At 40.4% G+C, this 144179-nt stretch overlaps 4 protein-coding genes and 2 pseudogenes across 8 annotated transcripts in view; 3 read left to right on the forward strand and 3 right to left on the reverse strand.

The window, feature by feature from the left end:
- The window catches only part of STAG1 (STAG1 cohesin complex component), a 400795-nt gene extending 384928 nt beyond the window's left edge, over window positions 1–15867 (forward strand). The window contains exons 29-34 of one of the 2 annotated variants that reach the window (XM_037061224.1): window positions 2559–2764; window positions 7300–7474; window positions 9258–9368; window positions 10165–10279; window positions 13689–13769; window positions 13857–15867. In XM_037061224.1, the coding sequence (XP_036917119.1) occupies window positions 2559–2764; window positions 7300–7474; window positions 9258–9368; window positions 10165–10279; window positions 13689–13769; window positions 13857–13880 (712 nt within the window). In that variant the 3' untranslated portion in view covers window positions 13881–15867. The remainder of the gene's footprint in view (window positions 1–2558; window positions 2765–7299; window positions 7475–9257; window positions 9369–10164; window positions 10280–13688; window positions 13770–13856) is intronic. The other variant, XM_037061225.1, reaches the window with a different exon arrangement.
- Window positions 15868–21426: 5559 nt separating this feature from the next.
- On the reverse strand, window positions 21427–88890 carry PCCB (propionyl-CoA carboxylase subunit beta). The gene is made up of 15 exons (XM_037061226.1): window positions 88664–88890; window positions 85995–86114; window positions 84698–84766; window positions 81430–81486; window positions 79039–79152; window positions 56382–56492; window positions 51241–51349; window positions 44050–44170; window positions 42232–42313; window positions 35021–35144; window positions 24772–24879; window positions 24416–24516; window positions 23892–23990; window positions 22810–22909; window positions 21427–21690 (listed from the first exon to the last, which is right to left on the reverse strand). Exons 1-15 carry the CDS (start codon window positions 88844–88846, stop codon window positions 21569–21571), a joined length of 1620 nt encoding a protein of 539 aa, XP_036917121.1. The 5' UTR covers window positions 88847–88890; the 3' UTR covers window positions 21427–21568.
- LOC118997489 (40S ribosomal protein S8-like) lies at window positions 57327–65141 on the forward strand (annotated as a pseudogene).
- Window positions 88891–94660: 5770 nt separating the features above from the next.
- LOC118997505 (polypeptide N-acetylgalactosaminyltransferase 1-like) lies at window positions 94661–115781 on the reverse strand (annotated as a pseudogene).
- LOC118997546 (uncharacterized) lies at window positions 114529–117804 on the reverse strand. 4 transcript variants are annotated; one of them, XM_037061234.1, is made up of 3 exons: window positions 117489–117804; window positions 117179–117418; window positions 114529–116221 (listed from the first exon to the last, which is right to left on the reverse strand). In XM_037061234.1, exons 1-3 carry the CDS (start codon window positions 117786–117788, stop codon window positions 116111–116113), a joined length of 651 nt encoding a protein of 216 aa, XP_036917129.1. In that variant the 5' UTR covers window positions 117789–117804; the 3' UTR covers window positions 114529–116110. The 4 variants fall into 4 exon arrangements, with proteins under 4 accessions (XP_036917129.1, XP_036917128.1, XP_036917127.1 ...); XM_037061233.1 differs by having other exon boundaries at window positions 114529–116977; XM_037061232.1 differs by having other exon boundaries at window positions 116786–117418.
- A 41-nt stretch (window positions 117805–117845) lies between these two features.
- The window catches only part of MSL2 (MSL complex subunit 2), a 33475-nt gene continuing 7141 nt past the window's right edge, over window positions 117846–144179 (forward strand). Inside the window, exon 1 of the mRNA XM_037061230.1 lies at window positions 117846–118005. Coding sequence (XP_036917125.1) covers window positions 117864–118005 — 142 coding nt within the window. The 5' untranslated portion in view covers window positions 117846–117863. The remainder of the gene's footprint in view (window positions 118006–144179) is intronic.

Raw genomic sequence — 144179 nt, forward strand, 5'->3', positions numbered from 1 at the left:
TGGTCTCTCCAACGAACTCTCCTGTGAGGCTGGGAGTCTCTTCTGGAACCTCAACCCTCACAGGTGCTTTCAATTGGTGTTTTGAGGCTTTATTTCCCTGTGCTTGGACCCTGGGTTGCTCACTCTGTGTAGCTCCCCAGTTTCGCCTGGTTTATCTGTGTGGGAATGTGGGACCGCCTGGTCTGCCTGCTGCCACCTTGCACACCCAGGGTTCACCAGCCCCCACTTTGCTGTGAATCCTCTCCACCCGGCTGCCTGACTCCGCCCCTCCTACCTGTCTGGATGAATGGTTCTTTTTTAACTCTTTGGTTGTCAGACTTCCATATAGTTTAATTTTCTTTCAGTACTACTAGTTTTTTTGTTTCTAAATATTTGTTGTCCTTATTTTGGTTGTGCGGGGAGGCACAGTGTGTCTACCTACTCCTCCATCTTGGCTGGAAGTCTCCTGCTTAGGATTCTTGAGTTTCCTGTATCTGTGGTTTAGTGTCTAATATTAATTTTGTCATTGTTATTTCAAATAATTCTTATGTTCCTTTCCCTCTTCTCCTAATGGCATTCCCTTTATGCATATATTTTACCTTTTACATTTGTACTACAGTCCTTAGCTGTTGTAATGGGGTTTTTTTTTTCATCTCTTTATTTTTCAGTTTTTGAGGATCCTGTTGAGCTTTCCTCTAGCTCATACATTCTTTCCTTGTCCGTGTCCAGTCTGCTAACAATCTATCAGAGGCATCCTTCTTTTTCCATCCGAGTTGTTAGCGTATTAATCATAGTTGTTTATTCCAAGTCTGAAAATTCTGGCCTTTTTGCCCCGTCTGGTTATGTTCTTGCTCTATTTCTTCCAGTTGTGTTTTTTACCTTTTGGTATGGTTTGTAATTTGTTCTCAATCGCTAGACATGGTGTACTGGGTGAAACAAACTGCTGTAAATAGGCAGTTAGTAATGTGGTGGTGAGGTGTAGGAGGAGGGGAGCATTGTGTAGTCCTGTGATTAGGTCACAGCCTTTTAGTGAGCTATGACTCTGTACTGTGAACTTCACATGGTCTTCTCAGGGGTTGAGGGGGTTCCACCCTTAGTTGGAACAGGATGAGTAGAGTGGGTTCAAGTTGACTATTTCCCTTACCAGTTAGTCTCCAATACTGTGGGGGTCTCCCCTATAACTGGGTACCCTGGAGTTTCTTACTCTCAGATTTGTCTACAGTGTGCCTCCAGCAATTCATGAACTATGTAGTATAAGTTTTCCTACCCCAGCAATGGTTCCCAAGGGGGTTTGTGCTCATGTGTTTGTCCCAGTAAGCTGTGACCTCCTCTATTGTGTCTGCACAATGATTTTCTTCTCTTATGGATCCAAGAAGAGTTGATTTTTTTCAACTTTTTACTTGGTAGGATGCACTGGCAACTTACAAGCTCCTTATATACAGAACTGGAAACCAGCCTATGCTTTTATTTTTAAGCCTGGCTTTTTAGGAGTTGCTAAGTCAGAGCAGCCTATTGTTCAGCCAGCATTTGGTTGGAGGTTGTGTTTAAGCCACTTGTGGCAGTGAGGTTTTCCCGCTATGTTGATAGATTTGTGTAGGGTTTAGGGAATGATTTCAAAGCTGCCCCCCATCCCCTGTTCTATTTGCTCATGAATGGGTGCAGCTTAGCCCATGTGCACAACCTTCTCATTCCAGGAGGGCTCTTGGTGTTGGTTCTCTTAAATTTTTGGCTGTTCTACTCTCTCATTTCTTGCCTATAGTATAAAGAGCTGCCAACACCGTTAGGCAAGAAATATTGTATACTGTATTCCAAATAAAGTCAGTCCTCCCAGATAGCTGGAAAGCTGCATCATATGGTCTGCCTCAGCCTCTGGGCAGAATTTTTATGCCACTGAACAGGATCTGGGTGCTGGGATAGTATCCCTCACATTCCAGAATAACAGGGGTCCAGGGTTACCCCTGGTTCTTGGCTTGCTCTTCAGTTATGGAATTTCTGCTGTACAAGGGAGCTGAGATGAGGCATTCAGGGCCCAGTATTCTTAGCCTGCTGTGCCTGGGGTAGGAGTTACTACCCAACAGGTTGGGGTTTGTGGCATGGGGCCTCATTGCTCCCAGCTGCTGTCCAGAATAGAGCATCCGTAACACACAGATGGCCTGCTTCTTCAAGAGCAGCTCTAAACAGAAAGAAAGGGAGCTCCTAATCTTATCCATGTCTTCCCAGAGCAGAGCTCTCAGAGTAGAGTTTCTATAACACACAGTTGTCATGAAGGAGAAGAGGACAAAGGAATGATGCAGGATGTTGCTCAGTGTTGAAACTGTCATTGTTCTTACTGAGATTTGGAAGATATTCTTGAATAAATGTTTTCTTCATTTTTGGTATGACCTTAAGACAATTTCGAAAGACTTTAAATGATTGTCTTTTATAATTTTCACAAGTTTTAAAAGGTTGTTTTGCAGGGGAGAGGCTACATGCAAAAAGTGTGTCCTCCGAGATTCTTTAGAACCTTCTGAGAGTGCCTCATGTTACGGAAATACTAAGTACCTCCATGAAAATCACTCCTTCTCCTACTGTGTTTCTAGTCACTCATACCTTGAAAAGTTCCTTACGGAGCAGATGATGGAAAGGAGGGAAGATGTATGGCTTCCACTCATCTCCTATAGAAATTCATTAGTCACTGGAGGTGAAGATGATAGAATGTCTGTGAACAGTGGAAGTAGCAGCAGCAAAACTTCCTCAGTAAGGAATAAAAAAGGACGGCCCCCACTTCATAAGAAACGAGTAGAAGGTAAGTTTGTTTTTACAGTATGAGACAAATAGTTCTCCTGGTAGTATAGAGATAAATAATGGCAAATAATCTGTGGAAGCAAGATGATACTGTTAAGCACATTATATCCTTATGTATTTGATACACACTGAGAGATTCAGGCAAAAATGTTGGAATTGATAATGGACAGAAAAAAAGGAAAACAAGTTAAAAGAGCATGGAGTAGAGGAAGATAGGCACAAAGGAAAAAAGGACATAGTTATGGTAGTTTGTAAAACTGATCCCATATTATAGTTTTCTAATACATTAAATTTTAAAATAAAATAGTTATGTTATTCTGTAAAAATTCATACTAATACAGGAAAGATTCTGGTAAGCTGAGGGTAGGCCTCTGCAGCAAATTAAATATATCAGAACAACTTTCCATTGTTAACACTTGAATGGATCATGTACATTTGTATATTAAAATAGTGATGGCCAAATGTGGTTTTGTAAACCTCATGAACTCTGGGGAATGGGGAGTTGAATTATAATGTAAATGTAATCAGTGGTCAATATTCATATATCAAAAAAGACTAAAAATTGCTTTACAAGTAATAGAACAAAGCATTATTCTTTTTTAAATCATGTTTTATTGATTATGCTATTACACTTGTCCCAATTTATCCCCCTTTGCTCCATTCCACCCTCCACCCTCCACTCCCTCAGGCAATCCTCACACCATTGTTCATGTCCATGGTCATGTGTATAAGTTCTTTGGCTGTTCCATTCCCTATACTGTACTTTACATCCCCATGGCTATTGAGCACAGTAATCCAGATTTTACACAGAAGAAACTAAAGCCTAGAGAATTTAAATAACACAAAAAAAAAACACTTTTTTTTTTCGATAGTGGAGCTGCCAATATGATTATCTTTAGGACTAAGAAAAACATTTATGGACCAGATAACCTAATTTGGTAATTGTTAAGTTGCAAAAATGAAAACTTGCTCAATAGCAGTTTCAAATTTACCAAGTGGCTCAGGTTATTTGCCTAGAACCCTCAAGCAGCAGAGTTCCATTTGTTTGGGTTAACCACGAGAGAGGTTTACAAGAGTGTTTCCATTGGGAAATCCTGACGGGTTAGCAGGGTATCTTCAAGAAGAGTGAGTTCTTCCTGAAGTTATTCATTCATTAAGTCTTTACCAAACACCTTCCTAAGAACCGTGCTAAGTGCTGGAGATGAGGTGTTAATGAAAGAGCTCATAGTACAGATAAGAGACAGAAGCACGCAGTTTTCAGTTCAGCATGGTAAATGCAATGATTCACCAGAAAAATTCTCTAGGAACATACAAGAAGTGGCCAGACTTTTAATGAATTAGGAAAGATATTCTGGAAAAGATGACATGTAGTAAAGAGCTGCAAGATGAGTGTACCTGGTTAAGAACCATTCTTAAGGTCATAAAATTTTCAGTTCAGGAGAGAAAAGTTTTGAATTAAGTAGTGAATGAAAAGTGGTATGAATAAAAGAAGATATAACATTCTTGCTGAGTAAGAAGAGATTTAGTAGTGAGCTTTGCATAGGTGGAATGACCTTAACCAAACAATAGTAGGTATTTCCAGGGACAGAAAAGTTAATAAAACACACACATACATCTGACAAAATTTTGGACACATGAGACATGCACACAGAGAGATGGAATGATTGACAGCAGATGAGGAACCTAACATGCACACATCTCTGAGACTTAATGGGGGAGAAGAACAATGGGAAGACATAACAGTAATATTTTTTGAATCATCCATATTAGGAAAACAATTTAGAATTTTTATATATAGGATGTTTATAGTTAAGGAGTATTTTATTAATATGTGGTTTAGGTATGCAAATGCTTTAATCTGTTATAGTCTAGTCAACTTCAGAAGAAGGAAAAAGTTCCCTGTCCCTTTAAGAAACTTAAATCTAATTAGAGATAACATATGTACATGAAAAATATACATTGCCAGTACAGGACAGTGCATAATTCAGGCTTAGCAGGAATGGTTCTACTTCCTCTGGAAGTTAAGAGAAAATGGTAAGTGGGGCTGGGTGGGTGATCAGGGAAGATTTCCCTTAAGAGGTATTACTTAGAGGCCCAGAAACAGTGAACCTCTTAACCCTTCCCCCCCATGAATGACCTGGAAAAGAACTTTTTTCCTCTGCTGACCAGTGTTCAGCTGTGTAACAGGATTTCCTGATTTCTCATTAAAGCCATCAGACTCTAAGTGCTGCTGCGTGGGGCCCCTTTAAGACCTACAGTCCCTTTATTGCTTGAGGTAAAGCAAGGTTACAGGGGTTTCAAACTGGCTCCATTCTCCTTTTACCATCTTGTAGAGGAACTTGGAATAGATGATAATGTAAAGATAGTTAATATTTGATGGTTTTATACATTACCTCATTTAATCGGTACAAATATATGAGGTGAGATACTGATACTCCTATTTTGTATATGAAAAACCTGAATTTTGGAAGTTTAACCCAAAGTCACACAAGCAAGTGATATAACTGGGATTCAAATTAGGCAGTCTAACTCCAGAACCATGTTGAAATCCATGCTGGACTTCTAGGCAAGATGGAGGCATATAGATACACTGAGCCTCCTCACACAACTAAAAGAAAGACAACAACAAATAAAAAAAAAAAAACAGAACTACCAGAAAACCAAAGTATATAGAAGTCCTACAACCAAGGAGTTAAAGAAGAAACATTTATCCAGACCATTAGGAGGGGCAGAGACGGGCAGCTGGGGTGGAGAGGATGCAAGACAAGGCAGCAGGTGGAGGATCCGAGCAGACCAGGCAGCAACTGGCAGAGTGGGTGGTCCCACATTTATTTGCATGCAGATAAATTGGGAGAAAAACTGGGGAGTGAGACAGACCACCCAACCCAGGGTTCCAGTGTGGGGAAAATACAGCCCAAAATCTCTGACTGAAAAAACTTGTGGGGATTATGGTGGTGAGAGAAACTCTCGACCTCACAAGAGAGTTTGTTGGAGAGACTCACAGGGTCGTAGAAAGTACACAAACCCACCCACCTTGGAATCAGCATCAGAAGGGTCCATTTTGCTGTGGGTAGCAGGGGAAGTGACTGAAAGCTGGCCAAGAGCAAGCAAGCAGCACTGTTCCCTCTGGGACCCTTCCCCCTATATACAGTCCCACAATATGACGACGTGGGTAGCTCCACCCCTTACTATGTAACAGGGCGCCGAGACAAAAACAAATGGTCCAAATGAAAGAAGCAGTCAAAGCTCCAGAAAAAATCAAGCAATGAAGAGATAGCCAATCTATCAGATGCAGATTTCAAAACACTGGTAGTCAGGATGCTCACAGAAATGGCTGAGTATGGTCACAAAGTAAAGGAAGAAGTGAAAGCTATACAAAGTAAAATAAAGGAAAATGTACATGGAACCAACCACCAGTGACAGGAAGGAAACCAGGACTCAAATCAGTGCTCTAGAGCAGAAGGAAGAAATAAACATTCAACCAGAACAGAATGAAAAAACAAGAATTAAAAAAAAAAGAGGAGAGGCTTAGGAACCTCTGGGACAACTTGAAATGTTCCAATATCCAAGTCATACAGGTGCCAGAAGGAAAAGAGGAAGAGCAAGAAATGGGAAACTTATTTGATAAAATAATGGAGAATTTCCCCAATTGGGCAAAGGAAATAGACATGCAAGTTCAGGAAGCTCAAGAGAGCCCCAAAGAAGCTAGATCCAAGGAGGAGCACACCAAGGCACATCATAATTACATTACTCAAGATGAAAGAGGAGGAGAGATCTTAAAAGCAGCAAGAGAAAAGGAGCCAGTTACCTACAAGGGAGTTCCCATCAGACTGTCAGCTGACTTCTCAGAAGAAACCTTACAGGCAATAAGGGGCTGGAAAGAAGTATTCCAAGTCATGAAAGGCAAGGACCTACATCCAAGATTACTCTATTCAGCAAAGCTATCATTTAGAAAGGAAGGGTAGATAAAGTGCTTCCCAGATAAGGTCAAGTTCAAGGAGTTCATCATCACCAAGCCCTTATTACTGTATGTGAAATGTTAAAGGGACTTAGAAAAAGGAGAAGATCAAAACTATGAACAGTGAAATGACAACAAACTCACAACTCTGAATAACCAAACCTAAAACAAATTCAAAAATGAACTAAGCAAACAACTAGAACAGGAACAGAACCAGAGAAATAGAGATCACATGGAGGGTTATCAGTGGGGTGGGGTAGGGAGAGAATGGGGGGAAAGGTAGAGGGAGGAAGCAGCATAAACAGTAGGCACAAAATAGGGGGAGGTTAAGAATAGTATGGGAAATGGAGAGACCAAAGAACTTATATGTACGACCCATGGACATAAAGTAAGTGGATGGGGGTGCTGGTAAGGGGGTTGCTGAACAGAGAGTAATAAGGGGTGGGGAGATATGGGACAACTGTAATAGCATAATCAATAAAACATTTTTAAAATGTTAAAAAAGTAGTCCATGCTGTAACTTATACTAGAATTCATTTCACCCACGACATTCTGTGACTTTTAACTGGATTTTACAGATGAAAGTCTGGATAATACATGGCTAAATAGGACTGACACCATGATTCAGACTCCTGGACCCCTGCCAACACCACAGCTCACGTCTACTGTCCTGCGGGAGAATAGCCGGCCCATGGGAGAACAGATTCAGGAACCTGAATCTGAACATGGTTCTGAACCCGACTTTTTACACAAGTAAGTAGTACAAGTTCATTTCTTTACAAAAAAACCTGTAACTTAAAGAAACTGCCTAAGTAAAACTTTTTGTTCATCAAACCATTTTACTGGTCAGTTCATGAGAAAACAATGCCACAAATAAAGGTTAAATAATTTACACTATAAGATGTATAAGAAGTCTGCAAATGCATGTTTGCAGTTTAGAGACTTTTAAGTGCATGGTGTCTGACTGCTAACTTTCATGTGCAGTTTGCACAGTCACTGGGCAGGTCTGTTTCTTCTGAGGTACTTGGCAAGAAACCATTCAGGTCAATTTACTGACAAAAAGAGCCTATACACACCAAATAAGTTTTATCATCCATTTAACTAACAGTACTTTATCTTGATTAAGTTTATATTTTAAACTATTTGTAGATTAAGAATGAGTTAGATATTTGATAAATTCTGAGAAACAGTTGCCCTTTTGCTAAGAGAAAATCAAGATCTTACCTTTTCCCACAGTAGCAATTAAAATATTTTCTAGTACCAGTGCTCTGAAAAATGTGATTATATGACTTTTGCTATTAAAACAAATCTTAACTTTTCTTTGTTATTTTCACCCAACTTGGAAATTTCTCTTAGTTTCTCACTTGTGTTCCTACTCATACTGGGGTGATGCTATAAATTACTCAGATGGATAAGAGAGAGAATTCTCACTTGAACTCAATGAATTAAGCTGATTAGAAATGGAAAAGGAGATTTTAGAAATATTCAGATCCTGAATTTTCACAAGGCAGTTTTGCTTTGAGCATCTGCCTTTCTTGAAAGCTGAAATGGTAATTGTCAGCCACTGCATAACTGGGCATTTTTAGATGATGTAACCATATGACCATCTTCCTACAAGGTGGGTTCTCATTAGAGCTGCCTGCCTTACTTCCCTGAGTTTACAAAATCAGTTTCCCTGATTTGTCAGTTCCTCCTAGCTGCAGTCTGCCACCTATTCTAGATTTATAGGTTTAATCAAGGTGGTAGCCCCTCATAATTATGTAGAGAGCTTCTTAGAGGGAATTTCATACAGCAGATTTTATTTAATAAAAATTATTAAAGTCTACATCCTGTAAAAGTCCCAAAAGGCTTGTTTATGCAACTGTTCATGTTCCAGTAAGTGCTGAGTACAGGTGAAGTCTTTGCTCAGCATGCACCTGACTCCAAATCTCAGAAGGGCTGAGAAAAAACGGTTGTGCCCTACCTTATTCAACTCAAGGGTTCTTAGCTACTAAGCCAGCATCATTTTTGTTCTGTAGGGGACTGGCTGCCCAGCTAGGAACACTTGTGAGTATGACAGCAGCTGAATGCAGAGAACTGGGAAGCACTCATTTGGCAGGGATTTGGGGAACGAAGCTGATAATTTAAGTACCTATAGGGGGAAAAAAGTTTCCTCCACCCTCTTTGGGCTCTGGGCTGACTCTGAAGAGTCTGTTACCCATCAAAGGAGACTTTATTTCCAGGACGTTTTTTTACTTAGTGCTTCTTAATTGCCTTCAGCTCAAAATAACTTATCTCAAAGCAGTATATTTGGGGATTTCCTTCACACCTAACAAATAGCCATGGCCAGCTTCTCTTGGAGACTTAGAAATCTCTCTGGTCACCACACTGCCATTTCTACAAGGGCAGATCCTTTGGTAATGCTCTCACCCTTGGCCCTGGAATAAATCCAGCTAACTTCCCCTACATGGGGATTAGGCCGGTCAATTTATCATGGGACTTATTAGCTAATTTCATTATCTGCTGCCACAAGATGAATAATAGTGCTGTCTCTTAGTCCTCAGATGCAGATCTCTTGGTTAGGCCAGCCAAAATTAGAAGACTTAAATCGGAAGGACAGAACAGGAATGAACTACATGAAAGTGAGAACTGGAGTGAGGCATGCCGTGTAAGTGTCACATCCAGTATCACAAGAACATAACTATGTGATGCTGGTTATTTTGTGGAATTACTTCGATTCCTCTGATGTTGGTCTTAGGAGTTAAAATCATAATTCAGCATATGTTACACAGCATAGGACAGGAATGGAAGGCATGGGCCCTTGAGGTTTTAATTGTTTAAATCCTGTGCAGCATGCTACTTGCAAACTATGGGGCTTTGGGCAAGCTGTAAAACCTCTGTGCTCAGGTTCCTCATTTGTAAATTTGGGATGATAATAGCACCAACTACTTAAGAGTTTTTGTGCAGATGGATACACAGCTAAATAAATGTTAACCACTATTATTGTTATTGCATTTAAATTCTATTTCTGCCCTGGCTGGTATGGCTCAGTGGGTTGAATGCTGGCCTGTGAACCAAAGGGTTGCCAGTTCGATACCTAGTCAAGGCACATGCCTGGGTTGTAAGGCCAGGTCCCTGGTGGGAGGGCATGCAAGAGGCAGCCACACATTGATGTTTCTCTCCCTCTCTTTCTCCCTCCTTTCCTCTTTCTTTCTCCCTCCTTTCCTCTCTTTCTAAAAATAAATAATCTTTAAAAAATTATATTTTTTTCTGATGAGTTGAGATGAAATTTTGAACCAAATGAATGATCTTTAATTGCATTAGAGTTCAGTATCATAATCTGTGCCATCAGTCTATAGGTTGTAATTAGAAGGTGTACTTTTATTGGTTAGATGACCTAAAGAGCCAGGAGTCCAAATTCAGTGAATATGAACAGCTTTCTGACTGTGCTTTTTCCTTATTAGTCGGGGCCTAATGGAGGAAGATGCGGAGCCAATCTTTGAAGATGTGATGATGTCATCCCGGAGCCAGTTAGAAGATATGAATGAAGAATTTGAAGACACCATGGTTATTGATCTGGTAAGGAAATGCAATACATTTTTATTCTGTTAAAATATGGGAAGGCGTTGGTGTAAGACATTTTCGTTTTCAGAAACCTGTGGGAGGAAGAGGGAGTAACACTGACCAACATTAGGGAGGGCCAGTGTAAGTCTTGTGGGCATCTGGATGAGCTTCTGTGATTTTCAAGCCTGCTTTCAAAGCAGTCCAATTTTGAACTCTGGCAAAGGATGAACTGGTTGCTTCTTTTTAACTTCTTGGAAAAACAAACACTGGATCTAATAAATGAATAATCTTTAAAAAATTGTATTTCTTTCAGATGAGCTGAGGTGAAATTTTGAACCTAATGAATGATCTTTTACTTTTATGCTCTTGTACTTTTTTTTCATTTTTAGTAACATCTTTATAGAGATATAATTACAATTAATTATTAAGGGGCACAATTCAGTGTTTCTTAGCTCACTCAGAGCTGTGCCACTATCACCCCAATTTTAAAACATTTCATCACCTCCAAAAGAAAACCCAAACCCTTTAGCAGTCAACCTCTGCCATTCTCCCCAGCTCCAAGCCCTAGGCAACCACTAATGTACTTTCTGTCTCTACAGATAAGCCTATCCTGAACATTTAATATAATGGAACTATACAGTGTATAGTCTTTTGTGATTGGCTTCTTTCACTTAATATGTTTCAAGATTCATCTATATTGTTTTATCAATTCATCCTTATTTTTAAGTATGTTTTATTGATTGTTATTACAGTTGTCCCACTTTTTTGTCCCCTTTATCCCCCTCCCTCCAACACCCCCCCCACCTTAATTCATGTCCATGGATCATACATGTAAGTTCTCTGGCTTCACCATTTCCTAAACTATTCTTAACCTCCCCCTATTTTGTGCCTACCGTTTATGCTGCTTCCTCCCTCTACCTTTCCCCCCATTCTCTCCCTACCCCACCCCACTGATAACCCTCCATGTGATCTCTATTTCTCTGGTTCTGTTCCTGTTCTAGTTGTTTGCTTAGTTCATTTTTGAATTTGTTTTAGGTTTGGTTATTCAGAGTTGTGAGTTTGTTGTCATTTCACTGTTCATAGTTTTGATCTTCTCCTTTTTCTAAGTCCCTTTAACATTTCACATACAGTAATAAGGGCTTGGTGATGATGAACTCCTTGAACTTGACCTTATCTGGGAAGCACTTTATCTACCCTTCCTTTCTAAATGATAGCTTTGCTGAATAATCTTGGATGTAGGTCCTTGCCTTTCATGACTTGGAATACTTCTTTCCAGCCCCTTATTGCCTGTAAGGTTTCTTCTGAGAAGTCAGCTGACAGTCTGATGGGAACTCCCTTGTAGGTAACTGGCTCCTTTTCTCTTGCTGCTTTTAAGATCTCTCCTCCTCTTTCATCTTGAGTAATGTAATTATGATGTGCCTTGGTGTGCTCCTCCTTGGATCTAGCTTCTTTGGGGCTCTCTTGAGCTTCCTGAACTTGCATGTCTATTTCCTTTGCCCAATTGGGGAAATTCTCCATTATTTTATCAAATAAGTTTCCCATTTCTTGCTCTTCCTCTTTTCCTTCTGGCACCTGTATGACTTGGATATTGGAACATTTCAAGTTGTCCCAGAGGTTCCTAAGCCTCTCCTCTTTTTTTTAATTCGTTTCTTTCTTCTGCTGCAAACCATTGATTTGAGTCCTGGTCTCCCTCCCTTCATTATTGGTTCCCTGTATATTTTTCTTTATTGCCCTTTGTATAGCCTTCACTTCTTTATTTTGTGGCCATACTCAACCTGACTACCGTTGTTTTCAGTTGTGCATCTGATAGGTTGACTATCTCATCGTCACTTAGTATTTTCTCTGAAAACAGTTTTGATTTTTTTTACTCGGCACACCTGTTAACGTTGTAAGAGGTAGGGTCTTTCATATTCACCAGAGCGGAGCAACCCACTTCACTGCATTGTGACATTGTTTGTGGTCACAAGTGAACTTCAACCTCCTGGTGCTGATTCCCAGGTGGGTGGACTTGTATACATTGTAGGGTTCCATGAGCCCCTCCAATGGACTCTTCTGTGAGACTGGGAGTTCCTCCCACCTCCAGAATCCCCACAGGTTTTTACAGCCAGAGGTCAGTTTGAGGCTTTGTTTTCCCACACTGGAACCCTGGGTGCATGGTCTGTCTCACTCCCCAGGTGTTCCTCCCAATTTATCCATCCATACTCGAATATGCTGCCTTGCAATATGTCCTCTGCTCCAGCCCTCTGTGTCTGCCCCTCCTACTAGTCTGAATGAATATTTCTTCTTTAACTCCTTGGTTGTCACACTTCTATGTGGAAGTTCTGATTGTTTTTTGTTTTTAAATTAGTTGTTATCCATCCTTTGGTTGTGGGAGGAAGCAAGGCATCTCCACCTGTGCCTCCAACTTGGCTGGAAGCTTCTAATCTCTTGTACTTTAAATTGGAGAGTGACAGTACACCCTATGGTCCAGCACAGCCAAATGCAGAAGAAATGCTTGGTGATTGTGTTTTGTTTTGCTTTTAATTTCTACCCATTAGTAACACATATTACAGGTAATTATAGATTAAATGCCATGGAAAAGAAAGAAAATACTGAAACCATTCAATGAAACAAGATTTGCAAGTGTTTGACAATTATTGAAATTGGGTGATGGAAATGTGTATTCATATTACTTTCTCTCTTTCTGTTAATTTGCTGAGGTTGCCAATAAATACCACTAAGTGATTGGCTTAAATAGCAATTTATCCTCGCACAGTTCTGGAGGTATCAGTAGGGTTGATTTCATTCTGACACCTCTATAACTTGTGGGTGACCATCTTCTTTCTTTGTCTTTACATGATCTTTTCTTCTAAGGACACAAAGTATATTGGATTAGAAACCACCCACCTTTTAACTAATTTCCTGTTCAAAAGCCCTAATTCCGAATAACAGTCACATTCTGAAGTACTTAAGACTTTAACATAGGAATTTGGAGACGTGCTTTATCCCATAACATTCTTCTTTATATGCTTTGATTTTCCCTGAGATCATGTCATTCCAGTCTATTAAGTTCCCTTCCCTGAGCCCTTCAATACCTTTCCATCTATCTACCTGCCTTGGGGAACTGAATGAAGTTGTCACCCAGCATTTGACCCATTTTATAATGCTATGATAGATGTTTATAGGCCCCAAATTATTTTTAGGCATTTATATACTCAATCAATTCATAATTCAAAAGCTTTTTTTGTCTAAGTGATAATTAAAAGCCAGTTATTTTTTTAAATGTATGCTTCATGTAAAAAGCCAGATCCTTTTCCTTTCCAAATTGACCCTTAGCAATTCTGGATATTTATGGTACCACTGGAAATACTAACTGCTTATCATCGCAGTTCATTGCCCTAATGCATCTCCAGAAAAAAATGAACTAACTGGCTTCTCTTTCCAGCCCCCATCAAGAAATCGGCGAGAGAGAGCTGAGCTGAGGCCAGATTTCTTTGATTCTGCAGCTATCATAGAAGACGATTCAGTAAATGTTAAATTATTTCTACCTTTTATTTATGGTTCTGGGTCTTGGTTTTGCATGAATTTAATGATTGTGTTTCTCATTTTCTAGGGATTTGGAATGCCTATGTTCTGAAGTCTGAAGAAAACTTACGAATCTGGAACTCTATTATTTAGAGCTAGAGGCCTATATACTGTGATAGCTTGTATGGGGAAAAACACTTTTGATGTGGTCTGATTTGTTTTTTAATCAAATGGTTGAGGTCAATCCCCTTTTGCAGTGACAGAAGAGGAGCATGTAAATTACCCAAGGGAGTGTTGATGAATGCCACCTTAGAAAGACTGACCTGAAAAATCATTTGTGTCCTAACATTGGACTTACCCAAAACAGATGTGTTTTTTCTGGAAGGAGGAAAACATTTTAAATTTTTAAAACAGCTGTCAAGATAAACACTGTTATACACCTGTTTTATGAAAACTCCGCATTGAGTAAAAAAAATATTTTTAACTTTATTTTCCTGTTGTACAATTTAAAAACCGTTTTAACATTTTGCCTTTTTATGTTTTAAAAGCTAACCATTTTTATTAAACCTATGAGTAAGCAGCTCATTTTAATTGCTGAAGAGTGTTTTGGAGCTCACTGGATTTGGTTGACTTTATGGACAGAAATATGGAGGAGCAGAATATTGACAAGCTAAGATGAAATTCTGACAGTGCATCTCTGCCAAAAACCACACGCCCTCTATGGATATGGATTCCCAGATTTTATATACTCTTGAATAAAAAGGTTTATTTTTATTTATAACAGGGGCATAAAATAAGAAATGTCCATGCAGCCATTTTTCCAACAGATGCTGTACACCGTTCATTTTATATAGAATAGGGACTCAAATATAGTACATTTTCTATTGGTATTTGTTCTGTGCATTTTTAGCAACTTCTACCAGCAAATAAAGTATTCTCAGTAAAACAAAAATGGTTCTCAAGTTATCAGTTTGCTGTTTTTACCACTTATTTCATGCCCTGCCAAATTCAAGTTACATAGACTTCCATTTTCTTAAAAAGATAATTATAAAGAACTCCTTTGCCATGCAAAAGTAATTTTAAGTGTAACATAACTGTGTCTACTTCCCATGCACTTAATACCTTTATGCGCTAATTTTGTGAATTAAGTTTACCAATTATAGAAGTATGTGCTGCATAGAAGTCTGTGCTTAGAGGGTGAAGTTCCTAAGCTTACCTTGAAATACAGCTACATTTCAGTGTTAAATGTGCATATTAAGAATAATTCTTTTGGGGAAAGAAATTACGAATCTTCAGGACAGCCTTCAATGGTTTAGAGTTACAGTTGCTTAGACCTATTATGACTTGATACTATTGTTGTTTTTTAAAAGCCCACTTATAGTTGTTTCCTTTCTGATTTTTAAAGTAAGCCTCAATGTCCAATCCAAACCAATCCATCTACAACTGTTTCTGGGCTGGTTTTTTAGTAGCTGCAACAGAATCATGAGGCTTGCCCTTTTACTAAAAATGAAAAGCATTTAAAAAAATCTGTGCACCCAATTATTTTTGTCCAGGAAAACAAAATGTATTTTCTTCATCCTTTTAGTAAACAAACACAAAACAGATTTTTCTCACCATGTGTATAGTTCTGGGAAAAAAAAAAACTCAGTTGCCAAAAATGTTTTTTAGTAATTCCTGGGCTCCAGTTAGGGGGGCTGAGGTCTCACTTTCATCCAGAGATGTGGGCTTCACTGAAAATGAAGGGGCAGGAATGACTGGACAGTCCACCACACCAGCCCTGCCTGTGGTTCTGGCCAGGGAGCAAGCTGGGAGGTGTCCTGGCACAGCACAGATTGATCCTTTGCTTGACAGTCTCATGTGGAAAACAGATGCTGACTTAGAACTGTAGGCTACCGTGCAACAAAAAAGGCATAATAGCTACTCCAATGGGTTTCCAGTTCAGTTTGAAATCAATCGAAATTTTGTATTTTCAGTGTCTCCTTGATTGGTTTTGCTAGTAATTCTGTAAATTGTACATTTGCAATATGAGGTTTTTTTTTCCTTTTGTACAATTTGAAACTGATGCTTCACCTTTCCTTTAATAAACTATTCAAAATCAGGCTGTGGTAGTCATCCTATTGTACTACTAGGAAAGCTTTAAAGAGATGATTTTCTGTCCTGCTGCTCTTGAGTTTGCTCTTTCAGACATTTGTTAAACGATGTTTCAGATATCTGTTAAATGATGGCAAAATTACTGTATCAGTGAATTTTCCTTTTAAAGCAAGCAGAAATTTAGGACCAGCTTGTTAATTTTCTTTCATTCCTTGAATTTCTGATGAGAAGAATGGATAGGCCAAGTTGTCTGTGGTTCAGGAGAAAGTCCCTTGCCAGCTGAATTTTGAGGAGGCATCCAAACACTGTCCACTGGTCTGTAGCCTGAGTGCCCCCCCTGCCTGAGATCTAGACCCTGGGCTTATGCATGGTTGCCCCCTAGCAGTGGCCCTCTAAAGACCACCTGGATTCTACTCTAGAAGTGAGTTTTTCTTGATACTGGTGCTAGAGGTAACACCTTATACTTTATAGGCCTGGCCATGTATTTTGGGCTGTGTTCATTAGGTGGCCTAAGATGTTTGCAGAAAAAGCAGGGATCTAGGAGTTAAATCAGGAGGTGAGCTCTCTAGACAGGTAAGGAGGGAGGGTGATACTGATGGGTTCGTCTCCCTGGCAGCTCCTCTTGAGGGGTACATGCTTATGAAACGAGACCAGGGCTTTACTCATGTGTGACTCTATCTTGGGATAAGCTTGCCAACTTCCTAGCTGTTATTTGACTATGACTTTTAGTCCATCAAACATGGGAACAGCCCTGGCTGGTGTGGCTCAGTGGATTCAGCACAGGCCTGCAAACCAGAGAATCATGGTTCAATTCCCAGTCAGGGCACATGCCTGGGTTGCAGGCCAGTTCCTGGCAGGAGACCCACGAGTGGCAACCATACATTAATGTTCTCTCTCTCTCTCTCCTTCCCTTCCCCTCTAAAGATTAATAAGTAAAATATTTTTAAAAAACAAACAAACATGGAAACAAAGGCCTACTGCCTGCTTAGGCATTTGGATGTGAATAGACAAATCTCAGGTAAGGTTCCATTCCTGCCCTCCTAAGTGCCTTGTCCTATGGTGATCTCTATCGAGCATCATGTTTTCAAGTACAGCTTTCTGCTCCGAAGAAAAAGGAGTCACTTCTCACCATCCAGCACAGTGGGGCATGGTCAGAACGTACCTACCAAGGCTGCCACATCTGCCCAAATGTGTTGGCTAGATTTCACAGAGGCCCCAAGACTGGGGTACTACCTAGTAAGTGCCACAGCTCTTGCTTGGAATCCCGTGCTAACAAGTGCAAGGAACATGAAGACCAGTAGTTCTCGCTAAAAGAATAAAGTCACAGCTCTCCAGAAATCCTTCAGAACCAGAAGGACGTGAAATACATTTGTCAAACAAGTAAAGTCTAGACTAGTTTAAGAGGGGGAGTGAGGGTCCTCCAGAGGCTTCTCTGAGTGGGCAGACCACATCTAAAGCACCAGCATCCATTCATCCAGACGCAGAGAATTGGGCTGGGGAGACCAAGACGTAGAAGGGAAACTGGAAGAACTTTTCTCAAAATACAAACACTTTCTCACAATCATTGAAAGATGCATGTGGATGTGCTCCTCTACTCTAGAAATTCAAAAAAAAAAAAATGGCCATAATGGATGAGGTAGGAAAGCTTTTCTAAACCAGTAGCTTTTTGGCTCCTTTGAGACAATCGTAGTGGAGTAGAGCACCACTTTCCTAATCCCAGCTCCCTCATGATTTGAAAGGCAATACTCTGAATAGTGTAAAAAACAGGCTAAGCTTGGGGTTTGAAAAAGTCTGCCTGGGTTCAAGTCTCAGCTTCACCACTCAGTTGTGTGGCCCAGGTCAAATTGGTTGACTGACTTGGAGCAGGGACACTTGGCAGGCTTTCCCTACCCTCTACAGCACTCAGTCTAAAGACAGACACTCAGCAGCATTCTGCTTGCTGAACCCAAGTCCTCAGTGGTTACAAGAATCAGCATTTTTCTTTTTCCCCTTAAGGTGAGACCACTGGTTGGGAAAGGCACTCTGGTTCACAGAGGCTGGTCTACTTGACAACACTTTCAAGGTCTTGCAGCTTTAGGTTCCACCCTATTATATCAGGTCCAGGCACAGAGCCCTTCTCAGCATCCAGATTTCACAACCTGGCAAAACACTTCTTAGATTCCTTCCTCAAAAAGGAAAAATTAAAAAGCACAAGTTTGTCTTTGGTACTATTCTTACATGGACTGTAGCACAGTAGTCCCCAAGACAGTTCAAATCCTAGACTAGCTGAACCCAGAAATTGTACTAGCCAGGGTTATGCTGTTGAGCCACATAATGACCAATCTGCCTGTTTCTCCCTTAGCCAGGAGACCTCAAAATCCAATAGTCTGCTCTGCCTCGTTTCCCAACTTCCAGGGGCTTAAAGTCTCCCTGCTGGTTCTGTACTAGGTTCCAAAGAGGAGCACAAAGAACCTCTGGCCAAACACAGTATCTGCTTCTTAGGAACTTACCACCTACTTAGGACTATAAATGTATGTACGGTCATGGGGGTGGGGGCGAAAAACACGATCAGTTGCTTAAAACCTTCTATACAAAGGATCAGTTTTAGTTCATGATTTGAGATGGAGACCCCAGGTCCTTGAGTATGAGTAGACTGGAGAGCAAGTGTGTTCCAAGGTAGAGGCAACAGGACTGGGATCAAAAACCTAACTAGGCAAGCGAGGGACAGACAAGAACTGTCTATGTGGGCCAAAGACATTGGAGAACAGCATTATCCACTGGAATCTCACTAGAGCAGAGGAAAGCAACAAAATCTGGACCTGCAATTAATGTATTAGAACAGCCTAGGCAGGGGGCACAGAGATGAGAGTAGAGACTGTACTCATGACCCTGAGTACCCAAGTACTCAGAACCCAACTAGAATGGAGAATACCACCCTCCAGCTGGAGAGGGAGGAAAGATACTCGACTAAAAATATAACTCCTAAGGTCTTAAGCCTGGCTTCTTGGAATGGTGGGGCTTCCTGGTAGAAATGGGGAAAAGTGGGCAATGGTCACATACCAGCTTTGGTCAAGATGAGTGTTAAATGGTGCAACATCCAAGCAGAGCTTACAAACCTTTGGAGCCATGAGGCTGGAACAAGAGAGTCATAAGTGATGGGAGGACCCAAGGCTCTCACCACAGAAAAAAGCACGCTGTATAGGGCACACTGTAGCAGCATTCTGTGGTTGGTTTTTCTGCTGAAACTACTTAAAATCTCTGGTTCTGGAATGACTCTTAATGCTTTACATACTCTAAATAAAGTTAAATTCTACAGGATGGGGGAAACAGACAAAAAACACTCAAGTCTCAAATTGATAACATAATCATCACCCAGTTACTAATCCAAACAACTTGACCATGTACCTTCAGCTTAAAGACAAAATTACAAAAGTCTTGAACTTACCTGAGGTTTATTATAGGTATAGTTGGGGTGGTTCTGAAACTTTTATATTTATCGTAGGATTGAGCAAAAGAGTAAAATATATTGCGGATAATGGGAGTCAATTTTATCACTGTGGGAGAAGACAGGCATAAATATAGAATAAGGAAGGCAAAGAAGAACCAGCGTGTTAGACTGAAATAAAAAGTTCTGGTATGACTTCATGGTTTTCAAATTTTACATATGTAAAATATATATATTTATATATGCATGTTCCCTAAACATATATGTACACATACTTGTATAAATATTTCCTACTCTGCTGAAAATACCTACAAGCACTGACACCCCAGTATCAATGGGACCATCCAGTACCAATCACAGCTTCTAAAGTATATCAAAAAGAAACCAGGGCTCTGGGAGAAATCACTATTCTAGGGCTGATAATTATCATGTGTCATGAAATAAGGAAGTACACAAAAAGTTCTTGAGTCATATCAAAGGACTGAGCCAGGCCCCGGCTGGTGTAGCTCAGTGGATTGGGCACAGGCCTGAGAACCAAAGATCACAGCCCGATTCCCAGTCAGGGCACGTGTCTGGGTTGCAGGCCAGTTCCCAGCAGGAGACGCATGAGAAGCAACCATACATTGCTATTTCTCTCCCTCTCTCCTTCCCTTCCCCTTTAAAGATAAATAAATAAAATCTTAAAAAAAAAAAGGACTGAGCCAACATGAAGAAGCTTCCAATGGCCAAATCAGGAAATTTTGTGCATCAAAATAAATAACATTAAACTTTAAATCTAGTGGTCTGAATTTTTTTATTGATAAACATTCATTCACTAAAACATTTATGAAACACCTACTGTATAGCAAGCACAGATTTTAATTATGAGTAATATATGGCTCCCAATCTCAAGGAGATAATTCTTGGGGTAGGGTAAGTAAGGATGGGGCAAGGATCAAAAGTAATGAACTCCTACAATATGTGCTTTGCTTGAAAATTTGATAGGGTAATAGCATAGTAAGAAAAATTATTTCAGAAAAAAATGTTTTTAAAAATCCACAAGTCTAAACTGACACTAAAACAATAAAAACAGGAGAAGAGAAAGCTCTTTCTCCCAACTGAGTACCAACTAACACATGCAGACATAATGACAAGGCTAGCAACGTCATATTTTTACACAATATAGAATAAATAGCTGCTTGAGGCGGGAGCCATCAATGGGTATGTGGAAGTACTGGATAAGAGCTTGTTGACAGGCCTAAAGAATGTTCTCAAATTAGTTCTTAATTACAAAGAGAAAATGGTAGCCTTTACAACCACTACCTCAACTAAGTGACCTGAGTCAGTTCCATCAGTAATGGACAAACAGCGAACATCACATGTTTCCTGATGTAATACATGGAACAAACACTCATGTATTACTCTCACCTGGATCTAAACATCTGGGGAAAAACCAACTCAAATTGAGGGACATTCAACAAAATAATTGGTGAACACTTCAAAAATGTCAGTCATAACAGAATATGTAAGATAATGAGCTTTGTCTCCTAGGAAATAAAAACTGCATTTTGGGGAAACAAAGGGTCATGATTCTGCAACTTACTCTCAAATGGGTCAATAAAAATAATAATATAAATGTATGGAAGAGATGAAGCAAATGTAGAAAATGTTAAGAACTGGAGAATTTACGTGAAGAGCATATAATACAACTCTTGCAACATTTTTAAAGCTTCAAAATAAGTTTTTTTCAATGTAAGAATACACTTCTGAACTAACATAGGGTATTCATCTTACTGAGGATCTATTCTGTTGGACACACATGCAAACCTCATTTAATCCTCAACAAGTCCTAGAAGAATTAAAAGGAGTATCATTTAAAAGGAAGCAAACTGAAGCCTAAGCAGATACTTTCCCCTTAAAAGCTTATTATCGCACCTGTAGGGGAAGAAAAGGAATTCTTCTGGGGGCGAGGAGCACGGTGCAGGGAGAAGCGAGGGGGGAAGACGATACACAGTTAAATAAGAGGCAGCTGTAGGTGACACTATCTACTGTTTTGTTTCTAGTTTTCATGATTTTTCAGATTTCTACCATAAAAAAATGTATGCTCAAAAATATACCAATTAATATTTTTAATCAAGCAAATAATTTCACAGTAAGGCACAAATGAAATCTTTCTAGAATTTAAAAAACTCAGCCATTCCAAGTAATTACTGTTACTTGGATTCTCAGGTTTCATGATTGCAGAAAAGGCTGGGATGAGTTCTAATAGCCAAGTAACTAGCTTGGTTTATCTTCCTTTGATTTGCTTACAGTGGAATATTTGCATGCTTCCTCCAAGGACGTTGTACCTTCTTGCTGGCTAAAACATCCAGGTCACAGCAGATTCGGGCACGTGTAGAGGAAGGCTGAATGATGTCATCCACAAACCCTGGTGAAGCACAGAAAAGGGAGATCATCTGCACCCCCAGATGACGCCACCCTCCAGTCTTGTGCTCAGCCTGGGCACCATCTCTGGGACGCACAATGTGAGCTGGCCCAGCCTGATTGACACAAGAGGGGCTAGGCCCTGTGAAACCTCTCCTGCATCCCTGGAGTTCCCATTCCTCTGGCAGGTCCCCAACTTTACAAAAAAAAATGTGACTCCTCTCCCTGCGAAGATGAATTCAATAGGAAATGAAGAAAACAAATGTGAATTTTCAAAACTAGCTACAATTCCTCCCATTCTTGTCCCTCTACAATGGGACACTGACACTCCAACCATCAGGAAGCAGACTCTAGCCCTGGCTGGTGTGGCTCAGTTGGCTGAAGTGTGGTCCTATAAACCAAATGGTCGTGGGTTCAATTCCCACTCGAGGCACATGCCTAGGCTGCAGGTTCCATCTCTAGTCAGGGTGCTTCTATTTCTTTATCTGGCTCTATGACTTGCCACAAATGTGGCAAAAGTGGCACTGTGTAACTTCCAAACCTAGGTCCCAAGACACCTTGTAGCTTCTCCTCTGTCTTTTGCTGCCCTCAGGACACCCTGTAAAGCAGCACTGACTAGCCTCTTTAACAATAAAAAACCAGATGGAGAGAGTCTAGTGAGAGCCAGCAACAACCATGTAAGACACCTTCTTGGACTAGCCCGCCCCAGTCAAGCCACCAAATGACTACAGCCACGTAACTGATCCCAGGCAAGACCAACAGAAGAATCACCCAGCTGAGCCCAAACCAAATCAATGATTCACAGAACATGAGCAAAAAAGGAGGGGAGAAATTGCTTTAAGCCACTCTATTTTGTGGTAGAGTTTTACACAGTATTAGGTAACTAGAAGAAAACTAAGAAATTTAGCCATTCCAGCAATGTTGCTTGGATCATGGTTACGAAAGCAGCCTATCAGGCCCCATCGTCCTTAAGTGATCACTTCCCAGGGCCAACCCCAACCCTTAACAGTCTACAGATTTGACAGTAACAGGAAAAGTCCTAGTTATTGGGACTTTTTGTAAAAAAAGAACAAGCAAGTAATCCAACAAATGAGCCAAGCTGCCCTCCTGCCACAGTGCCTACCTCTCACTGCTGCAGGAAAAGGGTTGGCAAACTTGTCAATATATTCTGCTTGAGCATCTTCCACATTCTCATGCCCTTTGAAGATGATCTCCACAGCACCCTGTCATGAGAAGAGTTCATGAATTTGGCTGGAGATCCCAACCTGGACAGACTTCCCTCAAGTCATTATTACTCTCTGTGGTTGCAAACTTCTTGGTCAATCAAAGTGTACCGGAGTAAAGGGTGAGCTCCAGGTGGCAGGGCACTGAGGTGGGCACTGCCTGGAGTCATCCATCATGTTTCCGGGGGCTGTGTGATGCAGGGATGATCAGCGGTAACAAGCAGCCTAGGCAAAGCCAAGAGCTTGTCTCCCCAGATTCCATCCTACCATCAGCCAATCACACTTATCCAAAGATGTGTGGCCTAGTTTTCACTGCCAGATCCAAGGTCCCTGCCTCAAAAGGAAGTAAAATGCTGTTTTCCTATTCCATTACCCTGAGCCCTGACTGTAAAATTCCACAGCCAGAGGAAGACACACACTGAACTGCAAATGCAGATATACAGGGGACTAAAGATAAGCCTTCGCACAGGACCCCTAAAAGTCAGCTGGGGGGATTATCTAGCTCAATCCCAATAGCTATTTCAACGTAGGAAAGGAGTAGGGAATAGGATGAGCAACAGAAGTACCCTGCCCAAAGTCAACGGTCAGAAGTACAGTTCAGCTTCTAAGGGCTCAAAGGAAGGGCTCTGGGGCCCTCCCTAGGAGAAGAAATGGGGTTTGGGGAAATGTCCAGTTCTCTCAAAGGCTGGTTCAGCCAGCTCACCCCTTTACTGACAGTCTCAAAACTTACTCTGGGCTCTTGCCACCCTGAACCTAAAGATACCAACACGGGCTTCCTGAAGTGAGAGTGCAGGACAGGAGGCAGAGGGGGTCCTGGGGCCCCAGGAGGGAGATTTGCCAAGATCTAGGCCCCAACTCTCTGGAGTCCTGGCCCATCCTGGGGGCCCTGGCCTCAGTCCAACATTTCCCAGCTGTGCTTTAAGCTCCTGCTGGGAGAGTATAGTCCTTAGACCCAGGAAAAGGGAAAGCTGGAGGTCCTCACCTTTGCTCCCATGACTGCAATCTCCGCTGTGGGCCAGGCATAGTTGGTGTCACCACAAAGGTGCTTGGAGCTCATGACATCATAGGCACCACCATAAGCCTAGAACAGACCCAAATGCTGAATGTTAGAGCTCAGTGCAACCAGATCATGTCCCTAAAAGACTCCAAGAATCCAAACGAAGTAAGGACAAAAAGTAAGAATAGCCTCCTAGGCTACTGAAAGCCCGCTGTCTGTGAGGCCAGAGAGCCAGAGCCAGAGAACACTGGGCACAAGCCAGAGGCCTCTCACAGTTAACATTCACTGTCTTCATGGCTCTTTCCCGCTGCTGTCTTCAGTTCCCAGAGATGACCAGGGACATCTCAGCAGGGTGTCTTTCCAAGGCTAAAAATGCTGTGCTCACATGACCCTTTTAAGGGAGAGTGAGGTACACTCCTTCCCCCCCTGAAACTCTTGGCCAGACCTCCAACTGAGATCATGCTGCCAGGAATGAGTGGGCTCACCGCCTCCAGTGTTAAGTTTCTCACCTTCCTGGTGATAACGGTGACTTTGGGCACAGTTGCCTCAGCAAACGCATAGAGAAGCTTGGCGCCATGCCGGATGATGCCCCCGTGTTCCTGTGCTGTGCCTAGGTCATGAGGAAGCGTTAGCAGATACCCACAAGAACCCTCACAAGGTCTGCCTGCCACTCTCAGCTGTGAGGTCTTCCCCTGCTCCCCAAAGGGCTGGGAGAGGACCACCCTCACTGCCCCATCTTCTAGACACCCAGAATATAGAGAAGTCACAAATCTTCATGGAATTTTACAAAAATATCTCCAAATAAAGTGGGTACCTCATTGGATAAAGCCACCTCTCCCGGCCCCCACCTCTGTCAATGACTTACCAGGCAGAAAGCCAGGGACATCAACAAAAGTGATGAGTGGAATATTGAATGCATCACAGAATCGGACAAAACGAGCCCCTTTCACAGATGAATTAATATCCAAGCATCCTAGAAGAGAGATTATCCGTGCTGAGCCTCTGGGCAATTCCCAGTTCTGCTCACAGCACTCATCTAAGAGCTAGTTTATTTCTATGGAGACACCAAAATCTCTGCATCAGAGAATGATAAAAGGGAGTCCTCACACTCCAGGGGCAAAAGGAGCAGACAAAAGAACCCACCTGGCATTGGCCAAAGAGGGCCCAGGGATGACCTCAGCCCCACAGGCTCTCTTGCTGGGAGTACAGCCCAGCGCAGTCAGGTTCTGCCCCATAAACTGAAGGACCTGAGGCACAGCCCGGTTTACCCAGTGGAACCAGTACTCGGAGGTATCACTCAGAGACTGGTCATGGAACCAAATTCTGGTCCCACCAGTTACAGCCACGTGTCCTTGGGAAATTCCTTCACGTTTCTGAGACTGAGGTTCCTCACCTGCAAAGCAGGGACGTTACCACCTCCTACCAAGGTTGTAAGGGTTAGAGGAAATGGCATGTGTAAAGTGGCACAAAGTAAAGAGCTCAATTACTAGTAAATCTCCCTTCCTAGAACAGTTTTGAACATATTCTATGAGGCCGGCATTACCTTCATACCACCGAAGAAGCACATTATGACAGAGAATGCAGCCCAAAGTCCCTCATCAACACGGAAGCAAAAATTCCTAAAATATTACCACATGAAACCCAGCAAGATATAAAAGCTAGTGCACCATGACCAAGAATTCAAGGTTGATTTAATCTGTGCAAACCAGTGAAACTATTAAAGCAGAAAAACCATAGGACCATCTCAACAGATACAGAGAAAGCATCTGACAAAATTCAATATTCATTCATAATTAAAATCTAGCAGTAAACTAAGAGTACAATGGAACTTCTACAATCTTACAAAGTGTACCTATAAAAAAACAACATACTCATGGATCAGAAGAATAAATAAATCTCCAATTTGAACTACACTAGTGCTGTCCGGAAGAACTTTCTATGGTGGTGGAAATGTTCTCTGGTTCTGCTAGTCAACACAGTAGCCACTAGCCACATGTGGCTATTATGCACTTGAAACAGGGCTAGTACAACTGAGAAACTAACTTTCTGACTGTATTTAATTTGGATTATTTAGTTAAACTATTTTAATTATTTGATTTTTTTATTTTTAATTATTTTTAAAGTTTAATAGCTAGCATTAAACTTTTAAACTGGATGGAGCTATATTTTCAAGCAATCCCTACCAAAATCATAAGAGGTTCTTTTGTAAAAACTGATGAGCAGATTCTTTACAAAGGAGACAGAATAGTCAAAACAGTATTTAGGAAAGGAACAAAACAGGAGGAGTTACACTAGCTGACTTCAAGACCTCCTTATAAAAAGCAGGGTTTCAATTTTGGACTGAACAAGTCTTCGCTGTAGGGGTTTGTCTCGTGCACACAGGATGTTGAGCAGGCTCTCTGGCCCTCCTCTGGGGAGCACAAATCCTACACAGGTTGTACCCGTGACAACCAAAAATGTTTCCAGCATTGCCAAAAGTTCCAAGGATATCAAAATTGCCCCAGGATGAGAACTATAGTTACAGTAACCAATATAGTATCGCAGAGGCATAAAGGCAGGTGAAAACAACAATGAAACAGGACACAGATTGTGAAGAAACAGAACCACAAACTGATTTCAGACCAGGCACCAAAATAGTTCAATGTGGAAAGAAAGACTTTGCACAAATGGTGATGGAACAATTAAACAACTGTGGGAAAGAAGTGAAAGTAGACTTCTTTTCATCTATAAATTACAGACAAAAATAAACTCAAAATGGATTCTAAGCCCTAACACAAAACCCAGAACCACAAGGCTCACAGAAGATAATATATGACTATCTCTGCAACCTTGTAGTAGACAAAGATTTTTTGGACAGGACACAAAAAGCTCTAATAATTGATAAAAGCACTGATAAATGGGGCTTCATTAAATTTTCTGAATGAGTCAAAAGACACCATTAATTAATTGAATAGTCAAGTCGCACACAAGAAAAAAATATTTGTAGTACACACATCTGATAAACGACTGACTCTCATCCAGAAATCGTAAAGAGCCCTAGAAGTCAGCAATGTTTTATATCTTGTTTTGGATGCTAATTACAAGCCTGTACACAATTTTCAAAACCCATTAAAATGAGCACTTGAAAGTTACACATTTTATTATGTGTAAATTACAACTCAATAAAAGAAAAATCTAAATCTCCCTTCCTCCATCTCTATTCAAAATCTGTGTTAAGAACTGAAATAAAGAATCTAAGATATGAGTCATAGGATGAAGACAATTAAATTAAGAAACTGCATAAAGTACAAAGAGGCTAGAATTAAAATCAAAGAAACAAAAATACAAAAACATGAGCATTAACAACCCAAATAGGATGTAATCATCTGGAAAATGAATAGTCAAAATGGAAAACCTGTGGCTCCGAGCTGCCAGTAGGTCCCAAGTCCAAGGGCTGGACCTTTTAATTTTAGGCCCGGGTCCCAGGCTTGTGAGATCCCCTGGCATCCAGAGAGTGCCCAATGAGCCCTAATTCCTACAAGGACAAACTGAGAACCAGAATGGAGACCCTCTCTGTGAGTTACTGTAGCTGCCTTTTAGTAACAAACAGGGAGTGAATAAGTTCATGAAATGCATAACGCTTTCTTCAAAAGAGCAGTAACCTACTGAACTTCTATACATTGCCACTCCATCGATATCACAGAGTTACTGAGTCAAGGAACCACAAGCAAACCAAGTGTTCAGGCTCCAGCCAGGACTGGGGTGGGTCCCTGGAACAGACATCCTAGATACCTGCAGATAAATTGCCCAGGAGGAACCAGTTTCTTAAAAAGTAAGCTTGTGAAAGTCAACCTGTGCTGCATGACACAGGAACATGCAAATGTAGTCGTGGACAAGAAAGACCTTCAAGCAGACATGAGAAATTATGTGAAATCCACACCGGAGACAGACACAAGTAGGAAGAGGAAGTGAAGGGATATGTAAACAGTTGAGAACTTACTCTAGGACAAAATGCAGTTTCAGTATGTGTAAATTCCTAATTTTTAAAACTTTTCCTAAACGCAAAATGATACAGTAGGCAGCTCCCAGCTTCTGTCCTCCAAGACAAATATCAAAAAACAAGAGGAAACTGTCAGAACCAACTTTGTTAAAACTCTGGAATAGGCAGAGCTTTACAACTAAGTGAAAGCTTAAATCAAGAAAAAGGCAACTTAAAACAGTAGGAAAGCTGTGTGGCAGTTTCAATTACACTTTGCACCACACTCTCCCTGGTTCAAGAGGGAGCAAAGGTGACCTTAGTCACAAATTATTGTGTAGGTCTGTTCTAAATTGTCCGGGGGCTATCTGAAGATTGATACAAGACTTTTATCTCTGTTTCACCTAATTTAGAACTCACTGGGCCACAAAAGTGACTGGCACTGCTCAAAAATATTCTAATGCAAAGAAACAAACTGCAGGTGGTTGAGATCACCTGACACCTAGGAGGACAAAAACAATCAGTTTCGTTGGGTAATTAGGGCACTCAAGAGCACCTGTGTGTGCAGGGACCTTAGAAAGGAACAGATACTCCTAGGACCAGATACGTGCTCAGAAAACACCTGAGAAGGAGAACTAGAAAGTACCTTGACATGAATGAAAATGAAAACACAGTATTATAAAACCAAAAACCTGAGGAAGACCCTAAGCTTTAACTTTGAGCGGGTCCCTAAATTTAGTTTAATTCTGCCTAATTATTGAAGGAGAGCGCTACCATAGAGTCAACCTTCAAAACTAGGAGCAGTGTTTTCTTGGACTGTTTTAGCACCTGATGTTCAAGGAAATGTCTGTCAAATCATTAGCTAGACACAATGGCACAGAGACTGCAATGGTCCCACAAAACAAGGGATATAATCTTCACAAAACTAGCTGGGAAAAGTCAATGGACAAATGGATGACAGCATTCAAAAAAAAAAAATCCTAGAAAAGAGGAGAATATGATTTCTAGAGTTTCCACATTGTAATAATCAAATGTTCAGTATTCAACAACAACAACAACAACAAAAAAAGACATACAAAGAAAGAGGTAAGTACAGCCATCCAAATAAAATAAATTGACTGAATCTGTCCCTAAGGAAGCCTAAGCACTAAATTTACAAAGACTTTAAAACAACTGCCTTAAATATGCTTAAAGAGGTAAAGAAAAACAAAGAACTAAAAAAAATCAGGAAAACAATATATGAAGAAAATGAGTATCAGTAACAGAACAGAAAATATAAAAGGGAAGCAAACAAAAATTCTGGGTCTGAAAGTACAATAAATAAAATGAAAAATTCATAACAGGGGTTCAAAGCAGATTGGAGCAGAGAGAAGAAAGAACCAGGAAACTTAAATAAAAACAATTTGAATTATCCAGTCTGAGGAGCAGAAATAAAGAAAAAAAATGAAGCAAGTAGACACTAAGGGGCCTATGTATTCTAGCATCAAACAAACCAACATATACAGCCAAGCAGTACCAGAGGGATAAGTGAAAACAACAGATTGTTTGAAGAAATAATATTTTAAAATTTCCCAAATTGACTCATGACATGAAACTACAAATCCAAGAAACTCAAACTCCACGGAAGATAAATTCAAAAGGCCCACAGTGAGATACACTACAGTCAAACTATCAAAAAAGACAAAAGATAGGACCTGGAAAGTAGCAAGGTAAGTGACTCATTGGATAGAAGAGATCCAAAATAAGATTATCAACTGATTTCTCAACAGGAACAATAGAGGCCAGAAGACAATGAGATGACATTCACAGTGCTAAAAGAATAAAACTGTCAACCAAGAACTCTGTATTTGGCAAACTGTCCTTCAAAAATGAGGTACAACTTAAGACATTCCCAGATAAACAAAAGCTGGAGAGAGTTCATTATCACTAAGCCTGCTATACTAGAAATGGTAAAGGGAGTCCATCAAGTTAAAATGAAAGGATACCAGACAGTATTGCAAGGCTATGTGAAGAAGAAATACAGACTTCCAGCCCTGGCTGCGTGGTTCAATTGGTCAGAGCGTCACCCCTTATGCCAACAGGTTGTGGGTTTGATCCCCAGTCAGGGTGGCCTGCATGGGGCAACCAATTGATATTTCTTTCTTAAAAAAAAAGATTTTATTTATTTTTAGAGAGGGGGAAGGGAGAGAGAAAGAGAGGGAGAAAAACATCAATGTGTGGTTACCCCTCACATGCCCCCCACTAGGGACCTGGCCCACAGCCCAGGCATGTGACCTGACTGGGGATCAAACCAGCAACCCTTTGGTTCACAGGCTGCCAGCACTCATTCTACTGAGCCACACTAGCCAGGGCTGACATTTCTTCTTCACATTGATGTTTCTCTCTCTCTCTCTACCCTCTTCCTCTCTAAAAATCAAGAGACATATCATCAAGTGAAGCTTAAAAACAATTATTTTTTTAAAAACAACTTTTTAAAAGATCAAAGATCTCCAATAAAGGCAACTACATAAAAATAATACAAAAACCAGAATTATTATATTTTTGTTTGCAACACTACTTTTTAACATGATTTAAATAAACAAATGGAACCCAGAAAGGTTCACTGGGGAATTCTACAAAACATTTAAAAATGAAATTATACCAATTCTTTATGGTCTCAGAATACAAATCAGAAAGTATATTTACTAACTCATTCACTGAGACCAGCAGTACCCTATAAACAAAACAAGACAGAGATATTACAAGAAAACTACAGACCAATGTCTCTCATAAACACTTATGTAAGAATCCTCAACAAAAGTTAGCAAATAAAATCCAGGAATGTATAAAAATAGTTATATACTACTTTCAAGTAGAATTTATCCAAGGTATGCAAGGCGTGTTTAACATGTGAAAATCAATTCATGTAATCCATTACATCAACAGTCTAAACAAGAAAAATCACATGAACAAATCAATAAATTCAGAAAAAGATTCACTGAATCCATTACCTACTCATAATAAAAACTCTCAGGAAACTAAGGAATAGAGGGGAACTTTCTCAACTTGATAAAGAGTATCTACAAAAAGCCTACAGCTGCCCTACAGTGAGATGCCAGAAGCCTTCCCACTAAGACCAGGTACATGCAAGAATGTCTTCTCTCACCATTTAATTTTACAATTGCACTGGAAGTCCTAGATAATATAATATTTTTAAAGCCTATAAAAGGTATATAGACTGGGAACAAAGAAATTGAACTTCGCTCACAGATGACATACATGTCTCTGTAGAAAACCCTGAATATTCACAAGAACTCTGCTGGACCCGATACACAACTCTAAGGAGGTTGTAGGAAACAAAGTCAATACATAAAATCCACTGCCTGCCTAGACACCATCAATGAATTTGAAACTAAAAACACAATACCATTTACATTAGCATACCCCACAAAAAATACAATCAATCTAACAAAATAAATTAATCTAACAAATTAGATAAATCTAAGAATATGCATACAGGATATATGTGAGAAAAACCACAAAACTGATAAACAAAAGGAAAGGACTAAATAAATGGTATCCCATGTTCACAAATAGGAATACTCAATATCAAGAGATCAGTTCCTTCCAAATCGATGTTTAGATTTTATGCAGTTCCACTCAAAATCTCAACAAGTTATTTTGTGGCTATCAACAAACTGATTTCAAAGTTTGTACACAGAAGCAAAAAATCATGACAGCCAACACAATATTGAAGAAGAAAGTTGGAGGACTGACAACACCCAACTGCAAGGCTTACTATAAAGCTACAGTAATCAAAGCAGGCCAAGGAAAAGACCAGTGTTCCAGGAGAAGGAAGAGCTGCCTGGGGCTCGTATTTTAGTAAGCACCCACTTCCACACACCAAGATTTGTTCCAGTTACTACTGCTGTGTAACAAACCACCCCAAAACTTAGTGGCTTTGAACAACAACAATCATTTATTAATCTCAGAAAATAAAAATTTGAAAACTGCCCCCTAAAAAATTAAAAGTGGGCAAAAGACCTGAACAGATACCTCACCAAAGGAAACATACAGATGACAAATAAGCTCATGAAAAGATGCTGTGCATCATGTATCATCAGAGAAATGCAAATTAAAACAACAAAATATCACTACATACCTATTAGAATGGCCAAAATCCAGAACACTGACAACAAGAAATGTTGGCAAGGATGTGAAGCAACAGAAACTCTCATTCACTGCTAGTGGGAATGCAAAATGGGATAGACACTATGGAAGACAACTGCGCTGCTTCTTACAAACCTAACAAACCTAACATAAAACCAATCTATTTAATATACTACATAAATAAAAAAAACTAAAGATCATCTCAATTGATACTGCAAAGGCATTTGATAAAATCTATCACCCTTTCATGACAAAACACTCAGAAAACTAGGAACAGAGTATTTCCTCAACATGACGAAGGACATAAAAACCCACAGCTAACACCATAATCAATGATGAAAGGCGAAGTGTTCCTAAACTGACCATTTCGCCACTGCTATTCAACACTGTGCCGCAAGTTCTAAGCAGAGGAATTCGATAGGAAAAATAAAAAATAAAAGGCATCTAAACTGGACAGAAAGAAGCAAAACTATTTTTATTTGTAGAAACATGACCCTATATATAGAAAACCCCAGAGAATCCACAAGAAAGATATGAAAAGTAGTAAACAAATTCAGCAAAGCTGCAGGTTACAAGATCAAAAACCAAAAATCAATTGTATAGCTGCCTTTCTATACACCAATAATTAACAATCTATAAAGGAAACTGGGAAGGCATTCCATGTGTAATAGCATCTAAAAAGAGGAGTAAATTTAACCAAGAGTTGAAAATCTGTACTCTAAAAACTACAAAACATTGCTAAATAAAAGAAGACCAAAATGAATGGAAAGATTCCCTGCGTTGACAGTGTTACGATACCAATACCATCTAAAGTGATGTACAGAGCCAGTGCAATCCCTCTCAAAATTCCAACAGCCTTTTTTTTTTGCAGAAATGGAAAAGCCAATACTCAAATTCATATGGAATTACAAGGAGCCCCAGAGAGCCAAAATAATCTTTAAAAAGAAGAACATGCAAAGATGCACTTTCCAAAGTAAAAAACTTACTACAAAGCTACAGTAATCGGAACGGCAGTACCAACATGTGGATAGATCTATAGATCAATGGGGTAGTGTTGAAAGTAACAGCAATAAACCCATACATCCATAACCCATTTCAACAAGGACGGCAAAGGATGCCACTTCCACCAATAGTATTAGGATAACTGGGTTTCCACCTGCTAAAGAATGAAGTTGGACCCCTACATTACACCATGTAATAAAAATTAACAGAAAATTGATCAAGCCTAAATGTAAAAGTTAAAAGCATAAAACTCCTAAAAGAAAACAAGGAAAAGCTTTCATGGCATTGGACTTGACAACAAGTTCCTAAATATGATGACAAAAAGCACAAGCAATTAAGAGAGAGAAAATGAACTTCATCAAATTTAAATATTTTTGTGCATCAAATGACATTGTCAAAAAGTAAAACAAACAAACAAACAAACAAACAAACACCAAGACACCCTAGGGAGAAAATATTTGTAAATCATATATAACAGTTTAATATCCAAAATGTAAAGAACACCTACAACTCAACAACAAAACATCATAATAATTTTAAAAATGGCCAAAGTCCTGTGGTTTTTGTATATTTTCTCCAAAAACATACAAATGGCCAACGAGCACATAAAAAATGCTCAACGTCACAAATCATTATGGAAATGTAAACAAAAACCACGATGAGGTAACACTTCATACCCATTAGGAGAGCTATAATCTAAGCCTATCAGAAAATAACAAACATAAATGAGAATATAGAGAACTTAGGGCCCTTGTGCATAACTAGTGGGAATGAAAAATAGTGTGGCCTCTGTGTAAACTGTGTGTTTCCTCAAAAATTAAAATTACCATATGACTCAGTACTTTCACTCCTAGGTGTATGCCCCAAAGAACTGAAAACATATTCAAACTTGTGCTTGTACACTCAGGTTCACTGCAGCAGCCTTCACAGCAGCCAAAAAGGAGAAAGAACCCAAGTATCAATTGACAGATGAATGATGAAACGAAATGTGGTATATACACGCAATGGAATGTTATTTGGCCAAAAAAAGGTAAAATTAAGGACAAATACTACATGATTCCACTTATAGGGTCTATCTAGAATAGGTAAATTCATAGAAACAAACAGCAGATTTACATTACCAAGGGACAGGGCAGGGCAAAAAGGAAGTCTATTTGGGATGATCTGAAAAGGTTTTAGAAACAGTGGTAATGGCTGCACACTGTGAATGTAATCAATGCCACTGTATTGTACACCTAAAAACGGTTCAAATGGCAAGTTTGATACAGGTTTTACTAAAATAAAAAATAATTTTAAAAAAAACACTTTTTCTAAAGACAAGAAAAAAATTGCCATGGCAGAAACAAAAGATGAGGCTGGGTCAGTAAAGGGAGAGTGCATTCGTGCTACACAGGAATTCCAAACAAATCTAGGAAGGAAAGTAGCGAGGAGGAAAGCAGTGTCTGCAGTCCCCACCCTGAACTTGCAACCCACCCAGAGCACAACCGTGGAAGAGTCCCCACCACCTGACTGGGACTCGGTGTGGCCATATCACGAGAAAGCCACAGGGCACAGGCACAGCAAGATCTGTTCATTTGTCACATACCAGGTATGTCTCTGGCACCAACGAAGGCCCTGGAGATGAAACTGTGAATAACACACCAAGACCCCCGCCCCCATGGAACTCATTGTTCAGTGGGTCAATCATAAACCTGACTGAAAGGAACTGAAAGTGGACCTCTGAAAAAGTGAAGACCTTACCTAAAGTTGAGGAGGAAAGTTATCTATAAACCCTTAACATAGGAAAGTACAAAAGAGGCATTTTGAAAAATTAAAATAGAAAAGAGCTTTCACAACAGTATCTGAGTTTTTTTCTTTGGATATAGAAGGCCACATCACAAGAAAGAGTAAAAGACAGAAAACTATACTTGAACAACAATTAAATAAAAAAGGGAAAGACAGAAGGCAGACACCAGGGCTGACTCCCCGCAGCCGCCAACCGAGGTTTATGAGAGTTTCTCCCTCCTACCTGAGGCCACCTTAGGTTGGTTGCCAACAATTCCAACGGTCCTCCCGCTCATTCTTGCAAAACCAACAATGATGTTCTTGGCATAATTGGGCATGATCTCAAAAAATTCTCGCTCATCAACAACCTGCAGGGATAAGTTTACTTCTGAGCTCAAAACGAGAAAGAATTAGACACACTACATCACAGAAATACGGAGCTGGAGAGCCGCTGCCCCACCCCAGGTTCTCCGAGGAAGCAGACAACAGGCAGAGGGGCACCTCCTCCCTGCTGGGTGCAAAAACCCTGGTGTGCTCTGCTAGGGGAGGGTTAACCAGGGCAGCCTTTTAAAAGTTTCTATTTGAATCGGGCATTATTTATTACATTTTTTTACCTCATTTTGAAATCAATTCAAACCTATGTAAAATTTTTCAGAACAGTTTTTAAAAATGTATATCCCCTTCACCCAGATTCCCCATGTATTAACGTTTTATCATGTAAGTTTTGCCACGCTTTCTCTCACCCTATCTGCCTATCCCACTTTCTCTCAATCTATCCCTATTTTTGTATGTGTGGGTATCTGTATACATTCTTTCTAAATATTCTACATATACGTACATATACACACACAAATTTTTTTCCTGAACCAACTGAGAGTAAGTTATAGATGTGATACCTCTTTTTTTTTTATTTACTGATTTGAGAGAGATTTGTTGTTCCACTAATTTATGCATTCATTGGTTGATTCTTGTGTGTGTCCTGACCAGAAATCAAACCCACAGCCTTGACCTACTGGCACAACGCTCCAACTAACTGAACTGCCCAACCAGGGCTGAACATGCAACCTCTCTACCTCTGTGTCTCTCACTGTGTATCTCCTATAAACCTGGACATTCTTTTATGTAACTACACTGGCATTAACAAAATCAGGAAATTAACATTGATACTATTGTTTACCATAAAACGTTATTCAAATTTTTCCAGTTATTCCGATAATGTCCTTTATAGCAACCAAAACCTGGTAATAGAATCTGACCCACGATCGCGTGGGGCTTTAGCAGCCAAGGTTCTGTAGCCTGCTTTAATTTTTTCCCTTCCGTCTTTGTCTCTCACAATCATGACATCTTTGAAGACCACAGATCGGCTATTGGATTATTTGCCTTCTGTTTAGATGTGTTTCATGTTGCTTTGTGTTTAATTTCAGGTTAAGCATTTTTGACAGTAACACGGGAGTGTTCCTCTTAGCAAATCACATCAAAAGACACAGGTATCAATTTCTCCATTAATGTCAGTGACGCATGCCAGGTTTCTCCCTTGTAAAATTACTATTTTTCAATTTGGAATTAAGCATTTTGTAAGGAAATACTTTGAAACTACATAAAACCCTGTACCTCATTTCATTTTCACCCACCAGCTTTACCACTCATTGATGACTCTTGCCAGACCCAGTTACTGCTGTGAGAGTTGCTAACTAGTGATTTCTCTACCTCTATTTTCCCTGCATTTTTCTTAGTCAGCATTTTACTGTCAGAAAGGTCTTTGCCTTTCTCATTTAATTATTTGTACCACCCACAAGTATGAACTATAGATTCCTGTTTTATTATGTAGATTGTAATCTTTTACCATCATTGTTTTGTGTTCAAATTGCCCCATGTTTGCTAGTGAGACCTCATTCAAGGTGGCTCCCAAACCTTTTCGATATTTCTTCAACACTGTTTGAGTATACCTTACATTGTGGAATGACCTTACTTTCGGGTTGATCTTGTTTTGGTTTTTTTTTTCCCTGCCTGAGGTGTAGAACTAGCCATTCCTCCAAGGGACCCCGGTTCCTTTTGGCAAAAGTGAGTGAGTGAGAGTGAGAGAGAGTGAGAGAGAGTGAGAGAGAGTGAGAGAGAGAGAGAGTGTGTGTGTGTGTGTGTGTGTTTGCTTCTCAGAAGCTGTCCTAGAGTACAGAGCTTGGAAATCCACAGAGAGACACACACATTTATTTCTAAAACTGGTATTAAAAACCACAAATTCATACTGATAACTCCAATTCTAGTGCAATTCAACTACAGGGTTCAGTCTAGCTCTCCCCCCTTCAATATTCACAAACTCCTCTCTGGTACAGTGGATGTCTTATTCCCATTATTCTCAAAATGTACTTCCTTATTTATTCACTCCTCAAATACAGAGAAAATGGTTTCAGAATTGCTCACCCATATTGCCTGCAAAAACACAAATCTAACTAAAATTCATTATTTCTTTACCACGATTTCCATCATTTGACTAAAGGTAATTTATTTTAAAGGTTTTTCCCTAGTCTTGTTGATCTTATGTTTTACTATGTAAACATAACACAGGAGTGACACTGTTTAGTTTAATAGAGGGAGGAGTGTCACTCCTCATCCCTTCCACCCACCCTCTATTATTAAGCTCATCATTTTCTGGTTTATCTCCCTTCTATATGTATTATAGAGATGAACGTATACATTTATATCTTTTTAATCGCCCCTCCCATCTTAGATCAAAAGTAATATACTATACTTTTGCACTTTGGGTTTCTTCACTTAACAATATATCCTGGAAATCACTCCATATCAGTTCATAGACATCCTTCTCATTTTCACTTCCGCATAGCACTCTATTGTATCAACACACCAAATTTATTCAACCAATCTCCTCTATGTTGTCAACACTATTTTGAAGTTTACATTCAGATTGTTTAAAATATTTTTCAATGATACATAACAATGTCTCAACAGTAACCTTGTGCATCTATAATTTTGTATGGTAAGAAGTATATCTTCAGGAAAAAAATCCTACAAGTGGAACTTCTGGGTCAAAGTGTAAATGCTTATTTAGTCTTAGCTAGTACCACATTCTCCTAAGAGCAATGTATGAGAATGTCTGATTCCAACAGAATTACCAGTGGTAAGTGTTTTCCAGATTTTTGTATTTTGCTAAACTGACAAATGAGGAATGATAACTCAGTGTAATTTTAATTTGCATTTCTAGCATTATGAGTAAAGTTGAAAAAATACATACTTTACCAAAACTGACCACAGCAAAGATAAACTTTAAAAAGATACATTCACATTAAAAACAGCCTGCAGACCAGAGGATCTCGGTTCAATTCCCAGTCAGGGCACATGCCTGGGTTGCAGGCTGGTTCCCTGCAGGCCAACTCCCAGCAGGGGACACACGAAAGGCAACCATACATTAATGTATCTCTCCCTCTCTCCTTCCCCTCTAAAGATAAATAAATAAATAAAATTTAAAAAAAAACAGAGAAAGTTATCAAAAAGCTAATCGTTCTCCATAAGAGCACTATGCCCTGACATTGTGGCAAAATTTCTACCACATCTTTTTTTTTCATCTTCCTTTCTTTTCATCAAATTTATTGCAGCTACATCGGTCCATAAAATTACACAGGTTTCAAGTGTCCAATTCTACATCACCTGCACATCACATTGTGAGATTACAATCCCTAGTCTGGTCTCCTTCATCACCATTTATCCTGTTTACCCTTTTCTACTTGCCCCCGCCCCCCTTTCCCTATGGTAATCACCATACTGTTGTCTGTGTCCATAAGGTCTGGTTTTTTTTTTTTAATTTTTGTTTATTGATTTGAGAGGGAGAAGGAGAAATTTGTTGTTCTACCTATTTATGCACTCACTGGTTGATTCTAATATGTACCTGACCAGGGATTGAACCTGCAACATTGGTGTATCAGGACAACACTCTAACTGAGCCACCTGGCTGGGGCCCGTGAGTTGTTCTTGTTGTTTTTGCTTAATCTCTTCACCTATTTCACCCAGCCTCCAAAGCCTCCTTCCCTCTGACAGTTGTCAGTCTGATCCCTGTAACTATCAGTCTGTTTCTATTTTATTTTGTTCATTAGATTCCACATATAAGTGAAATCATATGGCACTTGTCTTCCTCTGACGGATTTCACTTAGCAGTATACCCTCTAGGTCCATCCATGATGGTGCAAATGGTAAGATTTCAACTTTTTTACAGCTGAGTATTATTCTATTGTGTAAATGTACTACTACTTTTTTATCCACTCATCTACTGATGGGTCCCAGGGCTGCTTCCAAATCTTGGCTCTTATTTGTAAGTAATACTGCAGTGAATATAGGTGTGCATATATTCTTTCAAATCCATGTTTTGGGTTTCCTCAGTTATAGCCTCAGAATTGGAATTGCACATTCATAATGCAGTTCTGCTTACAATTTTTTAGGGAATTCCATACTGTTTTCCACAGTGGCTGCACCAGTCAGCATTCCCACCAACAGTGCTCTAAGGTTCCCTTTTCTCCACAACCTCACCAACACTTGTCATCTGTGGATTTATTGATGATGGCCATTCTGACAGGTGTGAGGTGACACATCACATTGTGGTTTAAACTTGCATTTCTCTGACGACTAGTGACACTGAGCATCTTTTCATTTGTCTATTGGCCACCTGTGTGTCCTCTTTAGAGAAGTTTCTATTCAGGTCTGTTGCCCACTTTTTCAATTGGGTTGGTTGGGTTTTTTTGGTGTTGAGTTGTATAAGTCCTTTATAAATTTTGGATACTAACTCTTTATCAGATGTCTCATTGGTGAATATGTTCTCCCATTCAATGGGTTGTCTTTTCATTTTGTGGATGGTTCCCTTGGCTGTGCAGAAAGTTTTAGTTTGATGTAGTCCCATTTGTTTATTTTTTTCTTTTGTTTCCTTACCTAAGGAAATATATCAGAAAAATACATTGCCACAATAAATGTCAGATATTTTACTGCCTATGTTTTCTTCTAGGATTTTTATGGTTTCAAGTTTTACATTTATGTCTTTAATCCATTATGAGTTTACTCTTTTGCATGGTGTCAGGCGGCGGTCTAGTTTCATTTTTTGCACATATCTGTCCAATTTTCCCAACAGCATTTATTGAATAGACTGTCATGATACCATTGCATGTTCTTGCTTCCTTTGTCAGATATTAATTGACCATATAGGTGTGGGGTTATTTCTGGACTCTCTACTTTGTTTCATTGATCAACATGTCTGTTTTTATGCAATATGGACAAATCTTACAAATTTAACATTGAGTAAAGAAGCAAAACACAAAAGCCCACACACCATGTGATTCCATTTATATAATACACAAAAAACAAGAAACACTCACTTATGCTGTTAAGGCAGGATGGTGGTTTTTCTCAGGAGTTTGGGGAGAAATAGTAACTAGATCAAGCACCAGGAAGGCTTCTTTGTTTCTCTATATAATATATTTTATTTGGTCTATTCTGTGTAATTTTGTTATTTAGGAGGGCATATTTTCTTCATGCGGTTACCTCTATAACTCTATCACTTTAATGCCATCAGCCCCCCGGGTCTGACAATGAGAGAGATCAGCAGGAAGTCCATCACTCAACACAGGGAGAAAATGAGAAGCCAGATTCCACCGAGGAAAGGAAGAGGAGGCAAGAGGAGTTTAAATAAAAGAAGAAAAGAATTTGGACAGCAGTTAACCAGATATATAGGTTATATATATATACAGAGAGAGAGGAGTTTTTTTAGCAGATAAGAAAATCTATACATGTTCATATACATATATTGCTAAGAGAAAGAAGTTATGAGAGGGAGAAAAAGTTAAAGATTTAAAAAAACAGTCAAGAAAGCAAGACCCCCAGATGGGAGATGGGGAAGGATAGAGTCAGGAGTCCAGATGGAGACATTTCACTTTTTCAGCCCAGGGAAACATTAAAAGTACAGTAAGGATGAAAAAAGTGGTCACTTGTGGGGAGTAAAAAATCTGATGTTCTCAGTATTCTCCATGTCCATGTCATCTGTTCAGAATGGGGAGTGAAGGAAGAAGTTAGGGGCTGGATCAGGCCACAGGAGAAGTGAGGAAGAGCTACGGAGAGGAGGCCCACGGCACATACTCAGGCCCGAGAGGCACACTGAGGGCCCAGCTGAAGCTAGAGCAGGGCTCTGGGGTTATTCCCCCGGCAGCCTCAGACCCCACAGGCAGTATTTGGGAAGATGACTGAAGACTTGAATCGGGCGGGCACAGGACTCTACAACAGAGCAAAAGGGAAATGAGGAGCTCATGACTGAGACCCTATTTCACCTTCTTCGCAGTACTTTTTTGGATCTACAACTACCCATGCTACGTATGCATTTGTTTTTTTCTGCCTCTCACCCAAATGTGAGATCCCTGAGGCAGGGATTTTGTCCACCACTAGGAACAGTACCTGGCCATTAGTATCTGACAGAATGGCAGAGTCCAGCTGGCATAAGAAAGCAGAGGCCAGGAGGGGTTGAGGGATCCAGAGGAATGGGAAGACTGAGAGCTGGAGAGTCGAGGAGCAGAGGTGGTGGGAGAAGGGCAGGCAGAACTGTGGGGATGAAGAGAGCACTGAAGGCAGAGTTCAGAGAAGGGCATGCTGGTAGAAAGGTTTTGTTTTCACAATTCAAATGGTGCTAAATAGGCTACACAATTTAGCAATGAGGAGAGACAGAGTCTGGCCATGGTTGCTGACTTAGGCTGGCCCCTCAGAGTAAGGAGGAGAAGGAATAGTCACTGGAGGAGCCAGGGCCCTGGGAGAGGCTGTGCCCACAGAGCCATTTGCTTCCGATAAGCAAGGACTACTGAGAGCACTGTGTGCATATGAGAGTGTGAGGGAGACAATGACCATCAACAAATGTCCCCAGGTTGCCCTGACGTTGTCCTCTCTTCATAACAATCCAGGAGTCTGCTACAGATGACTCCTACCTCCCCAGATACACACACACACACACACACACACACACACACACACCCCACCCCACCCCCGACATTGTTGGAGGACACCCTGTGTACTCTCCTTTCCCTAGAAAAACAAATGTCCTCTAAGCATAAGGCTCCAAACAAAGGCACCTAACAAAGGGTCACCCTCGCCCAACTCCAGACTCTAGGGATAGGGCCCCTTCTCTGTGAACATCAGAGTGCCATCAAAAGACCCCTGAGCTCTGTTGGACCAACGGGTCCTTTTCTCTCCATCCCTCAAGCCCATCTGAGTCAACAGATGGCTACAATTGGGTGGCTACAACCACCAGCTCTTCCCAAAACATACTACTCAGTGGTTCCTGGTCCAGGTCTACCCCGTGTTCTGCCCCTATTTGCTGGATGTTAAGGCCTGTGGGTTCAGCAGTTCCTCACGAGGCCAAAGCACAATGACCACGGACATGGCTGAGCTAACACAGACAAGGCATAAAGATGCAGCACTTACAGAGTGTATGACGTCTGCCATGTCGTAGGCTTTGGTAGATTCCAAAGGGACAATTGTGTCAAGTTCAGGAACCAGACGGTCACTTCGGATAGAAAAAGAAGCAGATACAATCAACACCGGAAGAGTCAGTTGCCTTCTGTGGGTGGTGGATGGGAGAGGAAAGGAGGGCTGGCTGACGTGTCCTTACTGGGCTTTCAAAGTAGTTCCCAAAGATGTATTCCTTTGTTACCACCATATTAAACCCAACCTAAGCTTGCTATTAATCCAGCAGATCTTTCTGTTTTCACTTAGAAGAAACAAAATGGGCTTATTTCCCTGAATGTGATTCCTTCGTCATCTCTAAATAACTCCTACATATTAGATACTGTGTAGGGCACTAAAGGACATTGTGGTGAACACTGGTCCCAGTTTAGCTTCCTGAAACCTTAAAAATAAAAGAACAAGGACTTGGAAATTCAAAGTTCGAGTTCTCCTGAAATTACTGTACATTTACATTCTACTGGAAGGCAAATCTGCTAGAATTCCTTTAAAGAGCAAAGCTGCTGGCCCTCTGGCATAAGGAGGACCAACCAATCACACAGGCTTCTCACTCTGTGACTGAGCAAGGAGCCCGAGTTAGGGCCCACTCCCATGCCACAGGAGGACTCAGCAATATGCCCCTCTCCAACAAGCTCTCGTGGGACAGGAAGGGGGTGTTGTGACCCTGATGTATACACTTGTGATGAGATTTGGCCTTGGTCAAGCCCAACTTCCCAGAGAGCTCTGCACTGGGACATTGAGTATATCCCCACCAGATAATAAATCCCCCTTACTTTTCATTTGTTCCTTATGCATATGCACATAGCCTCCCTAGGACACTAAGAGGAGGAACAGCTGGGCCAAAGTGGGTTGTTTGGACATTTCCGGGTCTCTGGGCCATAACACCGTCAAATGCTGTCCTAAACTTTACAAGAACCCCAAATAGTAAATATTCTCAGGAAATGAGGCTGTACCTAGTGCTCCTGGCCCTTGGGACCACCCTCCCTTTCCTGACTACACACAGTGAGCCACTGAATGTGTCCCCTAAGGAATGGTACAGGGGTTGACAGGGGGAAACCCTGGGGACATGACTCTTCAGAGCATCCCTGGCCCAGTCAGGGACCTACAGGCGGGAGCCCAGGTTCACCCAAGAAAGCAGTGTCTGAAAATGGCTTCTTCCTGAGAAATACAATTCCAAATCCCCCTGCAGAAGAAATTCCAGGCCAAGTGAGTACTTCAAAATCAGAGAGGAAACAAAAATGGAGAAGAAAGCAGCCAGAGGTCCAGAGCAATAGGTTCCCATTTGGGCCTCCGATTTACTCTGTAGTACCTCCCACATCGGGCTGTGGTCCCAATAGCAAGAAGGAAAGAAGGTTTCACTGAGTGGCCAGCAACACACCCTTCCCCAGTACTGTCCCAGCCCCTGGCCACAAGCATAAGAACGCTTCCTGAAAGGTCTGTTGTCTCCACCATTTGCAGTTATTTCATATCAAGACACACAAAAAACTTCCATCTATAATTCTGGACAAATCAAGAACTCTTAGAAATCAAATTAGTTGGCCACTCTTTATTCCCAAGCTACCTATGAGATATTACAGAGGAAAAAAGTAATAAAAGTAAAATCTTTCTTTGCTCCTACCCAGACATGCCACCACCATGCCCACACCTAGGCCAACTGCACTCCACAATCTGCCCCCGGCTGCCCAATGAGGAAGACCCTGAAGGTCCAGCAAGGGCAGAGGAGTCAGACGAGCAAGCCAGCTTGCAAAATGGGAGAAGGTGCTCCAGCCTGCAACTCACCTGGGATCATGGCACTCGCGGGTGGGAGCCGGGTCCTGACTGCTGAGGGGCAGGTAGTTGAAGAACTCCCGGAGATTACACAAAGCATCCACATCATTTTCAAAAGCTCTGTGGGCAACACCTGAGAAAACAGGAAGGCTGTAATGTGCCAGGGTGCCTGTCAGCCCCAGAATACTGACTCGTGCCTGCCCCTTCTGGAGCACGTGTGTAGCAGACTGCTGATAGCTCTGTCCTCCCCACGCTCTACTGAGGATGACGGGGTACCACAGACCTCAGGCTGACCTTCAGTTCATGCAGTCCGCTCCCTCCGCTCTGTACCTCTGCAAAGCTCACTGCTTTCTTTATTTAGGTCTTCGCTCTAATGTCACCTACTCAGAGAAGCTTTCCCTGATACCTCTCTAAAACACACCCCTTCCCTCCAGTGCCCCACACTTTCCACCCCTGTAGTGTGTGGGAGTTGTCTTCACACCTTTCCCTCCCTCACCTGTTCCCTTCCCTGTACACTGCCTGAGATCTCCCCTGGAAAATCAGCCCCAGCAGGGTGGAGACCAGGCCTGTCTTACCCCTACAGTCCCACATCAAGAGTAATGCCTGGTTATATGTCAATTATCTCTCAAGGAAGCTGGAAAATAAAAAAAATAAAAGAATGGCTGGCTGGCATACAATGTCATGGTACTCAGCAATGATCGAAGGAGTGGAAGAAAGGAGGGGAACCACCCGGCCCTAGTGAGGATTCAATTCAAGTCATCGCTCCTCAAGAACAGTCTGAAATCACAGAACGGCCAAACAAGGCCATAGACAGGAGAGAGACAGTAGGGCCAGAAGCTCTCTCTCAGTTCACCCCACCAGACCCCTGCTTTCACCGCTGCCTCTAGTCTCTTCTCCACATGACAGTCAAAGTTGCTTTTTAAGTCAGATCATGCCATCTCTATTCCAGTCACCCTAGCCCCTGCCATTCATTAGGCACGCCAGCCACTCACTCTCCTTCCTCAGGGCCTTGCATGGGCAGGTGTGGCTCAGTGGGTTGGGCGTCATCCTATAAATCAGAGTCCACAGTTCTACTCCCAGTCAGGGCAGCACATGCCTTAGTTGCAGGCCAGGTCCCCAGGTCAGGGTGTGAGAGAGGCAACTGAAGGATGATTTTCTCATGCATCAATGTTTCTCTCCCTCTCTTTCTTTCTCCCTTCCCCTCTCTTTAAAAATAAGTAAATAAAATCTTTAAAAAAATATACGTTTCACTGGTATCCTCATAATGAGGCCTGCTCTCACCACCCAACTGAAAACTACAACAATCCCAACAGCCTTCAGTCTATTCTACAGATTCCACAGCACATATCACCTCCTTTTATTAAGCCTGTTGCTTACTGTCTATCTTCTCTGCTGGAATATAAACCCCATATAGGCAGGGATCCTTCCGTTTCTTTCACAAACGTATTCCTAGCGGGTAGAACAACGCTCAGCACACAGGCATTAAATAACTACAGGGGTGGGCAAAAGTATGTTTACCGTGGTGAGTACACAAAAAGTTCATTCCTGTATTATTAATTATTGCATTCTTTTTTATATGAACTATAAACCTACGTTTGCCCACCCTGTATTTGATGATGAATAAAAAGTATGTTCAACGTAACAAAATTCTTTCATTCAAGACTTATAAATTGGCAGATAGCATTTTGGAGATAGCAGTTCCCCCAAAAGTTAGAATTACCCTCTGACCCAGAAATTCCGCATCTAGGTACACACCAAAAGAAACAAAAACACATGTCCACACAAAAACTTATACATGCATGTTTATGAAAGCACATTCAGGAAAGCCAAAAAAGTAGAAATAATCCAAATGTTTGGCTGATCAATGGATAAACAAAATGTGGTATATCCATACATTGAAATATTATTCAGTCAAAAAGGATGAATTACTGATCTGTGCTACAATACAGTTAAGTATATATTATTATACTAAGTATAACAAATCTATTGCAAAACACCACATGTTGCTGATTTCATTTATGTCTATTACATATATATTCAGAATAGACAAATCCATAAAAAGAAAAGTAGATTAGCCCTGGCTGGTGTAATTCAGTGGATTGAGCTCAGGTCTGCGAACCACATGATCGCGGTTCGATTCCCAGTCAGGGCACATGCCTGGGTTGCAGGCCAGTTCCTATCAGGGGACACATGAGAGGCAACCATACATTGATATTTCTCTCCCTCTCTCCTTCCCCTCCCCTCTAGAGATAAATAAATAAAAATTTAAAAAAAGAAAAGTAGATTAGTGATTGCCTAGAGCCAGAGTACTTGGGAGGAAATGAGGAGCAAATGCTAACAGGCGGAGTGTTTCTGAGGGGAAGAAAATGTTCTAAAATTGACTGTGGTGATCATTGAACAGCCTGTGAATATACTAAAACCACTGACTTGCATATTTGAAATGGGTATTTCACATGCACGGTATGTGAACTATATCTCAATAAAGCTGTTACTAAAAGTGTGTGTGTGTGCCGGGGGATGCGTGCAGGTACATAGCCTCTTTTGGATCTCTCTAAGGATACAGAGCTAAGTAAGTGCCTCAGCCATGGCCCATCAAAGAGCCTCAGCCTACGAAGAACACCAAATGCTGCCTTTAAAACTAAAACTATGCTGCAGAAGGAAATTTAATGACACAGGCAAATACTCATCCTTTTAAGCTGCCGAGAGAGAAAAAACAGGCTCCAAAAGAGAATTATGTGCCTATGTTTGAGTGTATATATGTATATACACAACCAGCTGTACGGAAAAGCTGCAAGGGTGTAACCAAAAAAATTTGGTGATTATCTGTGAATACTGGAATTCCTAATGGTTTTTATTCCTGTGTTTTCTAAATTGTCTACCATAAACGTGATATTATGAAATCAGGAAAAAGATATTTCATCAAGTCTAAGATCCAATCAAGACTCAATATTATTTTATGTCCCAATGAGAAACAAAAATTTCTGCCAATTAAACCCTGAGACAGGAGAAGATGACAAGCTGTGGGGGAATCAACAATGAGAAACATTCTGACACTAAGTGTGAACTGGAGATAGAGCTGAACGGAGCTGATAAGAAAGGGAAAAGAATGACTCAAGGTTGACGCCAACCTGATACTGGGGAGGAAACATTTTTGTGGGTGGGGGGGTTCAAGAGCTCTCACTTTTGGGTTTTTTTTTAATCCTCACCCAAGGGTATGTTTATTGATGTCAGAAAGAAAGGGAGGAAGAGAGAAATAAAGAGAGAGAGAGAGAGAGAAATATCAGTGTCAGAGAGAAACATCGATGTGTTATCCCACCATATGCATCCTGACTGGGAATCAAACCCACAGTCTAGGTTTGTGGCCTGACAGGAATTGAACTCACAACCTTTTAGTGTATGAGATGACATTCCAACCAAATGAGACACCTGTCCAGGGGCTCTGACATTTTTTTAAATAAACCGTATTTTAGCAAATCTAAGGCTTCATGAGTTTTCCAGTCAAGGTGGCGGCATAGGTGAATGCAGTACTCGCATCCTCCCACAACCACATCAGAATTACAAATAGATCACCGAACAACTATAATCCAGAACCACCCGGAAGTTTAGCTGGAGTCCTAAACTAAGTATAAAAAGAAGCCATGTGAAACTGGTAGGAGGGGCAGAGATGCAGGCTAGTTGGTCCCACGCCCAGATGTGGCAGATAAAAATCAAGTAATAGCTGAGCTCAGAGGTCCCTGCTGAGGAGACAGGTGTCCCAGCCATACACCAGGGCCCCTAACCCAGAGTTCCAGTACCAGGAAGAGAAGATTCCGAAACTTCTGGCTATAAAAACAAGTGGGGATTGTGACTGAGTGAGAAAGAGGTCTTCTGGAGTCCCAGAAATTCTTCTTGAGGGTCCAGGACATGGACTCACTCAGATCCACTTGCTCTAAGCTCCAGCTCTGGGGCAGCATATCAAAAGGCATCAGGGGCATATGGGGAGGAAATGCATGTTCTGGCACCTGGACAAGAGCTGGAGGGGCAGCTTTCTCCCAGACAAAAGTGCTAGTAGAGGCCACTGTTCCTTTTCTGAGCCCTCTCCACCCCAGCAGAGCTGATAGGTGCACACCGTATCTGGATCTTCATGAACCTGGCTAACACTGTTCACCCCACCCTGGTGATTTCCTGAGACCCTGCCCCACCCAACTTGCAGACTCACCCAAGGTGTTTTCAGTGGCTTTGCCATATGAATAGCCTATCTTGGCTCATGCTTCAGACTTAGGTCCTAAATTTGATCAAACAAGCAGCATCTGGTCTCCACATGCCCAATACCTCTTGATAAGTGGCACCAGAACCAGTACTAATGGCAACCAGCCTTAGTTTGCAGCTTGACCTCTCCTGAGCACTTCCAAGCCCAGCACAAGTAGCAGCCATCTGCAGATTGCTTTGTAGTTCATGCCAGGTGGCCCCAGGTGGAACACGGGTGGTGGCTGACCTTGGCCTGCACCTCCCAGGAGGTCTCAGAGCCAGAACAGTGGTCTCAGTGGAAGGCTTCGGGCCACATCAAAGCACCACTCAACCACTTCCACAGGCAACACACTCAAGGGGCAGACTCAGCAGGCACCACAGCCCCACTGAATTCCTGCTCCCTGAAGTGGGTTCCTGCACAGCAGATGCTTCACATTGGCCACAGTCAGTCCTTGCCGCCAATCAGCCTGGGGGATCAATCCCTCCCACTGATATGCCAACAGCAACCAAGGCTCAATTACAACAGGAGGGTATACACAGCCCACACGGGGAGTGAAGGAGGCACACCTGGAGTGCCCAGCTTGGGTGACTGGGGAGGCTGTGTCACTGGACCCTAGAGAACACCTAATACATTAGACAACTCTACCAAGCCTGGGAGACATGGCAGCTCTATATAATACATAGGAACAAACACAGGGAAGCTGCCAAATAAGGAGACATAGAAACACATCCCAAATGAAAAACAAGAACAAAACTCCAGAGAAAGAACTAAACAAAACAGAGTTAGCCAATTTACTAGATGTAGAGTTCACTACACTGGTTATAAGGATGCTCAATGAACTTAGAAAGAGAGTAGGTAAACTTAGTGAGAACTTCAGCAAAGAGATAAAATGAAACTAGAAAGCATAAAAAAGAACAAGTCATAAGTGAAGAATACATTAACTGTGGTGAAGAATACATTACAGAGAATCAATAGTGTTTTAGATGAAGTAAAGGATCAAGTCAGAGATTTGGAAGATAAGGCAGCAGAAAACACCCAATCAGAATAGCAAAGCGAAAAAAAATCCAAAAAGATGAGGATAATACATGGAGCCTCTAGGACAACTGCAAGCATACCAATATTTACATCCTGTGGATGCCAGGAGGAGAAGACAGCAAGGAACTGAAAACCTATGGTAAAAAATAATGACAGAAACTTCCCTAACCAGGTGAAAGAAACAGATATACAAGTCCAGGAAACACAGAGAGTGCCAAGCAAGATGAATACAAAGAGGCCCACACCAAAACAAATTATAATTAAAATGTTAAAGACAACAAGGGAATCTTAAAAACAGCAAGAGAAAGGAGTTTAGTTTACTACAAGGGAGCTCCTATAAGACTGTCAGCTGATATCGCAACAGAAACTTTACAGGGCACAAGGGATTGGCAAAAAATATTCAAAGTCTTGAAAAGCAAGGACCTACAACCAAGATTACTCTACCCAGCAAAGCTATCATTTAGACTAAAGGACATATAAAGAGCTTCCCAGAGAAGAAATAGCTAAAGGAGTTCATCACCCCCAAACCAGTACTATATGAAAAGTTAAAGGGGTCTTCTTTAAGAAGAAAAAACGTGTATCAAAAATATGAATAATAAAATGGCAATAAATACATATCTATCAACAACTGAATCTAAAGAGCAAAATAAACAAGCAGAATAGACTCATGGATACAGAGAACATTTTGATGATTGCCAGATGGGGATGGGGAGGTTGAGGGGATGGGCAAAAAAGGTGAAGGGATTAAGAAATACAAATTGGTTGTTACAGAATAGTCAGGGGGCTATAAAGTACAGCATAGAGAATACAGTCAATAGTATTGTGGTAACTATGTAGGGCAGGTGTGTCAAACTTTTTCACTGGGGATCACATCAGCCCAGTGGCTGCCTTCAAGGGGCCGAATGTAATTTTAGGACTGTATAAATGTAACTACTCCTTAACTAGTGGCAAGGGGCTCATCGTTGCCACCGGGTAGAAACAAGGTGGAGGGCTGGATTCGGCCTGAGGGCCTTGTGTTTGCCACCTGTGATGTAGGATACCACATGAATAGTAAGTTATGTTGCGTCTGATCGATGGGGTTGTACATCTCAAGCTAATATAATATTGTATGTCAACTGCAGTTGAAAAATAAAAATTATTTAAAGTAAAAAATAAAATCTAAGACTTCACTAATAGTAAGACACAGGTCTAAAATATGCACACTAAGAAGGAAATGATGACTCAATGAGTTAACCACAGTATGATGCAGTGTACAAATCGGTCATACCAGTCTCACATTGCTGCTTTTTGTGTGGTAGACAATTCTTTCACAGCTTGATTTCTTTTTCCAAGAAAATATGGAATTCCAATCATTACTCCAACAACAAATATTCTCACTGATATCAGATGCATGCCCTGCTCCCAATTTCATACCTCTCGGTATAAACAGTAACTTTTTCTTTTGATGCCAAAGTACCAAACAATCTTTATACATTTTAAAGTCGGCATGTGTGACAAATATTACCCAAGAGGTAAAAGGCTATGACCAAGCTCATGAGTCATGAACTTGACAATGATCATCACATTACAACTGTACCTGGCCAATGGTGATTTATAAAATGCCACCTACTCTGAGACACACCCCAACTTTAGAGTAAAAGAAAGTCATAATAAGATACAGCGGTCTTTTAAAAGATTCAATTATATATTTGTAAGTCATACCTCTTATAACATACTTGGGTTAGCTTTAAAATTCTTCATATTAAAGCATTAGTACTGTTTTAACAAATTTGATACTAAATCCATTTTTATTACTATACCTGTAGTCAATATACCATACTACAGTCTTCTCAAATAAATTCTGCCAAAATTGATATCTATAAAACACTGTCAACATTCTCAATGGCAATGCCCTCTTCTCAGTGTTTAAAAACATTAAGGTGAGCCTTGAGGCCTCTAACCTGACACGGTGGTATGTGTCTTGGCCCCACCAAGCTCCTCCTGGGTAACATCCTCATTGGTGACAGACTTGACAACATCAGGGCCAGTGATGAACAGGTAGGAGGTATCCTGAAATCAGAGAATTCCAGAGGATCAATTTCAGAGCAGCAGAGCCAGATGGACTTTCAGGGTTCACACAGCTGAAAAGACAAAAACAGAAATGGTAGTGACACAAAGTAGAATCAGTGTAGCAGGCAGCTCAAAGATGCCGATCCAAACTAAACACCCAAGTTTTCCCTGCCTGTCTGTTTAAAAAAAAAATCTTCAGCCCTAGTTGGTGTGGCTCAGCAGATTGAGTGCCAGCCTTCGAACCAAAGGGTCACCAGTTCAATTCCCAGTCACAGCACATGCCTGGGTTGCAGGCCAGGTCTCCAGAACGAGGTACACAAGAGGCAACCACAAACTGATGTTTCTCTCTTTCTCTTTCTTCCTCCCTTTTCCCTCTCTAAAAATCAATCAATCAATCTTCAAAATCAAATCAAATCAAACAAAATAAAATAAAGATAAAACAATCTTCGTTGCATGGTTATATCTCATCAAAATGACTTGTAGTGTGCCCAACATTTCTGGTCCATTCATCTGTAGAACACCCTACAGGTGACCCTTATTCTTAACTTGCAGTACATCAAGCCTTTTTCTAAGCACTTTATGAAAATGTGTCATTAAAGCCTAGGGATTATTATCCCACTCCCGCCACCACCACAACTGACAGATGAGGAAACAGAGGCACTGTGATGGTATGCAGTTTGGCTAAAATAAACCAGCTACCTTAAATGAAACCAATTGGAAGACAGACGATGATAATCAATTGTGTTTTCAGAAGGTGACAGGCTTTTTCCAAATTATTTTTTAAATATTTTATTTCTTTATTTTTAGTGAAAGGGGAAGGGAGGGAGAAAGAGAGGGAGAGAAACATTGATGTATGAAAGAAACACAGATCGGCTGCCTCTTACATGCCCCCAACCAGGAATCAGCCTGCAACTCAAGCACGTGTCCTGACTGGGAATCAAACTGGAGACCTTTTGCTTTGCAGGACAGTGCTCAAATAACAAAGGTTAGAGTCTGAGGGTGACAGGCTTTTAATGTTTAGTTTCTAACTTAAAAACAATTAAGGGCATACTGTAAAAAAAAAAAAGTAAACCTAAGAATAGAAGATCCAGTGGAAAGTAAATCTACATCCCAGCCCTTATTTCCAGGCTTCCAATTTCCCCACCCAAAGGCAACCACAGTCACTGCCTCCCCCCCTCCAAAGTGATCCATGCACACAGGGTCCTGCAGAAGTAAGGCCTGCTTGAGGATGGTTGGTAGGGCAATGATATGGGTGCAGTAATTTAGACTTTTAACTTGAACATTTCACCTAAAATGTCATATGGTGTGCTCCAGTGTGATATTGTTAGGTTACAGAGTTACATGGCTATGATTCTGTAATAAAGAAAGGGCATTATTTATACCAGACCCTGTATACAAGCATCAAAATAGACATAAACTAAAACTATACATATACATGTATACCTGCCTTCTTATGTTCTTTCCAGCACAGTGTCCTACACACACTGTTCTGAAACTTCTTGAGGATCATTCCATACCAGTACAGGATAATTTATTTAACTCTGATTCATGATAATATGAGTCATTACAAAGCAAGAATGTTCTTTTCAATAAGGAGGCTCTAGGAAAATATCTGAGACAAACAAAAAAAAAGAAAAGAAAAGTAGCCTATATTTCAAACTATGAGTAAAAATCAATTCCAACTGAATTGCAGGTGTAAATGTGAAAAGCAAAATAATAAAGCTTTTAGAACAAAGAAACAGTCTTGGTGAATTTGAGGTAGGAAAAAGTTCTTCAAGAATTAAAACACACTACCCATAAGTATACATTTGACATTCCTTCTCAAAAAGGCAAAGAAGCCAGCTTAAAGGGACTCACACTGGCTAAGTGAAGGGCAATGTGAGCATCCAAATAATGATCATAATGGATTATAAACCACCGAGAGTACACCAGGAAATCCAGGGACCCATAATAATAACAAATCCATCAAATAAGCAAATGCCCAAGAAAGCAGAGTTCTTCCTTAGAGTACAATGCCAACTGATAATGAAGCAAGGGGCAGAGTTGGAAAATAACAATTTTCTAAAGATTGGTTCAGACAAGAATCATCAATAAAAGCTAAATCAAGGAGGAAAAGTGTAATGCAGAGCAGCATATTGCATGCTTTCAAAGTATCTCCCCAATGAGTACTTATTAGCTGCAAAAAGAAAAATAATAATTATAGAATGGAGAAACCAGACAATACCTTGAACAATGATGAGACTGATATCACTAAGGAGGGGGCAGATGGACTCCACTTGACCCCAGGTGTGACAATCTGAGCAGGACAATCTGCATATCATTTATGCAGTGGACAGGTTCAGATACCTAATCTGAATCTAGTCAGGAGAAGACATTGGATAAACTCAAACTCAGGAACAATCTATAAAATAATTTGTTGCATGGCCTTCAAAAATGTTAATATCATGACAAAGAAAGGCATTCAAATAGAAAAAGAAGAAGTAAAATTATCTGTCTGCAGATGACATTTTATATTTAGAAAACTTTAATGATTCCACAAAAAAGTTTGAACTAATAAATAAATTAAGCAAAGTTGTAGGACACAAAAATGAATATCAGTTGCATTTCTAAACATTAATAACAATCTGAAAAACAAATTATAAAAACAATTTTATTCACAACAGCTTCTAAAAGAATAAAGTACTTAGGAATAACTTAACCAATAAGACAAAAGACTCGTACACTGAAAATTATAAAACATAGGTGAAAGAAATTTAAAGACACAAATAAATGGAAGGACTAAATACTGTTAAGATTTCAACAACAAGCCCTGGCTGGTGTAGCTCAGTGGATTGAGCACAGGCCTGCGAACCAGAGGATCGAGGTTCGATTCCCAGTCAGGGCACATGCCTGGGTTGCAGACTGGTTCCCTGCAGGCCAACTCCCAGCAGGGGATGCACAAAAGGCAACCATACATTGATGTTTCTCTCCCTCTCCTCCCCCTCTAAAGATAAATAAATAAATAAAATCTAAAAAACAAAAAAAAAAAAAAACATTTAAAAAAAAAGATTTCAACAACACTACAAAAAGCAATATACAGATTAAATCCCAGTAACATTTTTTGCAGAAATAGAGAAATCCATCCTAAAATTGATGCAGAATCTCAAGGGACTCTGTACAGCCAAAACAATCTTGAAAAAGAACAAAGTTGGAGATCCCACTCTTCCTGATGTAAAAACCTACTACAAAGCTACAGAAATCACAATAATGTGGTACTGGCAAAAAGACAGAAATATAAACCAATGGAAGAGGACAGAGGGCCCAGAAATAAACCCTCATATTTTGATCGAATGGTTTCTGACAATGATACCTAGACCGTTCAATGGCAGAAAGGGCAATCTTTCACAACAAATGGTGCTGGGAACACCGGGTATCTACATGCAGAACAAAGCTGGACTTTGCATTACACCATATACAAAATTTAACTCAAAATGAATCACAGGCCTAAACACATAGTACACCTTAAACTTACACAATGATTTCTGTCAATTACATCACAATAAAGCTGGAAAAAATTGAAAATAAATAAGAGAAAGCAGTTTAAAGTGAAATGACAATGGAAACCAAGACAGTATGGACAGAAATATGGAAGGAAATGCCAGAGTGTGGCATCATGGAAGCCAAAGGAAAATATGGCTAAAACTTGAGAAAAATGAGAGTTAAGAAGCATTTACAGTGATACAGAAGTCACTGATGACCTTAGAACAACAGGTTTAACGGACTGAGGGGATAGCGGTAAACTGAAATACGTTAAGGAGAGGATGGGAAGACAGAAACAGGACGTCAGCCACGGGGAGATGCAGACTAAGGGAGGGCTTTTGTCTTTGTTCTGAAAATAGGAAAAGACCTGAACATGGGTGAGTTCTGATGGGAGGATCTAAGACCAAGGGAGAGGCTGAAGACAGCACATAAGAGAAAAGAGAACAGGACAAGGCCACTGAAAAGGTGAAAGAGTTGTGCACAGTAATGTACACGTATGTGCAAAGGGGGGAAACATGGGCCTCAGCCAGGGGAATGGATACCACACCTCATTCCTAGCAGGAGGAAGGAGAAGAGGACTGTGGTAGCACAAGGTAACCACGGAATACACAGATAAGTGGGCAAAGCTCAGGGAGTTCTGCTTTGTTCAGGAAGAGACGTGGTCATCTTAACTTTTAAAACTCACCTGTTGCTGAATATTTAGGTTGCTTTCAATCTGTCACTAAAAAAAAGATGACTTAGATCAAAGGGTGAACACTTTTCTAAACCTCTGAAGTCCCACTGCTAAACTCTCCTCGAGAAAAATGGGTTTCCTATTTATACTATTCCTATTACACTGTTCACTTTTTGAATGACTGTCTACTCCTCCACCCTCCAGTCGTTCTGTCTTGGCATTTACTGCTCATTATGGTTAAAATATTTTAAAAGAAAAAGACTGATTTTTTAAAATGATATTAAGTTAAGGGTAACTACCCATGTGTAAATTCAAGAAGGCTTCATTTAAAAATCATTTTAAAATATCATTCCATCAAATCATGTCACAAAGATATGCACCTTTCAAAATGAAGTTGGGGATCAGGTTTAGCATTACCATTATACACAAAATGTAATAAAATGGCAAACAGCCAAAGGAATAAAGGTGGAACACAGAACAACTTCCCAATGAAGATTATAGAAAAGCCTTCCATGAGAAACTTTCTGAATAGGAGTCAGTAAACAATTATCTGTCTGGGCCCAGGACAGGATCCTTTGATTACCTGAAAATCATTTGCAATTCAGATCAACAGGTAAAATCACCCACCAATGAAGTACACAAGTGCATTCTGCCACTGAACACCCACAAGCTACAGGTTTTGTGCCAAACCCTTTTCTCCACTAAGACCTTATCATCACTAAGCTGAAAGCCAATGAGAATGCAGATAACAACCCAGATCTGGGTCAGGAATTATTTTTATTTCAGGTGAGGTACTGCACAACTCTCTAAGGGCAGGAGAAACAGGTCTTTCTTTCTTACCTTTACCATGAACGTGAAGTCTGTTAGGGCTGGGGAGTAGACAGCCCCCCCAGCACATGGGCCCATGATCAGAGAAATCTGAGGGATGACTCCGGATGCCATGACATTCCTCTGCCGAAAGAGAAAGGCAAAGGTATCTGGTTACAGGGTATCTGAGGCATTATTTGCAGAAAGATAAAGGCAATAATAAAATTACACCTGGCTTTTCTTTCACAGAAATTCTATCCTAGAGGAAAGAGACCTTCCAAAACTATACACACAATTTGTTCCCATAACAAGTGGGCTGGTTGGCATATTACTTTCTGCGGCAAATACCCTCTTTCCTCTCCCTCCTTGGCAGCAGTTCTCCGAAAGTTCTACCAGGACTTTTCTACATGAGCTCATACAGAATCCCACAGCTCTCACCCCAGCTCCAAGCACACCTGAGGCCTAGCACCCCATCTTCACAAAGCTGTCTAGAAGAATGAATGAAAACCTTCGGCAGAACACACGGGAACACCGCTTATCCTGGAGCCATTACCTTTGTTTGGAGTTCTTTGACAACCTCCACACAGAGTACCAGTAGTGACAAGGCAAGGCCAAGAGGCAGATGCTACTTCACTCTAAGTCTTCAAGGTCTGCCCACGCCCAGGCAGGGCGTATAAGGAAGATGTAGGTAGTAGGAGCCAGAAAGGCTCCATGAGGACAAAGGGGTTGTGAAGGGCCAAGCCCCAGTCCACCTCCTAGGAAAGACAAGACTGGGGCTGGAGGACCCAGGCAAGATAAGGGCCCACTGATCCTTGCCCAATGCTCAACTTCTTTCCTTCCCTTGTGTCCCATCATCTTAAAAGAAGAAAATCCACTTTTATCACTGCCTTGGCTCTAAAACTAATTTCTAAAAGTCACAGGACTTAGTTCAGAACAGTACAAAAGGGCATATATCTATAAAAAGAGGATTCAGGGAACATGATGGAGTCGGAAGCACCAGGAATCTGTCCACCGAGAAAACAACTGCACTTGCATAATCTGTCTGATAATAACTTTTGGGAACTCTGGACACCAATATTGAAGGCTTGCAACTTCCAGCGGGGAAATCTGGAGGGTAAACTGTGGTTAACTTCCATCAATTTCACCTCTTAAGCATACAGTAGCTACCCATCTTGCACCCCAGCCATAGGCAGGGAGCACCTTACACAGAGCTTTCAAAAGCCAGAGTAGGGCCTTGAATAATGTGGCCCAGGGGGCTGAGGACCAGCCTGCAAACTGAAAAGTCACCAGTTCAGTTCCCAGTCAGGACATATGCCTACATCGCAAGCTGGATCCCCAGTTTGGGGTATATATGAGGCAACCGATCGATGTTTTTCTCCCTCTTTCTCCCTCCCTTCCCATCTAAAAAATAAATAAAATCCTTATTTTAAAAAAGTAAGAGTTAAGTTAAATAGGACTCTGTCCTGAATATATCAGGAATCTGTGTTTTGATCCTCGATTTCTGATTCTAATCTCAGAGGTGTAATTAGAGAGGTGGGTGGCCATTGTTATACCTCCCACTGTTGTTGCAAGCCTGTCCTCCTCCAGCTCAATATCACCAATCATGGAAATGCAAATTAAAACTGAAACGAGATACCACATCATATGTATCAGGATTGCTACTATAAAAAAAAACACCTGGCTGGTATAGCTCAGTGGATTGAGCTTGGGACTACAAACCACATGATCACGGTTCAATTCCCAGTCAGGGCACATGCCTGGGTTGCAGGCCAGTTCCCAGCAGGGAACTCACAAGAGGCAACCATACATTGATGTTTCGCTCCTTCTCTCCTTCTCTTCCTCTCTAAAGATAAATAAATAAAATCTTTTAAAAAAAGAACTACTTTAAAAAAACAGAAAACAAGTAGTGTCGGTGAGGACATGCGGAAACTGGAACCCATTGTTGGTAGGAATATAAAATGACATGACTGCTATAGAAAACAGTATGAAGGTTCTTCAAGAATTTTCAAACAGAATTGTCATACGATCCAGAAGATTCCACTGCTAGGGATATAGCAAAAGAATGTAAAGCAGGACCTCAAAGAGCTATTTGAACACCCATGTTCATAGCAGCACTAAAATTAACAGTAGCTAAAATGAGGGAACAACTCAAATGCCCATTAACAGATAAATGGATAAACAAAATGTAATATATATACATAATGGAATACTTTTCAGCCTTATAAAGGATATCTACTACATGCTACAACATGGGTAAAACTTGAAGAAGACATATGCTAAGTGTAATAAGCCATCCATGCAAAGAGAAACACGTATATGAAGTGATTAGTCAAAATCTCTGAGACAGAAAGTAGATTGGTGCTTGCTATGGGTTGGTGGGAGGGGGTAATGGGAAGTAATTACTTAAGGAATATAGAGTTTGTTTGTACAATGAAAAGTGTTATGTAGATGGACAGTGGTAATGGCTGCACAATATTATGAAAGTTTTTAATACCATTGAACTGCACATTTAAAAATGTTTAATTGCTAAATTGTGTATTATATGTATTTTACCACAATAAAGAAAAGCTAGATATGTTCACTGCAGCATTATTTACAATACCCAAGATCTGGAAGCATCCCAAATGCCCATTAGTAGATGAGTGGACAAAAAAGCTATGGTACATTTACACAATGGACCACTACACAGCTGTAAAAAAGGAAAAAAGGAAACTTTATTTTTTGCAAGAGCATGGGTGGACCAGGAGAGGATTATGTTAAGTGAAATAAGCCACTAGAGAAAGACAAATTCCATACAATTTTACATACGTGTGGAATCTAATAAACAAAATAAACAAACAAAGTAGAAACAGATTTGTAAATACAGAAAACAGCCTATAAGCTGTCAGACGGGACAGAGGCTAAGGTAAAAAAGGTGAAGGAATTAAGTAACAAAACCTCAGATATAGACAACAGTGTGATTATAAGAAGGAAAGGGAGGGGGTAAGTACAAGAGGGTAAAAGGGGCCAAAAGAGACTTAATTTTGGATGGTGAACACACAATACAATATACAGATGATATATTACACAACTGTACACTTAAACCCCATATAATTCTATTAACCAATGTCACCCCCCCATAAATTTATTTTTTTTTAAATTTAGAGAAAGTTGAAAAAATCTGTCTTCATTCTGCAAAAAATATCACAATGGCTGAGTGGACTTCTAACTATCACAGAGTGACTAGTTAAAAACACTCTCTGTCCCCCAAACAACTATAAAACTGAATAAAATTGTTAAAAACAGCCCTGGCTGGTGTGGCTCAGTGGATTGAGCACTAGACTGCAAAGCAGAGGGTCACTGGTTCGATTCCCAATCAGGGCACATGCCTGGGTTGCAGGCCAGGTTCCCCAATGTGGGGAGCACAAGAGGCAACCACACATTGATGTTTCTCTCCCTGTCTTTCTCCCTCACTTCCCCTCTGTCTAAAAATAAATAAATAAAATCTTTGAAAAATTTGTCAAAAACATTTCAATATACCTAGACTTCTGGCCAAGATGGAGGCGTAGATAGATACATTTAGCGCCCCTCACACAACCAAAAGAACAACAACAAATTTAAAAACAAAAAATAACTATACCTGCCAGAAAATCAAACTGTATGGAAGTCCAACAACCAAGGAGTTAAAGAAACATTCATTCAGATTGGTAGGTGGGGCAAGCATGGGCAGCCAGGGCACAGTATGCATGGAAAGTCAGCGGCTAGAGGACTGGGTGGATGAGGTGGTGGCTGGCAGACTGGGAAATCCCACATCTGCATGCAGATAAACCAGGAGAAACAACTCAGGAGCAAGACAGACTGCACAACATAGGGTTCCAGCATAGGGAAATAAAGCCTCAAAACTTCTGGCTGTAAAAACTACCCTTTGGGACAGCATGGATGGGACTGAAGAGCATTATGCTAAGTGAAATTAGCCAGGCAGTGAAAGACAAATACCATATGATCTCACCTGTAAGTGGAACCTAATCAACAAAACAAACAAGTGAGCAAAATAAAACCAGAGACATGGAAATAAAGAACAAACTGAGAGTAACCAGAGGGGAGGTGGGAAGGGATAATGGGGTGGGGGAAGGGTTTTCAGGAACATGTATAAAGGACACACAGACAAAACCAAAGGGTGGTAGGATCAAGGGTGGGAAGTAGAGATATCTGGGGTAGGGGGCAGCGGTGGGAGGAAAATGGAGACAACTGTACTTGAACAACAATAAAAAATGTAGGAAAAAAAAACCTGTGGGGGTTGTGGTGGCAGGAGAAACTCCCAGACCCCCAGGATAGTTCGTTGGAGGGACCTACAGGGTTCTAGAATGTACACAAACAGAACCACTTGGGAATCAGCACCAGAAGAGCCCAATTTGCTTGTGGATAGTGGGGGAAGTGACTGAAAGATAGCTGAGAGGTAAGCAAGCCACACTGTTTACTCTTAGACCCCTCCCCAACATACAGCTCCACAATGCAGTGACCTGGGTTGCCCCACCCCAGCAAATACCTAAGGTTCAAGGCTCCATCCCTTACTACCTAAGAGTGTGCCAAGACAAAAAAAATATATATGGCCCAAATGAAAGAAGAGATCAAAGCTCCAAAACAGAACTAAGTGATGAAGAGATAGCCAACCTATCAGATGCAGAGTTCAAAACACTAGTAGTCAGGATGCTCACAGAATTAGTTAAGTATGGTCACAAAATACAAGAAAAAGTGAAGTCTATACAAATTGAAATAAAAAAATATACAGGGAACCAAGAGAGAAAGGAAGGAAACCAGGACTCAAATCAACAGTTTGGAACAAATGGAAGAAATAAACATTCCACCAGAACAAAACGAAGAAACAAGAATTCAAAAAACTGAGCAGAAGCTTAGGAACCTCCGGGACAACTTTAAATGTTCCAACATCTGAATCATGGGGCTGCATAAAGGAGAAGAGGAAGAGCAAGAAATGGAAAACTTATTTGAAAAATAATGAAGAAGAACTTCTCTACTCTGGCAAAGGAAATGGACTTCCAGGAAGTCCAGGAAGCTCAGAGAGTCCCAAGGAAGCACACACCAAGGCACATCATAATTACATTACCCAATATGAAAAAGAAGGAGAGAATCTTAGAAGCAGCAAGAGAAAAGGAGGCAGTTACCTGCCAAGGAGTTCCCATGGGACTCTCATCTGATTTCTCAAAAGAGACTTACAGGCAAGAAGGGGCTTTAAAGAAGTATTTGAAGTCATGAAAGGCAAGGACCTACATCCAAGGTTACTCTATACAGCAAAGCTATCATTTAGAATGGAAGGGAAGATAAAGTGCTTCCCAGATAAGTTCAAGTTAAAGGAGTTCATTATCACCAAGTCCTTATTAGATAAAATGTTAAAGGGACTTATCAAAGAAAAAGGAAAAGACCAAAACTATGAACAGTAAAATGACAACAAAGTTGGCTGCTCCCAACTAGAACAGAGCATGCATTCTTTTCAAGTGCACATGAACATTCTCTACAAGACAACATGTTAGGCCACAAAATAAGTCTCAGTAAATTTCAAATGACTGATATCATACAAAGTATCTTTTCCAATCACGATGGAATCAAACTAATGCAAGAAACTAAAAAATTCACAAAAATACTGAAATTATTCAAAACACTCCTAAATAACCAACCAAAAGGTGAGAGAAAATATTACAAAGAAAAAAATCCCACTTGCTATAGCCACAAAAATATAAAGTTCCTAGGAATAAATTTAACCAAAGAGGTAAAAGACCTGTACTCAGAAAGCTACAGAACTACAGAAAGATATTGAGGAAGACACAAATAAATGGAAGCATATACACTGTTCATGGACTGGAATAATTAACATCATTAAAATGTTCATACTACCCAAAGCAATCTATAGATTCAACACAATCCCTGTTACAATACCAATGGCACAGTTGACTGATCTGAAACAAATACTCCAAAAATGTATAAAGAACCAAAAAAGACTGAATAGCCACAGCAATCTTGAGAAAGAAGAACAAAGTTGGAGGGATCACAATGCCTGATATAAAACTATACTACAAGGCCACTATAATCAAAACAGTCTGGCACTGGCATAAGAACACATCCATAGATCAATGGAACAGAATAGAGAGCCCATAAATAAACCCATGACTCTATGGTCAATTAATATTTGACAACGGGAGCATGAGCATACAATGTAGCAAAAACAGTCTCTTCAATAAACAGTGTTCAAAGGACTGGACTGGTACACCCCCAAAAAAGGAAACTAGACCACCAACTTACATCATACATCAGAATAAACTCAAAATGGATAAAAGACAAATATAAGTTGTGATACATAAAATTACTAGCCGACTTTCCAGCGGCACCAAGCCATGGGCACCTCTTAAGACAACTGGCGGACTTCCGCCAAGATGGAGGCATAGGTGGAAACACTGTGCCTTCTCCCACAACCAAGTTTGACTACAACAAAAGTTTTGGAGAACTAGGACACACCCAAAGACCAGAAAACGGAATTATACGGAAGTCCGACAACTACGAACCGTTCAACGGGGACGGTAAGAGAGGCGGAGCCAGCAGCGGAGCTGGGTTGGGCAGGAAAGATCCCCCGACCCAGGCGAGCAGGCAGCCCAGAACTAGTCGGGGTGCGGGGCAGACTGACCACGGTCGCACATTCGCGCACAGTGAGACAGACCACGCAGGCCCCAGGGGGCGAACCCAGCGGTGGAGGGCTGCCGGCGGTGGCACACTCACGTGCAGTGGAACCAAACGCGTGGGCCTGGTGGTGCTGTGGTGCTGGTGAGGGTCGTGGCAGCAGGCGGCAGAGGGAAGCCATTGTCCCTCTTTGACCCCGCCCCTACATACAACGTCACAACCCAGAGACTTAGTTGCCCTGCTCTAGTGAAAACCTAGGCTCTGATCCTGCTACTTAACAGGCACAAACAGCCCAAAAGATGGCGCAAGAGGAACTCAAAGTCCCAGAGCCAATAACTCTAAGCGACCAACAGATTGCCAGCCTCTCAGAAGCCCAATTTAAAACACTATTTATCAGGATGCTCAGAGAATTGGTAGATTACAGTCACAAATTGGAGGAACATATGAAGGCTAAACTAATTGAAATGAATGGAGATGTCCGGGAAACCAATAGTGATGGAAAGGAAACTGGGACTCAAATCAATGGAATGGACCAGAAGGAAGAACGAAACATCTGACCAGAAAGGAATGATGAAATGAGAATTCAAAAAAATGAGAAGAGGCTTAGGAAACTCCAGGACATCTTTAAATGTTCCAACATCCGGATTATAGGGGTACCAGAAGGGGGAAAGAAACAGCCACGAGTGGAAAATGTATTTGAACAAATAATAAAGGAGAACTTCCCCAGTCTGGCAAAGGAAATAGACTTCCAGGAAATCCAAGAAGCTCAGAGAGTGCCAAAGAAGTTGGACCCAAGAAGGAACACACCAAGGCACATCATCATTACATTAGCCAAAACTAAAATGAAGGAGAGAATCCTAGAAGCATCAATGGATAAGGGGACAGTCACCTACAAAGGAGTACCCATCAGACTGTCAGCGGATTTCTCAAAAGGGACCGTACAGGCAAGAAGGGGCTGGAAAGAAGTATTCCAAGTCATGAAATCCAAAGACCTACAGCCAAGATTGCTTTATCCAGCAAAACTTTCATTTAGAATGGAAGGACAGATAAAGTGCTTCTCAGATAAGGTCAAGTTCAAGGAGTTCATCATCACTAAGCCCTTATTATATGAAATGCTAAAGGGACTTATATAAGAAAAAGAAGATGAAAAATATGAACAGTGAAAGGACAGCAAACACACAGTTATTAACAACCACACCTAAAACAAAAGCAAACCAAGAGGACAGCTAGATCAGGAGTGGAACCATAGAAATGAAGAACACATGGAGGGTTAGAAACAGGGGGGTGGGAGGAGGAGAAGTGGGGAGAAGGCACAGAAAATAGTATAGATGGTAGGTAGAAAATAGATAGGGGGAGGGCGAGAATAGTGGGAGAAATATAGAATCTAAAGAACTTGAGACACGTGGTTATAAACTAAGGGGGAAGGTATAGTGGGGGAGGGAGTGTGCGGGTGGAGGGGAATGAAGGGGGGGAATAGAACAACTGTAATGGTATAATCAATAAAATATATTTTAAAAAAGAAATAAAAATAATAATATAAAAAAAAAGACAACTGGCACCAGTGCCACAAGACCAGGGGCAACAGGAAGCCCTGCCACAAGAAGCAAAAATATGAGCTGGGGCACCCTGCTGCCAACATTAAAACTGGCCCCTGACACATACACATGGTTTGTGTGTGAGGAGGCAACAAGAAGTACAGAGCCTTCAAACTAAATGTAGGCAACTTCTCCTGGGGCTCAGGGTGTTATACATGCAAAACAAGGATTATTGATGTTGTCTACAACACATCCAGCAACAAACTGGTCCATACCAAGACCTGACAGTGGTATGAATTCTACCCTACACTGCCCCTGAGATGCAAGAAGGAGGCCAAGCTGACTCCTGAGGAGGAAGAGATTTTAAACAAAAAACAATCTAAGAAAATTCAGAAGAAATATGATGAAAGGAAAAAAAAATGCCAAAATCAGCAGCCTTCTGAAGGCGCAGTTTCAGCAAGGGAAGCTTCCTGCACCCACTGCTTCAAGACCAGACCAGTATGACTGAGCAGATGGCTATGTGCTAGAAAGCAAGGAGCTGGAATTCTACCTGAGGAAAATTAAGGCCCAGAAAGGCAAATAAATCCTCCTCCCTCCTTTCTTTAAAGCTGGCATTTTAAAAAAAACCAAAAGGCTCATGTAATAAAGGTGTTCATTCTCAGATTTTAAAAAAAAGTGCTAGCATAAAATAGAGGCAATAAAATTTCATATACCCCATGTAGCAATATTTCTGCTAATATGTCTCCAAAGGCAAGGGAAACAAAGGAAAAAAACAAATGGGATTATATCAAATTAAAAACTTCTACAAAGAAACCATCATCAAAATGAAAAGAGAACTGACGGTGTAGAAGAACATACTTGCCAATGATACACCAGACAAGGGTTTAATCTCCAAAATATATAAGAACTCATACAATGCAATGCCAGGAAGACAAACAACCCAATTAAGAAATGGACAAAGGACCTGAATAGACACTTCTCCAAGGAGGACATACAGATGGCCCATAAACATATGAAAAGATGCTCAACATGACTAGCCATCAGAAAAATGCAGATTAAAACCACAATGAGATAGCACTTCACACTTGTCAGAATGGCAATCATTAATAAACCAACAAACAACAAGTGCCAGTGAGGAAGTGAATAAAAGGGAACCCTAGTGCACTGTTAGTGGAAATACAGGATTTTGTGGTCACTGTGAAAAACAGAGTGGAATCACGACAAAAAGTAAAAATGGAACTATCTTTTCACCTAGCAATTCCACTGCTGGGAATATACCCTTAGGAACTGAAACATCCATTCAAAAGAACTTATGTACCACTACATTAATAGCAGCACTATTTATAATAGCCAAATGCTGGAAACAGTGCCCATCAGTAGATGAATGCATTAAAAAACAGTGGTCCAGGGACTTCTGGTCAAGATGGCACCATAGGCAGAAATGGCTTCATCTCTTCATACAACCACATCAAAATGACAACCAAAACAACAAAATATAGAACCATCACTCAGAATCATCACATATCAAAGTGAATAGAAGTCTGATAACTATAGAATTAAAGAAACCACATTCACCCAGGCTGGTAGGAGGGACACAGACGTGGAACAGGCTGGTCCCACACCCACCTGTGGTGGGTGAAAATTTGGGAGGGATAACTCAGGAGCAAGGAGACCCAGTCCCACACTAAGACAGCAGGCCCAGAATTCCAGTCACCAAAATATCTGGCTACAAAAGACAGTGGGGATTGAGTCAGTGGGAGAAACTTTGGGAGCCCCAAGCAGTTCCTCTTAAAGAAACCACACATAGACTCACCTTTTCAGACTCACTCCCTTTGAACTCCAGCACCAGAGTAGCTCTTGAAAAAAGTAGCTTTTTTCCTAGTGGCACATAGGAAAAAACTGAAAGTCTAGCATCAAAAGCAGAAGCCGTTGTCCCTTTTCTAAACCTTCCCCCTACAAAGCTGGCAAATTGATGCCATATCTGACTCCACCCATCTGGCTAACACTGCTCCAAGGCAACTAACAACTACCTTGGAGATCCCCAGAGACTCCACCCCACCCAACTTGCAGACCCACCAAAGTCGCTTTTTCCATATGAATGGCTGGTCTTGGCTCATGCTTCACATTTTCCTAAATCCTATCAAATGAGCAACAACTGGCCTCATTGAGCCCCAGGCCCAGCACAAGCAGCCCCCAGCTTAGATCCACAGCTCGGTTTTGGATGGGAATCTACAATCCCAGAACAAGTAGTGGACATCTCAGACTGTTCTCATGCAGGGTGGCCATGGGTTGAACACAGGTTGGGGCTGATCTTGGTCTGCCATACCTGGGAGATCCCAGAAACTGCACACACAGTGGACTCCATAACCCTGCCCCTGCACAGCGGATCCTCAACAATGGGTGTGGACACAAAAAATGGTGGTGGGATTGCCTGAGGGAATGATGGGTGCTGGATGGAGAGGGACAAAGGAAATCAGGGCAAATGTAATGGCATAATCAATAATATATAATTTTTAAATACTCTGGTACACTTACACAGTGGAATACTACATAGCTAAAAGAGAGAAGGAACTCCTACCTTTTGTGACAGCATGGATGAAGCTGGAGCATATTATTCTAAGTGAAATATGCCAGTAAGTGAAAGACAAATACCATATGATCTCACCTAGAAGAGGACTCTAATGAACAAAATAAACTAACAAGCAAACGGAACCAGAGACATGGAAACATGGAACAGACTGACAGCGGCCAGAAGGGAGGTGGGGGGGTATAATCATGGAAAGAGGGGAAGGGACTAGTCATATATGAATGACCCATGGATATGGGCAATGGTGTGGGATGACTGTGGGAGCAGGGGACAGGCTAGGCAGAGGAGAGCCAAGTGGGAAAAACTGTAACAACTGTAACAGAATAATAATTCTTAAAAAAATACTTTGAGATCAATGTTTTGGTAACATACCAAAACTGAAGGAATGCAGTGAAAACACAGCTAAGAGGAAATTTTACAGCTCTAACTGCACGTTATTAAAAGAAACATCTTAAATTATCCAACTTTCCACCTCAAGAAACTAGAACAAGTAAAATACAGCAAACAAAAAAAGAAATAAAAGTAAAAGTGGAAGTACGTGAAACAGAATATAAAGACAATAGAGAAAAAATAAAATCCAAATTGGCCCTGGCTGGTGTAGCTCAGTGGATTGAGTGTCAGACCATGAAGCACAGGGTTGCCAGTTTGATTCCCAGTCCGGGCACATGCCTGGGTTGCAGGCTGGGTCCCCAGTTGGGTGGGAGTGACAGGCAACCACACATTGATGTTTCTTTCTCCCTCCCTCCCCTTCTCTCGAAAATTTTTTTTAATTAATTTTTAAAGAAAAACAAAAACTGGTTCTGTAAAAAGACCATGAAATTTATAAACCTTTAAATAGACTGACAAGAAAAATAATATTACTAAAATTAGAAATGATAGGAGACATAACTATAGAAATAAAAATTATAAGAAAATAACAAACAGCTGTATGGCAACAAATAAGGTCACTTAGATTAAATTAACTAATTGCTATAAAAACACAAACTACTGAAACAGAATCAAGAAGAAATTGAAAACCTGATAAACCTGTAACAAATAAAGACATTGAATCAGTAATAAAAAAGAAATAAAAACTACCTACAAAAACAACTAAGGGCCCAGACTGCTTCACTGATGAATTTTGTTAAACATTTCAAGAAAATTTAACGTCGATCTTTGACAAGTTCTTCACAAAACACTGAAGAGGTAGCAACACTTCCAACTCCTTCCATGAGGCCATAATTATGATACCAAAACCAGCCAAAGATACCACAAAACTCAATAAAACTGGGGGATAAATTCACAGCAGCAAAAAAATTATAGAAGAAAAGAAAGACATCACAACAACAGATATATCTGGCCCTGAGTGGTGTGGTTCAGCAGGTTGAGTGTCATTCTGCAGGTCCAGGGGTCACTAGTTTGATTCCTGGTCAGGGCACATGCTTGGGTTATGGGTCAGATCCCCATTTGGGAGCATGGTTTGGGTGTATGCAAAAGACAGCTGATCTATGTTTCTCTCTCACATCAATGTTTTTCTCCTTCTCTTTCTCCCTCCCTTCCCCTCTAAAAATAAATAAATGAAGTATTTTTTCTTTTAAAATATTTTTAAAAAGAAATGTTATCAATATAGATTTAAAAGTACTCAATAAAATATGAACAAAATCCAGCAACTTACTAAAATTATAAGCATGACCAAGAGTGATTTATCACAGAAATACAAAGTGAGTTCAACATCCAAAAATCAATTAATGTAATACAAAATAAAGTTCAAAAAGGCAAAAACCATATGATTATCTTATACATGCAGAAAAAGCTTTTGACAACATTAAACACCCTTTCATGATAAAAAAAAAAAGAAAAGAAAACTTAACAAACAAAAAGAAAAGGTAACTTCCTCAACCTGAGAAAGGGCATCTACTAACATTATACTTAATGGTGAAAGAATGAACGCTTTGTTCTCGAGTTCAGGAACAAGACAAGGGTGTCTATTCTCATGCTCTTATTTAACATTACACTGCATGTTCTAGCTAGGGCAATTAAGCAAAAATAAATAAAAGGCACTCAGATTAGAAAGGAACAAATACAACTATCTATAGTTGCAGAAGACATGACCATGTACGGTATACAGGGAAAAAAACTAAGGAATTTGCACACGAAAAAATGTATCAAGTTAATAAACAAGCTGAGATAATAAACAAGTTCAGCAAGGTTATAAGATCAGTACATAAAAATCTATCATGTTCCTACACTTGCAAAGAAGCCAAGAGGAAGTTAACAAAACAATTCCAGGACTTTAGATCAAGATGAAGATGTAGGTAAACACAGCCCACCTCCTCACACAACCACAACAAAATTACAACTAAACTGTAGAATAACCATCACTCAGAACCAACAGAAATCATATTGAATGTTAAGTCCAACAACTAAAGAATTAAAGAAACTACCACAGCATCCCTCCAGACTGGTATGGGGGGGCACAGACATGGATGGGGCAGGCCCCACATCCATGTACGGTGAATAAAAATTCAGGAGGGATATCTAGGGAATGAGGAGACCCAGCCCCAAACTAGGCCCCCCTATCCCAGGATTCCAATGCCAGTAAGGTAAGTCCCCATAACTTCTGGCTGCAAAATTCAGTGGGGACTGAGTCAGTGGAAGAAACTGTTGGGAGTCTGAAAGGTTCCCTTTCAAGAACCCACACATGGACTTACTCAGACTCATTCCCTCTGATCTCTAGCACCACAGTAGCAGCTTGAAAGGCACCAGTGGCATATGGGAAGGAACTGAATTGTCTGGCATCATGGTGAGAGCTGAGGGACAGCTTTCTCCCAGACAGAAAGAAGGGCAGAGGCCATTGTCCCTTTTCTGAACCGTCCCCACAAAAGCCACAGGACTGGCAGATAGGAACCTGGGTGCCTTACTGGAGTCTCCATCAACCTGGCTAACCCTATAGCCCTCCTGTGGAGATACCCTGGGGCTTTAGCCCACCCAGTGACTTTTCCATATGAATGGCTGGTCTTGGTTCATGTTTCACAACTTCCTAACTCCTCTCAAATAAACAACAGTCAGACCGAGTAAATCTCCCGTCCCCATGCCTATTGCTAAGTGGTCCAGGACCCAGCGCTAGCAGCAGTCAGCCTAGGTTCACAGCTTGGCTTCACCTAGGAATCTCCAAGCCTAGTATAAACAGCAGCCATCTGCAGATTACTTTATAGCTCTTGCAGGGTACCCTGAGGCAGAGGTTGACCTAGACTGCACTACATGGGAAACCCCAGAGCCTGCACACCAGTGGACAGCTAAACACCATGTCAGAGCAATACCACCCTGCACCTGCATAGCTGATCCTCCATGGAGAGCAGAAGTTGATGGTCAGTGGTCACAGCCAGTCCTTGCAGCTGACTGGCCTGTGCAAATCCCTCCCACTGACACACCAACAGCAATCAAGGCTCAACTACAAGAGGAAGGTGTAGCTCAGTCCACAATGAGGACATACCTTGAGTACTGTGCTTGGGTGACAGAGAAGGCTGTGCCACTGGACCCCACAGTACACCTACTACATTAGGCCATGCTACCAAGACATGGAGTCAAAGCACCTCTACTTAATACATAGAAACAAATAAAGGGAGACCACCAAAACATGGAGACAAAGACACATGACCCAAATGAAAGAACAGATCAAAAACTCCAGAAAAAGAACTAAAGGAAATGAAGATAAGCTATCCATCAGATGCAGAGTTTAAAACATTGGTTATAAAGATGCCTAAGGAAATTATTGAGGACCTCAACAGCATAAAACAGATCCAGTTGGAAAGTAAGGCTTCACTAATTAAAATAAAGAACAATTTACAGGGAAGCAGCAGTAAACTGAATGAAGCTAAGAACCAAATCAATGATTTGAAACGTAAGGAAGCACAAAACAGCCATGGAGAATAGAAGAAAAAAATCCAAAGAAATGACGATAGTATAAGGAGTTCAGGACAACTTAAGCATTCCAACATTTGCATCATAGGCATACCAAAAGGAGAAGAGAAACAGCAAGAAATTGGAAATCTATTTGAAAAAATAGTGAAAGAAAACTTCCCTAATTTGGTGAAGGAAACAGACATACAAATCCAAGAAGCAGAGAGTTCCAAACAAGATTTATGCAAAGAGGCCCACTCCAAGACACATCATAATTAAAATATCAAAGCTTAATGATAAAGAGAGAATCTTAAAAGGAGCAAGAGAAAAGCAGGTAGTTACCTACAGGGGAGTTCCCATAAGACTGTCAGCAGATTTCTCAAAAGAAACTTCGCAGGATAGAAGGAATTGGCAAGAAATATTCAAAATCACGAAAAGCAAGGACCTACAGCCAAGGTTGCTCTATCCAGCAAAGCCATCATTCAGAATTGAATGGCAGATAAAAATTTCTCCAGACAAGAAAAAACTAAAAAAAACTACATAGTTTTTTTAAAACTATGATGATGGAGTTCATCATCACTAAACCAATATTATATGAAATGATAAAGGGGCTTACTTAAAAAAATGAAGATCAAAACTATGGACAAAAAAATGGCAATAATATGTATAGATCAACAGCTGGATCTAAAAAACAAACTAGGGCAACAAGAAGAACAGAGACAGAATCCTGGATGCAGACAACATTTTGATGGTTGCCAGATGGGAAGGGGATGTGGGGAAATGGGTGAAGAGGTGAGGGGATTAAAAAGTACAAACAGGTAGTTACAGAATAGCCATGGGATGCAAAGCATAGTATAGGAAATGGAGTGGCCCCAAAACTTATTTGTATGACCCATGGACATGAAAAATGGTGGGGGGATTGCCTAGGGAGTGATGGGTGCTGGATGGAGGGGGACAAAAGGGGAAAAATCAGGGCAACTGTAATAGCATAATCAACAAAATACAATTAAAAAAGAAAACAACTGCATTCACAATAGCATCAAAAATAGTAAAATACTTAAGTATAAATAACAAAAGTATGATACATATATGTTAAAAATTACAAAATATTGTGGACATAAATTAAAGACCAAAATAAATGGCAAAACATTCCAACTACATGGAATAGAGGAGTCAAAATATTAAATATCAATTTTTACTAAATTGATGTACAGACTTAATATAGTTCCTACAAAATCTCAGCAGCCATTTTTGTATAATTTTATATAGTAAAATTTTATATGAAAATGTAAAGGACTCAGAATAGTCAAAACAATTTTTAGAAAGAACAACAATGTTGTAAGATTATGCACACTTTAAAACTACTAGTAAGTCACAGTAATCTACACCGGGTGGTTGTGAGGTAAGGATAAGCATATAGATCAAAGGAAAAAACTTGAGTCCAGAAATAAACCCTTATATTTATGGTCTACAGATTTTCCAACATTCCAAAATAATGCAATAAGGAAGAATAGTCATGTCAATAAACAGTGGTGAGACAAATATGAATTTAGACCCTGACCTTACACCATATGCAAAAATTATCTCCAAATAGATTATAGACTTGATATAAAGGACCCAACCCTAGAAAATGCCATGAAAAAAATGTACACAAAACCTTCATGACTTTGTATTGGGCACTATTCTTACATAGGACAATAAAAGCATAATCCACAAAAGAAAATAACTGGTAAATTGAACTTCAAAATTTGAAACATTTTGAACTTTGCCCTGGCTGGTATGGCTCTGTTGGGTGGGAGCTTCACCCCATAAACCAAAAAGTTGTGAGTTCAATTCCCTGGGTTGCAGGATTTGTCCCCCAGTTGGGGCACACATGAGAGGCAAGTGATGGATGTTTCTCTCTGACATCAATGTTTCTCTCCCTCCCTTCCCCTTCTCTCTAAAATCAATAAGCATGTTCTCAGGTGAGAATTAAAAAAAAAAAACTTTTGCACTCCAAATGCTACCATTAAGAAATAAAAGACAAGCCCTAGAATCAGAGAAAACATTTACAAATAATGTATCTGATAAAGGACTTAAACCCAGAATATATGAAGAAATCTTACAACTCAAAAATCTACTGTAGCCCTGGCTGGTGTAGCTCAGTGGATTGAACTCGGGCCTGCGAACCAGATGATTGCGGTTCGATTCCCAGTCAGGGCACATGCCTGGGTTGCAGGCCAGTTCCCAGCAGGGGATGCACAAGAAGCAACCACACATTGATGTTTCTCTTCCTCTCTCCTTCCCTTCCCTTCCCCTCTAAAGATAAATAAATAAAATTAAATTAAAAATCTACTGTATTTTTCATGTACAGTGTGCCCCCATGTACAATGAACACCCACGTTTTTGGCCCAAACTTTAAGAAAAAAAATATTTCATTTCAATTTTTAAATTCAATTTCATATTTATATTTAGAAACAAAACTGATGATCATATTCCAGGGTATTATTTTGCATACATATACCATTAATGCTTTCTAGAGTTACACTTTTCATGCATAAGCATAAATAAGAGAATTAAAACCATTTACATAGATACAGAATGAGAATTACTCATGTGTAATGCATATCCTCATTTTTGCCTCAAAAATTTGGGCAACAAACATGCACATTATACACAGCAAAATATGGTAATTATAAAAAGAATAAAAGATCCAAATATAAATTTCAGCAAAGAAAACATCCAAATGACTAACAGGTACCTTAAACATGCTCATCATGATTAATCAGCAGAGAAATGAAAATTAAAACCACAGTGAGGCCTGACTGGTGTTGGTTAGTTGGTTGGGTATCATCCCACAAAGCAAAAGGTCACGGTTCGATTCTGGTCAGGGCACATGCCTGTGTTGCAGACCAGGTTCCCAGTTGGGGACATGCAAAAGGCAACTGATCACTGTTTCTCTCCCTCTCTTTCTCCACCCTTCCCCTCTCTTTAAAAATAAATAAATAATATCATTTAAAAAATAGTGTAATAGCAGTACATACCCCTAAAATGGCTATAATGAAAAAGACAGACAATACTAAGTGTTGACGAGGTTGTCAAGAACTTGAAATGCTCAATACATTTCTTGTAGTAATGTAAAACAGCATATTTTAAGGAAAAAAAGTGGCAGTTTTTTTTATTCTCACCTGAGGACATGCTTAGAGAAGGAAAGAGAGGAAGAGAGAGAAGAAGAAAGAGGGAGAAAGAGGGAGAAAGAGGGAGAGAAACATTGATTGGCTGCCTCCCACATGCGCCCAGACCAGGGACCACACCAGCAACCCAAGCCACACCAGCCAGGGCTTGGCAATTTCTTTAAAAAATTATATACAAGCTTAAAAGATCCACATTTAAATAAGACACATACTCTTGTGGGGAGGGGTGAAGAAACAAGTTAAAGAGGTGAAACGGTTTAAGAAGAACAAATTATCAGTTATAAAAAGTCATGGGGCTGTGAAATACAGCATACAGAATATAGTCAATAATATTGTAGTCACTACGTACGGTGTTAGATGGGTACTGGACTCAACCGGGGTGATTGCTTTGCAAGGCATATAAATATCTAATCACTATGTTGTACACGAGAAACTAATATAATATTTTATGTCAACTATAATTGAAAAACAAATTTAAAAAATAAAGATACCCTCCCTGGCCAGATGGCTAGGTTGGTTGGAGAGTCATCCGTAGGCCAAAAGGCGGCAGAATGATTCCCAGTCAGGGTACATACTAGGGTTGTGGATTTGACTTGAAAACAAAACAAAACAAAGATCCTCACTCTTCAGTATCTGCCCAAGAGTAATGAAAACATATGTTCACACCAATAGTTATACACAAATATTCACAGCGGCATTTTTGTTTGAAAAGTACAATTATTGTATTGTATATATTTGTAATCACACATATTCTTGAATAAATAATAACAAACTATACAATTATTATGCAACTGTCCATAGAGAGCTGGTATGTCTCCTTCATAGTAATAGTTAAACATTTTCACCCTGCCAGCCTTCTCATCCCAAAGCCCATTTTTAATTTATGGTTTATAGTATCTGATTCTTGCTTTATTGTTCATACCATCAACTCTTGAGTTCATCTTCTTATCTAGTAACTTATAAAACATTCTTTATTTTACTTTTGCCCCCCACCTGACCAGCACTAAGTAGGTAATCTGCCTGATGGACCCCTTGCCATCCCCTAAAGCAAACACAATCAATTTGCTTTTCCTCCTAGTGTAACATTCTCGTTCCTGCTCATGCCTATGAAAGTTTCCATCTTGTACAACTCCTTGCAGTTCTTTTCTTTTCACTACTGAATTCTACAAAACATTTATACTTTTTATTCCCCTTCACCTTTTCCACCCATTCCCCAACTCCTGCTTCCCTCTGGCAACCATCAATTTTTTCTGTTTTTAGATATGTTTTGCGTTGTTTGTTCATTTGTTTTGCTTTTTAGATTCCACATGAGATCATATGGTGTTTGTCTTTATCTGATTTATCCCACTTAGCATAGTAGCCTCTAGGCCCATCCATGTTGTCACAAGGCAAGATTTCATTCTTTTCAATACAGTATTCCATTGTATGTATGTGTGTGTGTATAAATATATGCATTTCTCATATCCTTTTTATGCATTCATCTATCGATGAATACCTAGGTTGCTTGCAAATCTTGGCTGTTGTAAATAATGTTGCAATAATCACAGAGGTGCATGTATCTTTTCGAATTAGTGTTTTCATTTTCTTCAGATATATTACCAGAAATGGAACTGCTAGGTCATATGGTAGTTCTATTTTTAAGGGGTTTTTTAAAAGATTTTATTTATTTATCTTTAGAGAGGAAAGGAAGGAGAGAAGGAGAGAAACATCAATGTATGGTTGCCTCTCGTGAGTCCCCTGCTAGGAACTGGCCTGCAACCCAGGCATGTCCCCTAACTGGGAATCGAACCACAATCGTGTGGTTCACAGGCCCGTGCTCAATCCACTGAGCTACATCAGCCAGGGCTATTTTTAAGTTTTTGAGGAATCTCCATACTGTTTTCCATAGTGACTACAACAGTTTACAATCCCACCAACAGTGCATGAGGGTTCCCTTTTCTTCACATCATTGCCAGCACTCACCATTTGTTGAATTCTTAATAATAGCCATTCCGAAGGTATGAAGTGGAATCTCATTGTGGTTTTGATTTTCATTTCTCCAAAATTATCATATCCATATAACAGAATATCATTCATCAATAAGAAGGAATGAACCACTGACAGAGAGTATAACACGACTGAATGTCAACAAAAAGAGTCAGCTGCAGAAACTAGAGAGCGACCTGACAATGGTTGCCTTCAGTGGGTCAGGAGGAGTCTTTTTGGAAGGAAAGTTCTGAAATTGGGTTGTGGCAATGGTTACAACTCTGTAAATTTATTGAAAATCATTGAACTGTATTCTTACAACAGATTGATTTTATGGTATATATTGGGTTAGCCAAAAAATTAGTTTAGTTTTTTCCATAAAATAAAAGGCATATTTTTCACCAATAACTTCATTGATTTGGATATTTTGAATATGTCAGCTATCTCCTAGCTGGTATAACATTGATTGTTCTCAATTAATATCTCAGTTTGATTGCTGTCAACTTTAACTGGTCTACAGGACCATGGAGTATCATCCAGCAAGAAATCTCAAGACAAAACTTCACAAACTATTTTTTTTAAATTCTATTTATTTATTTTTAGAGAGAGGGGGAGGGAGGAAGAGACGGGGAGAAACGTCAATGTGTGAGAGATACACTGATCTGTTGCCTCTCCAATACCCACAGCTGGGGACTCAGCCTGCAACCCAGGCATGTACCCAGACTGGGAATCGAACTGACAACCTATCAGTTCACAGGCTGGTACTCAGTCCACTGAGCCACACCAGCCAGGGCACAAATCACTTTTGACACATTTAATCAGTCACAGCACCTTCTGCATATACTGCACAAATCTTTTTTTGCATTTCAGTTGTGTTTTTACCTTTCTTGAAATAATAAAGCATAATATGCCAAAAATGTTGAGTATTTTCTTCCATTTTCAATATTAAAATGGCTTCACAAAAATTCACCAATTTTGATAAGATTTTTTATATGTACACTGATATGATTGATAGCTGTCACAGTACAATTTAACAAAATTGTTTTGAATGAAATTAAAGACAACTAAGAGCCATCTCACAGAAACAAACCAACCACCTTTTTGGCCAACCCAATAAATTATACTTCAATAAAGCTGTTTTAAAAAAAATTTCAAGGTCATGAAGAACAAAAAAAAACAACTGAGGAACTACTCCAGATTAAAGGAGATTAAAGAGATATGACAATCAGTGGCACTAGTACTTAATACTGGACTGGATCCGAGCCAGTGAGGGGAAAAATAGCTGTAGTGAGCTTTATTAGGGTCATTTCATGAAATCTGAATAAGGACCATGGATAAGAATAATACTGATGAATCAATGTTACGTTTCCTGATTTTTATTACTATACCCTGATTTTACAAGAGAATGTCCTTTCTTAGGAAACACACAATGAAGGTTTTAAGAGATAAAGCAGGCACAATCTCCAGTTTATTCTCAAATGTTTCAAAAAAATATAACATGTAAATATGTACATATGGAGAGAGAATGATAGCGCAAACGGGCAAAATATAAATAACTAATGAATCTAGGTAACGAACATATGGGGATGCTTCATACTATTTTTGCAATTTTTCCGTAATGTTTGAAATTATATCGAAATAAAGTTACAAAAAATCATAAAAATAACAGTACAGGCGGGAACAAGTGGGTGGAGGTGTAGATATGACAAGCAGCACTAGCAAGCAATTAATTAAGCAATGTGGATCTTAAAGGTGCTAAAGCCTAACCCCTGGGGGGCAGGGAAAAACCCCCAACTGTCCCAGATGAGTTAAACTAGATGATATCCTGAAATGCGGCGGTTCGCTGCCACTTCCCTGAGGCCCACTCCAGCTTTCCTTCGTTTCTAACACGGGCATGACTTCTGGACTAGGGGCCAAAGCAGGCCTTCCAGTCCTAAACTGTTCTAGCCAAGCCACCCCAAAAGACTAATTCTCCCCAGAGGGTTATCCCAGAAGGTCAAGTTTAAAGATTAAAAAGTAGGTTTAAGATCTACAAAGTGGCTTCTCAACTAACACAAGCGCTCCCACAACTAGCAGAATAGTTTACACAAAATAAACACACATTTTTTCTCACTGATCACAAAGGGCAATAGCCAAGGATAAAAACTCTCATAAGCCCACAGGCCAGGGATGACGAACATCTGCCCTGATGATAAACAATGTCTGTCTGTCTCCTTCCTTCCTTCTCCCTCTTTCCTCCCCTCCCTGGAAATGCTGATCTGTCCCTTTTCTCAAGTTTCCATCTGGCAGTATCTCTCCCCTCTCCCCAATCTCCCTTACTACACCTCTCACAGTTGACTTCCTACTATAAAAACCTCATTTATTTCTGTTTCTTTTCATTTCTTTCCCTTTAATTTAGTCATGAGTACCTGAAATGATGTTCGGCAAATATTTCTGAATAGTAGGATTTGGGGTGATTTCTTTCTTCTTTGTATTATAGCTTGAACTTTGTATAATGACCTCCTTGTATTTTAACCAAAAAACAAAAAGCACTGCAGTTTTTTAATTCCTAATTCTAGCAAATCAGTTCATTTGAACCTTTTATATTCTCTCACCCTTACTTTTGAAAAAATATATATATTTAAGCAACTTTCCCTTATGATTGATTCTGAATTTTGTTTTCCCCTATGAGTAGCCCTCTATGGAAAAATTTAAAAACCTCCCTACATACTCTCTCTTGCTTTTCATCCACCCTTCGTGCCACTGCTGGTGACGTAGGAAGCAGCCACAGAACAGACACCATGGTGCAGAGGACGATGAAATATAGGAAAGCTCTGATCAGAACACAGCTGAGAGGACTGAGCCCTGTGTTTTTTTGACTTTCTATTCTCTACTGACAGGTTTCTCACCAGAAAGATGTCTGCATAACCAGCCAAAGACTCCACTCCCTCTTGGATCCGTGCTCCCCCAGAGTCATTCAGTCCAATCACTGGAGCCCCCACCGTCATGGCCTGGTCCATGATCTGAGACAGCAGAGAAATCTTTTGTGAGACAAATGATCCTGTTATCAACAACAGCATTTACAAAGCACCACTGTGTTTTCTGGACAATGTTCTGAGAGCACTTTTCAAAAACAGAGTAACATTGGCTTTATTCCCCATGATGACTGGGTAGATTCATAGAAGATAGAGAACCAAATATTTAAAGGGCTAAAGACCCCCAAACATGCAAGAGCCAAAGTACTTCCCCTTGACAGGGGTAAGACTGCTCATGGCAACCATTTCCAGAGCAACAGGCCCAGGCTGTAGCCATGTGCCACATAATGACATTTCAGTCAGTGATGGACCACATACACAACCATGAGATTATAATGCAGCTGAAAAATTGCTATTGCCTAGTGATGTCATCATTTTCTTAATTTGATAGCACAATGCATTATGTGTTTGTGGTGATGCTGGTGTAAACAAACCTACTCAGCTGACAGTCCTATAAAAATATAGCACGCACGATATATAATATTTGACAATGAATGACTATGTCACTGACTTATGTATTTACTATACTGCCCCTATTATTTTAGAGTGTAATCTTATTTTTTAAAGAGTTTGCTACAAAACACTGTTGTGTTACATCTTGTGTTTACCGCATCTCTTGATTATACCATTTTCTCTTGTGCTTGGTTTAATCTCATGGTGTTTTGTACAGTAACATGCTGCGCAGACTTGTAGCCTTGGGGCAATAGGCTATACCATACAGCACAGGTGGCAAACACAAGGCCCGAGGGCCAAATCCGGCCCTCCACCTTGTTTTATCTGGCCCAGCACCTTGTTTCTACCCAGCAGCAACGCCGAGCTCCTTGCCCCTAGTTAAGTAGTAATTACATTTATACAGTCCTAAAATTACATTCGGCCCTTTGAAGGCAACCGAGAGGCTGATGTGGTCCCTGGTGACAATGAGTCTGATGCCCCTGCTGTATAGCCTAGGTATGTAGTAGCCCATAACATCTAGATTTGCATAAGTACACTCTGATGTTTGCCCAACAATAAAACCCCCAAATAATGCACTTCTCAGAACATACCCCTATTGTTAAGTGGCATGTGACAGTAATATTTTTTTGGCAGCCAGTTTTGTTTCCAGTTATTCTTAAAAAAAAAAAAAAAACAGATAGTAGATGGAATGGCAAAGTATTTTCATGCAAGTAAATGTGGACCCATCTGTTAACCTGAGGCCAGGCCCAGGCCTGCTTTTATTTCTGAGATGGATTTTCCTCATGGGTCAATAGTTAACAGTATAATGAGCAATATTCCTAATGGACACTGACAGTTTACAAAGCACTTTCATTTTCATTATCTCATTTAACAATCATAACAGAAGCAGTAATAGGGAAAAATTAGAAGGTTTAGAAGTTAAGTGATTGGCTCAAGGTTTCAGGAGTAATAAATGACAGGACCATGTTGAAAATCCAGGTGTTTCATTACACAGGAAACCCCTGCCTTGCTACTAATAATCAATTCTACTTTTATCTCCAAAATTCTCCAAATACGACCTCCACTCTTATTTATCTCCAGAGCATCTCATCTCTAGCAGTGTTATTAAAATACCATCACATAATCCTTTCACTGCTCTTTATCTTTTAGCACCTAGACTCCCCACAGACACCTTGGGTTCTTTACCTGGGGTTCTCAGAACCCCAAAGCATCCGTGAATAGATTTTAGGGAGTCCATGAACTTGGATGGGAAAAAATTTACATCCTTATCTTTATTAATCTGATCTTTAGTACTTCCTTCAATTATGGACACAGGCAAAAAAAAAAACCAACCCACATAAGTATTTGAAATACCTGTGACCTGTCATTAATAGCAGCCACAGATATTTCTGTGTCACATTAAAGTTGTTGCAAATATCATGTAATATAATTTTCACGCATGCCCATTGGAAATTATAGCACTTGAGATCCACTGCCAAGTCTTGTATTTAATGCGTTAATGAAGAAGCACATATATTACAAATGTAGTTTTTTTAAATATGTGTAATCCTTTGTAGTCCTGCCTATTTTATTTTAAGCATGTAAAAAAGAGAGTCCACGCTTCACCAGCCTGCTAAAGAGATCCTTAGAACAAAAAATGTTAAAAACTCCTGTCCTGGACTAAAGGCACCACTTCTTAGTGGTGGCAGTGGTACCTTAGTGGTACCTTCTGAAGGTACCTCTATCCCACCTGCACGTACTCAGCTAAGTGTCTTTCACCCCAAACCAACATGCACTATGTAAGAGGGTGCATTGTTACTATTAAATACTTACTTTGCAGATCTTTTGGGCATGTGCTCCTGACAGACTGCCTCCAAAAACTGTAAAATCCTAAAAAGAAAACAAATCAGGAAATAAAATATGACTAGCCAGACATGAAGAGCCAATAGGAGGAGGAAACAGAAAATTCATAGGCAGCCTTGGCCGGGTAGCTCAACTAATTAGAACCAAGGTTGTGAGTTCCATCCCAGGTCAGGGCACATACAAGAATCAACCAATGAATGCATAAATAAGTGAACAACAAGTTGACATTTCTCTCTACCTCTCTCTCTCTCTTCTTCTCTCTGTAAAATCAATCAATAATTTAATTCATAAAAATTTTAAAGTATTTTTAGAAGTTAAAAAAATGTTAAGTCTGATTTTATAAATTATTCCACAGAATAGTGAATATCTTAAAGGAAGTTTATGTATTGTCAAGACCAAAAGATCTAGTTTTTGCAATACAAAATAATTTGTAGCTCAGAAGGAAATGAAAATTTTTCATGCAAGCTACAAAAATCAGATTGTATGGATGTCCAATGGTCAGGCATTACCATAACTAGGAAACATTTGCTGTTTTGACAAAGGAGGTGAAAAGTATATCAAAGCCCTCACTGCTTCCTCTTGCTTATGGATTTTCATTACCTTCTGATGCAAAGAGATTGTTGTAGAAATGACCTTCTTCCTAAACCACCCCGCCAAAGAAAGTGGGGAATTAAAAACAGATTCAGCACATGAGGGCACAACAAGGGAGAGGAAACAACAGAAGAGAAACTGAACAAATTTGAGGAGAATTGCAAACATAAAAATATCTGACTTGAAGCAAAATAGAAACCTATACACATGCAGAGTGAGTAAACACAAGGAAAGGATAATCCAGGAACCCTGGAGAGTGAAGGGGGCGGGGAAGAAAAACAAATTAATAGAAAGTCTGTGTTAGGAGCAGTTAGATCCCACTGGCCTCTCCTTCACTTTGAGAGAAGAAAGGTTTATTCTCTAAAGAAACTTAACCAGGGGCCCTGGACTCACAATCAACAGCAGCAAACAAAGGCAAAAATGAAGCTGAAGACAAGTGAAATTAGGAGCCTGTACACTAAATGATGAACCCACAATGGCCCCTCTTTCCCCTTACTCCTCTCCCTACAAAACACACCCACAGCCAATTATCAGGCAAAAGACTGAGGCTGTTCTTCTGGAAAAACAGAAGCTCCCCAGGAAACAGGCCAATCAATATTAACATTTTGGGGATCACTACTAAAAAGCTGGCTCATCACTCTCCACCCTCATTATCCTTCAGGGCCTATTTCAAATGCCTCATTTTCCCTAAAACTTTTCTCAGGCCTAGATGTGAGCTTCCCTTGTCCTGAGCCCGCAACACCTGCCCAGACCCTCTCTCACTCTATCTGTAATCACTTCTGTTCTCGCCCACTCTCTCTACAAAATGATTGGCTTGCTCAGGGCAGCAACTCTATCTCAGTCATCACCACCCGCTCCCCCACCCGTCCTTACTTCATGCACAGGAGCGGGGCTCAAAAGTAATAATTTGATACATTTTTGTATCTACTTAATAGTTAGGAGAACACTGCATCCACAATGCACAACTTTCTTTATTCTAACTATCATTAATAGTTCCTTCTGGCACTGGCTGGTGTGGCTCCGTTGATTGGTCCCCTGTCAGGGCACATGCCTGCACTGCGGGTTCTATTCCCAGTTGGGGCACATATGGGAGGCAGCCAGTCAATGTTTCCCTCTCTCTCTCTCTCTCTAAAAATCAATAAACATTTTTTAAATAGTTCCTTCTATACAAGCTTTTGCCTGGTTCTCATTAATTATACATACACACAAAGACATGATTCCTTCTAGTTAAGCATTTGGTAGAGCCATTTAAAACAGTTTTAAAACATTTCAAGTGTAACTCAATTAACAAATGAGTATTGTCTTAATACAATACATTTAAAATTAGCCAGGTATAATTATTTTACTATCAAATCTAGAAAACGTTTTAGTTTCCCAAATAAGTTCTGTAACTTTAGGTCTAATACTTATAATTATACATATACTTCTTACCTCTCAGAAGGAGAGGAAAAAAATCAAACACAAAATAGCAACTATATGGGTTTGTGTTCGTTTTCTGTTGCTGCTGTAACAAATTACCATAAATTCAGTGGCTTGAGACAACATAAATTGATTACCCTATAGTTCTGTAATTTAAAAGTATTACATGGGTGTCACTGGGTTAATATCAAGGCTAGCAGGGAGGGCTGCACTCCTTTCTGGAGGCTCCAGGGAACAATCTGTTTTCTTGCCTTTTCCAGCTTTTAGACACCTGCATTCCTTCACTCATGACCCACCCCCACTTCCTCCGCCTTCTACGCCAGTGACAGCAGGTCAAGTCATTCTCACATCTCCTCTGCCTCTCTCTGCCACTTTTAGGGATCCTTGTGATCACACTGGGCACACCTGGGTGACCCAGGCTACCCTATTTTATTAACTTTAATCCTCACCAAGGATATGTTGTCCTTTTTTATTGATTTTAGAGAGAGAGCAAGCAGGAAGGAGAAAGAGAAACATCTATCAGCTGCCCCCAGTACATGCCCCACCCCTGACCCCCCCAGGGAAACCTAAAACCTAGGTATGTGCCCTGACCAGGAATTGAACTTTTTAATGCAAGGGACAATGTTCCAACCAACTGAGCCACCTGGTCAGAGCCATGCTACTCTATTTTAAGGTCAGCTGACGAGCAACATGAATTCCAAGGGCAAGCTTAATTCCCCTTTGCCATGTAAGGTAACATACTCACAGGTTTCAGGGATTAAGACTTGGACACCTTTGGGGGACATTATTCTGCCAACTACATTCTACTATAATCTTAGTGTGAAGAAACTGTACCTGTTTTGAGTCAGCCTGATAAAACATGCTTGAACACTTTCGTGAAAGCTCAAAATCAGGGCCCGTGTTTCTGAGAGTCAAGTACCCTCTGCCCAGGCTACATCAAGGTCTCTCAGGTCCACACACCCTGCCTAGGACACAGCTGCCCTCCAAACATACAACCAACCTGCCAAGACTTACCTGCTTAGATTCTGTCTCCCTCAGAAAAAACACACAGTATGATACTGTGGACATATGCACTGAAAAAGAGAAAGTAAACCCCTCATCTGTTTTCTTGCCTTTTCTTGCCCCAAACTATATGCAAGTTGTCACACCCCCAGACTATTTTCTTCTCACATATTTGGCTCCTGGTTCTGCCCTCAAGGAAGGCACACCTCCTGGAGTTATGAAATACCTGGCTGAAGACATAAACCAATCTTCCATTGATTCGGCCCCGTCCAGTGACCACACTGTCTCCGGGAAACTACCAGAAAAATAAAATAATAAGATATAGATAAATAAAGGTTAAAATACATACGTGTTTCTTTTAATAAACTTAGCAATTGTGCCCCAATGAAAGATTCCCCCCCCAAAACCACCCCAAATTCTTTAAAATTCAATTATTAATTAGGAGCACAAAGAAATTTCCTTTCCCCTGCTCAGGTCTGCAACAGCAAGCATGGGGACACTGCTTTAACAGAAATGAAGGTTGCTGTAGTCGTAGGCCTCATTCTCCTTCCCAAAAGCAGGATAATTAAAAGACCTTCTAGGGTTGTTACTACCAGATGCTCACAGGCACTAAAAGGACATATTAAAAAACATGGCAACTTCTACAAAGCCCCACACCCCACCCACAAACCGTAAAAAGGCAAACCCATCACTTTGCTTGGAATCTTGGCAATCACAGTGTGGCCCGTAACAGCCCAAATGGAGCCAGCTGGTTTGGTGCCAAGTTTACAAATCTTTGGTTACAGTGTATATGCAGAACTGAAAAAAAATCAATCAAAGTGAGTCCAAAGAACTCTGCACACTCACGGAGAACACCCAATCAAAGGAAGAAGTATCAGTGCCTCTGACCTAAAAAAATCCAAGGCATAAACTTAAGTGTATCAAAGAGGCACAAGTGGTGAGCCTTTAGGCTTTAGTCTCTGGTGACCAGACAGCCAGAACTCGACTAAAAGACTTTCTCAGCCTTTTTTTCCAAATTTGTCATTTTATACCTGCGAGAACTCTGAACCCACATCCAGAGCCCTGGGGACAGAGCCAGAGTCACACACAGCACAAGGTATAAGCAGTCCACTCACATTCCTTCATCTGCAGACAAAGGTAAGTGGAGGCTACAGTAGTGCCGCTCCAGAGGCACTCTTGTATTCCAGGGCCCCAAACATGAAAACTTTCCAATGTACCCCGAGTCTCAGAAGGATTGCATTAGTCCAGTGCAAGGGTGTCAAACTCATTTTCACCAGGGGCCACATCAGCTTCACGGTTGCCTTCAAAGGGCTGAATGTAATTTTAGTTACTCCTTAACAGTTAAGCGAGAGCTCAGCACCACCTCCAGGTAGAAACAAGGTGCTGGGCCAGATATAACAAGGTGGAGGGCTGAATTTGGCCCGTGGGCCTTGTTTGTCACCTGTGGTCTAGTGGGTAGGCCAGCAGGGCCACAGCAGGAAAAGTACCACTTAGAGGCTCACAACACCATTGGGAACAGATACCTTATTCTTATCAGCAGCCATTCCAAAATCTGCACATCTGTGTTCCACAAACATGTCGCTCTCAACAAAACTGTCAGGGTCCAGCAAGAGACTGATCCGCTCTCTGGCTGTTAGCTTTCCCTAAAGTGCAACAAAAATCATTCAGTGATGTCATCACAGACCAAGTCAGTAAGCAAGGAGGGCTCATAGGAGGGCCAGAAGAACTGGTTTTGCCCCTTCACCCCATGTGAAAGCTTCTAGTCCACCAACCTGCCCAAGAGACAGGTGTTATCAGTAGACTTCGCCTAGTTAGGAAATCAGGGTAGACAGGGTACTTCAGGAGCCACCAACTGTGGAAGGCAAATAAGTATGTAGAAGGTGGAAAGGGTGGCAAGGAGAAGTGGGGGCTAAGTAGAGCCTGACCCTGGAACAAGATAACTAGTTCCACAAACATTTACTGTAGACCTAAAGAGCATTAATAAAAAGAATGGAGAAACAGGAGGCAAAAAACTAAAGTGGGCTTAGTGAAGAGTCTGAGGCTATACCTCTACATTCACGGGCTTCTTCCTGGGAACTCTACAGAAACTCACATCACTACAGCCCAGTCCCAAGAACCCTTCCAGGAGGACTACTTTCTGGTTCTTCTCCTGCCACCATTATAGGCTTCTCCCTACTAACCTACTTTAAGGGCCCTATTTAGGGACTCTACTCTTGACAATGATGCTATGATACGCAGACAACTCCACAGCAGAGAGTGCCTGAGAAAAGGAGTGGGACAGAGTGCTAAAAAACTCACTTGGGCCCTGACCAAGTGGCTCATTTGGTTGGAGTGTCATCCCATACACCAAAAGGCTGCAGGTTCAATTCCTAGTCAGGGTACATACCTAGGTTACAGGTTTGATTCCCAGTAGGGGGGCATATGGGAGGCAACTGATTGATGTTTTTCTCCCTCCCTCCCTCTCTTTCTCTCCTCCTCCCTCCCTCCCTCTCTCTAAAATCAATAAGCATATCTTTGGGTAAGGATTTTTTTTTAAAAAGAACTCACTTAAGAGAAATAAAAAAAATGTTTCTCAGACAGGGTGAGTTTGGAGCTCTCAACCTATCAAAAGCCTCTATTGCCAAGGCTCCCAAGCCTTTAGATCACACCCAATATTCAGGTCCACCATCCCCCTCTCCTCCAAAAACACCTCAGATTGGCTGTATTTTCTTCCCTTAAGAAAGTAGCCAAAGCCAGTGAGGTAATGTTAAAACAGGCAATCCTACACACTGCTGTGTAAAGTAGAAGTTTTTGGGAAAGCAACTTGGCAATACATAGATGAGTGTTAAAATATTCACTTTTGACCCAGTAATTCCATTACTGGGAATCTATCCTAGGGAAGTAGTCCAAAAATATTTTAAAAGAAAGTGAAGTGAGGATTTAAATCGAGTTGGCCTCCTGACTAAGTCTGGAAACTGTATCTAAACCCAGTAGGACCTGCCTACTGGAAAGGACAGGTGATGTTCCAGGGAGAAACTGAGCAGGAGCACCAACAAAAAGAGTCCCGAGGAGCCTGGGCCTTTCCAGAGGATGATCTAAAATTTCTTCACCCCAGACACAGCCACGCACTCCTGGCACCACACACTAACAACCTAATTTGCATCTCATTCCCCAAAGTCAAAAAGGAACTGTCACCTGTAGACCTTTGTCAGATGGGAATTTTACAACACCTAAATCAACATTCAATTTAGACTTAAAGGGGTGGTTCAAATCTCCTCACTGATGATCCCAGAGTTTCACCCTAAGTCACCTCCGGTACACTTGAGAGCTGCGCCTCAGTGCCCTTCACCTCTAAGAATTTCCCTTCTGCACTGCATCCAGCAAATTGGTCCAGACTCACAGGTGTCAGGGACGCAAGTCCCAAGTAGCCAAGCCATTTGGGCCTCTGTTTCCTCTGCTACTAAGTGGCTCACCGAACATACCTCCGTCACCACCTGGGCGATGCGTAGCAGTGCTTCAGATGCTCACTCCCTCCAAACATATAAACTAACATAAATACTACCACAAAAACAACCTGCTTTGGATGCAAGCCTTTCCTTAACCAGCAGGTCGATGCACGCTGACAACCTGAGACCCTAAAGGGGTTTTAGCTGGTGTTCTGGGGGCCGAGTTCCCCAAGTACCCTACCCCACCCCCGATTAACGTGAGAGTTTGCCTGTGCTACTTTACCAGTCATATGCCTTGATTTTACTGCTTCCATAATGGAGCAAGAACCATTCTTTCATGGGGCATGAGAAGAATAGGAAGATTTTTTTTAAATTAAGTGCCTATCATTGCTTCACTATCTCTATTCTAACAACGAGGTTGTAAAGGGAGTATTATTACCATCTTCTGTTTAGAATAAATTGACTCCTAAAGATTAGTAACTTGTCCAAAAGTTTATAGTTGTTAAATGCTAAGCCAGCTGGAGCCCAGCCAGGTCCGCCTAAAATTCCCAAGGTAAAGCAGAAAGTGATAAAGCACAGAAGTGCTTTCTTCCTATTACTGGCCTCTTGGGGGTAAGCAACAAGTTTTCCAGGTGAACAATCTCGCCCCCCCCCCCCAGCTTTGTGCGGATTGGTCGGGAGGTCTCGGGCGGCGCGAGCCCAACACGTTTTGATAGGTCGCGAACGCTGGGGCGGGGCGGGAAAGGTTCGGCGCCCCCCAGACTTACTCGTTTGTGCTGGGCGTCAATGCGGCGCTGGCCCCCTCCCATCAGCGCGGCACGGCGCTTTTCTTCTAAGCGCTGGTTAATGGACACTGGCTGGCTGCACAGGCTGCGAGCAGCGACGCGGAGACCACTCACCACATTGCTGAGCGTAGCTCCAGCCGCCAGCACGCGCACTGCCGCCGCCATATTTGCTCTGCCGGCGCGGTCCCGACCTGACCACCTAAGTACGCGAGTGCGTCTAGCTGAGCACAACGAGGTCCGCGCCTGCGCAACGTCGGCGGGACGTGGGGAGTTTGTGGGCTGGAATACCGAGTGTGCTTGGGAGGAACGCCTCGAGTCCTAGATGCCAGGCTGCTCTGCAGCGTCATCCAGAGAATGGGGAGTCGTCCCCCGATCTCGTACCCTCCTTGCTACACTTAGACGATAACTATTGCCTTTGCTATTCTCTGGTCCTAGACCTTTGGTTTTCTCACCGCCCCACCTTGCTCCAGAAAATAAGTAAATAATGAATTAACCAACATTTATTGAACGCTGGACCCAGTGTGTGGCTTTAAGCACTTGAATTAGCTTATTGTCCTGATTTCACAGATAAAGTAAATGAAATACAGAGAAGTAGAGTGATTTGATCAGGACTAAAGATGCGGTGGAGCCAGAATTCAAACACACATGTATGTGTCACTGAGTACAGGGCTTTTAACCGCTGGTGACTGGTTCTCAAAGTGTGGGCCCAGCAGTTTCAGCATAACCCAGGAGGGAGTTGGAAATGCAGTCTTGCAAATTCCCAGAGTCTGCACCAGACCTACTGAATCGGAAATTCTAGGGGTGCAGCCAGGAATTTATTTCAGCAGATGACCTCTAGATGATTCTGATGCTTTCTGAGTTTGACAATCATTTCTCAGGAAATTTAGAGCCGAACTGTTGGGAGCTTGTCCATATATTTCCCCAACAAAAAGGCAGGTCTTCAAAGCAAAAAACAAAATGTGTATTTCACATTTTTAGACACAGAAAATTGCTAAAGGTGATCATTATCCCCTCTGAACTCCAGCTCATAACCAGGGCCTTTATAAAGTCTAAACTTTGACCTGGGACTTCAATATCAACGCAGCTCAATTCAGCAAACATTTTTGAGGACCTACTATGTGCTAAGAACTATCTACCAGTACTTACTATGCTTCTAGGAATGGTTCATGTAGCTAATTTAGGGACGCCAAGGGTCCAAAGCCTGGAGTCATGTAATTGGACAAAGCCCATCTGCATCTGCCTGACTGACTGCATAGTGGGAACTGTTGGCTCTGCATTTCAGTCCCTGCATAAGGACAAGGGACTGGCCTGGTAGCAATGGGTGGAATTTGAGCAAGGCTGGGTGTGTCAAGGAGAGTATCTCTGAGGAGGTAACTACATGCCAGGGAACATGAGCAGTGTTAGCAAAGGCCTGGCACATTCAGATTCATACAGACACAGTTGTACCTCCAGCTTCTGGAGGAACAGTGGTAAATGAGACTGGAAAGCAATAATGGAGTTAAGATTGTGAAGAATTTTACCATGTTTAGAAATCGGGACTTGTCTGGGGCTGGGCACAGTGGGACTCTTTTGTCCTAAAGTGCTGTGTAGATCCTCTCCAATGGCACATCTTACAGGATATTAAGATTGTTTAACTCTCTCCTCAAGTAGGTTTCTAAGCCAGAGGACAGGACCATGGCTGGCTCACTCACCATTGTGGCCCCTGCACTTGGAACAAGTCCCAACACATAGGAGGCCTTCAGAATGTACTTATGGAATTGAATTAGCAAATAGGCAATTGCATGTGGTTCTGGAGGTTTTCTACAAATATGCATCTTCTATACCTATGATACCTGATTCAGGTATCATCTCCTCAAAGCAGTCTACCCTGATCTCCTCTCTGCTTAGACAATGATAAGTATTGGTTCCTCAGGGAAACAAGGATTTTTTTCTTAACTTTGAAAGCCCGACACAAGAGAGATCCATAAATGACTAGTCAGCGGAACTTAGTGACCCTCCTATCTAGTTCACGCTGCCTGCCCTTCTCCCCGCTCCTGCCATTTTTCCTCCTCACTGTCCTAATGCCCTGCCTGTGTGTATCCATACATAGTTCTATAGATCTACAATATTATTCCTCTCACCTCAGGTGCAAGTCCCGGCCTGGAGTGGGTGGGAGTTGGAGGAGGGTTGAATTATCCAGTAATGGCCTTCTAGAATCCCATGCCCTGGGATGTTTTGCCATTCATAAGACCTCTTCCTGGGTTGCTATGTTTGAGCTTTTCTCCATTTTGAGACAGGAGTCACTCTGATCTGGCAATTCTATCCTAGTCAGTGACCACTGTCAGAAAGAAGGGGTGCAATGGAAGGAAGAAGTAAATTTGGGAGAGTATGTTGGTCAGGATCTTCTGAGAAGCTACCAAGAGGGGAATTACAGAAGAAAGAAATCAATTAGAGGGAACCACCTGAGAAAGTCTGGGAACACTTAGATTACAATACAAGTCTGACCCCCAGTCAAGGAGACTTGGAAGAAAGTAAAGTGTGGCAGCCTCATAGACTACTGTGCTGGCTGAAGGAAAGTTCGGCAGGGTTGTCAAGGAGTCCTGGACCCACAGTGCACCTGCTGCAGCTCATCTGAGAGCAGCCCTTGAGTGGTGTGACCTCCGGGCAAATTTGACAATGAATTTCAGAGCCAACAGATGGGACTCTGAGGCAATTACACTTAGTGCAATTCAGGTGTCTTCTTTCAGAGAGTGTTGGGTGGTTAGGAGTAAAGGGTGTGAAACAGGAAATTTTGGAAAGTGATTGTCATCCATGTGAGGAGAAAAGATTTTTAAGATTTTCTCATGCATTCTGAATGTACATCTCCCCTTAGTGTTTTATTGTAAACACTGAAGGAAAAAAATGAAATACTGTAAATTCACTTTATGTGTGTGTGCTGGACTGTGTTTCTCTGACTGTGTAATTGAGTTACAAAAACCCTGCCTTAAATTCCAGTTAAAATTGTTATTAAAAACTGGAACCCTGTATTCCCTAGACCATCCACATTTTCCAGGCCATCTAGGAAAATCCTCATCTTTTCTGACTCCTTAGGTTCTGTGGGAAATGAGCAGGGCTGACCTGCCCCTTTTTTCCGCAGGCACTTCCAGACCATTCTTCCACATTGCCAGGCTGCTCTTCCTTTGAGGTTTTTTGTCATCTTTTGTTACCACCCTTTCAGCATTCCCTGACCTTTACAATCCACCTTCCTCTCACTTCTGAGATGTTCACATTAGGCTTGCTTCCCCCCTTTTCCCTGTTGTATTATTCAGGGTTCTCTAGAGAAACAGACCATTAGTATATATAGAGAGATTTATTATAGCAATTGGCTCACATGGTAATGGAGACTGAGAAGTCCCATGACCCACTGTCTGCAAGCTGGAGAATTATGAAAGCCTATGGTGTGATTCAGTCCAAGTCCAAAGGTCTAAGAAAGGAGGGCTGAAGGGTTAATCATGTAAGTTTGGATCTGTGTCCTAAAGCCCTAGAACTAGAAGCATATATGTCCAAGGCCAGGATAAGATGGATGTCTCAGCTCAAGTAGAGAGTGGGAATTTGGCCTTCCTCTGCCTTTTTGTTCTGTTCAAGCCCTCGATGGATTGTTAATGTAATGTACACCTGCATTGGCAAGGGTGAGCCTTTTTACCCTGTCTACTAAGTCAAATACTAATCTCTTCCAGAGAAACTCTGACAGATATACCCCAAAATGTTTCAGCAGCTATCTGGGCATCTGTTAGCCCAACCACATTGGCTCAAAATTAGCCATCACATCTGCCTTCTACCACCATTCGCAGAGAAACCATCAGCCTTCATGCTGATATTCCGACTTCCTGGCCTCAGAATGCCTCAGCTTCCTCAATGTGAAGGGCTTTGAACTCTGTTCCACTTCACCCATCCACATACTGGGCCTTATAATCACTAAGAATTGCTCCATTTCCAGGAGCTGAAACCTGAAAATGGTACAGAGGCTGTTCTCTGTACCACTTCCCTTCCCACACTCTTACTTATACAGCATCTCGTCCATGCCCTCAATGTAAATTTTCAATTCCTTCAGTGTAAATATTTCATTTCTCCCTATTCTAGCATTCTGGCCTCTCTAGACCCCTATATTTCCATCAATATCTCCATGCTAAGGCCCTGTCCTGGGTCACCCCTTCTTTTGGATCACTCCAATTCTGTTCACAAACTACCTACAGTTGCTGGCAGGAGTCACACAAATCATACCAGGAGTATTGATCTCCTAGACCTACTATACCATATTACCACAAAATTATTCCCTAAAACGACAATAATTTATTCTCTCAGTTCTGGAGGCCTTGAGTCCCAAATCAAGTGTTGGCAGAGCCATTCTCCTTTCAAAGGCTCTAGGGGAGAGTTTTTTCTTGCCTCTCCCAGCTGCTGGTGCTTCCTAGTGTTGCATGTGGCAGTATAACTTCAACCTATGCCTCAGTCTTCACATGGCCTCTTCCCAGTGTCTCCATGTCTGTGTTCTGCCTCTCCTTTTCTTATTAAGATACCAGTCTTTGGATTTAGAGCCCACCCTAAGTACAGGATGACCTCACCAGGAGATCATTAATGTAATTACACATGTAAGACTCTCCAAATAAGGTCACATTCACAGATACAAGGGATTAGGGCTTGAACATTCTTATTTGGGGATACAATGTGATACATTATACTAGATCACTGCATAGTCTTGCTGTTCCTCGATATTCCAATCTCTGCATGTCCAAACCTCCTGCATCTAATTCCACACACCATTTCTTCCACACAGCATTTCCACAGTTTCCCATTATAAGCAGCCTCTTCTTTCTCTAAATTCCCATCTGCTTTTTGTTCCTCATTTATAGCTTTTGTCAATGTCTGCCTTTTATTGGGGCTATCGATCTATGTATGCAAGCATTACATTTTCTCTGGTTACCTGAGTTGCAGAAAGTTCCACCCAAATGTCTCATCAGGAGACCACTTTTGACTTGTTGGTCTCACTAGAATCATTTATGTTGCTCCTGCTACTGCTGAACAGGCTACTCTGACCCTCCACCCTAAGGATCTTTTTGTCTTTTTTAGCCAAAAACAAGCCTTCCCTAACCAGTTCCCTGTCTTTCTTCCTCTTAGATTCTTCTTTTCCTCAGTCATCTGCTCAGCAACCTGCTCCTTCTTTACTTCCACCTCCCAGTCTCCCGCCTTATTCGGCCCCATGAAGCCCAGTTCTGCTTCTCAGACCACCAATTGCTTTCTATTCTCTCTTCTACCAGTTTAGTCCTTTATTTGAGGCTTTTTCCTAACCTCCCCTCTGGCCCACTAGATATCCTTAACTTTCTCCAAGAACACTCCCTTCACTTCTTGCTTTTCCTGATGGCATTAATTCCCTTCCTTCTAGTACCCAACACATTTTCTTTTCTTTTCAGTCGGTTAGAGCATTCTTATTTTAAGAAAAATATAACATGATAAAAAAGTTAACAAAGTTTCAAGTTATAAGGTAGACTATCAACTAACAAGAATTTCCCCCAATTTGTGGCTATGTAATTTTATTTTTTAAATATTTTTCATTCATTTTAGAGAAAGAGGAAGAGAGGGAGAGAAACATCAATGTGTTTCACGGTGTGGGTTGCCCACAAGTCAGGCATGTGCCTGGGAATTGAACCAGCAACGCTTTGGTTTGCAGGCCAGCACTCAATCCACTGAGCCACACCAACCAGGGCTGGTTATGTAATCTTAATATGAAAGGACTCCTCTGTTGGAAGTTTAACCTCTACTGATTTTGGTATATAAGTGAGAATGTAGTAACCACATAGAATACATGTTTTTTACCTCTCCTAAAGAGAAATAGTGATGTGGAATTTGAGAATCTGGATAAATATTGTCTAGGTACCAAGAGAAAGGCTTCCATTAGAGTTTGTGTCTTAGACCAATTCTTGATCCTAGCTATATCTCCATAATCTATCTTCATAACACCTGGACAAATTATATTGAAGACATTCTTGAATTCATCCATCCACACTTCTGCAAGTCATCTATTATTTCTATTAATAATCTGTCCTGTGCCTCCTGGAAATGTATAAGGTGTTGCTTTCCAAAACACATGTCTAACATGTGAGCAAGTAACAATCTCCAAAGTTTCTCCACGCCACCAAATCCGAACAGAAACTTATAGGTTTTCTCCTCTCCAAACATCCATTCCATCATCATATGTTCCAATTTCCTGACAGTAATCTCTTTCTGGTGAAAAAAGGCCTCCTGCCCATTTTAGGTGTTCTGACAAGGAAAGTCTGATTAGTTTTCCTTCTATCTGTTTCTCTTTGGGGAATAGGTTACCAGTGAAAACCGAGCTTCTAGTTGAATCCACCATAAATCATATCAGAATCTGCCATGTACTCAAAAGTACCATTATTGATCACATCAATGATAGGACATACCACCATTTTCCTGTTTTGATTGATCCTGACTAAGAAAGGTTCTGGCCATCCCACTGTGCACTCACAGTGGGCCTCTACGAAAGTGATCACTTGGCTTTTAGACACAGCAGCTCCTTTTATTCTAGCTCTGATCAATCCAGAATGTGGTTTCATTTCACAATGAACAAACGCCTGCAAACCAAAGTGTTGCTGGTTCAATTCCCAGTCAGGGCACATGCCTGGCTTGTGGGCAACCCACACCAACCACACATTGATGTTTCTCTCCCTCTCTTCCTCTTTCTCTAAAATAAATAAAGAAAATATTTAAAAAATGAAAATTACATGAACTGGTACTTTTAATTTTTTCACATAAATCTCCAGAGGTGTTCTCAAAAAGTCTCTTTCACTGGCTTCATCTACGAGGACAAGTTCCTCTAGCATGTGTCTTGATGAGCAACGAATGACAGTATGGATAGTTCACAGAAGTGTGCTCCCGGCCTCATTGTGGGAAATAACCACCGCACTTGGAGAAAGATTATCTGGATACACCTTTGTTTTACACCCATCCAGCCCAAAGATCCTCTTACTTGCCATTAAATTGAACTGATTGATTTTAAACATCTCTTTCATCTTGACCCTTTTAGTAATAAGGAGTGGTTTCCCCACTTCTCCAAGATCTTCATGAGGCTTCTGTGCTGGCTCTGGAACATCCCCAGCAGGAAGTCCTCTCTCTTTTGCTTCATCACATTTGTTGCATTCACTGAAGTAAAGCATCAGGAACATATCCAATAGCACCCAAATCAAGGAGGTGGCTAGGACCACCTTGCAATATGCAAATTTTCTTATGGCACTTTAAGTCAAATGCAAAATTTTAAAATACATATATGTACAAATATCCATATAAAGATCATACATTTTTTCCAATCCAATTTCACCAGAAATCACCTTCATAACCTTGATCTACGTGGTGGCAGCAGCAGGAGCTCTTTGGGGCTGGCCGAGTGGTAGCAGTGTGGTCACACAGGCCGCAACACGGGCACTACCCCGGGGTCACAGTCTGCTGTGCCACCTTCTCGGCCACTCCAATACTCACTCTAACTCACAAAATCACTGCATTCTTCTTTTCCATCCCCCTACTTCTGTGAGTATCTGCTTGATATGTTGGATAAAAATTACTTGTTCAGGTTTATTTGTCTTCACCTTTCCCGCCACATTACACTCCAACCCTGCTTTTACTCACACCTAATAGCTTTGGAATATATGTGTTCAGAACTGTGATATACTGGGTATGCCTAACTGGATTGGTAGAAGGTATGAAAAAGGATGTGAATTTAAAGAGCTTTTGAGCTCACAAGAACACTTTTAGTATTGCCTTCTGAACACACTGACTCTACCACCCTTGAGAATGCTCTTTCCCATTTTAACCAAAAGAGTCTAGCAGTTCTTTCCATTTCTGGATATTGAGTTGAATTTAAGCTAAAATGCAGCCAAGACACAAGAAATATTCTTGCTTTTTCCCCTCATACTCCTCCTTTGTAGTCCTGTTCCAACTACTTAGAAAATTCTGATAAGCATCACGGTACCAGGTTAAGAAATATTTCTTTTTAAATTAGCAGCTTCTCCTTGTAACAGCTTTTTAAAAAGATTTTATTTATTTATCTTTAGAGGGGAAGGGAAGAAGAGAGGGAGAGAAATATCAATGTATGGTTGCCTCTCATGCATCCCCTGCTGGGAACTGGCCTGCGCCCAGGCATGTGCCCTGACTGGGAAATGAACCGTGATCATCTGGTTTGCATTGAAACAACTTTTTTAGAAAACAATTTCTGCTGTAAGTCCAACAGGCTATATGAATTATGCTAATTTCACAATTATTTCTATTATAATGGATGATTTTAAGTATTTGGTATGCTGTTCTAAAGCAATTCAGGTTAACATCTAGAAACTGAAAAATTATTCATATAGGACTCTTCCCTGGATTATAAACTTGTTTAGGGTAAGGATCCTATAATTTTTATTTCTATGTTCCTAATACATGGAAAGTGCTCATTCAATCGCTAAAGGAACTCTGTTTCTCCCTACCCCAGTTTCTGTGGAAAAATGGAATTATCTGACCCTCAGCTCCATCACTAGAGGCAGCTTCTTCCTCCTGGAGCACAGGAAATTTGTAGTTTCCTGAGGGTGTCACTAACATTTGAGATGAACTTACTGGGAACATCAAAAGTAATAAAGTTAATTAGGGAACAGTTCACTCCATCCAACTGTCCCCAAATTTCAACCTTTATGATTGATGCAAGTGTGACTCCAAGCGAGTGAGAGAAAGAAGGAAGAAAGGTTGGGAAGAAGCATCTGAGACTGCAGTACAGTCCAAGGAAATTCAGCAAGAGAGATGGATGAGGTGATGCTGCCATGTACTCTCTGCTGTTATTTTGTCAGGGAGGAGGGGAGGGAGAAAGAAGGGAGCATAAGAGACAAAGAGAAAGCAAGAAAGAAGGGAAAGAAGTAGAAGGAAAAGACTGAAAAGGACAAGAAAAACACATACTGTTTGAAGTCTTCAAAAACAGCTACGACAGCCCTAGCCAGGTAGCTCAGTTGGTTAGAGCATCATCCCAATACCTCAAGGTTGCAGGTTTGATCCCCGGTCAGGGTGCATACAAAAAGCAACCAGTGAATGCATATATGGATGGAACAACAAATCTCTCTCTCTCTCTCTCTCTCTCTCTCTCTGTCTCTCTCTCTTTCCCTCCCACCCCCTTCCTCTCATTCTCTAAAATCAGTAAATAAATTTTTAAAAAATTAAAAACAAAGAAAGCAGCTATAACAACAACTTTATTTATAACTCTCTATATGTAGGAAGGGATTAAGTATATATAGGTGTAGTCCTCACTTCCAGAATCAGTTATAGAGGAGGCCCTAGAAAAAAGCACTGCTATAATTAAGAGTTGGTGAAGGGCCCTGGCTGGTGTGGCTCAGTGGATTGAGCTCGAGCCTGCAAACAAGACGATTGCAGTTCAATTCCCGGTCAGGGCGCATGCCTGGGTTGCAGGCCAGTTCCCAGCAGGGGACCCATGAGAGGCAACCAAACATTGATGTTTATCTCCCTCCTTCCTTCCCTTCCCCTCTAGAGGTGAATAAATTTTTTTTTAAAAAATTTGGTGAAGGGTTTCTGGTGCAATGAAAAACATGCTTTCATGCAATCAAAACTGAATTCCAAGTGACACTCACAAGCTGTGTGACTGGGCAAATTAGTTAATCTCTTTGACCTACAGTTTTTTCCTTTTGTAAATGACAATATTACATAATACTGACCCCATAGAATAGTTGGAATGATGAAATTAAGTGTGATGGCATATAAAAAGTGCCTACCCCAGAGTTGGGTGTGGACTAGGTGCTTAAGAAATGGAGATCCCATTGAGTCCAGTTTGGGAGCCGAATTCAGGGTAGATGGGAAAGATTAGATGGAAACTGATTCTGGACATATAAAGGAAAAAATTAATTATTCAAAGGAAGGAATTGTCAAGAAGGCCACAGCAGAGTGAAAAAGCACATTAATCTGTAAGAAGAAAAACACAGCAAAGGACATGGCACAAGGGCACCCTGGTTAGTGCACTGACATAAACACCACTGTGGCTGAGCCTTGCTGCCCCGTCCCTGGGTCCTCAAGGTCACGTAACCATGGTGAATAGTTTCTAGGTTATCGTGTATCTTTGGATCTCCCACATTTCAGATTTTAAGTGGGAAAGCATCAGATTGTCAGAGACTAAGGAACATGCCTGAACCCTAGCATGAGAAGTATCTAACTTGCTTGATACCAAGAGCCCTATAATGGGAGACTCCTTCTAGATGGAAGGGAGTTAATATGATGAACAGGCAAAAAAATGATTTCTGTATTATTTAAAATAGTGCTAGTAACTATAACTAACAAACCTTCAAATTCCAGTGACCTAACATAATAGAAACTCAGTGTTCAATTATATAGCACTTCAGTGTAAGTGTCCCTCCATCTGGTGGTTCAGGGACCCAGGCCTCTTTCATCTTGTGACCTCACCACCCCTAGAATCCCTGGGATTTGACTGGCAAATGTGGGGGTGGTGGGGGGAGGAGACAAGTAGGAGTCCTGCTTCTGAAATACTGACCCTGAATAGTGGGACAAGCTCGGCAATGCAGTCTCTGCTGGCCAACTGCTTTCTAGCAAAAACTCCATGCTACAAAATGGGATGTGACAAACTTTTGATAGTTGCTTATACCATACTCTCTACTGGGCCCATGTGGTAAAATGTATTGGGAATAAGGCAGGAAACCGAGGATTAAAAGGACGCGAGAAGATGGGGAACCATTTTGAATAGGGAGTTTGAGGAGTGGGTAAAGAGATAACACACTAGGAAGTTGAAGTAAGTGGGGAACAGGAATTCTGGGGTGCAGGATTGTTTGAACAGCTCAGTACCCCTGACAACTTCTTTTCTATTATAGTTGAATTAAGCTCCTTCTCTGTGCAGGGCACTTGGTGAAGAACAGAGGTTTGTGAGAATAATACAATGGTGTCTATCTCCAGAAGACTTCTAAACTAATTGGGAAAGCGTGTACACAGAAAAATAGATTTTATTTTCTGGGTAGAATTTGTGAAGTATCAAGTGAGTGGTAGGGGGAAGTGCTGTAAGAGTTCAAAGTCAGAAGTTATCACTGACAGCGGCGGGGGGGGGGGGGGGGGGGGGGGGGGGNGGGGGGGGGGCGGGGAGGGGGCGGTAAGGGAAGCTCTTTAGTCCAGGTCCTCCAAGGAGCTGATACCCAGATAGGATTAAATGGGTAAGAAATTTATTAGGGTAAATGCCTGTGAGAGAAAATGGGCAGAGAACCAGAGGAGTCTGGGAGAGCCTTCAGACTGTGATTAGCAGGTAAATCTGCCCAAGTGAGGGAGAGAGGGAAGGATGGAAGGCAGGCCCAGTAGAAGCATTTTAGACTGTAGAGCAGGTTAAGGCAAATTAAGCAAGATCATCAGGGAATCTTTGAGCAAAGTCACCCACCAGATGACCCCTACTTCTCTCAGGAAGGTGCCTGCTTCAGTTTCCCTGCAACACTCAGTCACTGGCTGGGGGCAGCCTGCAGAATGCATGGCCTCAGAGTGAATACAGCTATGGATTTCAGAGAGCAGCAGCTGGGGCACTTAGACTTCTTGCAGTCGGTCAATTGTACTTCGTGCAGTTGGAGATCTGAAAGATACATTCTCATAGACACCAAAGTCTATCTTTTGACACACACAGGTCTACCTTTCTGCAGAGGTTTGGGAAGCAGTTCCTCCCTCGTCCCTGTGAGCTTTCTTCCTGAGAGGAAACTCAGAAGAGGAACAAACTCTGTTGATGCGGTTGATCTCAGCACTACACCTAGTACATATTTTCTGCCTCCTTCGCTCTCCATTTTCAAATCCCCTCACCCTCAGCGATCAACTAGGCAGATCTTAGTGACTTACCTGGTGATGTGAACCAACCTTTATTCTGTAAGGGTCTGAACCATTGGTAATATATTTTTCAGTCCAGGGTTTCTTCTTATGTCTATTCATGGTTACCACAGAGCAGGAGAGTGCCTAGAACACCCAAGTGGGTCACGTAGCTTTCCACTTGTGTTCCTCCTTGTCCCACTGGGCAAAAGCAGCCCTTCTGCTGATCAGGGTCAATTGCCCTTGCTGGATGCTAATTCTTCTTACCTGCTGGTTCCTGGACAGAGACATCAAAGTGCTCTGGCAGCAGCTGCAGCTTGTAATTCAATGGAATTTTTTGCCAGATCTCTTGGCAAAAGTGTGGTCTTTTGGGGAGCAGGATCTCTAACGCTGCAGTGTCAAGAGTTGTGAGGACAGAAAGCACAAAATCCTTCAGTGGGACACTGGGTGTGATAGTGAGTAGGGTCACCCCTGCTTCTATCTCGTTTCCCAAATCCTTGAATTCTTCCTATTCAGGACACAGCACCATAAAGAGTTTTTTGATTTAATACATACACTGTGTCCTGAAGGAGGGCACCTCATCCATCCAGATTGCGCCTTCCGTACTGGACTTCAGTGCCTTTAAAGGACCATTCCAGACCTGCTTTGCCGAGCATTCTAATGTCTCTGGAGCTCTGCTACTCTAACAAGCAGGTCTCTACCCTGCCACTCAGCTGTGTATTCCTTTCCCCTGACTGAGAAAAGGGTCTCTCTGTAAGGTATCCCAAAGGCCTTATGGCTCTCTCTCTTAGCCAAAACTGCTTGTTGTTCATGGCTTTCAGTCTCTTATGATTCCTCTATAGAGAGTCAATACAACTTAGTAGTAACCACCAGATTTTACTATCTGTGTAGGCATTGTTCCTTCCATGTTTTTCAAATGTTTGCATCATCACATCTGTGATAATGCCACAGCATTTCCTTCTACTGGGACATTTCCTCAGGTTAACACTGGTGAAATCTTTAGCAGTTGAGCTACCACCTTGTGTCAGGAACTACCTGAGTGACACCTACTTACCAGGATGACATCCTCTTTGCCTGATAGTAGTAGATGAGCCGGTCTGAATTTCTGTCTTACTATGTGTTTTCTGGGACCACTCCCAGTACCACTTGTGTTAATCTGGGTCTCTGAGAAGTAGATGCATAAGATTATCAATGCAAGAAATGTATTAGAGGAAATGCCTATGAGGAAAAATGGGGAGGCAAATAGGGAGGCTGGGGGAGCCATTGGACTATAATGCAGGTCTGCCCCCAAGTGAAGAAATGAAAGAAGGAAGACTGGATGGAAGCATCTTATACCCCATTGCAGCCCCGAGGAAAGTTTGACAAGGTTGTTTGGGATTTCCAAAGTCACCTGTCAGAGGAGTCTAGCATCTCTCAGGAATGTGCTTTAGTTTCTCTACCACACTCAGTCATTGTCTGGAAGCAGCCAATAGAAGCAAAGCCTCAGTACAACATAGTAATAATGTTCAGAAGGCAGTAGCTGGGGCCCACAGTCAGTCATGATCATTGCAATCAGAGTTATCAGAGGTACATTCTCATGGCCACCATAGTAATCTTCCTGGAGGAAGTGAAATAGGATCAGGGCCTAGAAAATATATTGGGTTTAGATAAGTGGTGATGGGCACAAGATATATCCAATGATGATAGGGAGGCAGAGTATACAATTTGTGTTGGGTAAAATAAATAGGACACCTTACCTGAAGGGCACCTTATCTAAAAGATTAAGTTTAGTAGTGTCATGGGACAAACTGATGGAAAGGTAGGTAAAGATAGAATTTTCACGGGCCTCAAGTACCAGGGTAAGAAATTTACACTCTATCCTATAGGCATTGGCAAGCCATGGACATTTTAAACCTGCATTTTGCCTACTCTCTAAGTAGCATTGAATACTAATGATCATACTCTCCTTTTTCACTTCCTCCTTCATGAAAAATTATCTTGGCTTCTTTGAGGTAACATACTCATAGAATTCCTTCTGTATCACTGGTCACTCATTCCCAGTAAAGTTAATTAATTAGTTAATTAATTAACCCATCTGGGCAAATAGTTCATGTTATGCCACTCTCAAACCTAAACTCTTTAATGTCTTCTCAATGTTCATATAATAAACATTCTTATCATGTTATATAACATTCTTATCATGGTATATAACATTCTTATCATGGCATATAACATCCTTATCATGGCATATAAGACTCTGCAAGGCCTAGACCCTATCAATCTCTCTGACTCATCTAGTACCATCCCCCCGGTATTTTTACTTCAGCTCCACTGGTCTTCTGTCAGCCCCTCAAAGTCACCATGTTTCTCCTTTTGTAGGGACTTTACCTTGACTGGATAGAAAGAATTCTTCCCTTTTCATATTTCAGCCTGACACTTCCTTAAAGAAGCCTTCCTTGACTTCTTCAACTAAATTATATCCTTCTGTTATCTGTATCCTAGAACCATATTCCTTTTATTTGTAATTATCAAAGTTATCATTTCATATTTATGTGAATATTTGATTAATATTAGTCTTCTCAATCTTTCCAACTGTGCTATAAAGGGCAAGGACTGTGTCTATATTTTTATTTCTCTTATATCACTTAGGACAGTGACTGACATATACTTAGCATAGTACCTTAACAAATAAATGCATGAATGAATGAATATTATTAGTTCTTGAGCAGAGGGAAGTGGTGATGTCTGTGTGAAACAGAGTCTTAGCTTTAGGCAGTACTGAGTAAGGTGGATTACAGGTCTGGGACACTTACATTAGAGGGTGCAACTAGAAGTCAATTGTGTTTGAATAAAGAAGGTACATTATGGATAAGGCTAAGTTGCTGTATAAAATGATCATATGCCCTGACTAGTGTAGCTCAGTGGGTTGGTTGTTGTCCCACAAACCAAAAGATTGCTGGTTTGATTCCCAGTCAGGGCTCATGCCTATGTTGCAGGCCAGGTGTCTGGTTGGAGGCGTGTGAGAGGCAACCAATCAATGCTTCTCTCCTTCTATTTCTCTCTTCCTTGCCCTCTCTCTAAAAAATAAATAAATAAAATCTTTATAAAGGGACCCCTAAATAAATGGCCTAAATAAAATAGAAGTTTATTTCTTTCTCATAAATGTCTTCAAAGTTTACCTGCAACAACATTCACTGGAATGTTTATTTTTTAAAATATTTTATTTACTTATTTTTAGAGAGAGGGGAAAGGAGGGAGAAAGACAGGGTAAGAAACATCAATGTAAGAGAGACACATCAATTGATTGCCTCTCCCTGTAGGGACATTGGGAGACATGTCCCACACCTGTCACCCAGTCATGGGCCTGACCAGGAATGGAACCAACAACTTCTCACTTTGCTGGATGATGCCAACTGAGCCACCCGTCCGGGCAACAGAAGTGCTATTTCAATGCTGAAAAATCAATGACTTCAGGGTACAATTGCAGGATACCTAAGTAGATTGTGGAATTACTATCCAATGGGATATCATCACTGTTAAAAAGTCATATTGTAGAACAGTGGCTTTCACCCTCCTGGGCCACCCTCACCACCATCCATCCTCAGAACTCTTTTCATCTTGTAAAACTGAAACTCTACACCCATTAAACAACAGCTTGCCATTATCCTCTCCCACCAGCCCCCCCCCCCCCCAACCACCATTAACTTTCAGTCTTTATGAGTTTAACTATTCTAAATACCTCATATAATTGGAATCATGATAATTGTAATGAGCTGGGTTTTTTAAAAGAATTAGACTTGTTAGGGAATATAGTCAAAGTTGTAACTCCAAGGTTAACAGCTTTAGAGAAATAGAGAGCAATGGCGTGACAGAACAGAGAAGACTGATGTGAGATCTGGATACTGGGGAAGTGATGATGATTTTGGTTCTAGATATATACCTTTTTGTGTGACTACAACAAGCTAAAGATACAAATCTGCAGCTAGGAAGAGATCTCAAAGTAGAAGTGTTGATATATTAGTTATTCAAGGAGAAGGCAGACTGGAACTCCTTGAGACTGCCTTTTCCACCTGTGTATCCACAGTGCCTGTGTCAAAAACATGTTTGGTGAAGATATGACACCCCATGGTAATCCTTCACAGAAAGTGTTATTATCCCCACTTTACAGATGAGAAAACCAGGGCTCAGAGAGCTTGAATATTTTTTTTTGAAATGTACAAAGTATCTGAATAAAAATTAGTTCATGCTCATTCTGCTACCTCGTGTTACCTCCCATAGCTCAGGAGTAACAAAAATAGTTTGGCTCACAGAGTCGACTTTGCTCAACTTCAGGTTAAAAATTTTCATTCTTAGCCCTTAAGACTTTCAAAGATCATTTAAAAAAAAACTTTATTGTCCAGGAGGGGATACTTTGCTATCTTTGGGGATCCTATTTTATTTAAGAAATGTACCCTTTTAGATACTACTCCAGCGACCTCTTCTTCTGTCCCTAAGCAGCTACCTCTCTCATTTCACATGGCAGTAATTCCAAACTTTCAACATTCACTTGATGGACTTTTCCTAATAGTAAAATGTTGAACAGTTACATTTAGGAGTGAGGATCCTTTTTAAAATTTTTTAAAGGCTTATTTTATTCTCATTCCAGAGAGAGAGAGAGAGAGAGAGAGAGAGAAATACTGATGCCAGAGAGAAACACTAATTGGCTGCCTCTGAGCCTGCAACCTGACCACGTGCCATGACCAGGAATCAAACCAGCAACTTACTAGTTGTGAACCTACGCTCCAACCAAAGGAGCCACACTGGCCAGGGCACGAATGAGGTTCCTTTGATGAAGCTCCTGCTGAACTTAACCTGCTTGACCAGAGGACTACCTCTCTGATACATAGTGCTGAGCTCTGGAGAATATGTTGGTTGACCCTGAGACTAGTTACAACCCTCAGGTAGTATCACAGGCCATATGAAATACATGGGAATTGTAAAGAGACCTAAATTGTCCTAAGACCAATAAAAATCTAGGAGATGCAAGATGGCAGCAGAGTAGTTAAATGCTATACTTGCCTTCTTCTGGGACCAAACTGGAATTAAAGTAAAATATGGAGCAATCAACCTGAATAACCAATTGAAGACTAGCTGAAAAGTCTCATAAGCAGGGATTTACAGAAGGAGCCATGTTGAGATTGGTAGGATGGGCAGAGATGCAAAAAGTGCTGGTCCCCCTCCCATGGGCAGTAGCTGAGATCCTGAAGGGATATCTCAACTGCAGATGTTCCCCCTGAGAAGAGTGGGGTCTCAACCCTGAAACTGGCTCTCCAGCCTGGAGCACCGGAATCAGGAAGAGGCACCCACATGACATCTGGCTAAGGAAATCAGCAGGGATTCTGTCTGTCAGATAGAGACGGTAGTTCCCTAGAGACACAGGTGCCCTTTTAAAGGTAAAATGTACAAAATCTTGTTTGCAGCCACTAACCCTGAGCACCAGTGGAGGGATGGCAGAGTGGACTAGAGTCTCATTAGGAGATACTGGGACTAGTGGCTCTGGGTAAAGAACTGAAGGGACAGCCAGTGCTGAGTTACTCCATCTTTCTTGGGTGAAACACCCCCTCCATATGGCATCAGTCTGAAGGAAAACTTTACCCTCCGGACTCCCTGTAGCCCACCTGGCAGAGCTTGAAACCTGCTGAGGAGTCAGCTACCTAGGCTGTGGTGTAGAGATCTGAGCAGACTCATAGGGTGTCAATGACTGAGTTGTGTGGCTTTGGGGCAGGGGCTATACCCACCACTTTCCCATGAACTTGACTTGTGCCTTCCCCTCATGGGAGATCCACTAGCCCCATTCCCTGGGCTCCTGACTCTTAGATGAGACTCCTGGTGGTTCAGCCCTGCCAAAGTCTAGGCAGAGTCTGGGGCAGACTGTCTGTGGTTCTGGTGCCACTCCACCCACCTTCTCTCAAGCCTGACCAGCACCTCACTCTCATAAGAGAGACATTAGCCCTCTCCTCCCAACTCCAGGGCAGCCCCATCCTGTTGCCATCAGGCTCCTGGCAGAATCTGGGATAGACTGAGTTGTATGGCTTTAGGATGGGGGCCATTTCTCTCTCACACACACAATCAGTACAGAGCCCTCCCTTCATGTGACAAAAACTTGGACTGTTTGGGCCTGATAAACCCTACTAGTCTCACCTGGTGACCCTCTGACACCCCATCCCACCATAAAGGTGTGTGAGCACCCACCTATGGCAGCAGCTAAATGTGGTATACCCTGAGACATTTGCTGAGTGGCCTGACACCAAGTTTGAAGCTGTATCAATCTGATGAACACCACTTGCTCCTATCTGGTGACTCAGTGAGATATCTTCAGAGCATTTCACCCCAAAGTAGCAGAATATACATTCTTCTCAATTGCAAATGAAATCTTTTGGGGGGATAGACCACATGTTAGGGCACAAAAGAAGTCTCAATAAATTTAAGAAGATTAAAATCATATCAAGCATCTTCTCTGACCACAATAGTATGAAACTAGAATAATTAGAAAAAAGGTGAAAAACACACAAAGACATGGAGACTAAATAACACGTTACTAAACAGTGAATGGGTTATCAATGAGACCAAGGAAGAAATCAAAAGATACCTTGAAACAAATGAAAATGAGAGCGCAACAACCAAAAATCTGCTGGACATGGTAAAAGCAGTCCTAACAGGGAAATTCAGAGCATTACAGGCCTACCTCAGGAAACAAGAAAAATCTCAAATAAACAATCTAAGTTTGCACTTAAAGAAACTAGAAGATCAAAACCCAAAGTGAGTAGAAGAAAGGAAGTAATTCGGAGGAGAAATAAAGAAAATAGAGTCTGCAAAATAATACGAAACAATACAAAACAAAACCAAGAGCTGGTTCATTGAGAAGATAAACAAGATTGACAAACTATTCAGCAGACTCATCAAGAAAAAGAGAGAATCAGGCCCTGGCTGGCGTAGCTCAGTGGATTGAGCGCGGGCCTGCGAACCAGACGATCGCGGTTCGATTCCCAGTCAGGGCACATGCCTGGGTTGCAAACCGGTTCCTTGCAGGCCAACTACCAGCAGGGGATGCACAAAAGACAACCATACATTGATGTTTCTCTCCCTCTCTCCTTCCCCTCTAAAAATAAATAAATAAATAAAATATTTTAAAAAAAAAAGAAGAAGAGAGAATCAAAATAGACAAAATTACAAATGAAAGAGGAGAAGTAACAACTGACACCAAAACCCACAAAGGGTTGTAAGAAAATATTATGAATAACTATATGCCAAATTTGGACAATCTGGATGAAATGGATAAATTCCTAGAAACACATAATCTTCTAAAATGAAACCAGAAAGAAACATAAAGATTACAACTAATGAGATTGAAGCAATAATACAAAAACTTCCAACAAATAGAAGTCCTGGATCAGGTGGCTTCACGGTTAAGTTTCACCAAACATTCAAGGAAGAACTAACAAAAATCCTTCTTCAACTGTTACAAAAATTTCAAGAGGAGGGCTAACTCTCAAGCTCATTTTACAAGGCCAGCATTGTCTTAATTTTAAAGACAGATAGAGATGCTACAGCAAAAAATAGTTTATAGACCAATATCCCTGCTGAACTTATGCTAAAGGCCTCAGGAAATATTAGCAAACCAGATCCAGTAACACATTAAAAAGATCATACACCATGAACAAGTGGAATTTATTCTAGGGATACACAGTTGGTACAATATCTGCAAATCAATAAACATGATACAGTACATAAATAAATGAAGGATAAAAATTACACAATCATATTAATACATGCAGAAAAAGCATTTGATAAAATCCACTACCCGCTTGTGATAAAAATCTCTCAGCAAAGTGGGAATAGAGCAAACATACTTAGTGTAATAAAGGCCATATGTGACAAATCCACAGCCAACATCATATTCAATGGGCAAAAACTGCAAGCGTTTCCTTAAAGATAGGAAACAAGGCAAGGATGTCCGATTTCACCACTCTATTCAACATAGTACTGAAAGTCCTCGCCACATCAATCAGACAAGAAGAAGAAATAAAAAGCATCTAAATTGGAAAGGAAGAAGTAAAACTGTCATTATTTCCAGATTACATGATACTGTATATAGAGAACCCCAAAGATTACACACACACACACACACACACACACTGCTAGAACAGAAATGAATTCAGTAAAGTAGCAAGTAAAAAATCAGTATCCAGAAATTAGTTGCACTTTTATATACTAATAGTGAATTATCCAAAAAAGAAACTAAGAAAAACCATCCCATTTACAATTGGATAAAAAATACCTAGAAGTAAATTTAATGAAGGATGTAAAAGACCTGAACTTGGAAAATTATAAGACACTGAAGAAAAACACTGAAAAAAAAAAACAAATAAGTGGAAGTATATGCTGTGTTCATGGATAGGAAGACTTAACATAATTAATTAAAATGTCCATATTACCCAAAGTAAACTGTAGATTCAATACAATTCCTATCAAGATACCAATGGTGTATTTCACAGAACTAGAACTAGTATTCCAAAAATTTATATGGAACCACAAAAGACACAATAGCCACAGAAATCTTGAGAAAGAATAACAAAGTTTGAGGTATCACCCTACCTGGCATCAAACTGTACTACAAGCCCATAGTAATTAAAACATCAAGGTACTGGCATAAAAACAGACACATAGATCAATGAAATAGAATAGAGGGCCCAGAAATAAACCCACACCTTTATGGTTGATTAATATTTGACAAAGGCCCTGATCAGTGTGACTCAGTTGGTTGGGCATCATCCTGCAAAGCAAAAGGTAGTTGGTTCATTTCCCATTCAGGGCACATGTCTGGGTTGTGGATTCAGTCCCCAGTTGGGACATGCATGAGAAGCAATAAATCCATGTTTCTCTCTCACACTGATGCTTCTTGCCCTCACTTTCTCCCTCCCTTCCCCTTTCTCTCTAGAAAAAAAATCTTTAAAAAATATGTTTGACAAAGGATGCATAACATACAGTGGGGTAAAGATAGTCTGTCCAATAAATGATATTGGGGAAATTGGATAGATACGTATAAAAAATGAAACTAGGCATTTTCTTACACCATACACAAAATAAATTCAAATGGATTAAAGAGTTAAATATTAGACTCGCCACCATAAAAACCCTGGAAGAACATAAATAGGTAGTAAAATACCTGACATTTCTTTTTTTTTAGATTTTATTTATTTATCTTTAGAGGGGAAGGGAAGGAGAAAAGGAGAGAAATATCAATGTATGGTTGCATCTTGTGAGTCCCCTGCTGGGAACTGGCCTGCAACCCAAGCATATGCCCTAACTGGGTAATCGAATCGCGATCGTGTGGTTTGCAGGCCCACGCTGACATTTCTTGTAGCAGTATTTTTTTCTGATATGTTTCCTTGGGCAAGGGGAACAAAAGAAAAAGAAACAAATGAGACCATATCAAACTAAAAAGTTTTTGCACAGCAAAGGAAACCATCAAAAAGTTGAAAAGACAACCCACTGAATGGGAGAACATTCTCACTAATGATCCATCTGGTAAGGGGTTAATATTCAAAATATATTAAAAACTTATTAAATTCAACACCAAATAAAGAAATAACCCAATTTAAAAAATGGGCAAAGAACCTGAATAGACACTTCTCTGAAGAGGGCATACAGGTGGCCAATAGACATATGAAAATATGCTTAAGGTCACTAGTCATCAAAGAAATGCAAATTAAAACCACAATCAGGAATCACCTCATATGTGTCAGAATGGTTATCATCAATAAATCAGCAAATAAGTGTTGGTGATGATGTGGAGAAAAGGGAACCCTCATGCAGTGTAGGTAGAAATACAGATTGGTGCAGCCACTGTGGAAAGCAGTATGGAGTTACATCAAAAAATTAAAAATAGAACTGCCTTATATTCAAGTGATTCCATTTCTGAGGATATATCTGAAGAACACTGAAACGCTGATTCAAAAGAATATATGCACATCTATGTTCGCTGCAGCATTATTTACAATAGCCAATATTTGGAAGCAGCCCAACTACCCAGCAGTAGCTGAGTGGGTACAAACACTGTAGTACATTTACGCAATGGAATACTACTCAACCATAAAAAGGGAATCTTATCTTTTGTGACAGCATGGATGGAACTAAAGAGTATTATGGTAAGTGAAATAAGCCAGTCAGAAAGACAAGTACAATACGAATTCACTTATAAATGGGATGTTATGAGCAAAATAAAGTAATAAAGAAAATAGAATAAACTCATAGATACAGAGAACAGACTTATAACTATTAGAGAGGAGAGTATGGGGGCTGGGTGAAAAAGATGAAAGGATTAAGCAAAGAAAAGAAACTCATAAACACAGACAACAGTATGGTGATTACCAGAGAGAAAGTGGGAGTGGGGGTAGAAAAGGGTAAAGGGGGGATAAATGGTGATGGAAGACTTGACTTGGGGTGCTGAATACATAATATAATATACAGAAGATATTATAGAATTGTACACCTGGAACAAACATCACCCTGATAAATTCAATCTTAAAATGACCAATAAGGATCTTAAGTGATGGAAAAATAGACAATCCCTGGGGACAAATTGGCTGTGTTCCAAAAATTTAATTTTAAATTATTTGGAATGCAGAATGCATTTTTCCTTGGAAACATTGCTATGAATAATTGCAGTTGTTTTTCCAGCAAAGTCCACACAAGATTGTTTAACTCACAATGTAACAGCAATATCTGGTAAGACATTTTAGGTTTGCATCAAAGACATCTCTAAATTCTCACCACTCTGAATTATAAATTAGCTGCGTACATAGCTACTACCCCAACTAGACTGTGAACTCTTTGAGGGCTGGAAACTGTTGAATTATTCATTTTTGTATTCTGAATGCCTGGCATATAACAGGCAATAAACGATGGTTGCATAAATGAATGGACAAATTTAATAGGCATTTGAATAATGTTGGAAGTGTCTCAGGGAATAAAAACAGTAACATTTAATGGATACCTTAATATGTGTCTGGAACTGTGCTAGGTGAATAACTAATAAATCAAGATGTTTTGTTTATGCTAGAGTTAGGGATGAAGAAGCTGAAAGCAATATTAATATTTGGGATATAAAATAAATGAAAGCTGGAGTTAGTAAATAACTGTTTTTTAATTTTTTTTAGGAGAGGAAGAGAGAGGGAGAGAACGATCGATAGAGAAACATTGATTTTTCTTGTCCACTTACTTATGTATTTATTGGTTGATCCCTGTATGTGCCTTGACCAGGGATGGAACTGGTCTGATCAGATCACTGGGAAGAAGTTGGGAGGGGCCGTACACAGGAGTTTGTTGAGGCAAAGGTAAACAGTCTAGGACTGGATTGGCTGAGAAGCTGAAGGCCTCCAGAGTGCGTGGAATTATGGGCAAGAGGATTTGGAATAAAAGAGGGGCTCTCAGGCTTTCTTCTGCCTTGAAGATGTCTGGATGATTGTGCCCCAGCTGACTGTTTCCCAACAGACGGTACATTGGATGGGAAGAAACTCCTTATGCAGCCTAGGGTCGGACTGGACTGGCAGAGGGTGGCAGGGTTATTCTTCTTTGGGTGTTCTAGAAGGGATGAGCTCTGGGGAAGAAGCCTGCCATTCTTCCAAAGTTGTGTAGCTTTGGTATCATGTTATTATAGTTTGTAAACTAACTCTATAGAAATAGGATAAAACCAAACAGCGGATGGGGGGAGGGGGATAATAGAAGAACTCAAGTGTTAGAGTTTAGCTTTAATTGATAGGTTTAAGTGATTAAAGATATAACTAAAGAGTTAAAGAGTTTAGCCTTAATTGATAGGCTTAAGTGACTAATAAAAGTGGAAAGCCGTTACTCCAAAATCGAGAAGCTTTTGAATAAAGACTCCATTCCCATATCACCAAGCCTTTGCCTCTGGAAGTTTGCCTAGAGAGTAGTGGTGGGCAGCAGGACCCCAACTGCTGTTCAATATAGAACCTGTAACCTTGGCATATAGGGATGATGCTCCATCCAAATGACTTACAGGGCCAAAGCCTAAATAAACGTTTTTGGATGTATTGATTTGGAGAAAAAAAGTAGAAAAATATCCATAGCAATTGATAAACAAAGAGAAGGGATTCTTTTGAGGGGCTCTAGGACTGAGGGGTGGGGAAGGTACGACCACAGCCAAAGAACAGAAAATGGAAGAGGAAGTTGGTAACAGTCAGAGAGGACTGGTCAGCAAAGAATAGAAGGTCTGGTCTGGATTAGGCTCTGATTTAATTTCATCTGATTTACTGTTCCCTGTAAAAATGTATTTCCTCTGGCCAGTCTCCAAAGATTTGCTGTGAGTTTAAATTAAGGTAAGATTGAAGTTAATTATAGTAATTTCTTTCCACAATGACAGTATATTACACACTTATTAAAATTTGATAGGGATGGTATTTTCATCAACTTGGCGGGTGCTATACCACAATATTATCAACTGTGGTGGTTTAAACAACAAACATGCATTTGTCACAGTTCTGGATGCTGGAAATCTGAGACTAGGATGCCAGCATGGTCACCTGATGAGAGCTGTCTTGGTTGAAGATGGGTGATTTCTCCTTGTATCCTCACGTGGCAAGAGCGTGAGAGCTCTCTGGGGTCTCTTTAATAAGGATACTAATCCCTTTTATGATGGCTCCACCCTCATGATCCAATTATATCCAAAAGGCTCCACCTCGTAATACCATTGCATTGGGGGGTTGGGGTTTCTTTTCAACATCTGAATTTAGAGGGTACAGAAACCTTCAGTCCATATCAGATGGCTATATTGATGAAGGCAGTGAAGTAGATACTAAGCAGTCAGGGAGAACACAACCTAGGAAAATGGGAGAAGGAACATTATCTCTAGAGAGTTCTTGGTGGAGGAAGAAAAAGGAAGGGGCAGAGGAAGGAGAGTAAAAGAGTGTGTGTGGGGGCAAACCTCTATTTCACAATTTTTTAAAGGGCCTAACTTGTCAGAAAGTCTCAATCTGATCATTGTCCTTTGAAAGCATAACTACAACTACTTTTGCATTTAATTCATTGTTCCCAAAGTGCTAGAGTACAACCAGTAATTACTTGTTGATCGATTATTCTGAGTGATTCAAATCAATCCACACTTCTGGTTTATTACAGATTTTAGAATTGACATTGATCAAGCTGAAATAAAAACTGTCTTTAAATTTGCAAGACATTTTATGCCTCTCCCCAAGGAAAAACAAACATTAGTCCGTGACTACGATGTACCAAACACTATACTGGGGGTTTTCTTTACATTATTATATTCCAGGAATTCATTATTATTTTAACAATTACTTAGTGCCCATTACATGTCAGCCCCTTTGATAGGCAGTGATGATAAAAGGCAAAGAGGGAGAAACTCTGACCTTTTAGCAGTTACAATATAATGGGGAGAAGACAGTGCTAAATCAGGAATTGCCAGGTACTGTGGTAAGTGCAATGAGAGGTAAGCACTTGGCAATCTTAGAGGGCAGAAATGAGGAGCTTTAATTCAAAATGGGTAAGAAATAGAAACAATTAGAAGGGAACATTTTCTGAATGAAAATTTAACTGGATGCCAAAAGGAGCCTAAGGTGACATGATTAAATGTTGTGGGCCCCTGATGGGATCCTGGTTCAGGAAAAGGGCATTAGAGAAAAACCTGAATAAATAGGAATAAAATACGAAATTTAGTTAATTATATGTATTATTATTGGTTCCTTAATTGTGACAAATGTACTATGCTACTATAAGATATTAATAATAGGAGAAATTGGGTGTAGAATGTACTAGAACTATTTGAAGTATCTGTGTAATAATTCTGTAAATCCAAAAGTGTTCTAGAATGAAAATATCATTAAAAAATTTAAACTGGCAATTTCTACTTTTGTTAGATCTGACAGCACTAATGTTTTTACTTCCAAATAATAATTAAACATAAACTATGAAAATTACCTTAAGTTGATTGAATAAAGAATTTGAGTTGTGTATAATTTCTCCTACATATTTGTTCCAAGCATTTTTGTTTTCTACAAACAGTTTATTTTTTTTGCAAGACTCAAGCAACCGAATAATTATTAGGTAGAGAATATACGTCAGTGTGGAAATGCTTTGCCTCTAAGTTATATAGCCTATTACCAGTTACAAACACTTTCAGGAGCTAAAAAAGAACTGGCTTGAATTTCCTGTCATCCCCCAAGTGAACCATCAATAGAATTAATCTTAATTTGGGCTGTGCACATCTCAAGAGATTTTAAAAAATACAGTTATGAGGAAATCACCAAGGTGAAAGTGCTGCAAGTAATCACTTGTCTGGGGTGACTGCTAATTTATGCTGCCGGAATGGAAAACAGTGCTGATTACTTTATTCTTGTTGCTCCTTTGGGAAAGAACAATCCGTATGTTGTAGAAGACCTTAGAGTTCGGAATAAAAATAGAATTGTATATTATAACAGTTTTATTTGAAGGTGAGCTCAGAAACAATTTATTAAAAAAAGATGAGAATTTAAAGAATGAGAGTGAATTTTAGAATACTTGCCATTTTCCAGATACAACAAAATATGTTTATATTTTGCTCAATTTTGTTTAATATCTGCTTTGGTGCTTAACAAAATTAGCAAGTTAGATCCTTACTGCTTAATACTTAAGTGCTGATAATATGCTAGGCCTTATAAAGAAAGTAAATCTGTTCTCAAATGTAGTAGAAATTATATATCAGAGATTTATCCAGGTTCCCTCAATCTCTTAACTATTGATTTCTACTGTAAGTGACAAGGCCCTAAAACATGTTACACATACATGTTAGTTTTACATGCAAATGGTTTACATACGTCATAAATTTAGTTTGTAAACTTGCAGAGCATCTACTGTATGCAAAAAATTCTGGTGAACAGCTTTGATGTATCCAGAGGTAAGAAAGAGTTCCTTTGCTGTTTCTACCTGTGCTACTCAAAGGTTTTGAACTTCACAGAAGGGAATAAGGTTAAATTAGACGTTTATTTGTCTTACAGTCCTTACTTCTGCAAAACCATCAGACAAAAGCTCGTTTAAAAACATAATACTGGAAAGGATTTGAGTCCGTTCTAAGGCAGGACCATGGATTCTTTAAGATACTGATTTACATAGAAAGGCTAGGCCTGTCGTCGGAGCTAAAAAAAGGGGTTCGTTTTTTAAAACTGGATTCGCCTAGTAGGAGCTCGGAGCGGTGCTCCTTGGCGCCTCTGTAAGGCCGGGCCTCCCTCATTTCGCCTGACTCCGAGAACCAGAGACCATGGGAAGAGTCCGGCTCCGACGAGCGGGAGAGGGCGTTGGGCCGGGCCCCACAGCTCACAGACCGCCGGGTGGGGCCTTCGAAACCTCAGGTCGCGGCCGACTTAAGGCCGCGGCCCTAACCTAGCAAGCACCACCAGAACGCCTGTGGGAGTGAGACCATCATAAATACTGCCTGCTTTCCAGGCTCAGTGTGAGCGGACCGCCGATCGCGCCTTTTCGGTGGTCAAGAAGCCATGTTCCGGGATAAAGGCCACGAGGGCGGGACTTGTGGGTGCGCTGGGCTATTTCCTCACATCGTGGTCAGTCAGGGTGCAGAGTGGCTGAGTTGAAGTCAGAGAGGAGCGCCACATAACGCGACCTAATCGGGTCTGAGCTTTGGCGGGCACCGAGCGAGCAGTTTGTGCGAGAAATCTACAGACCACAAGAGGGAAAGATGGGTCAAGTAGCGAAGGTTTCACGACAGCCTACAAGCCTAAGAGGGAATTTGAGAGCACAAGGGGGAGGGGCGGGGAGAGCAGGCGGCTCGCACAGAGCATGCTCTGTTCTGAGCCCTTAGCAGAGAGCCAGGCATGCGCTGTGAGCCCGGGGTGGGTTGGCAACGGGGAGGGGCTGGCGTGAGCTGGCTGATGTGTTTATCCGGTTTTCTGGGTGGGCGGTCAAAGCGCACGCGTTAAGGGCGAAAGGCGGCGGAGCTGGTAGTGGGATGCGCATGCGCTGAGTGAGCGGGTGGCTCTGGGAGGGTGTGGAGGGGGGGGTCTTGGAGGAGAAGCAGGGGAAAAGGGAAGCGAAGGGAAAAGGAAAGGGCGGGGGGGAGGGGTGAGAGTGTGTCCTGCGCATGCGTGTGAGCGCCAGCGACGACGGCGGCGGGGGAGTCTCGGGGATGACAGTGGCTTTGCCCGTTGGGGTAACGGTCGTCGTCTCCGGCAGGGCTTGAGGTGCCACAGAGCCCGTGGGATCCGTTAAGGCCGCACCAACCTGGGCTCTACCGAGCTAGAGTGGCTCGTGGAGTCCGGGTGAGGACAGCGAGGCACGAGGGGAGGGGCCTACAGCGGGGCCTGCTGTGTGCGCTGGGCGGCGGCGGGGCCTGGCTGTGTGAGCGTTCGCCTCAACCGTGGCCGGGCGGGCTCCGTGGGCGGCGGCGACCGTCGTGCTTGGCGGAGGCGGTGTCCGTGTGTGCAGCGCGGAGAAGATGGCCGGGCAGTGAGGGGCGGCGCTTGCGCCTGGTGACCTCGAAGTAAGCGACTGAGGAGCGAGGGGCGCCGCCGCGGCCCGGCCGGGCCTGCTCCCCGCCCCCTCCCGCTGCTGCTGCTGCTGCGGCCGGCCCGCGCACTTCCTCCCCGGCCCTCCCTTACCGGGTGCGGGACTTACTTTCCCGCTTCGCCACCTCAGGGAACAGCGGAGCTGTAACCACCAGGGCAGAGAGTCAGGCACAGCCCGGGCCCCGCGTCCGATATGGAGAGAGTGGCGGCGGCCTTCGCCAGCCGCAACAGTAACATTCGTCGCTGCCGCGGCTTCGTGCACTAGATCGAGGAAGCTGACGCCGGTGCTGTCGTCTTTGCTGTAGCTGCTGCCTCCGCGCTGGGCGCTGTGATGGAGTAAGGGCCCTGCAGGCACTGAGACGCGTGCTCGCCCCTTAGTCCGGGCCGGGGCCTGCTCCCACCCAGCTCGACCTGAGGAGGTCCGGACATGCAGCTGGAGCCGAGGCCGCCCGCGGAGCCGCGGGGCTAGACTGGACTCCAAGTCGTGGCCCGAGCGCCGAAGTCGCCACGTTCTGCGCCCCGCGGCCGTCCGGGACAAACTCGAACGCCGGTTCCTCTACTTTTTTTTTCCTGTCTGCAAGTCTCAGGGACGGAGGAGGGGCGCCACGGCCCCATGTGTGGGAGGATTGCTTCAGCCTCACAAACTTGCACGGATTTTGGTTACTACTTTGGCCAGTGGTTCTGCTCCGATTTCCTTCGAATTGTTGCAAATTCGCCATTGTTCCCTGGCTGCTCACAAAGTTGGATCCGGAATTTTTTTTCAACCGGGAGTCAGCGGTGTCCAAGTGTCTGCAATGAACCCCGTGAATGCTACTGCTCTCTACATTTCCGCGAGCCGCCTAGTGCTCAACTACGACCCCGGAGACCCCAAGGCGTTTACCGAGATTAACAGGCTCTTGCCTTACTTCCGACAGTCCCTCTCGTGCTGTGTTTGCGGTGAGACGCTTTTTATTGTTCCGTTTTCAAGGCCTGTTTTGAAAAACCTGGGCAATGGTAACTGGAACGGTTCGATGACATAGTAGTTTGTATTAAGCTTATGTTATTTGTGCAGTAGTTTACGGCCATTAGTTTTGAAATTCGCCAAAGGACTGTTGCCCGTCATTCAGAAAGAATATTTCCATACCGCTTTGTACAGTGGCCTGAACGTTCAAAACTGTTTAATTTGCCTTAAGCCAGTTGCTTAAGCGTTTCTGATGATGGTTTTTAAAATAAGGTGAAATAGCATGCATCCTGCTGCCTCTTAATTTTAACTTCGACACAAGAGTTGACTTAATACCAACCTTGGTTAAAACATGGACATGTGGCCTGTTTGCATTTCCGCAAACTGTTAATGTGAGGGTGCTGGTAAGAATGTGATATGCCCACAGCTAGTGAACTCGGTGCGGAACTTCCCCCCAGGTTCTTCCACAAATGCTTTGATAGTTGCATAGTAGATAGTGAGCCAAGGCAATACTTGATGGGGACCGAGTGCTTTTTAATGGGATTTTTACAGGAATACATCTCTTACTTTTTTGTGGCTTTAATATACTGTGGTCTGCTAGAGGGTTGTTTTAGGTGTTTAATGTTAATTTGGGCTGGGGGCGTACTTTCAAGTTATTTCTGAGACATAAAGATAATATCTAAGTTGTCTAATAGATCGAAATTTCTCAAAAGTGATAATTTGGATTAGTTGTGCACGTATCATAATTTTTTTAAAAAACCTAGACGAAGTGTTAATACAAAGGAAAGGGCAATTGGCCAAAAGAGGCAATAATATATTCCACTTCGTATTCTTATTCTGCCAGAAATTTTGAGATTTTGTTGATCCACTCTTTTAGTCAGAACTTGGTAAATTTAGGCATTTCAGGCTTTCACTTGATCTTAAATTAGATAAAGAGGAGTAATTTTGAGACTATTTGAGAGTCAGCTAGCATTTTCTTGATAGTTCTGGGGCAAAGCACTGAGGGAGTGCAGATTGTGGGGGTTTTTTTGCACACCAGGTACTTAATCTCATAAAAATTTAAGTAACTGTGTTAGAATGTGATTAAGTTCTGTGACTGGTGACACTTAACACCTTTATAGAGAAACACAAGCCTGGACAAATCACTTAACTGCCCTGGGCCTCAGTTTCTTAATATAAAACAAGAGACTTTTAAAAATCTTAACAGCTTTTAGTAGTTTGTGGATGAAGGAAATGGAGCTGGTATATCTTTTTTCTCCATAAACATTTCTTTTGGGGGGATTGCTGTGATGATGATGGTGATGTAGGGGAAAGAGAGAGGCAGCCAACCCTGACTTGCTAGATATTGTTATCCAGGTAACACTGGAAGATCCGGAAAGTCTTTTTTACAAGATAGATGGGATTTAGCCCTCTATTTCAAGGGCAGGTGGTAGTTTTGAATTATGTAGATGCTTGGGATTCTAAATTCATATTAGTGGCTTCAGGTTAGTTGTGGTCTAATTGAATATTTTCCCAGATTCTAACCAGAATTAAAAAGACATTAAGGATAATACTACATTAAAAAGTAGTTTTTTTTAAAAATCAGTCTTGGCAACACAAGGGAAATTTTCCTGACAGAGGAGCATTGTAATTATTCTTTTTCCTTCAGCTACCCTCCCCCACCATCCTAAGGAAGAGATTTGTGGATTCTTTTTCTCCCTTATAACTGAGTAGTTGGCATAAAATTTTGGCAGTATGATGTAGTTTCCCCTGCCCCCCATGTCTCTGGTTGTCAACAGGAAAAAAATTACTTAATTTGAATTCAGATCCAGCTTTTAATCAACTTTGTATCAGGTGCTGCCTTAGACTCTTTTAGTTGAAGTACATAATACACTCATTCAGATTACTAGGGCAGTTGTCTTTCATGAAGATAATAACATAAAAGTAAAGTTTAATCCTGTCTTGATGCTGTAGATAGGGAGTTTGTTTCAACAGGCCTTCCAACATCTGACCCAGTCCTACCTTTTCAGCCTGTTTTCAGCTGCTCTCTTACATAATTACTCTGCTTCAGCCAGGTTGATGTTTTTGCCTTTTCAAATATACATATATGCTTTATGTTTTCCTCTTCTTTCTTTCAATAAAAAGTTCTCTTCGTCCTTTGAACCTCTGTAACTCTTTGTCTAATCTTAGGTACTTAAAACTCTTTCAGTGCAGCTTTTATATCTGATTCTTCTGGTACATTAGGGAAAATACTGCTTTTGGGTACATTTTTGTGTTCCTCCTTATCCTTTATCTTCTATCTAGTGGCTTGCGTGTAGGTGTTTATGACACTCAGGAGTAGAGTGAGAGGAGGTAAAGGAGGGAAAGTAAAAGGCTTACAAACTTCGCAGTTAGGTACAAATCTTGGTTTTTCTACTTTTGTATAGACAGGTTGCTTTAACTTTTTGCCTCAACTTCCTTTATCTACAAAAGGGGGTGGTTATACCTTACTTTTACAAGTTAGTTTGTCCAAATTTATTTTACATGTGGGTTTATTTTTAAGTGGGGAAAAAACCTTTTGAACCCCTGAGAACAAGTTTATGGACTTAGTGTCTGGCACACTTTATGTCCTTAATGTCCCACCTTGGTACAGAATTAGAGAGAGGGAGGAGGAGGTGAGAGAAGACACCGAACTGTCAGGTCAGTTATTGTCAAATCTACACTGTTCTCTGGAACTACAGGTTTTGTTATCATTGTTCTTTGAAATGTTAATTAGCTGATTATCACTGTTTTTCATTTGCTTTGTATATTTAAACCTTCTGAAGCTTTTAGTGGATGGGATAGCAATGCTCCAGAGAGTTACTGTACTTTCTAGGCCACAGAAACAGAAATTACTGTGGGCACTACTTTTTGTGTCAGTTTTTCTCCCTTGCTGTAAATATTGGGGCATGCTTTATCACTTACCAGACAGTATAATTTCTTTTAATGTCATGGGACTTGATAAATTATGTCCTGGGGATTTTAAGTTTTTCATTACACTTGTAAGTCCTCAGCTGATGTAACAAGTTTCATAAGTAGGATCAAATCCTGTTAGAGTTGGAAGGACTTGTTGAGTGGAAAACTTTTACTCTGAGATATTTGGAGTCCTGTAAATTAATCATGATCAAATCTCTACTCAGGGCACATGAATATTTTTTGGTGTTTTAATTAGAGTTTAGAAACAAAGTGGTTCTGGCTTTTGATTTACCTGGTAGTTTTGGACCTCCTTACATAAAATGGGAAGGGAGTGGAGGTTAGTGTTTTCCACTGATTTAGGGTGACATAGGCCGACAAGTTTTTGTTTTGAATATGGAGGACTAAAGACAAAAACCCTATCATCTTTTTCTACTACTGCCTATGTGTACAAAAGATAACTACTTCTAGTGTACCACTAGAAGGTAGGTGGTTCCCAGAGGGTGAGAGCTTTCTTTGTCTTGTTTATCGTTGTAGCCTGTACCTGACACTTACTGGCTTGTTGAATGGATGATGTTACCATTAAAAAGACAAAGTTTCAAAGTATGAAGGATGTGCTCTCAGAATAAAGTATTTGCTTTAAAATCAAATAGATTTAACTTTATGAACTACCTTTACTTTATGAACTTACCTTTATTTGTCTCATTTTACCATTGTAGACTTTCCCCTCCCCACTGGAATTAGTGGAGTAGATCTTAAGAATCTCTTCCAATCGAATTTTGAATTCTCTCTTTTAGCAGAATTAACTTTGGTTTTTGACTGAGCAAACAATTTATAAATAGCAAGAATCTTCTAAAGTGAACTTTGAACATATAGCTTGCAGTGTCTTATTTTCAACTATGCATCTTTTAGATGGAGGCTAAATTAAAAGGTCGTATGAATAATTGTGTTATATTAATACTTCATATGTTGCTCAAACCTGAGTTCATTTACTTAAGAATTTGATCTCTCTAGATACTTCATATGAGTAGAATCATACAGTATTTATCTTTTTGTTGACTGGCTTATTTCACTTAGCATTCTGTTCTCAAGGTTCATCCATGTTGTAGCCATGGCAGGATTTCCTTCCTTTTTAAGATTGAATAGTAGTCTGTAGTATGTATGTATTATACTTAGTTTATCCACTCATCCAAGATGGACATTTGAGTTGCTTCACTTCTTGGCTATTGTGAATAATGTTGGTATGAACATGAGTGTACAAATAACTCTTAGAGACCCTGCTTTCAATTCTGTTTGGTATATAACCAGAAGTGAAATATCTATGTTCTGTGGTATTTCTCTCTCTTTTTTTTTAAAACTTTTTAAAAAAAGCCCAGCTGGTATGGTTCAGTAGATTGAGTGTTAGCCTGAGAAGCAAAGGGTTGCTGGTTCGATTCCCAGTCAGGGCACATGCCTGGGTTGCAGGCTAGGTCCCCAGTAGGGGGCACATGAGAGGCAGCCACACACTGATGTTCTCTCCCTCTCTCTTCCCCTCTCTGTAAAAATAAATAAGTAAAATCTTTAAAAAATTAAAAAAAACATTTATTGATTTTAGAGAGGGGAATGGACAGGGAGGGGAAGGAAGGTGGGAGGGGAGAGAGAAACATCAATTTGTTGTTTCACTTATTTATGTATTCATTGGTTGACTCTTGTATGTGCTCTGATTGGGGATGGAACCCACAACCTTGACACATCAGGAGGATGCTCTCACCAAGTGAGCTGTCTGGCCAGGGCTGTTTTTAATTTTTTGAGGAACCTCTATATTGGTTTTCACAATGGTTGCACCACTTTACAATCCTTTCCAACAGATTAAACATTTAAATTCATCACATCCTTAACAATAGTTGTATTTTCTGTTTTTTTAAAAAAATTGATAGTCGCCATTGTAAAGGGTGTGAGGCAGTATCTCATTGTGGTTTTGATTTGCATTTCTGTAATGATTAGTGATGTTGATCATATGCTTGTTGGTCATTTGTATATTCGAAGAGTCATTGTCTTTTTATCTTGAAAACCTCACATATTACCTCTTTATTATTCACCTGTGATGTTCTAAGTGTTGGAATAAAAAAAGTGAATAAGACACATGGCCCTTACCCATATGTTCCTTAGTGTTATGGAGAAGACAGATAAGTAAACCAACAATTGTTAGAAGCACTTAATGTTATACCAAATCTCAACTATCATAATAGAATCATTTATAAATTAATTTTATTGCATATGTAAAAATTTCGGAAATTAGTTATAAATATATTTCCCTTCATATAATTTGTTTTGAACAATTGTTTGCCTCATTGTTTAGGGTAAATCTGACTGGTCATCAAGTAGAGTTTGGTTTAGCAGGTTTATGAGGGAACTTAAGTTTGCCTGTTTTCTCTGATATGGGAAGAATTCTTGTTTTTCTTTTTTCTTTTTTTTTTTTTTTGCTCCTTGCCTGAGGACATATTTCCATTGCTTTTAGAGAGACAATAAGGGGGAGAGAGAAAGAAATGTCATGGGCGAGAGAAGACATATTTCCATTGCTTTTAGAGAGAGAATAAGGGGGAGAGAGAAAGAAATGCAATGGGCGAGTTGGTTGCCTCCTGTGCCCTTCCTACTTGGGATCCCATGTGCCCTCACCTGGGATTGTTTGTGCCTGGCCGAGGGATGGAATTACAACTTAAGTAGTACTCTGACCAGGAATTGAACCCGGCAACCTTTCTGTACTCGACGCTCCAAGCAACTGAGTCACATCTGCTAGGGTGGAAGAATTCTGTGGGGAGCATTTATCTAGTGGGCTGGTTAGGAAGAACAATATATAATAATTTGTATGGTAGATACACTTCTTTTATTTCACATGTATCTGTTTAACGATTAGGTTTCTTTTCCTAAGAAAAATATCCTTTTTATGGTTTACCTTTTTAGCATAGTAAGAATTAGTTCTAGAAAGTTAATGATACGCCCTGACTGGTATGGTTCAGTGGATTGAGTGCCAGCCTGCGAACTAAGGGGTGGCCAGTCGGATTCGTGGGCTGGCGCATGCCTGGGTTGCTGGCTGGGTCCCCAGTGAGGGGTGCATGAGAGGCAGCCACACATTGATGTTTCTCTCCCTCCCTTCCCCTGTAAAAGTAAAATACTTTTTAAAAAGTTAGTAATATTATTTGAATAATCATTCAGAGTAGTCTTTGTGGTACTGTAGAATTAGGCAGGAGAAATTGTTTCAGTCTAGTGAGATCCAGGAAGTAGGGGCTTGAGTGAGACCAAAGGGAATGGCAAAGTTAGGTGTTCATTTTCATTAAGGCTTGAGGGAGGTGAACAGTTGACTTGTTGAGGCTGCAATAAATCAGGTTTATTTGTAATGAAGAATCCATGAAGGAGCGCCTCCTTGCTCTTAATGATTACTCAGAGGCCTTGTGAGGGGAGCTTTGATGTCAGGCTAAGGAATTTGATGTTTATCTTGTAGACTTGTCCCCCTACACTTCCCAAAGTGTGTTCTATAGGCTGTTTAAATCAAAGAATCTAAAGGGCCTGCTAAAATTCAGATTCCCAATGATCAAATCAGACTGATTGAATCAGAATTTCTGTGTGCAGGGCCTTGTAATCTGCATTTTAACTCCCCATCTTGATATGGGGCAGAGGATTTGCAAATCATCATTGTCCAAGGGGTGTCCAACTTTTTGGCCACACTGTAAGAAGCAGCATTGTTTTGGGCCACATGTTAAATACACAAATGTTAACAAAAATTGATGAGTAAAAAAAAGAATGTTTAAGTACATTTACGATTTTGTGTTGGGCTGCATTCATAGCAATCCTGGGCTAGAAGCAACCTGCTGGACGCAGGTTAGACACTGACATTTGAAGTAGGAAAGTGATGTAATTGAAATTGTGTTTTAGAAAAGATTGATTTGGGGGTAGAATGTGGGATTGATAATGGAATAGTGGTGGCAGTGGTAAGGGAACAACATAGATAATGCTAAGGAAATTTTTGTCTTATGGGTGTCAAAGCACTTTAATTCTTCGGTATGCACTGTATTATACTTTACCATGGTTTGGTGTATTTTACTATGAATAGATTAAATGACGTTTCCTATTCTGAAATTTATAAACATCTAGCTCATTGCTTTTACATAATATACAGTTGATAAAATACTGAATTATATTTAAGAACTGACAAAACCTGGTAGTTTAATACAGATGCATGAGAAAAATTGAAAGAGCAAAGGTAACTCAGTTCATATCACAAATGCAGTCATTGGTTTTGGAAGAATATGAAAAATTTATTTTCTTTTTTTATGGCAGGCACTTAAAACCATTTTATTGATTTTTAGAGAGAAGGGAAGGAAAGGAGAAAGGGAGAGAAACATCTCTGTGCAAGTGATATTTAGATTGGTTGCCTCTCACAGTCCCCAATTAGGGGGACCTGGCCCACAACCCAGGCATGTACCCTGACTGGGAATTGAACTGGTGACCTTTTGGTTTACAGGCTGGCACTCTCTTACTAGTTAAACCAGCCAGGGCAGGATATGAAAAATTTAGATAGACTGATTTGAAATAATATAAAGACAGCCCAATAAATATTCTTCAGTGATTTAGCAATTTGGTGTGGGCTTTTGGAGAGGTCAGGTGCGTGAGAGAGGTTGAAGTTAAGATAGGAATTAGAGCAGATCAGATGTGTACCTGAGGAGAATGAAGAGAAGGATGAGCCAATGTTGAATAAATGTATGGTGGTTGGGAATTGGGGTTAGTGAGAAACACTTTGATTTTAAAATAATTTTAATGTTTTTGGTATAGTAAAACAACATGTCTTCTGAGTCTTGGTGTTGTGGTTTTCAGTCTCTCAAATTACTGTATTTTGCCATTAGAATATGCACGTTTTTTGCTTCAATTTGTGAGGAAAAAATAAGGATGTGCATTATTCATGGTTGCTTATATACCATGGGCATAATAATCCTGCGTATTAAGCACACAAAATGTGGGTGTGCGTTATATGCGGGAGCACATTATACATGGCAAAATAAGGTAATTTGCACATCAGTTTTTTAAATTCTTTGTTTTCTTCATTTGTATGTGTGTATGTGCACATACCAGCACTTGGGGTCATGTTGATCATATCTATAGCATGCCATCTTTCATTGGTTAATGCCTTACTGTATTGGCTTTTCTCAGTTGACATTTTCCTGAGTCCACTGTACTTAGCTACTTTTATGTATGATTCCTTTAAATTTGTTTTTCGAGTTCTGGTGTACTTTCTAAACTTTATCTTTTTATTTTAAAAAGTCATATTTCAATATCTTGTTTTCTAGTTTTGCTTACATTTCTCTGTGTCTTTCCCTTGATGTTTAAATCTCTGCCTGATGTTTAGGACCTCTGGCCATATGTAATATAGGAATGTAGGGTTAGAAAGGGGCATTCTACTTCAGGCATCTTTGTGATGGATTCTGAATCCTTCTGCAGTTAATCAGTTGGTTGTCCAGCCTGTGACTGGACGTTTTCATCACAGTATGGCATAGGGTATAACTATGTCATATTCACCAGAAGCTGTGGGCTGTCTCATGGATCTCTTTACGGTGTCATTGAGCTTACCAGCTCAACTTTTATATGGGCCTTAAAAGGAAGACACTACTAGGTTATTCATAATGAGAATTTATACAACCTTAGGCAGAAAGGATCATATATACAGCTATTTCTTCACATCAAATAATCCTTTTTGTAATATTCTTGAAAGTTCATCCAAGCCTTTTCTGAATACCTCTAGGTTAGGGAGTTCAGTTCTACTCTGCGAAATAGCCATAAACTTTCTTTTAAAAAGTTGGTTTCTTTAGAAAGCTTTTGCTTCCGATTTACCCAAGTCTCATTCTTTTCAATGGTCTCCTGTTGAATTTTTTTTTCTTTTTTTGTCCTTTGGGACAATTCAGAAAGCCTTTGATAAAACTGTATCCATCAACTGTTGGAAGACAGTTTTCATGTGTTTGCTGAGAAGGTAAACACACTAAGGCTTCTTGGTCTCAAGTTTGTTTCTTCTACAACTGTAGACTTTTGTGTTCATGTCCACAGTATTTTAAATATGGCCAGATAGGATTGTGTGCCTTGATGACTTGGACAGATTATTTAATTTCTCTTAGTTTCATTTGATTGGACAAGAGCGGAGATTTGGTTGTGAATTTGGCCCCTAGATATTTTTTTCCAGCTTGATTAAAAATTTACTGAATTTGTTCAGAGTTTTAAAATCTATCCTTTACTTAAAAATTGGGGTTTTAGGCACCCCCTAGAAAATTATACAGTTATCAGTGAGTGTATACATTCCACTATGGCATGGCAATCATTGATTGTAGGTGAGAGGGCTTTCTTCCTTTTGGGAGTGGAGGTAGGGAAATAATCTCCAGTTTGCTCTTGGTCCGTCCCAACCTTGTTCACTTTTTAATTTTTTTATTTTTCCTGTATGCTTCTCTAGACATTCGGAATTGTGATCCTCATGAATAGAGAATTTCGTAAGGTCTCTTGTGCTCTAGATGCTATTTTGAACCACAGAATTCTACTCTTTTGGGGATCTGGAATTATTACCAGGGGTAAAAATCAGGATTGTTTTACCTATTTGGCAGTTGTTGGTTCACAATGTTTCTGATCAGTTAAAACATGTTAACAAGTTACTTGATAGTGTTGTTCAAATCTTGTTTATTGATTTTCTATTAGTTTTGTAAATTTTTGAAATCTCTGACTATAATTATGCTTTTGTCAGTTTCTCTTTGTAGTTTTGTCAGTTTTTTTTCTTTATGTATTTTTAAGTTCTATTACTAAGTGCATAAAACAATTTTGAGCACATGGCATACAGTTAAAATGACTCTAATTTTTTTTAAAATATATTTTATTGATTATACTATTACAGTTGTTCTATTCCCCCCCTTCAATCCCTTCCACCCGCACCCTCCCTCCCCCACCATTCTGCCCCCCTTAGTTTATAACCACGTGTCTCAAGTTCTTTGGATTCTATATTTCCCCCACTATTCTCACCCTCCCCCCTATCTATTTTCTACCTACCATCTATGCTATTTTCTGTGCCTTCTCCCCCCTTCTCCCCCTCCCACCCCCCTGTTTCTAACCCTCCATGTGTTCTTCATTTCTATGGTTCCACTCCTGATCTAGCTGTCCTCTTGGTTTGCTTTTGTTTTAGGTGTGGTTGTTAATAACTGTGTGTTTGCTGTCCTTTCACTGTTAATATTTTTCATCTTCTTTTTCTTATATAAGTCCCTTTAGCATTTCATATAATAAGGGCTTGGTAATAATGAACTCCTTGAACTTGACCTTATCTGAGAAGCACTTTATCTGTCCTTCCATTCTAAATGAAAGCTTTGCTGGATAAAGCAATCTTGGCTGTAGGTCTTTGGATTTCATGACTTGGAATACTTCTTTCCAGCCCCTTCTTGCCTGGAAGGTCCCTTTTGAGAAATCCGCTGACAGTCTGATGGGTACTCCTTTGTAGGTGACTGTCCCCTTATCCCTTGATGCTTCTAGGATTCTCTCCTTCATTTTGGTCTTGGCTAATGTAATTATGATGTGCCTTGGTGTGTTCCTTCTTGGGTCCAACTTCTTTGGCACTCTCTGAGCTTCCTGGATTTCCTGGAAGTCTATTTCCTTTGCCAGACTGGGGAAGTTCTCCTTTATTATTTGTTCAAATATGTTTTCCACTCGTGGCTGTTTCTTTCCCCCTTCTGGTACCCCTATAATTCGGATGTTGGAACGTTTAAAGATGTCCTGGAGGTTCCTAAGCCTCTCCTCATTTTTTTGAATTCTCATTTCTTCATTCCTTTCTGGTGGGATGTTTTGTTCTTCCTTCTGGTCCATTCCATTGATTTGAGTCCCAGTTTCCTTTCCATCACTATTGGTTTCCTGTGCATCTCCCTTCATTTCAATTAGTTTAGCCTTCATATGTTCCTCTAATTTGTGACTTTGTTCCTCTAATTTGTGACTATAATCTACCAGTTCTGTGAGCATCCTGATAAATAGTGTCCTGAATTGTGCTTCTGAGAGGCTGGCAATTTCTTGGTCGCTTAGAGTTATTGGCTCTGGGACTTTGAGTTCTTCTTGCGCCATCTTTCGGGTTGTTCGTGCCTGTTCCATAGCAGGATCAGAGCCCTAAAGTGTTCACTAGAACAGGGCAACTAAGTCGCTGGGTTGTGACGTTGTATGTGGGGGCGGGGTCAAAGAGGGACTATGGCGTCCTGTCCGCCGCCTGCCGCCACGGCCCTCACCGGTGCCGCAGTTGCTGCCGTCACCTGGCCCACGCGTTTCGTCCCACTGCACGCGAGTGTGCCACCGCCGTCAGCCCTCGCCCCCTGGGGCCTGCGTGGTCTGTCTCACTGTGCGCGAATATGCGCCCGCGGTCTGCCCCGCACCCCAACTGGTTCCCGTCTGCCTGCGCGCCTGGGTCGGGGGCCCTGTCCTGCCCGACCCTGCTCGCTGCTGGCTCCGCCCCTCTTACCGTCCCCGTTGAACGGTTAGATGTAGTCGGACTTCCGTATAATTCAATTTTCTGTCCTTTGGTTGTGTCTTTGTTTCTCCAAACCTTTGTTTTATTCAAACTTGGTTGTGGGAGAAGGCACAGTGTTTCCACCTATGCCTCCATCTTGGCGGAAGTCAAAATGACTCTAATTTTTAAGGTTCTGCTCAACTAATTCTATCATCTATCATTTCTAGGTTTGTTGCTCTTTGGTTTTTCTGCTTTTTATGGGTCATACTTCCCTGCTTCTGTGCATGCCTCATTAATTTTGATTAGGTGGTAGATATTATGACTTATACCTTGTCTGTGAAATTTTACCTTATTAATAGATAGTTTTGTACTATAAACATTTTTTTTTAGGTTTGCTCTGGCTGGCATGGCTCAATAGATTGAGTGCTGGCTTGTCTCTCTTTCTCCCTCCCTTCTCCTCTCTCTAAAAATAAATAAAATCTTAAAAAATATTTTTGAGCTTTGTTTTGGGGATGAAGTTACCTTTTATTCCCGTGTATACAGTGTGCTCCCATGTATAATGTGCACCTACATTTTTGTATGCTTTACACGAGATTTTTTTTTTTGTTTATTTATTTTTTACTTATTTATCTTTAGAGGGGAAGGGAAGGAGAGAGGGAGAGAAATATCAATGTATGGTTGCCTCTTGTGCATCCCCTGCCGGGAACTGGCCTACAACCCAGGCATGTGCCCTGACTGGGAATCGAACCACGATCCTCTGATTCACAGGCCCGCCCTCAATCCACTGAGCTGTTACACCAGCCAGGCCGCATGAGATTATTATAACCATGGTATGTAATCTTTGTACCCATATATGATGCACACCCTTATTTCTCCCTCAAAAATCTGGACAAAAACTTGGGCAAAATACTGTATGTTATTTGGAGACAGTTTGATCCTTTTGAGATTTGTTTTATTAGGTGGGACCTTCAGGGGCTAATTTTTCTGCACTACCTAGTAAGAATTTTCTGACTATTGTATCCATTGCCTTGTGAATTATGTTTCTTACTGTAGGTATTGGGATTAGGAATCAATCTTCTGCCTCTGAATTGCATTGGGACTTTAACTTGACTTCTTTCTGGGGGTGGGGGTGGCATGGAGGCTACTTTCTTCAGCCTTGGGTAGTTTCCTGGGAAGGCATGTGCTAATCAGCTGAAGACTTGAAAGGGGCCTTGTTTAAATCTCTGGCACTCTTTGTGCAGCTGTCTCATCTCTAGTACTCTGTCCTGAAAAGTCCAGTTGCCTTGGCCTCCCAATTCTTGTCTTCTGAATTTGGGAGGACCACTAGGCTTTGTCTGGGTCCCTCTTCCCTGTGCTGCGGGTCTGAAATTTGTCTCCAGGTAGTAAACTGGGGAATTGTAGGGCTCAGCTTCGTTTCCCCTCTGTGCTCTTGCCCAATATCTGAAAACAATTGTTCAGTTTTTTTGTTGTTTCAGGTGGGAAAGTAAATCTCATTATTTCATTTTGCCTGGAATCAGAGTCAGATTATATTCTAAGCCTGTGCTGTCCCATACAGCAGCCACTAGCTGCATGACATTTTAAATTTTATTTAATATTAGTTAAGATTTTATTCAATTAAGATAGAATTTTATTTAATCTTAAGATTAAATGAAATTTAAAATGCAGTTCTTTAATTATACTTAGCTGTGTCTTTTTTTTTAAAATTGATTTTTGGAGAGCAGGGGAGGGAGAGAGAAAGAGAAACATTGATTTGTCATTCCACTTATTTAGGCCTTCATTGGTTGCTTCTTATATGTGCCCTGATTGGAGATCAAACCTGCAACCTTGGTATATGGGGATGATGCTCTAACCAACTAAGCTACCCAGCCAGGGCTGCTTAGCTACATCTTAAGTGCTTAGTAGCCATATTTGGGTAAGGACTACTTTATTGGGCATTGCAGATATAAAACATTTCCATCCTTGCATGAGAGTTCTATAGCATACACCTAAAGGTTGGGAGTCCAACCGCCCAGTCAGGTCACATACCTAGGTTGCCGGTTTGATCCCCAGTAAAGGTGCATTTGGGAGGCAACAATTTGATGTTTCTTTCTCACATCGATGTTTCTCTCTCTCTAAAATCAGTAAATATATCCTTATGTGAGAATTAAAAAAAAAAATTCTACTAGACAGTGCTATAACAACTAAAGAAATTAGATTTGTTCCTGAAAGCTATAGCAGCATTGAAAGATGATGCCTCCAATGTTTTCTTCTCAAGTTTTTATTTTAAAACATTGAGCTAGATGGGGTTATGAAAAGAGAGAGAAAATAACTACTTTTTCTTTTCCTAATGAGGAGATACCAAATAAATATTGGACCAAATAGTGGCGCCATAACCAGTTAATAATTCTGCTGGCTCCTGTCTGCCATGAGGGTTTTAAATTGTTTTAATTCTTAGTCATATGTTTTGTTAACTCTTAGTCATATTATTTCATTTTTTTTAATTCTTTATATGTATAATCAGTGGACAATTGGTTAGGGACAAGAAACATTAAGAAAATTAAGTTGATATTGAAGAGCTAGGTAATAAGGAGCATAAAATGTTAATAATTCTAAATAATTTGGTTCGGTATTATTATTACCTGTCTCTGTAAGTTGTCTGTGTTGTGACATCCTGCCTATCAACAAGATGTTGGTGATTATTAATAAGAGCAATATTAAAAAAAATTGGCCCTGCCTGCTGTGACTCAGTGGATTGATCGTGGGCCTGCAAACCAAATGGTTACCGGTTCGATTCCCAGTCAGGGCACATGCTTGGGTTGCATGCTGGGTCCCCAGTGGGGGGGAGTGTGAGAGGCAACCACACACTGATGTTTCTCTCTCTTTTTTCTTCCCTTCTCTGTCTGGAAATCAATAAATAAAATCTTTAAAAAAAAAAGAGAATACTGTATGTTGCTATGTATAGCATGCTCCCCTGTGTATAATGCACACCCATGTCTTGTGTGTGCATTATACACAGGGTTATTGTACCAATCGTATGTATAATGCGCATCCTTATTTTCTCTAAAAAATTTGGGCAAAAAAGTGTGCATTACATATGGTAAAAATACAGCATATATTTATATGCAACATGGCCTTATTATTTTTAGAGACTAAAGACTACTTAAACTTCCAATGCGTTATTTGAAGTGTTTGCAAACACTTATCTAAAGCCACTCTTAGCTCATTATTTAGTAACAAACCACAAGAATGGTTAAAATTTTTAGTAAATACAAGACTTTTAAACACCAAGTCACATTTTCAGTTTTGTTCTTGTATAATGCAATCAATTTCAGCCTGTTTTTAACATTCATGAATTAATAAACATTATGTAATTTTAAAGTAGATATGTCATCAAAACGTATTTTCTTACATAATTTAAGTAAAATAATATGTAGCTCTTGGTAATGGGCAGTAAGAATTTGCCTTTGTATGTTTTATTAAAATGAACTGTATAGTATACTCTTGAATAATATGCTGAGTAATTTTTTTTCTGTAAAATTGCTTCATCACTTTTCTTAGTTAAATGGTTAGAAACAATCCCCAGGAGTTTCCTTTACTGTGAAAGTGTAGGCAAAAAAGGTCGAAGTATTTTTAGTGGTTCCTAATCCCAGTTGTGCATTCGAATTACTTGGGAAACTTTTTAACAATACACATTCTTGAGCAGAATCTCCAGATATTGAGTCAGTTGTGGAGTTGGCCACTTAGGTGATTTTAATACCTCTGGAATAATGTAGTGCTGTGCTGTTTTGGAATACTCCTCGTGTGATGTTAATAAGTACACTTGGGAAAAAAGCATGCCAGTAAGTTTAAGTAATGCCATGTTAAGCAAGTTTATTGACAGCTGTAGTATTCAATTTTAAGAAACTGATATTTTGGGATGACTCTTCAACAGGGTATTAAACCTGTTAATGTTTTCTGGCTTAGTGGATTATCAGTTTGGGAAATTTGGATCTAGATTTATTTTGAATCAATTAAGTGTTTGATTGTTCATTAATGAGTTAAGTTAATTGTGCCTATTTTGCCAGCCTGTATTATTGATAATAATTTAATGAGATCATTATTGCTTTGCAAACATGGAAATGACGAAATATTACATAAGTGCTTTGTAACTACAAAACACTCTATAAAGGTCTCCCCTGCATAATTATTAAGATAAATGGTGTCTTTTAATTCTTGCTAGAATATGAAATGAGGCATGAAAATTTTTTAATATGTTGTGGGTCCAAGTGGTATACATCATTTGTTTAATAATCTGTGGTGAGTATTTGGATTTTTAGTTTATAATGGTAGTTGACTGGAGAAGCTTACCTCACCAAGAGTATCAGGAGGTATTTTGCATAGTTTTAGGTTAACCAGATATATAAAAGTTAAACTCTAAAGTTTTAACCATTCAGATATCCAGTAAACAGTTTGGTTTGAGTAGCACTCATACAATTAAAGTTGCATTGTTCATTGATTTTCATTTCTCAGTAAACCAGTTGTCCTTTTCCCCAAACTGGAAACACAGATTTTTGTGTCTTATTTTTTCATCCTTCACTCCCCTGGCATACATACTTAGTTATCACTTGTCTCTCAGCATAGTAATAGTTGTTTAAAGTGACGTAATGACCTTGGAAATAATTACTTGGTCAAGTGGTCAAAATATTCCTCTCTGTATCACCATTTTTGGTGATTAATGCAGATCTCTCATGTTATCCTTTTTCTTACTTTTTATTAAAATATATATTTTTCTGTCATGATTATTTGTGCCAAGTATTTTAAAGAAAATAGTTTATAGGTATTTGGAATCCAGGTGACCAGAGGATAATAGTGGTCTGGGGCATAGCTGCTTAAATATTTAATTAGAGTACTAATAATTTCTTTGAAATCTTAGTTTGTCATTTGGACCTGTTGATTTTTTTGAGGTATGTATTTGCCTTTTGGTTTAGTAATAAACTTGTGCGGAAGTTTAAAGGTACCTATTCCAAGGGCTGCTCAGTGAAAAATTTAAAGAAGAAAAATACACCTGGGCTAGGAAGCCCTATCAAAAGGAAAATAAATGGTGCTGTCTTCTTAGGAGAGTTCTTTAATTTCTCAAATTCATTTTTCTTTGATTTGAGCTTATTATAATTGTACTCATGAATTTTGCCAAATGAAACAAATTTAAACATTTAAGATAAAGTTGAGATAGCTGTGTAGAGAAATCAGGCAGGAATTCTGGACTCTTGAAGCAGTTCCATGAAGTAAAGATATACTGACCCTCACAGAACTATTGTTGACCATCCATCCTCTACTTCCTTTCACTGTTCCTGCCCCACTCACTATCCATTATTACCAGTACCTGTTCCTGTTCTTTCTCCCAAAAGGTTTTATATCTTGGGGTTAATTATTGATTCTGCTATGGCCCAAATTCTTTTTCTTTTTTTTTTTTGACGAAACCAAATGTTTAATAAATTTGATCGAATTCTAACTAAGGAGATACGGATGATAGAAGGGACCTGCCGGCTTTTTACTACTACCTCTACTGTCATCTCTGAGCGGGTAGCTCCATGCTGAGTCTGCCCAGGAGGTAATGTATCTTCTCTCTTTCCTGAGCCTCTTTTTAAAAAGTATGTTAGTATATTTTATTGGCTGTACTATTAACACTTATCCCATTTTTTCTCCCCTTTATTCCCCTCCACCCTGCACCATCCCTCCCACCAGCATTCCACCCTCCTCCCCCTTAGTTCATGTCCATGGGTCATACATATAAGTTCTTTAGCATCTCCATATCCTATATTATTCTAAACCTCCCATTGTCTATTTTGTACCTGCCATTTGTGCTTCTTACTCCTTGTACCTTTTCGCCCATCCTACCCCCACCCCCTCCCCACTGATAACCCTGCATGTGATCTCCATTTCTGTGATTCTGTTCCTGTTCTAGTTGTTTGCTTAGTTTTTTGTTTTGTTTTGTTTTAGGTTTAGTTGTTGATAGTTTTGAGTTTGTTGTCATTTCACTGTTCATAGTTTTGATCTTCTTTTTCTTAGATAAGTCCCTTTAACATTTCATATAATGGTTTTGTGATGATGAACACCTTTAACTTCACCTTAACTGGGAAGCACTTTATCTATCCTTCCATTCTAAATGATAGCTTAGATTGAGTGATGATTGTTGGATGGAGTAATCTTGGATGTAGGTCCTTGCCTTTCATGACTTCAAATACTTCTTTCCGGCCTCTTCTTGCCTGCAAGGTTTCTTTTGAGAAATCAGCTGATAGTCTTAATGGAAATTCCTTTGTAGGTAACTTTCTCCTTTTCTCTTGCTGCTTTTAAGATTCTCTCTTTACCTTTCCTCTTGGATAACATAATTGTGATGTGCCTTGGTGTATGCTTTCTTGGGTCCAACTTCTTTAGGATTCTTTAAGCTTCTTGGACTTCCTGGAAGTCTATTTCCTTTGTGCTGTGGCCCAATAATCATTCTTTTTGATCAGTGGAAAGAAGCTAAAATTGTCTCAGTGGGAGCTATGGACTTAATAGCAGAGGTAAGGATGGTGTTGGATAATTAGAAAAAATAATAGATTGGAAATCAGTAGCCCCAGCTTCTGTTTTTTGTTTTGTTTTGTTTTTGCTAGCAACTCTTCTGAAAAAGTCTCTTGGGCCCTGGCAGGCATAGGAGCACAGGCCTTCGAACCAGAGGATCAAGGTTCGATTCCCAGTCAGGGCACATGCCTGGGTTGCAGGCCAGTTCCCTGCAGGCCAACTCCCAGCAGGGGCCACACGAAAGGCAACCATACATTGATGTTTCTCTCCCCCTCTCCTTCCCCTCTAAAGATAAATAAATAAATAAATAAAATCTTAAAAAAAAAAAGTCTTGGTTGAAGTGATATCATAGAACAAGTTGATTTCCAAGGTCATTCTCAACTGTAATATGCTTTCTGTGATTCATTCATTGTGCACTTAACATTAAGTCCTGGCTTATGTGGCAACAGTGATTGAAAGAGAGACAAATACATAAGTTTCTGACTTTGAGTAAGTGAATGGTGACAACATAATGTGGTAAGTGCTACTGTAGGAGAATGTGCGTAGTGCTTTTGAACAAACTTAGGGGCAGGAATTAAGGATGGCTTCCTCTTGGAGGTCATATTAGAATTGATTCAGAGCAAATTCCAGAGGAACAAGTAAGCATTGCATGTTTTAGAATCGTCAGTGGTAGGAGAGAGTGAAGAATGGAGTTTGTGGTGAAAGTTTGATGTTACTAAATATCAGGGTGGGAGGAATGAGATGACAGATTCTGGAAGGCCTTATATGTCATTCTAAAGACTTTGGATTTTAAAGGCTGTTTGAAGGGTTTTGTTTTTTGGTTCGGTTTTTTTTTTTCCATTTGTTTTTTGACAGGTTTTAGTCATGCCTTTATGAAAAGAAAGACATAATCAAACTTGTATTTTATAAAGGTCACTTGGTGGTAGTATGCAAGATGGGCTGATTGAAGCAGGAAGATAAGCTTGATAACTTGCAATATTCAGGGTAAGAAATGAAGAAGATTCAGCTATGGCAGGAGTAGTCATGGGAATAGAACCTGAAGGGTGGAATTGGCAGATTCAGAGGCTATGTGCAGTGAGACTCTGCAGTTTTGTGCGTATGTGTATTAAGTTCTCAAAGGGGTCTGTGTCCCAGTAAAGATTTCTATGGAATACTGAAATGGAGTAAGAAGGATAGATCCTAGTGTAAAAATATGGGAATATTAAAATTAGGAGAGGATAGAAGAAAAGGAGATGGAAGAGTTAGTCGTGTTAGCGGGGGAGGGAAGAAAGCATTTCAGGGAAGAATGATCAATCCGAAATGTCCATTGGTCTGGGATTAGCAACTTTTGCCTTCCATTGTAAGGTTAATTCTAGTGAAATACTTTAGCACATAAAATAACTGGAGGGGAAATTGCTATGTGGAAGGAAGGTTGAAATAGAATTGAGAATGAATAAATTTAGGTGGATAACTATAGAGAGAGGATGGGAGCCAGAGCAATTGGGGGGCGGTTATCTTAAAGGGAAGAAGAAAAGGGTGTGTGTGTGTGTGTGTGTTGGGGGGAGTGGGTGTGGGTAGGAAGAGAACAGAGGAGAGAGAGAATGTTTAAATAGGGGAAGAGAGGGAGAATAAACATGTAAAGATTCTGGTAAATTTGAAAGCATAAGAAAATGTGGTAAGTGGAAATATGCAAGGTTTTATTAGACTTTATTTTGTATCTTATGGAAAATTTCAGTGTACAAAATTGAACTTTGTCATACCTATCACCTCAACAATTAATGATATCTGATATCCGAATACAAGACTTTTGATTCACTCTTTATAGATCTTGTCATAACATTTTATAGTCATCACTTAGAGCTGGAAGGAACCTAGCTATTTAGTCCCTTTTATAGCTTTAAGAAATGGAGGTCTTAAGCCCCTTTTAAACGCTCATCATCATCATCATCATCATCACATTCTTTTACTCAAAAATTTATCAGATTTGGACAGTTAACAGTAGTGAATGCCATGTATGCACTATCCAAATCCCTTTTTCAGGACTGAAGGACTTCCTTTTCTTAGTAACTGGGAGTGTTTCTGGGGCTGTCAGACCTCCCTGGAAATTTGCCTTGGCTGAAGAAAATCACTCAAGCTCATACCCCTTTCTGGGAGTAAGTCGTAACCTTGTCCAAAGACCTGACTTCCTTGCCAAACATAGGACAGTCCTGAATAGGGTCATCTGGTGTCTTTGTTGTGATTACCTCCCAGCCTAACTTTTTCTTCCTCTGCCACTTTCTTATTCCCTTGGTAAACTTTCAGCACAGGAACCTAACTTTCAACACTGAAGAACTTTAAAATTTCTTTTGATTTGTATCAGATTTGCTAAACTCTTTAAAAAATATTTTATTTATTTTTAGAGAGAGGGGAAGGAAGGGAGAAAGAGAGGGAGGAAAACATCAATGTGTGATTGCCTTTTAGGCACCCCCCTCCACTGGGGACCCAGCCTGCAACCTAGGCATGTGCTCTGACTGGGAATTGAACCAGCGACCATTTGGGTCACAGGCCAGCGCTCAGTCCACTGAGCTACACCAGCCAGGGCAGAATTGCTAAACTTTAAAGGATTTAACATCTTCCAGTTTTTCGTATTTAAGAGAAATATCCAGGTAAATGCTGAAAGATTAGAATCACATAATGAAAGAAAATGCTTAATGTGTATAATGCCAAACATTCAGAAACAGTTCATTATTAGGACATGTTTTGGGATGGAACAATAAGAATACCTTCCCAATCATGTTGAACAAAAGATCTTAACATTTAATTGGCCATTTTTCTTCCCTTAATCATTCATTGTTAGTGTTTCTCCTGTTTCATATTTACTACCTTTTGTAAATTAAAATTCATCCTCCAACTCCAGTTTGAGATCAGGCTAACATGTTTTTGATTGATTTCTTAACTTCAGAAAATTTAAAACACAGACAAGCTCTGGCTGGTGTGGTTCATCGGATTGAGTACTGGCCTGGGAACCTAAAGGTTGCTGGTTCAATCCCCATTCAGGGCACAGTTGCTGGTTTGTGGGGCAGGTCCCTGGGTTGGGGTGTGTGACAGGCAAACAGTGGCTGTTTCTCACACATGGATGTTTTTCTCCCTCTTGTCCTTCCTTCCCCTCTTTCTAAAAATAAGTAAAATGTAAAAACACACACACAACTTTGTATTTCTTTTTTGGTCATACTGTAGAGAATAGAGACATCTGAAGTATATTTGAAACAAATATGGTTAGAAAGAGTCTATAGTATTAAAAAAAAGTCTTGCCTTCACATTGCAGGAAAGATTTGTCTAGCAGAATCCAATGCTATATTCCTAAACAAAATATTTGAAGATTTTCTAGTTGCAGCATTTGAGAGTGCCTTTCCAAGATTAAGTGTGCCACTTGTCATCGTTCAGTCAAATGTTGATTTGTTTTAAGCTACAGTATGATTGAGTTACAGTATGATAGAGTTGATAATTTTTTTTGCTGTTAATAAGGTGCTTCTCCTTTTATACAGTACTTCTTATTGTATAATACAGAAGTATTATACAGTACTTCTTTCTGTATATGTGACTATAGATATACTTAGGTGGCCAGTAAAGTTGCCTGGGCCATTTGGAAAGAAATGTCTGGCAAATAATACAGTATTTTATTCAGTAACAATTGCTGAGGAAATTGGCATTAGACTCAATAATGTAAGTGAACCCAGAAAACTTCCTATTTAAGAACTCTGCTTTTTTGAGTATTTTAAGATAACCAGTTATTACTGTTTTCTTAAGTTTCTTTAGTAATGATTTAGGAAATATCATGGAATATAATCCATTTTACAAGTGAAGTTTTTGTCACTTTTGCATTAGAGCTTTAATATGAGGTTCTGGTAGTTTTTTATTTTCTAATTATTTTTTTATGTGAGTCCATTTGTTGGGAAACAAATTTGGGCTGTGATGGCAAGTATATTTTATTGAGTTATGTTGAAATGTGTCTTTTATGATACGTCTTCTGTTTCATATTTCTTGAATTATCAGCAAAAGCAGAAAACTTCCTATTTTTTGTAGGATGCCACATACTTGACATGTTTTTATTTTCTCATTATTTTTGTAAAACTGGTTGAGGTATTACAGAGCTTTTTGCTCCTTTCCACATACTTTTTCATGTGGTCCATATATCTGAGTATTTATATGATCTGAGTCATTGTGTGGATTTCTTGATTATTTAACATTCTAGTTTCTCAGAATGCTTCTTGGAGAAATGTTATGATGCCTTTAGTCATTAACCATGACCTGTCTGCGTATTTTATACTTTATGATAGTGACATTTCAGGATGATGCTCATACGAGTTTTAGCTAATTTTTCCTGATCTTCAAGTATCATCTCATCAATAACAAGTAAGGTTTATACAAAATTACTTGCATGATTTGAGGTTTTTTATTAGACAGTCTTTGTTGCTGTAGTAATAGAAACATTACCAGAAGAAGGAATTCTGGAGAGGGCACGGTGGTAAATAAGTACAATGCAATGTTTTGATTTTGATAAATGTTCTTTTTGTGTATGTGCGGTTTAAGTTAGAATTACATGGTGCATTCCATCCCAAAACATGTCCTAATGATGAATTTTCTGAATCTTGTAGAAATGTTAGTGGGGTTAAACACAATTACTGTTGAAATGGCAAATCAAAAAGCAAATTACTTCCTTGCTTAGGAAGTAATTAAGACATGATTTATTGGTAGTTGCATATCAATGTAAAATTTATTGTATGGTCACCTTTACTGCGGTACTTTGGAGTGAATGTATTATCAGTTGCTTTGTTCAAAATTGGGATCAGTTATCTATGTAGCCGTGTTTGCCCAGAGACTAATGATGCCCTTGTTGTTTGCTTATGCTAAGAAGGAGTGCCTACCTTGTATGGAGAAATGGGCAAGCTGATTTAAGACCTAGTTACAATTTATTTTGGTGCTATGGGCTCTCTCTCTCTCTCAAACTTAGGCTGTGTATGTAAATCTTGATGCTGGCAGTTATTCTTGGGTAGGTATGAAATGCGTGGTTACCGATCCAAGTGTTAGCTTTGGTATATTATTAGGGTAAAGTAGCGACTTGAATAATCTATGTTAACTCTGTTTAATAAAAGAGAAAGTTTTATTGAGAAAAGTACAATTTACAGAATGTTTTTTAATGGTTGAATTAAAGCTCTTTTCTAGGGTTTTAAATGTTTTTTTTTCATGTTAACTCTAAGTCTGGTTTAAAAATTATTTACTATAAGTTAAATTGAGTTTGTTAGATGTGATAATGACATTGTGGTTACATAAAGTACTTTGTAGAGATTTTTCCTGATGTATGTAGAGATGAATTGATGTTTGAGATTTGCTTAGAAATGTTTCAAGATGGGTAGATGAAACAAATGTGACATTATCTTGATAATTATTGCATCGGGTGATAGGTACATGGAGGTTAATTATATTATTTTCTGATTTTTGCGTGAAAATTTTCATAATAGTTTTACTAAATTAAGCATTAAAGTCTTATTAAATATCCTAATAAGTTAACTACAAATAGTTATGTAGTCCCAGGAATTCTCAGAATTATCATTGTGGTAATCTAACCGTAGTCTCATTATAAAATGACTGACTTGGGGGTGGAAAGAATTTAAGAAGGGGAGAATAGCCCTAGCCAGGTAGTTTAGCTGGTTAGAGCATCATCCCATACACCAAGATGGGGAGGGTTCAATCTCTGGTCAGGGCTAATGAAAGAATAAATCAATGAATGGGTAAGTGGAACAACAAATCAACATTTGTCTGTCTGTCTGTCTGTCTCTCTTCCCCTTTATCCCTCCCCCTTCCTTTTCTTCTTCTTTGAAATCAGTAAGTAAAAAAAAAAATTTAACGGAGAGAATAAGAGATTGGTGTTTTTTAAAGGTGGAGTAAAAAATTAATATTTAGTAGTCAGGGTCAATATAGAGTCATTTAACATTGTTTAAACAGGGGCACATAGTCTCAAAAACATTAGTCTCAAAAACATTTAGTTATAAGACAACTTGTATTTTGTAAAGGGAGGTAATTCCTGTGATGTATTACAGGTGAAGGATTCAGAGCAGCGCGGAGAGATTTTTTTGATCATGAAATATAAATCTTTAAAGTTTGAAGGTGTGTATTTTGAGCAAGTCTTGTTTTGTACTTGAGTGTGAAACTATATGGAACATGATCTAAGCTAAAATCAATTAAACCTCTTCCCAAACACTCCCCAGTTTTTACAGTTCAGTCTACTAGTGAGTGACACATTTTCCCTTGACTCAGATTGACCATCTATTTTGTTTTCTAGGATAAGATGTGTTTTTATGCTTTTAAAAGTATTATTTGATATTTCTTAATTTTTGGAGGAGAAGTTTCCTTAGGAACATAGGTATTATGGCTAACACCTAACTTTTTTTAGAGAGGGGGAGGGAGGAAGAAAAAGGAGAGAAACTTCAATGTGTGGTTGCCTCTTCTGTGTCCCCTACTGGGGACCTGGTCCACAAACCAGGCATATGCCCTGACTGGAAATTAAACTGGTGACCCTTTGGTTCACATGCTGGCACTCAATCCACTGAGTCACACCAGCCAGGGCTAACACTTATGTAACCCAAAGAAGCACTTGAACCTTTTTTTCTTTGCTCCTCATATCACTGGAGCTGCCTTTGTTATGAGGAGTAAAGAGAACCCTCTGGGAAACTTTTGAGGTTTAGGATGGTTGGCTGAGTGCCTAAAACACACTTGCCTTATAGGCAGATTAGTGTTTCACATATTTTGGGGGTAATGGTTGGGCAATCCAATAGGTAATATGAGGCCAGGTGGTGGAAGTTCTAAGAACTCAGTGGTAGTGGAGTCATGAATCAATAAGTGATTGTTTTTATGTGTTTTCTGGCTTATTTTTAGTTCTTAGTATTAGGCATACTCTCCCAGTACCTCAAAGAAGAATGCAAAGATGTGTAGGATACATGTCCTTTAAGGTGCTGGTAGTCAGGGATTTGACATGACTGGTAAAAAAGTCATTGATGTAATGAAGGCTGGAGAGGTAATCCTTAATTATTTTTTAGCTTGTGAAATTTGCAAATCATTACGGGTTATACAATGACAATATTTAAATTGTCATTTTTTCTTCATTTATTAGCCGCATTGTTCCCATAAAGAGAAAATTCTTTGTGATTTGGTTATATAGTTCATATGTAGTTAAATCAGAATAAATACTTGATTCTTGCTCTTTTTTTTTTTTACCAGCTTTCAAACTAATGAATGGGTTCACTGGTATCTTGAAACTGATTTTCTTCTTTTGTTTAATGAACTCAAACATTTGAACATATAATGGGTGTATTTAATTCCATTGCATTTATGCATGCACATATTTTCTCCTTTTTGGCCATTGAGAACCTCTGCAGGTTTGCTCCTGAGACCCTTTAACACTGTCCTAAATCTTTCATAGTTTCCTTGCTTTCTGGCATAACAAAATAAGTAAAACCCATCTTGCCTAATTTATATCACAGATATGTAATTTGGCATCTGTCTAATTGAACAGGAAATTGTTTTTCAGTATCATCATTTGAGTTCATCTCATTGCTACTGGGGATGGTTCCTTGCTTCCAGTCCTTTTCAATATATATTGCTAGGAAATAGGAAGATGAAAACGTTAGTTCATACTTGTAAATTCAATTGAAAATTGGGATTTTCTTTACTTTTTCTTTCTCTATTGAATTTATTGGGGTGATATTGGTTAATTATATAGGTTTCAAGTGTATAATTCTACAGTACATCATTTGTATATTGTATTTTGTCTTCATCGGCCCAAGTTGTTTCCTTTGACCACTGTCCTCCCGTTTATGCTCTTCTTCCTCCCACCCCCTTTTCCTATGGTAATCACCATATTAACGTTTTCTATCTTACAATTTTCTTCCTTTCTCCTACTAAAAAAAGAAAATCCAGAATCTGGATTTTCTTTTTTTAGTAGGAGAAAGGAAGAGTAAATGGACATCAACATTTACTCTATTCCAGATAGACACCAGCACTTTTATTTAACTATCATCTGTCACCAACAGTGTGATTGCGGAAAACAAAGAGGATGCAAGAATTAGAGCTTTCTGTTATAAAGTGATTCAAAATAATTAATCTCTGAGTGGTTGTACCATCAATGTGATGTAAAATTAGTTACTTGTTTCATTTTGCTTTTGATTTTGAAGGGTTTTCTTTAAAATATTTATTATTGTCTAATCCTACGCTTTTCACTTTGTTCAATCTTTCCTTCTCAATAGATAACAT

This window comes from Sturnira hondurensis, unplaced genomic scaffold (assembly GCF_014824575.4).
Source record: "Sturnira hondurensis isolate 20B ecotype Veracruz unplaced genomic scaffold, ASM1482457v3 Scaffold0013299, whole genome shotgun sequence".
Classification (NCBI taxonomy): Eukaryota; Metazoa; Chordata; class Mammalia; order Chiroptera; family Phyllostomidae; genus Sturnira; species Sturnira hondurensis.

Coding starts and splice junctions, on each gene's coding strand:
- PCCB (XM_037061226.1), bottom strand. CDS start 88,846: ATGGCGGCGGCAGTGCGCGTGCTGGCGGCTGGAGCTACGCTCAGCAAT. Junction 84,767..85,994: donor TGGCTGCTGATAAGAATAAG/GTATCTGTTCCC, acceptor TTTTTCTGGTAG/TTTCCCGGAGACAGTGTGGT. Junction 23,991..24,415: donor TCACCGTTATCACCAGGAAG/GTGAGAAACTTA, acceptor GGTCTGTTCTAG/GCTTATGGTGGTGCCTATGA.
- LOC118997546 (XM_037061232.1), bottom strand. CDS start 117,788: ATGGCGAATTTGCAACAATTCGAAGGAAATCGGAGCAGAACCACTGGC. Junction 117,419..117,488: donor CTCCAGCTGCATGTCCGGAC/CTCCTCAGGTCG, acceptor GTCTCAGTGCCT/GCAGGGCCCTTACTCCATCA.